Raw genomic sequence first — 144,179 nt, 5'->3', positions numbered from 1 at the left:
CATTTAAGTACTCGGCATATTGCATAAGCACACTAGGTGCTGAGCATGATGGGAAATGGTCAATATGTCCGGTATTGTTTTACAAATCACTTTTGTGTTAACTGCAGGGGTTAAATCGTAGAATCATAGAATCATAGGGCTGGAAGGGACCTCGAGAGGTCATCTAGTCCAATCCCCTGCACTCATGGCAGGACTAAGTAATATCTAGACCATCCCTGACAGGTGTTTGTCTAACCTGCTCTTAAAAATGTCCAATAATGGAGATTCCCCAACCTCCCAGGCAATTTATTCCAGTGATTAACCACCCTGACAGTTAGGAAGTTTTTCCTAATGTCTAACCTAAACCTCCCTTGCTGTAGTTTAAGCCCATTGCTTCTTGTCCTCATCCTCAGCGCTTAAGAACAACAATTTTTCTCCCTCCTCCTTGTAACAACCTTTTATGTACTTGAAAGCTGTTATCATGTCCCCTCTCAGCCTTCTCTTCTCCAGGCTAAACAAACCCAGTTCTTTCAGTCTTGCCTCATAGGTCATGTTTTCTAGACCTCTAATCATTTTTGTTGCTCTTCTCTGGACTTTCTCCAATTTGTCCACATCTTTCCTGAAATGTGGCACCCAGAACTGGACACAGTTGTCTTTCGATTGTACGAACAAACAGCAGCAGAACTGTGTTTAGCCTGTTCTGATGAAAAATTCACTCATCTAAACAGAGCTCAACAAGGGTGGAAGGTGGATGTTCCAGCGCTAGAAGGGAAACAGGGAGGGGTTGAGAAGTCTCCTGCTGAGATTGCACTAGCACTGGCAAAGGGCTATCTTCAGGCACAGATTGACTATCTTCTCCCACTGTTAAAAGGTAGAATGAATGATTCCTTTTGGATTCTTTTGTTTTGTTGAAAAACAGGGATATTGCTCCTGTGTCAGCAGAAGGTTTTCCCATGAATGAGAGCTGACAGCTGAAACTCACTTCAAGCTGAATTCACTAAAGGAAGTGGGAAACCTTGAGAGACTGGCAGGAGCCAACAGAGGGGACCTGGCGAGGCCCAGAGGCGGCGGGCGCCAGCAGCAGGGACTTGGCGAGGCCCGCATCTGGCAGGAGCCAGCGGAAGGGGACTGGCTAAGCCCCCAACCGAGAGGTGGACACTGCAACTATGACGGTCAGTAGGGCAGGGGAAAATGAGAAGGGAGAGGTGAAGGACATGCCCTACATACTCTGGGGTGAGGTGAATTCAGTTCGTGTTCATGGATTCTGTTTGCACTGTTTTCCCGAACCAGTGCTGTGTTCCTTCCTTCCTTTTATTAAAAGGTTTACTTTCTATACTCAGACTATGTGCTTGCAAGAGGAGAAGTATTGCCTTTTGGGGGCACCCAGGGGATAGCGTGTGATTTCCCAAGTGACTGGGTGGGGGCTCGAGCCAGTTTGGTGTTGTATCATTGACAGGAACCCCTAGATATTGAACCCGGTCCTTTGCTGCTGCCGGCTCTATCTGGCAAAAGGGTTACATGTGCTTTAGTTTTGCTTTACGGTCAAGTAAAGACTTGCTGTTGTGGGGCATGACTGCTAAATCTCTCTGTGATGGGGTGTATAAACCCCACACTGGAAGTGAAGGGGTTAAGGAGCAACTCTGGACCCAGGTATCTCCAGAGTGTGCTCCTGCTGGAGATGGTGCTCAGAAAGGTCCTGACAGGGCAGTGAGAGAACCTATTCTGAGAGCTCCTGAAGAAAGTGTTGCAGAAGCCTTTCCCTGTGGAGAAACCTGGTGGCTGAGCCCAGAGGGGCTGAAGGTTCTGTTACACTTTTTTTCTTTTAACCTGGTGTTTAACTAAGACTTTGGTGAGGGGGTGACCAGTATAAAGTGGCCCAAGGAGGAAGCCTTAAGGCATTTCTGGGTGCTGGACATTGTTGCCTCTTACAGGGCCATGGGCTGGAGCCTGGTGGAGTGGGAGAGCCCGGACTTCCCTACCATGCACACTTGTTATGAAGAGCATGAAAACCCTCATTTCTAGACACCTCCACCCACCCTTTGGGGAAGCAATGTGAGGGTAGACTTTGGAAACTCTGTGGCTGGGATTAGACACCCTCAGAGTTGATAAATGGACTAATCATGGGTGGATTTTTCAGCATGCCTCCAGATGCCCAAGTTTTAGCTTTGTTGCTATTATGATTTTTTATATGCACAGGGTAAAGTTAGACATCACAGCTTTAGTGGGTCTTTTTTCAAGACTCCCTAATGCATCATGTATGATGTTTAACCAGATTGGTGAATGAGTTTTTAAAAAATCATCATTTATTATTCAGGACAGGTTTTTTCTTGGTTTTATTAATTACATGTATTAGTAGGATTGCCATGTTCCTACCATGTATCATCGTGGATGGTCTCACGGTATGCTGCACGTTAATCTTATTACTTATGATGAATCTCACTATTTGGTGGGCAGAGAGTATAACCAATAGACTGCCAATCAGTATTTTAAATGAAAATCTTTTACTAGTTAAAGTCTCACGACTAGTGAATAAAATGAAGTACAGCTTGTGACTAATAGGCAGTATCTGCCCTGGAGAGGGTGGAACCTGGAGCTGCACTTCCCCAAGGGAAGTTCTAGGATCCAATGCTCCTGCCTTTACATGACTAAGATAATATGAATACCCTCATTCCTGCAACATTGCTCCAGGAGGCATAGCAAGAACTACCCACTTAAGAAAATAGAATAAATAATGGAGAACATGGCCCTTTCACACTGATTTATTGCTCTCTTTAATTTGTATGTATGGTGGCCTGTAACTGTGTTTCTAGGGCAGGCCACCCTTGTGGCCCTTAGGTCACAATTCACCCCCCTGCAGGTCTTCACAGGCATGCCTGTCCCTGAATTCCGGTTCAGTGGGACTTTGGCTACAGTCCTGGAGCACGGGAATTCGAAGGTAATCAGGAAAAAAACAAAACTCAAAAACAGGGCTGTCCCATGAACCTTCAATGGCCGCCCACCTTCTATTCAGGGATGGTCTTTCAGGGTATGTCTACACAGCAATTAAACATCTCTGGCTGGCCTGTGTCAGCTGTCTTAGGCAGCGGGGCTGTAAAATTGTAGTGTAGATGTTTTGGGCTTACTCTAGAGCCCAAGCTCTGGGACACTGCGAGTGGGTACATCCCAGAGCCTGGTCTCCAGCCTCCCTTGCAGTTTTACAGCCCCACAGCTTGAGCCTCACAAGCCCAAGTCAGCTGACACAGGCCATTCACAGCTGTTTAACTGCAGCATAGATATACCTTTAGACAGTCTGTGCTCCTGACAATTCCCTCTCTCCCCCACCAGGTCTGATTGTCCCTTCTTGGAGGGCTAATCTAGCTGCTAAGCAAACTGCAGGCTTCTCTGCCATGCCAAGTCAATACCACCCCTTAGCTTTGCTCGCCACAACTGCCATTGGCTACAGGTGTAGCGGGGTGGCATCAACTAATTTCAGAGGCTTTTCTTAGGCTCTCAACTCTTTCACTGTCAGTGATCAGTCTGTCTAACCTCCTGGTTGCCAGGGTGGAGCCTCTCTGCCCCATCACGTGCCCAGAGACCATTGTGATGGCACAATACAAATACCTAGATCCTTAGGCCAGAAGGGACCACTGTAATCATCCAGTCTGACCTCCTATACGACACAGGCCATAAGATTTCCATGAATTAATTCCTGTTTGAACTATATATATATATATATAACTATATATATAAAAACAATCTGTTAGAAAAACATCCAATCTTGATTTAAACATTTCCAGTGATGGAAAATCCACTACAACCCTTGGTAAATTGTTTCAATGGTTAATTACCCTTTCTGTTAAAAATAGGTTCCTTTTTTCTAGTTTGAATTTGCCTAGGTAAATTCTTTGGGGAAAAAATTAATCTAAATTGCAATAAAAATTACAAATGAAACAAGTAACCTAAACGTGAGATAAACTTACTTACTCTTTTCAGTCAAGGAGTATCTTTTTGTTGTGTTTGTACAGTACCTTGTACAATGAGACTCTGAATCCCCAGCTGGGGCCCCACCTGCTCCTTCAATACAAATAAATAAGGTAACTTAAGGCAATTTAAGGCAACAAATAAATAAGGTAACTTTTATATTAATGGTTTTTGAGTGATGAAATAAAATCATGAGCCACACAGGCCATGAGTCATGTGCCTTTGAAACCTATTAGCATTAAATATCACTTGAAAAGCAAATGGTCCCTGCTGAGAAAACAGAACATACAAATGTGTACTGTATACAACTTTCCCACTGCATGTAAACAAAATCGCAGATGAGATGGAATTAGGAGTAAAGTTGACAATGGTGGGCATAATAACTGTTTTCCATTCAGGATAAATGTAAGAAGCAGTCAAACCTGCTTTGGAGTAAGGTAGCAGAAATAATAAGAGCTACTGCCCAAACACAGGCCATGTGCAAGGCTGGTCAGGAGCTGAGCTATGTGGGCAGAGGGGTTTCACTATGGGCTGAATGCAAACACAGAGGGCTGGGTATTGTTTTGATCAAGGTGTGTGTGTGTGTGTGAGAGAGAGAGAGAGAGCAGAACCAGACAGAGAAGGAAGCACTTCTAGCTGAGAGAACCTAAAGTGTATTTTTTCGGCAGAGTGTTGGCTGAAGAGGCTTGTAACTGTGGGCAAAGAAACTGCCGCCTGTTTGATTCTTACTGTGTTCAGGAAAACAGGCCTTTGTACAACCTTTGTAATTAAACAGGATTGCACCAAAGACATACCTGAGTCTATCAACAATTTTTTTTGTCCTCATGGAAACAACCCACAAGACCCCAAATATTGGCTAATTGCTTGGGTCAAACAGGAGTAACAAGGCATTAAGATAAACAAAAATTTGAAAGGCAACTCAATGAGTAGTGAATCTTGAAAAAAAGTCTTCATGAGCTTTGTAAAGATCATTTTTTTAAAGTGATGGCTAAACCTCTCTGGCAGATTGACCAATGGTACATATTTATATTAAAGCCTCAGATGAGACTATAGATATGCTTCCCTAATTGTGCTGTTACATGCTAATAGTTGGGATTGTTCAAAGAAAGGCTTGGTTAAATAGATGTATTCAATTAAGCACTGAACAGCTAGCATGACATTGTTAAATTATCTACATTTATAAATATTGTTTAAGATAGACATATGTGGATTTAACATTTTTGTTGATATTAAAGAGTCGTCAGATTACATTCTAGGGAATCACTGCCAAACATCTTGTATTCAACATATCCAGATTAGCAGTAGCTGAACCGTGAGGTTTGGTGGGGAAGGAATGAATGAGTGGCAACTTACTTATCTTTCCAGGTTCCAGATATGATATTATGAGCCATCACTTTTCTCTCAGAGGAAGATATCTTTAACTTGCATCTGTGGCTCCATAGTAGCTTTTCTGGTGGAGGTTATCTACTGGATGTGCTGAGTCATTGCATCTCAAGAAGCCTTAGCTGTGACTTCTCCTTGGTAAGCACTACTTTCTCTTCCCCTTGCCCCCCCTTTTTTTTTAATCGCTGTGGGGGAAAATGCACCCAAAGGCCTTTCTTGAGTCTGTTTTGCCCTGCTCCACCTTCATCAAGATGGTTTTGGTGACAGTAAAAACTGACATAAAGGTAACTCTTTCTTGTTCCTTTTTGGGAAGCTGAGCCTCTTACCATTATATATGTTCTTTGTTTGTCTCTTTCATATAGATAAGAGTGGCTGTTAATCTTAGAGATAGCATGCACTGTACTTTGTATTTACACTGGTGTAACTAAGGGTCTTAGAACTTAGCCTTGTTTGTTAAAGAGTGGAATGAACTAGTGGTGTCTTCAAAGACTCCAATAGTTAAGGTTCTCATCTGGTATAAATCAGCTTAGTTTCATTGATATCAGTGGAGCTACAAAAGTTACAACAGCTGAAGATCTGGACTCTTAAAATGAGTTTACTTAGGAGTTAACGAGAGCAGAGTTTGGCCATCAGATATTGTATGGGCAGAGGACATAGGGACTTCATCACATACATTGGCCCTGCTAAACGATTTCTATCATGACCTGCAATGTTCTAATCCACTCCTGGATCCCTTCTGTGCAGACTGATAGTCATGTAGTGATTTTGTGATGTGAGAATGAGACCTCCAAACTTAGCCAACTGCAACTTAGCACTTGGATGGCTTTCTATATTTGCAGATCTTAAAGTGCTTTTTTTTTTTTTTTTTTTTTTTTTTTTTAAGGTAGATAAACATTATTATCTCTGTTTTACAGATAGGGTAACTGATAATCATGGTCTTTTGACTACCAGCTCCATGCTTGATGCTCTACATCCTAGCTGCTAAATGTGCATCTGGGACTTAGGATCTGGTCCTACTCCTATTGAAGACAATGACAAAACTCCTATTGACTTCAGTAGGGCAGTGAATGTGTAAAATCAGGTTTCTAGAAAAGAATGTGGTTGCTCTGCTCCATTATTAATGTGAATTTTACTAGGAGACTCCTGGACAACCACTCTGAAACTGAGACTACTGTACTGTTTGCCTTCTTGTTGCAACTTTCTGGATCTTACCTGATTCTTGTTATGCTTAAATTTTCTCTCCTGTATCTCAATTTTTATTGATTGTTGCTTATGGATTGCTAGAGTATAATTTGGCTCTCAGAAAATCTGTGTTGATATATTAGGATACTGACTTTGTGAGTATCTCATGAAATATAGCTTTATATACTGCAGTGGAGTTGGGGCAGAGCCACAAATACATGAACCACAGGTTAAAACCATGACCACATCTACAGCCTATGCACTTTAGTAGCAACCAGTTGCTTTGAATGCCTTAGGCTGAGGCAAAAAGGATTCCATCCTCCCCAACTCTATGGCTCTTCTCTGTAGAAAACATGTGTACCTAGACTTTGAACTGGGGGCTTGTCTACACAAGGAAACTAAACAGAATAGCTGTTGCAGAGTAGCTCTTCATGTGTCCCATGTGGATGCTCTGTTGCTGAATACAAATGACTTTTTCCCAGAATAATTTGTGTGCTCGCAAAACGCACTAATTATTCTGGGGAAAATGACTTTTATTCTGGAATGGCGTACCCAAGCAGGGAGATATAACTTATTTTGCAATAGCTGTTCAGGTCAATTTCTCCTCGTAGACAAGCCCAGAGTCACAGGAATTTTTGTCCTACACTCAGAGGTTCTCAAACTTGTAGTTGTGACTCCTCAGGGAGTCACAAGGTTATTACATGGGGGTTGCGAGTGCATGCATGAAACAGAGTAGATGCTATAAAAAAAATCTAGCATTTTAGAAAATTACACACACCTTTCTCTTGCAATGTAGTGTATTTACTTCAAAAAGTATTGTAAATGTATAATGCAGTGATCGTTGTTGCTAAACAAAATATATATTGTATTATCACCACTTTAGGAAAATTGGACTCTTGGGATTGTAGTATCATGCACAAAGATTTGTTGTCTTGAGACTAAGAAGATAGGACTTAGACAACATTAGAGGGCTTGACTATTCAGCAGCTGAAGAGCTGCATTAACCCACAGATCAATCAGAACAGTGAGATCGGCAAAAAAAACTAATTTATAATTTAACAGTTGGACACACCGCAAAATTTGCTTTAGCACCTCACCCCCATAGCTACCCCTCCCAGCACAAAGGTCAAATGTTAGTCAGAAGTAAGAGTGGCATGGTATGGCATTGCCATCCTTACTTCTGCAGTTCTGTGCTGCTACTAGCAGTACTGTCTTTAGAAGTGGGCGTTCGGCCAGCAGTCACTGCTCTCCAGCCGCCCACCTCTGAAGGCAGCACCTGCCACCAGCAGCAATGCAGAAGTAAGAGTGGCAATGGGGCGCTAAGTCCGCTGTGAAAAGGGATATTGACAAAGTTTCATTTTGCTCTCCCATTAAACAATAATATTAAAAAATAAACCTGCTTATAACAATACATTGATAAAATGTGTTTTGAGTCTTAATTTAAAAGCAGCGAGAAAAGGTAAATTCATTTTAATCAATAGAGTTAAAAAATTAGCATTTAAAATAGTGTTAAATATAAAAATGTGTTTTTTAATTTATAAATGGGGAGGTTGCACTCAGAGGCTTGCTGTGTGAAAGGGGTCACCAGTATAAAAAGTCTGAGACTCACTGTCCTACATTAATATTCTTATGTCAGCAAGCAGTTATTTCCCTCACATTTAAGCAAATTTTTTTGCATAGAATCTTGCATATGGGTTTGAATATATGTCAAGTGCCTTTGCTGCTTTTTTAAGTGAAAATGTGAACTGTTAAGTGCTGTAGTTTATGAATAAAAATTATTTCACAGTCTGTGAAACAACTGATTTAAACTCCTGATTGTAACTTTTTGAAGAGCAAGAGAAAAGTAATAGAATACACATGTATAAAGGCTGATGTGGCAAATTTATAACCAGATAAAGTGTAGTTTTGTAAGGAGTGAAACACACATTTTTCATAACCTTGAAGATGCCAGAAGGTTTTTAGAAGCAAATTTATCACCATATCAAGCAGCAACCAGTACAAAAGAGGACAGCCTATTAGATGATAAAGCAAAAAAGAACTCCATTATATCAGATGTCTAAAATCTTTGCTGTAGACTTGACATGGTACGGAATCTGATTGGAATTTCTGATTGACCTTTTTTCTTGGTAAGCTCTAAGACTTTAAGTATAAAAAGAACATTTGATTAAATTTATGGAAAGTAGCCAACACTCTACTTCATATTCCACATCAGAGAATAAAATTATTGAGGGATAATACATAATTTGTTGGTGTATAACAATAAACTCACACGTGTTTTCTCTACTTATATATGTGATTCACTGAATAAATTAGTTTTCTTTGTTTTTCTTTTCATTGCCCTATTAAATAGTGGACTACATAGAAATAAAAAGACATAACAGGAACTATAGTCTTTGCAGGGTAATATTTCTATTTTCTAGCCTTTGAACAGCAGTGATTGATGTAATTATGTAAAATTGATATAAAAATGTGACAGGCGCCTACTATCAAGCAAGAGAGCATACTAACTGATTCAAAATAACATCTCCAAAATAGAAGCATGATGAATAATGTGTCCAAAACATAACCATGGAATACCTTAGAGGTTACTGAAATCAATTTGCAAATAAAGAACAACTCATCCATCTTTTCACTTTAGCAAGAAGAAACAGAATGTACAATATACCTTTATTAGATGTTATAGAGTGGTTTTAGAAGTAACAAACTTTAAGAAAAGTTTTGTGTCTCAAATCAATTCAAAATTATCAGCACTGCAGTCTGCACTGTGAACTTTATGGTTTGGGAGGTTGTATTTTCACTGGGCTTTTTATGTATGATAATTTGGTTGTTTATCACTATTGCAGTCATCAAATTTTATTTATTTAGATTAAAACATAAACAGGAGCCAATGACTTAGCCCTGGTCTACACTACAGAGGTAAGTCAATGTAAGGCACCAATGGGTAATGCTTTGATTCAGCTAAATATATAACAAAGGAAAGTTGGAGCTGAGCTGTAAAGTTTGAAGTTGTTCAGAAACAGGGTTTTGGTTTAGTTCTTTATGAAGATGGGGGACTGCTGTAAAGTTTGGATCCTAAACTGACTCCAGTTCCACCATCCCCAAAGTTTGGTGTTGGTAAAAATCTGAAGGTTTAGCTTATCTCTTTAAAAATACAATTTTTTAACAAGCAATAAAATGATGCATTGTGCTACCACCTCGTTCTCCTAATAAATACCAGAATAATAATGTAAAATCCATAATGATACTTTGCCTTGCTTTAGCAATTTTACATCTAAAGGTCTTCAGTACTCTACAAAGGTTGGGGAGCATTTTCTTACCATTTTGCCATGCACAGAGTGCATGACTTTTCCAAGGTTACACAGCAATTCAAAGGTAGAGTCTCTAATAGAATCACTGTATTCAGTTCACAAGACAACAAGAAGTCTCTTGTAACCACACTTAAAAGTGAGACAGGTGAAGTGAGACACCATAGAGCTAGGTGGGAAATGGCTTTCCCACCCCACAACTATTAAAAAAAATTCTGTTCCATATCAGGATGAAACTGAGGTGGGTTTTTTGGGTGGAAGAGGGAAAGGGAGAGTTGGATTAATAGTGCCCATCCCAAAATAGCCAATAGCCTACTGGGTAGGCCACTCACCTACAATGTAGAAAATTCAGATTCAAGTCATTGCTCTAGCTGAATCAGCTCTCCTACCACCTAGGAGAGTACCCTAATCACCAGGCCATTCTGGGGTGGGAATCACTCTTTGTTTGTTTGTAACCAGAAATTCCATCCTGGATTTGAGAAATCTTGGTGTTGAAACTGACCTTTTCCCACAAAAAAATTTCAGGTTTTGATTTTAAAAAGGGGGGGGGGGGGGAAATCCTTTGTCAACAAATTCTTGATCATTTCTAATCCTCAGCCTACTCCACATAGCAGTAAATATAAAATAATGTTCTGCACTGAATAATCATATTTACAGAAAACTGGTCTAAATGAGGGTTGTAGTGTAGGAATTGCCATCTCAAAAGTTCATCCCAGATAGAGGGGTAAAGTGGCTTTAGTAAAGTGAGGTGTGGCCTACAGTATCTGAAAAATGCCCAAGAGCAGGTGCCAGACTTCTCTGGTGCAGTCCTTCACCTATTCCTGCCCTTTTACGGGTTTACACAGTTATAATTTAGATTAGATTGAAACTGAGTAAACAACTCAGTCAATGATACATAAGGAATAGAATCCAGCTCACTCCCTCTTAGTTTATTTGGCTCCTCAGAACTAACAGAAGTAAAAAGCATAAAACATATTTTAGTTACTAAAATAAACATATGTGGTAATTACGTAAAAGGAGAAGAGCTACTGAGTAAGAAGGTGCCATTGTTAGATAACTTTTCAGGGTTGAGCAATGCTTTATGAGAGCCTAACGGGAAAACCAAATGACAAACGATTCCTTTTAGAAACCATGGAAATTCTATTGGCAGCCTTTTCAGCTGTTCTTGTCACATGGTATCTTTTGTGACTGTGATGCAGTAACATAAATCTGAATAATTAAAAGCACAGGCTTATTTCATATGCAGATGTAGCTAAGCAAGAGGTATCATTACTGAAGTACAGATTAGGGCCTTAGGTCTTCAATCACCCTGCCTCCAATGTCTCTGGGAATACTGTCCTACCCCATAGTGGTCTGCTTTTTGGTAGGCATTGAAGTAACCCTCTGATTAGTTCACCAATTAGCCTTATCCCTCTCTGCGGTAACAGAGTCTCAAGGAAGATATTGGGTCCCCTCTCTTCATAATTGTGGGGGGACCTTCCATCCATCTATCAACCTTGAGGGTGTCTAATCCAAACCACAGAGTCTCCAATGTCTATCCTCGCTTCACTTCCCCAAAGGGTGGGTGGAGGTGTCTGGAAATGAGGGTTTCCATGCATTTCGTAGAAAGAGTGCTTGGTAGGGGAGTTCGGGCTCTCCCACTCTTGCTTTGTAATATACAAAGCAATAAATAGCTACTGAGAATGATTAATAGCCAAAGCAAAGCTGAGACAGTTAATTTGATTGCAAAAGCCACTTATTGCAAGTATGTGAAAGCAATAGAGATTATTGCTATTATAAAACAAATGACAATCAAAAAATGAGAAAACAAGAAAAAAGCATCTTTTACTTATCTTTGAAGGATTGAAAACCACTTTGCACTCTTTCTTAGACTTTCCAGTGACATACACCTTGGAGGTTTAACTAAGATCAGTGACTCAGCAGACACAGCTTTAAATACCGATTAAGTGATCGAAGGCAGATACTGTTTGATGCTGAGACTTTAAGGTGAATAATTTTTCAAGAAAATGGCTGGTGTGGAATTGGAGTGACGTGACTGGACAATGACTGTTTCATGTGCTGATACTGTTTTATTTTTCTGGCTGAAATTCTTTGCTTGTTGCATATTCCATATTGATTAAGTGAGTCTATGTGCCAGGTCAATGGCTGCAGCTCGGATTCTCTTGGCAGAGCTGAGGACGATTAGAGTACCAAACTGGCTTTAGACTTCAGTTTGCAATACCCCAACCCTGGGTCAGTCTGCAAATTAATGGGCTGCTCTAAGTGTGGTAGCTGCCTATGGGCCCACAGGTTATTATTGCAGCCAGGGATAACTAGGGCACAGAGATGACTCTGCCATATTCACTTACCCACTGTGTTTGCCCCAGGGAGGGATGATTTAGGTGTCACTACGGTGGCTCTGTGACACCTGAGGTTCCCCTTATATCAGCAATATCCTCCAGCAGGGCATCTTTGCATTGGTACTGCCACCTTGAGGCTGCTCCCATCTTACAACGGCTGCTCCAGTAGTCAGGAATCAGGAGGATGTAGCAGTTTCCTATTCATGCCCCCTTTTCTTCGACTATCCTCCTACACAAAGGGGAGATCTGTATAGGAACAACTTCACTGGCTGTATGCCACTCAGATTCTCCTATCTCTAGGGAATCCCCTGGCAAGCTGGTGTAATAGCACTGCAGGAGCATCACAACACCGAACTAATGGTCCAGTGAATTTGGTCGTATATTTCTGAATCTTAAAATGTGGCTGGCCTTAGATGGTTATGCAAGTGAGAGAAATGATAAAAGGAGCCTTCCTGCAGGTCATGTGAAAACAGTGACTTCCTATGATTCTTTACTTTTAATGCTTCTGTGAATTACATGGGAGGTGTCTGTATTAAGTTTATGGATGATCTATCTATCTATCTATTCTAATCTGTGGGTTTTATCCGTTATTATGTTGTTGGTTTATATATTAACTAAGGGTTAAATCAATTAAATTAGTCTTGGTTAGCCATGTATCTGCAGAAACCAAAGTCAATGGCGGTAGACAGCTCCAATGGCCAGTATTCAAACAGACAATGTAGGTGTGTGAAATCAGAAGTCTGGCTGATCCCATGGGGGTTGGGGCCATGTCCAAGCTTGAAACTTCATGGGCCTTTAGGCAGGAAATCTTAAAGAGCTTAAAAGTGGTTAAAAGCTGGACATCTGAGACTCAAGACACACAGTTCGCAAAAAGTAATAGTCTGTAAGATCCCCAGTAGTACGGGGTAGGAGCTATTGAGATAAGTTGGGCCTACCTAAATTGTGAGGGGATTGTTATCTTAAGTAAGACACTACACATATAAGCTTTTGTTGTTTTAACTTTTTTTTTCTTTGTTTACTATTCTCCTTTGGATGAATATTTTGTTTTGAAGGAACTGGGTTGAGCCACTGTGTTTTCCTATCCCTGCCTAAAAATGGGATGAATCTCAGGATTCCATTCTGAGAGAAATGTAGATGTAGGCTTGTGTGACGGGGTGTACCAGCCCCACACTGGTCTGGCAGAGGTTAACTCCACTCTGTGGGCTGAAGAGGCAACGCCCCATCATTGCTGCTGGGCATGCTCCAACCACAGCCTCAGTTAAAAAGGGAGCAGCCCAGCTCAGTCAGGGCTGACCACCAAGGAGGGAAGATTCACCTCGCTTGAGACGCCAAAGCCATGGGCAATACGTGACACCTGCCTTTGGGGAGGCTGGGTGGGGAGAGGGGCACCGCCCCTCCCTATTTGGCCCTATCCCCTCTCCTGAGGCCCCCCCCCCACTGCTCCCCTGCCCTCCACATGCAGTTGTGGGAGGAGTCGGCCTGGCCAGCCCCTGGCAGCCGATTCTAATCTGCACATGGCAAAGTAGGCAGACCCAGCCTGGGATGGACCCAGCACCGCAGATATCCTTCTCCAGTGCTTCAGGTAATGCATCATGGGGCCTGGTATGGGCATGGCACGGGCTGCACCCCCCAGAAAGCAAAGGGCACCCACCCTTCCTGCATGGTGGCGTGGAGCCCAGCCAATGTGGGGGATGCAGGCAGACCTCGCTCTCGCTCAGCCCGCTTCCCTGCCCGCCGCTTGTGCCTCTCAGGGGAAGGGGGCCTATGGCTGAAGCCCAGATAGATGCCCAGCCCTCCATGGGAGCCCAATAGGGAACTGAACCTGGCAAGCCACCGACCCGAGAAACCCCATGGCAACTGGTGGAGAAGGCAGGCAACAATCAAGTTCTCCTAGAAGGATCCTCAATCCAACAAGGGGATTGATGACACCAACACATGCCCTCATACAAGAGTCATGGAACCTGGGAAGCTGTTGAAGTGGCTACTGGAGAGCCAGCAGCAGCATGCCCAGCAGCTCCAACAACTTGCAGCCCAGCAACAGCTCCAGATAGTGTAGCAGCAGGAGCAGCTGGAACAGCTGGTACGGGAACTGGCCACTCAGCAACAGGTGCAGCAGGAATGGCTAGTCCAACAGATGGCAGCTCTGCTGCAGCTGCCCCCTTTGCCTTCCTTCACCCCAGCCAGTCCAGAGGCAGAGGGCAGCCTCATGGAGGACTACATAGCTGCTGAAGGATGGGAGCGGTCGGTACGTAAACCAGGGGCCTGGGAAATTGAGACCAACTGCTGCACTGGGCGCCCTGCAAGACAGAAGGGGGAGTCCCTGCCACCGTACCAGGCTGCCGACACCTGTGATAAGCTCTGGTGTGGGGAGAACAACGAACTGAACCTGCCCCTAGCCCCGGGTAAGGAATGATCCACCAGAGGGATGGATCGCATCAGAGACCGCCCCTCCAGCAGGGCGGAGTCGTGACTGGTGATGCGAATGTGGACAGGAAGGACATTTCCAATGAGATTGCCCCTACCTGGATGGCAATTATGGGCAGGTATGGATGTCTGGGAACTGGGTAAGATTGTGATTCTTGTGCAGGTGGATGGAACCCTGACAACAGTCCTGTTGACTCAGGATGCAGTAAAACACTCATCCAGGCCAGCCTGGTTGAGATCACAGGCCCCGCAGGAGCACCCATACAGCTGCAGTGCATCCATGGGGACATGTGGCCATATCCAACTGCCAGGGTTCCACTCAAGACTGCCCACCGGGAAGAGCTGAGTCTGGTCAGGGTGACTCTGAAGCTGTCTTACACAGTGATCCTGGGGCACAACTGGCCAGGGTTCACCGAAGTCCTGCAGGGGCGGGGCATGCATTCTCACAAGAGGAGGAGGGTACATCCCATGAAGGTGGGTTTCCTGAGCCTTCCCACACTCAATGACCCCACAGAAGGACCCTTGTGGGGTCCCGAGACGTCAAACCCAAGCCACCCCCAGGTGGGAGCTCTGATGAAGGAAGGGCAAGGATGGTTGGACATTGACAGGGATTTCCTAGAGGAGCAAAGAGGGGACCTTATGTTCAGCTGGGCATGGGAACAGGTGGTGGACCCTCCCAGGAGGGGGATTAACCCGAACGCCATTCCCCAGGGGCCCCATTTCGAGCTCCGCAATGATCCTCTACAGGCTGGTCCATGACCCACAGAATAAGGAGGACCTATGCCAACTGCTGGTCCCACAGAGATTTTGGCAAGGCTTGCTCTACTGGGCCCACTTGGTACTTATGGCCAGGACACCTGGGGAGGGAGAAAATGCTGCTGTGGGTGGCACAGAAATTTTTTTGGCCTGGCATACATCAAGAAGTATAGGACCACTGTGCCTCTTGCCCTGCATGCCAGAAAGTCAGCCCAAAGGGGGTGCTGAAGTTCCCCCTTATACCAATGCCTGTGGTTGGGACCCCATTCGAGCACATTGGCCTGGACCTGGTAAGACCGGTGAAGAAGAGCAGTATGGGCCACAAGTATATCCTCGTCATGGTGGACTATGCGACGCAGAACCCCGAGGCCATTCCCTTGCGGTCAACCATGACTTCTGTAATTGCCAACGAGCGCCTGAAGATTTTCACCAGGGTTGGGCTACCCCACAAGATAGTAATGGATCATGGGACCAATGTGACATCTAGGCTGATGGCTGAGTTCTCCTGACTGCTAAATATCCACACCCTCAAGACCTCCAGACTGATGGACCGGTTTAATGCAAGGGTCCCCAAACTATGGCCCACGGGCCGCATCCAGCCCGCTGACACATTTTGACTGGCCCACTCCCCACTCCAGACTCATCCACCCGCCTCTCTCCCATGTAGGCCCAGCACACTGCTCCCAGCCCCAAGCAGCGCCACACAGCAGCTGCTCCCTCCTCCTGGCCCCACCTCTCTCCCACATGGGCCTAGTGGCACCCTAGCCGGAGCCGCACTGTTCCTGGCTCAAGCAGCACCACATGGCGGCCGCTCCTGGCCCCTTCCCCCTGCCCTCACCCACGTGACGTGGACCCAGCCACTGAAGCCACCATAAGAGCAAGACTGAGTGATGTGGCCCTCACAGCTGAAAGTTTGGGGACCCCTGGTTTAACGGGACCTTGAAGAAGATGATGAGAAAGTTCATGGAGGACAGTCCCGGGTCCTGGGATAAGTCGTTGCCTGCCCTGCTCTTCACAGTGCAAGAAATCCTGCAAGCATCCACCATTTTTTCCCCATTTGAACTCCTCTATGGGAGGCAGCACTGGGGGATCCTGGATCTTCTGACAGAGATCTGGGAGGAACAGGAGACTAGGATGTTAGGATCTGTCCAGTACACATTGCAGCTACAAGAGCAACTCCTGATGCTTGATACTTGGCCCAAGAGAACCGAGAGAAGCGCAGCACACTCAAGAGAACTAGTACAACAGAGGGATGAAGATGTGAACCTTCGAATCCGGGAACCAGGTCCTGCTATTGTTGCCCTCCCTCGAGTCCAATTGCTGGCCAAGTGGCAGGGGCCCTTCATGGTGACAAGGTGGGTAGGGCCCAACAACTATAAAGTTAGGCTACTCGGGCACCAGAGGGAGATGCAAGTCTACCATGTGAACCTCCTCAAGGCCTGGAAAGCTCAAGAGGACTTGATGATCATCCCATACCTCCCAGAACCCGAATTGGGGCTATGGGACAACGAACCCCAGGCTGGTGACCACTGGAGAAGAACTCTGACCCTAAGCAACAGGACCAGGCACGATGACTAGTACAAGCCTTCTACACCATACTGTCAGCTCAGCCAGGAAGAATGAATGTGTTGAGCCATCACATCACCACCATCCCCAGTTAGAAAGTGAGGGACAACCATCGTCCACTCCCCAAGATGATGTGGAAGGAGGTCGTACAGAAGGATTTGGATATGATGCTGGCCCTGCGAGTAGTCGAGGAATCCTGAGTGAGCAGTGAAGCCACATAGTCTTGGTTCCCAAGCCCAATGGGGCTGTCAGGTTTTGCATCGACTTCAGGAAGTTAAATGCCATCTTGCAGTTTGACATGTATCCAATGCCCCGGGTGAATGAACTCCTTGAGCGGCTGGGTGGCATGGAGTTAACCTCTGTGTTCGACTTAACCAAGGGCTTCTGGCAGATATCCCTGACTCAGATGTCCTGCGAGAAGACGGCCTTTTTCATGCCATTTGGGTGGTACCAGTTCACCGTGATGCCTTCCAGGATACACGGGGCCGTATCACCTTCCAACTGCTCATGAACAAGATATTGCAACCCCATAAGCAGTATGCTGCTGCATACATCAACAATATCATCATTTACAGCACCAGTTGGGAGGAACACCTCCGGCACTTCACCAACATGCTACAACTCCTGGGAGACATGGGCCTAACTGCAAATCCAGCCAAGTGTCACCTGGCCAGCAGGAGGTGACTTATCTGGGCTACATGGTCGGCAGGGGAAAGTTGTGCCCTTTGGTAGACAAGGTGCAGGCCTTATGCGACTACCAAATCCCCACCACCAAGAGACAAATATGGCAATTCCTCAGGCTGGCCGGCTATTATCGCCACTTCATACCCAACTTTGCCACTCTCGCTACCCCACTGACAGACCTAACGAAGAACCCCCAACTGAGGGAAGTCCAGTTGTCAGAGAGCTGTGAGGCAGCCTTCCAAACCCTGTGAGAGCGGTTGACCCAAGAGTCGATCCTGTCTCATCCCAACTTCACAAAGCCATTCATCCTCCAAACAGATGCCCGAGAGATAGGGCTGGAGCAGTGTTGTCTCAAGAATTAGACTGGATGAACGGCCAGTCTTATACCTCAGCCGCAAGTTGTTCTCCTGGGAGACATGCTACTCCATGATAGAAAGGAGGCTCTTTCCATCAAGTGGGTGGTCGATGCCCTGTGGTATTACCTATTAGGAAACCCCTTTTACTTGGTGACTGACCACACGCCTCTCTGGTGGATTAACAGCAAGAAGGAGACCAATACCAAAATCATGTGGTGGTACCTCTCCCTCCAGCCTTATGCCTTCAGCATACTACATCGGCCAGGAAAGTCCCATGCAAACATGGACTTCTCCCGGTTGGGAGGAGGAGAAGAGGAAGGACTACAACTACCAACCACCATCTTAAGTGGGATGTGTGTGATAGGGTGTACTAGCCCTGCACTGGTCCAGCAGGGGTTAACTCCATCTTTGGGCCAAAGAGGCCACATCCCATCAGTTCTGCTGCGCATGATCCCATGGGAGCCTCAGTACAAAAGGGAGCAGCCCAGCTCAAAGGCCAACCACCAAGGAGGGGAGGATGCACCTTGCTGGCTCCTTTCCAGGAGCTGCTGGAGCCCCAGGCTGTGGAGGCTGGAGATGCCAAAGCTCAGATGGATGCCCAGCTGCCTGGGGGAGCCCAAGGGGGAACTGAGTCACCAGGAGCCTCGCAAGCCACTGATCCCAGAAGCTCCATGAAAGCTTGTCACCTGAAGAAGGTGCCCACAGAGAAACTGCTTGAGGGGTCAAAGACACAGTTCATCCTGGAACCGTAACAGCTTCCTTCAAATGCTAAACAAGGAACTTTATTAGAATGAGGAAAGCATGGATTAGGTAGGATTCACATTAAATGAGAGCTAGGTGCTTGAATACCTTTGTGAATCCCACCCCTTGTCTCTGCATTTATTTTGGCTTTTTCTTTCTCTGTAGGCTCCTGCCTAGGACATTCCCCAATCCTTATTTGCAAACCTGCCTGCTACAGACATAAAGAAACAATATACATATTGCTACATCTTTCCTTCTTTATTCCCATTATGTAAAACAAACTTTAGCAAGAATTAATATTTAACAACGCATTATAGGTCCAGATGAGTCCCTGGCTTCAACAGATCTGGGCAACTTCTAGCTTTAAGGAAGCTTTTTGTCCAGCTGACATATTTGGTTTATCAAATTCCTAAGGCATAGACTGTGATTCAGTAGATTTTACAGGGCCAGGAACGGGTGAAGTTTTATCCAAGAGATAATTGCCATTGCCTAATTAATGACAAGTGTCTGAAACAATGTCTCCTCTATGCAGCTGATAGCCTCCCCTGCCGGGAGGGAGAACAACACATTTCTCTCCTGCTGCAATGATAAGGATTTAGTCTTTTCACTGTATTTGCTTGTTTTATTTATATGGTGTACGGCTAAATTCTCTCGCTTGCTCTGTTACCTGTGAGTCACTCTAGCAGCACTGTGGTGTGAGCACTGGCCTCATCTCCTCACGGGAGGGGCGTCCCCAGTGGGCATAGAGTATAGGCATAACTGATGCATCCATTACCAAATTATCTACTTGCCAATACAAAATCTAGACTTGCATTCCCTTTATAACAGACCCTGCTCTTCACCACTTCTCGGGCCAAATCATTTTATTTGGAGGGTTGTCACTCTTTGGCTTTTTAAAATCCTTCTACAATCTTTGTTATTAATTAAAGGTCTCTGCAAAATGGTTGTTTTTTTGCATCATGCCCTGAAAATGATCAGGCTAAAGCTCATGCTAATCACCTCTGGCAAAGAGTCACACAGTCTAGGATCTTCTACTGAGAACATTCTGATACCTGATTCTGAGAATTTCATACTGGGCTCCAACAGCCATTGTGCTTTCACTGATAGCAGTGGCACTTGTCACAGTACAGATGGAGAATCACTCTCTGAAATAGCCATCTTCTTATGAGGACTTAAAAATTGAAGCCACTGTAATCAGTAACGAATGGAGAGGCAGTGGAATGTGGAGAGCACCCATTTGGTATGAACTCAGCATTTTTTTCCTTACTCAAGAGGTGAGCTATTGCATATTGCACAAGCTGGAATTTCTGTACACCCTTCAGCTTTCATCTCAGGTAGGGGGAATTACATGAAGCACAGTAGCTAAGTCCTCACTGGAGAGAAATGAGCATAATATCCTGGGAAGCGAAGGTGGGACACACCATATCTTGTCGTTGTATCTTGTCAGCTTAACTTCAGTACCCGGAAAGAGAATGGAGCAAATAATTAAGCTATCAGTTTCAGTGGCGTACCGAGGGGAGGGGGCCATGCCATGCTCCTCTGAGGGGCCGTCCCCGGTGACATCCCTGGCGGCTGCACTGACCTAGCCCCCTCCTCCTCCTTGCCCCTTCACCCCAGCGCTGGGCGCAAGAGGCAGCCATGGGGATCCCAGCTGCGCAGGGGCCAGGTAGGTCTCCTGCTGTCACCGCCAGGCAGCCTGAGGACATCTGCCTGACCCCTATCAATCCTACTCCCTGCTGGAGGGACTGGGTTGGCGCAGCCTCTGGAGATGTCAGCCGGGGGCGGGTCCTCCTCTGAGGGCCCAGCCGGTGCCCCCCCCCAGGCCAGCGCATGGGGGCATGCCCCCCTCGGTATGCCACTGCTGCCGCACCCGCAGACCCCCCCCCGGGGGCCAGAGACCCAAGGTACTCCACTGATCAGTTTGCAAACACCTAGAAGATAATAAGGTGATAAGTAACAGTTAGCATGGATTTGTCAAGAAGAAATTGTGTTAAACCAACTTCACAGCTTCCTTTGACAGGATAACAAGCCTTGTGGATGGGGGGAAGTGGTAGATGTGGTATATCTTGACTTTAGTAAAGCTTTTGATACTGTCTTGCATGACCTACTCATAAACAAACTAGGAAATTACTACCTAGATGGAGCTACTATAAGGTGGGTGCATAGCTGGTTGGAAAACCGTTCCCAGAGAGTAGTTATCCACAAGGATTCACAGTCAAGCTGCAAGGGCATATCAAGTGGCATCCCTCAGGGATCAGTTCTGGTTCTGTTCAATATCTTCATCAGTGATTAGATAATGAAACAGAGAGCACACTTAAAAAGTTTGCGGACAATACCAAATTGGGAGGGGTTGCAAGTGCTTTGGAAGATAGGATTAAAAATAAAAATGAGCTGCACAGACTGGAGAAATGGTCTGAAATAAACAGGATGAAATTTAATAAGGACAGATGCAAAGTACTCCTCTTAGGAAGGAACAATCAATTGCACACATACAAAATGGGAAATGACTACCTAGGAAGGAATACTGCAGAAAGGGATCTGGGTGTCATAGTGAATCACAAGCTAAATATGAGTCAACAATGTTACACTGCTGCAAAGAAAGCAAACATTATTCTGGGATGTATTAGCAGGAGTGTTGTAAGCAAGACATGAGAAGTAATTATTCCGCTCTACTCCATGCTGATCACATTTGAAATGGAGTACTGTGTTGAGTTCTGGGCTCCACCTTACAGGAAAGATGTGGACAAATTGGAGAAAGTCCAGAGAAGAGCAACAAAAATGATTAAAGGTCTAAAAAACATGACCTATGAGAGAAAATTGAAAAATTGGGTTCATTTAATCTGGAGAAAAGAAGACTAAGGGGGGACATGATAACAGTTTTCAAGTACATAAAAGGTTGTTACAAGGACGAGAGAGAAAAATTATTTTCCTTAACCTCTGAGAATAGGACAAGAAGCAGTGGGCTAAAATTGTAGCAAGGATGATTTAGGTTGGACATTAGGAAAAACTTCCTGACTGTTAGGGTAGTTAAGTATTGCAATAAATTGCCTAGGTCGATGTGGAATCTCCAATGATGGCGATTCCACAACCTCCCTAGGCAATTTATTCTAGTACTTAACTATCTTGACAGTTACGAAGTCCTTAAGTAATTCAAGATAATGCTTGGTCCTGCCATAAGTGCAGGGCACTGGGCTTGATGACCTCTCGAGGTCCCTTCCAGTTCTCTGATTTTTTTGCTAGCAGGTTATGTGCTACCTGTGTTCTAGTTGTCTGTCTTTATGTTTCACTGGGAATAGTTTGCTAGTGAACCATGGGCCTCTATGGGGATAACAGGATTGGAAGAGGGTTGGGGCATTTATATCAATTTCTGAGGACACCAGATAATTGCATTGTTCCACCAGACTATCCATTCATTGGTTCTGTAGCAGGAGGGCATTCTAGCAGCTCACCGACTTGAGTCTTTGGGATAAACCAGTATACATGGTTTCATTTTCACATGGGTGGGGAAGCCTTTGGTCTACCAGTCTTTATGCATGTGTGATTGTGCTCTAATTGTAGTGACACCATAAATTTCCGTAGATAGTCTTTTAAGGAAATAGCCTACTGTGTCAGATATACAGCTGTTTTCAAAATAACTGCTGTCCCTGCACATCAGTTATTAATGCTTTTTAAAAACTGATCTTAAGATGCAGACAAATTACTATGAGATGCCATTTTGGTGGAAGGCCGGTTACTATCCTGTTAGCATATTTTACAATGTGAAATTGCCAAGGGTATCTTATTACACAAAAGTGCACTGTTTTAAAATGATCAGGTGCATACTCTCTTTTCAATGCTCTCAAGTGAATACTACTAAAATGGGTTATAAAGGCAAAGGGATTTATATGAGAGCTTATAAAGATCCAGTTATAATGTCAAAACTAAACAAGATTACAAACTGAGGCAGGATGGTTTGGTGAGTAAGGCACTGGACTGGGATTCAAGAGACAAGGTCAATTCCGATTTCAGTCACAGATCTTACAAGTCACTTAGTCTTGTGGTGCTTCTCTTTCCCATCAGTCAAATGAGAATAGTGATGCTTCCCTGCCTCACAAGCCTGTTGTGAAGATAAATACAGAAATATTTGGGAGGCATTCAGATATGGTGATGGAGGCCATAAGAACCCAAGAAGACAGAAATTATGGATCTCTTTTAAAAAGCAAATGAAATTAGCCAGATTTATGACAAGCAGAATGGTTTAGTGGACTTACAATGGGAGAGGGAGCCAGAGACTCCTGAGTACCAAACTTGGCTCTGCTAAGGACTTGCTTTTTGGACTCAGGCAAATCACTTATCCTGTCTAAGACTAATTCTCCATTGGAGTAAAGGGGACTGTACACTTGTGTTGAATTCCCATTGGTAGATTACTTGATCATCTATACACAAACAGAAAGACTATTGAGCTGGATCTGTGTGTTTGCATCTGAATCATAAGATCTCCTCCTTCTCCCAGCCACAGTCTTGTCTCAATGGAGCCTCTTCTGAGGCAACACCGATGTCAAGGGGAAATTTGCCATTGACCTTCAAGGTTACTGGATCAGATCCATGCTGCTTTACTACTTCAGTGGCAGAGTCTTCAACCCCAAGGCGGAGGCATGTTTATGGAATAGTCTTCCATATATAAGGTGGGGAAAGTGATCATGAACAGAATCTTCCCACGCTTTTCAGAAAAGCCCAGTCAGTCAAGACTAGCACAGCCTCAGTTCACCAACCCTTTCAGACCAACAAATAGAGGGTCCTATATGAATAGTAACAATAATGGGGTAGGTTTAAAAATTCTCATATCCTTAACTCTGAATTCGGTGGCAGAATGCTAATGTCACTGAAACTCACTATGGGCCAATCTGTATTCCACCTTGGTTCCATGGCCTGCCGGGGATATTAGCTGGTGGTTCCTTTATGGAACTCTGAGCATGGGCGTGTACCTGGCACAGTTTACCCCTCATCCCGATACCTGTCCCTTTTGCGGCGTGAGGGAGACTCTGGCGCATGTATATCTGGAATGTGCCAGATATCAGTCCCTATTCTGGCTCCTTGAGACCATCTTCCTGATGTTCTGGCTGCACTTCTCCCCACACCTTCTGATCTATACACACCCCATCTGTGGCCCCACAAAGTCATGGGACCTTCTTGCTTTGGCCAAGGTGGCCATCTATAACACTTGGGAGAGGATGTTGGCTGAGGAGGTGCTTTGTGACTGTGGGGCCTATTTCAATTCCTCATGTAACTGGGCAGAGTTCCTCTGGGCCACATCTGCTGACTCCTTAGCTACTTTTGAGGAGCAGTGGGCGCTGTCTGAGATTGTCTGCTCAGTGTCCTCTCCAGGTTCCCTCTGGTTAGCCCTTTGACCTTCACGCCTGTTCCTGTTTTCTCATTTGTTGTCCCTCAAAATTAGTTGAGTTGCAGGCCTAGTAGTTCCTCCCCTTAGGATGTGGGAGGGACTTTTAGCCATGGCACATCCCAGAAGTCAAATAGTACAGCAACACACTATTTACCTTTTACTATAATACATTCTCACTACTTGCCACAGGGGGAGCTGCAGTTAGCCATTAGCAGAATGCTTTCCCTTGTCTTAAAGGCTAGAATTACTAAAAAGAAACATCAGTTTCATAGGCAGCAACAGTATTAAAGCACATGGAATTAAAACAAACCCCTGTTTAATAAAAGCAAACAATGTAAATAGGGTATAAATAGTACAAACACATCCAATGACTAGTTACTTACACAGAAACCTCTTGGATCCCCTGGTATCACCCAAACTAAATTAAAATGAGAAATTTCAGGCTAACTGCCAATAAACAAAGCTCTTAAAATAGAATGCATCATCTAATGATGTAACACATGTATTCTTTTCATTTACTATACTAATGCTTCAAAATGTAATAATGTCAGTTTGGTTATTCTTCTTTATAGATTACATAACAGCTATAGTGAAAAGAAAAAGTTAATCTACGTGAAATACATAACTAGTGACACAATGTGCTATAAAAGTGATACTCATATCAGATTTCCTTCCTCCAATTAATATTCTCTTAACTTTTGACAATGTTCTGCAAATCCAGGTGTTTGAAAAGATAAAGATGTGAGCTCCATGACTAAATCAGAAAGGCTTAATGAAGTAATGGTAAACAGAATGGCATATTTTGAGTTTGCAGATCATTAACATAACACACAAAGAGGAAAAAAGTTTGAGAACTAGTTTCTCCATTTTCTCACCAATACCTTAGTTTAGGATCCTGGTGTTCCCCTGCTACTTAATGGTGCAATCACTTATGCCTAAAACACTGTAGAGGATTCCTGTGGCAGGGTATATAACATAGGACTCTCTGGTTCTTCTGTTGATCCTACCTGTTACTAAGGGTGTTTTTTTCCTGGGAAAACATAGTGTGTTCTTAACCCATTTAGTTAACTCAAGGTAAAATCCTCATGAAAACAAGGCAGTTTGTAGTTTTCACATGAGTTAGCAGGTTGAGATAAAGACTATGGAGAAGCCAAGCTTACTCTTTAATTTGGGCTATATCTTCACTGCCCAAAATAGGTGCGCTTTCACAATTAGATAACTTGAGAGAGTTCTCACTGTAAAAACAAACTACAAATTGTCTGTCTTCACTAGGATTTCACCTTGGGTGGGTTAATACAAACTGAGAATGCACCTTTTTTCCTCATGAAGGCACATCCTAGGCTAATGGCCATATGACACCCTTTCACAGGTGAAACAGTATGAGAAGCCAAAAATCCAAAGAAAAATGTGCAACTAGTAAGTATGGTAACTTGTGCTGTAGAATGTCACCAAACCAGTTTGTTGCAAATTGAAGTGTGTCTGTCCTTTTTAAAGACCAAAATCAAGATAATATGCATCTGTGCCATGCATCCAAGGAAGCATATGTTTTAAAGACTTTGGGCCAATTCCTCAGCCCTGGAGCAGAGCAAAAGAGACTCAAAATTGCCTCAAGCAAGGAACGGGGAAGGGGAAACCACACAGGGTATAAAGCTGCATAGCTTGTTTTCTGACTGTCACCCACTCCCACTTAGGACATAAAGCTCAGAAGCTGTATGGTTGGGATAATAAGGCCATCTTCCCAGTCCACCATTCTCAGCTGCACATCTCCATGTAGCTGAGGAGGCAGCTCACCATCTAAAAAGAGCATTTAGAATCTTCCTATGACAGGGCGATCTGTTCTTTTAAGGGAAGTAGGGCCCTACAGGGCATTCCACCCTGTCCTGTGGTGTGGCCCTTTTAAGATTAGGTAACCCAGGGATCTAGAAAATGAAAGGCAGATATGGGAAGAGAGGAAGCAGTTCTGGGAGAATAGCCTGAATTTGGGGAAAACCTGTGCTGCTATTCCCTTAAGGGCCTAGAAGCAGAAGCCTTATAAAAGGGTGGGGGCAAGGCTTCCCTCTCTCTCCCATCCAATCGGAGTCAGCTCTGGGAAAGAGGGCTGTATATATTCTGCCTCTTCTCCTCAGAATAGGCAGAGACACAACAGGAGAAAGCTGTCTGCTGAGCAAGAGGACTAACTGAAAACAGAGACCAACTGAAGGAGAAGCTGACTAAAAGCTACAACTGTTCTGAGGTCAATTATGCTGCCCAATAAGGGGAGCTGTGGGCCTCCTGTGCTAAGGAGGGAGAAGCCTGACAGAAAACCCCAGCTCCAAGAAGGAGGGCTGTAAAGATTTCCAAACCTAATGGGAGAATCTATGCAGGAAGATCCAGACTAAATCCCCTATTTAGTCAAACAACAGGAAGAATCTGTATTAAGTAAATAAAATAGACCCCTGGAGAAGGTAAACATTGTTTAAAGAATCCTATTTCTGAACCCCAATATTTATGTCAAACAGCCATGCCCTACAACAACTTGGTACTAGAAGTGGGATTGTGAGGTCCTTCCCTTCAAGGAGGAATATTTGAGCAGCAAGATACCAACATTGTCCCCTTGTGGAGAACAGTGATGTGATGGGCTCGAGATAGTGGCTTTTAGATTTCGAAAAGGAAGGTGTTGGGCTTGGCCAAATCATGTATACCAACTACAGGCATGTAGGGTATATAAAGTGGATCTTCCCTATGGAAACAATGACTGAGGCTTCTTTCTTAAACAGAGTTCTTTACATGTGACTAGAGTCCATGTAAGATTATTCACTAAATGTGAAAATTTGTGAATCATAAAGGTGGTGTTGCCAATTAGAATTAAAAAAAAAAAAAAACCCACCAAAAATAGATGGTGTAAGCAAATGCACATGTATTCCCTTGACAGCATTGCCTTTAGGATTGTCCAAACAATGGTTAAAATAAGCAGTTATGTAGAAAATAAAAGTTTACATCTCAGTACCTTTTAAAATGGGCTTTATGCATACTATGCTTGAGAGTAAGCATGCTTCTTAGCAACTCACATCACGTCTTCTTTCAGCAACTGATGGGTTCAGAATTGGACTAGGAATATTGTCAATTACAAGTGATATTCATGATTCATATCAACAGGAGAACTGATCTTAAGTGATGACACTACTCTAGCAGAAAAATCTTAAGGAATCCCTAAAGAAAATAAACCAGTCAAAGGGCAGTGGAAATTCTCTCTCTTTTAACTGATTACAAGAAACAAAGAGTTGTTGGATGGGGAAGGAAGTAGGAAGAGACTAAGGAGTTGCGGAGGACAACTAAGGGTTTGGACTGGAGAATTGAATAGGTAAAAATGGATTTGTGTACCAGGTCAAGTCAATACTGTAGCTATTTCTTATGTAGTAGAATGAGAGAAGAAGAAAGGAGGACCACTGGGGACATCACTGTAGACTGACTGGCAGCCGTATCCACATGCCTCTTGCCTAGCAGATTTTCTACTGGGACGTTGGGCATGCAGCAGCAATTACCATGTATTAATGCCCAATTAGCATATATCAATGAGAGGTGAGGACCTGCATGTGCCAAATGAGTGGAATGTTGTTCTTGAAAATAGCCCTATCATGAAGCCTTGGCAAGGCCACTAGACTGTGGAATCAGTGATGAGAGTAGAGGCTTTTTATAACACAGTGGCAGATTTTCCTGGAACTGTTATATTAGTTCCAGTGGTTTATTCCAGTGACTGGCAGGCTGATTCTGTCCTGTCCTCTCTACTGGTGCATGATGTGAAGCTAGAAAACCACCATAGCAGAGAGAGGGCAGAAGGCTCACATGCTCTAGCTGCCTGAGTAGCAGTGACCTTAGAGGTTGGCCACATACTTTGAACCCTGGCACATCTGGGGGTGAGTAGTCCAGGTGGTAAGTAGCTGAAATTTAACTTTAAATCGTTGGGATTTTTCTTCTTTTAGCTGTTGTAGGTCCAATCCTGAAGTGTTCACTTAAGCTAAATCAATGGCTGAACTTAGGCTGTGGCTCTGGACCCAATTTATAATGAGAACTTACAGACTTCTTCCCTCCCGTGTTTCCCACTAGGATCCAAAGACCGTATTGGTCCAGGCTAGGATCCCAGGGAAAAGCTCCCTTTGGGTCAGTTCATGGAATAATACATTTTAGTAAAGGTTTTCACAAGTGCCTACTGAATCTGAGTGCCTTATTGGGGATACTTCGGGCATGATTTTTTTGAAGAGCTGAGCATCCATAGCTCCTGCTGTCTAGCATAACTTAATCCTTTGTGTCGATGTATCTGTAAATTTAGACAAGACAAGACATACATGCTGTTCTGGAATACTTATTGTTCACATCGATTTCTATTAAGAAAGTCAGTAATAGGACTCCTTATATTCATGACTGTTTCCAATCTGTTTAAGTATACATCCTTTAAAATGCAAATGTCAGAAGCATGAATCTAGTGATCAATATTTAATTGGGAGGAATCTTTCCAATGCTGAAAGATGACTTTTTTATAATAGATGTCATCAAAATATCCTGTTCTGCAAGGCTTTTTGATGCAAATATTAAATAAAAGCTCAGTCTTGCTCATGAATTTTTTATAGACTATAATCTCCCAATGACTGTGCTAAAGGCAAAATGAGCTAGAGCCCCTGATGTGCTTGACATAATCAGCACAAGTGAATCAGGTAGTTGACCCTATCCATTTTGACAGGTATCCCGTACTTTTATGTAACAAGATTAACCAGGATGGGACCCTATTCTGCAACTATTTACATAGCTTAATTTAAGCTTGTAACTAGTTCCACTATCCTCACCACTAGCAATAGGGAAATGCTGTCTTCAGTAATACCTAAAGTTAAACCTCAGCATAAATGTTTACATGTTTTGGGCTTGGATGAAGATGCTGACACATTTGTACTGCATTGGATTATTCTGCCTTGCATAGATGGTGGCAATGATTTTGTTTCCTCAAATCTTCTCTAAACATTATCAATGGTGTACTTGAACTAGAAACTGCATTTTTACACAATACCAATTAAGTTGTGCTTGATAGTAAACATTTAGTTATGAATATGTCACAAGAATGTCACAAATATGAAGCTGTCACAAGAATAGTAGATTAGTAAAATTAATATTAGTGAAAATACAATACTTACTAAGTAAATATTTGAAAAATGGATTTCTATGGCTATTAAGTGGGTAATAGAGATTATGGCCCTGATCCTGCAAACACTTGCTTCACAAACCTGAATTCATTGACTTTAATGGCCATACTCATGATATTAAAGTTAAGCATGTGTGGAGGGGTTTGCAGGACTGGGGCTTAAATCATTGATAAGGTATTCATTAAAGATTCTATCACTCATCAGATAGCATATTCTGAACTGTTTAACACTCATTTTTGTCATGGTATGGTTTTTTTGTTTCTTCTTCTTTCAATTTTAAAGCAAGAAGTGTTTAATAAAGCTTCCTCGTAGAAATTTACAGGTTTAGTAAATTTAGTAAATCTAGGATAGTTGGGAAAACTTAAGTAATATTGCAGAGCTGGACAGGGATATAGCATGAAGTCATCTATCATGTTCAATAAAGCAAAGCTGCCACTTTTCCATAAATATCTAGGGCCCAATTGTCCCCTTAACTCCCCTGATTAGCAAAAACAAATTTAGGGGATGTGGGCTGGGGACACTGAAAGATGACAGTGCTGGCTACGTGATATCTTCAACGTGTCATGTAGAAAATGCACTAAAGTTAAAGGGCTCTGTGGATCAAAGCCAAGGGATGGACAGTCCCTACAGCATCTTTCCCCTTATTTCCTTATCAACTCTGCAAGGAATCCCTGTGTCAGGCAGAACTTCAACAGGCTCAGTGTTATCACACAGTGTCCCTCGTTAAAAGAGCAGAAAAGGAGGATGCATACAGTGGTGAATGAGAAGATGTTAGCAGTCTGCTACTTTAGTATCTTGTTGACCCAAGAGCTGGGAACAAGTGGGAAGCAATGTAGAAGTAACTCAGAGTAGAAACTTGCACAATTTCAATTCCCATGTGGGTTTCCAATACATTACTTTAAATGTTATAAACCCTTGCTTTTACAAACACTAGCTTTAGGGTGTCACAGCTCAGGATAACTGTACTCCCACTCTGTGCTACAGCAAGGGCACCTACTCTCAGGCTTTCAGCTGCTCTGGCCATTACCTCTGTTTGGTGTAGACGTGTGTCTAACTCTCTTCTGAGCAGGATAGCTCCAGCCTGAACAGTTCCCTGCCATCTCTGAGTTATTCCCAGCAAAGGACATGGTTCCTAAGCAAGTTTCTCTTGCCTTCTCTTTAGAGCTTTATAACAGAGTAATTATCCACCATTATAGGGTACCACACAGCACTTCCTATGCAAGCCTATTTTATCATTGAGGTAAAAGCTCCACAGAGAACATTAAAAACAATAGAAGAACCTACATGTTTGCCAATACGCTTACCAGAGATCACATCACCCCTAATATGGGCTCTGGCAGGGGCAGTTCTTCAAAACAGCTCCTGCAGTTCCTTTGTAGTTTCAAATTCATCACTGCTTCAGAACAAGATCTTATGGGGCCTCAGTAAGTCAAGTCGTTCCAATCCTTCTCTAAGGAAGGGGGCCTTCCATGGACCAGAGGTCCTGTCCATTTGCTGGATCAGGAAGAAGTTCAGCCTGGTGATGCTCAGGTCAGAAGGGGGACAGATGATGCCAGGGGAACTGGAAGCCTGAGAGGTGCCCTTGCTATACCATAAAGGGTCGGTACAGATACACTTGCCCTGTGCCATGGGTCTTCAATTCATGTATCTCTAAAAAGTGACTAACAATGACACCTTGACTCTCAATTAGTTTGAAACAGAGTGAGCGTGTAGAATAAATATTTCTACTCCAGGAGGTTGAATGCTTTCTCAGCAACTAAAGATAGTGTCACTACTGGCTTAAATTATCCATTTGGCACGTAAGTAATATTACATGGGCAGTATCAATACCAAATTGGTTCTTAATAAATCCAGTGTGGTGCTCAGACCCTATGTACAGAACACTAACTTATTCCAAAGGGATAGTCAGAACCTTTGGCAATTCTTCTGAGGTAACATTGGTCAGTGAAATCAAAATGTGTTGAACTTGTCTGGGTCCGTGCCTGGATTTTCTAAAGAGCCTATCCAGAAGTCAGTGGAGTTCTGTCCACTTTCATCAGAGTTGAATTTGGATATTAAATTTAATGTGACTTCTCTCATAACTAAGAGCTGCAGCATCGGACCATTTACTTCTGTTTCTCAATTTTTTTTTCCTGCCCCCAACCTTTCTGTAAATGAGGATAACAACACTTCATGGAAGTGTGAGGATTCGTTAGTTAACAATAGAACAGCACTTTGGATAATGCAAACTGCTAAATATTACTTTAACGACTTTTAATGTCCACCTTTACCTCTGAGGGTAGTTAAACATTGAAATTCAAACTGTGCCAAGTTGAATGAGGGAGATTTATATGAGTACATTTTTAAATCTAATTTTAAAAAATCACAAATCATTTGTAATGAGAGTAGAAAAACTGCCTTAATATAGATCCAAAGTGAGGGGTTCTTCCTCCAAATGAGAATTGGTACATTGTACATCTGGTTGGGTTATTTGCACATCAATCACTTTAGACAATCCAAATAATGTAAGGGGGAGGATTCCATACATATAAAAAACTTGTTACATGACAACAGCAGTGACCTATTTTGGGGTGTGATCTTTGGTGCTCCTGACTTTCATCTCACTGCTCCACTCCAATAGCTGCTTGCGTGGATTGTCCAACGCTCAACTTATTTGGCTGTCTCTGCTTTTTCAACCTGTGCAGTTCAGAGCAAGGGAGTCAAGAGGCAGCACATGTGAACAAAGGCTACTTGCCCTTCCACACAGCAGCTTTAAGTCAGGAAAATGCCCTAGTCCTTACTGTAGTACGGAGGATGAGGAGAGGGGTGAAATCACAGCAGAATACAGGCTTGCAATAATCCTGTGAAAGGGAAGTGAGAGAGAAAACAGAATCATAAAAAATTCAGCTTTCCACCTTTTAAACCTTAAATGGACACAATGAGATCAATGTATATGTTTTGAAGGAAGATTTACTAACATTTCTATTATTCCCCATTGCCACTATCTTAGGGGATGTCTACACAATAGGGTGACCAGATAGCACCCCTATTTATACCCCCAATCCATTATCTTTACCATAAACAGGATCCCCCAGCTGCTTGGTTTTTTCCTGTGTGCTCCTTTCTTGTCCATTTCACAATCTCTTGATTAGCATTTGGCTCACTCTGTACAGTGGCCTCCATTGTGAAGCAGACACTACACAATAAATTCATGACCACTCAGAGGGAGAAAAGCATCTTTTCCCTCCTGCTTGCCAGAAGCATGTTTATCATCCTATGCTGACTTATCTTAACTCACATACCTTAAGAACGTAATTTTCAATTCAGATACATAATTCCTTATAATCCTTAATTTGCTGCTGGTGAACGATCTGTCTCTTGGTGGCAATGACTGGGGACTGTCACTTTAAGGTACACCTTAATGGCCAGATCAGCAGACCAAGAACTCTTAACTCAGGCATCCCTCAAAGCTCTGTCCTGGCCCTGATGCTTTTTAATTTATACACCGTGGATATACCAACAAGGTATCGAGGAAATTCTCGGCAGGCTCCATGCCATCAGCTCTAACTTGAGACCTTAATATAATGATGACCGCTTTCTGTCTAAACAATAAAATGGCTAATACCAAACTCGATGTGCAGGTCCTATTTACAAACCAGGAGGCAATGAGGCTAAATCAAAGTATCTCAGTGTTATACTGGACCAGAGTTATACTGGACCTTCCAAGAACACCCGTGATAAGGTCAGGTCTTGTGTCGCACTTATTAGGAAACTAGCTGGAACATCATGGGACTTCGGTTCACAGACCCTACAAACTGCCACGATTGCCTTGGTACACTCTGCAGCTGATTACTGTGCACCAGTGTGGTCTCACAGTAGTCACATCAAACTCCTTGCCACTCAATTCAATAACGCCATGCACATAGTGTCAGGGACACTCAAATTGACCCCAGTTGACTGGTTCCCGGTCCTATTGCACATCCAGCCTCCACAGATTAGAAGAGCTGCCCAGAGGGCTCACTTTCTTAACCATGTCAATGCAAACACAAGGATCCCATTGCATGATGACTGCAGACCCTGCCAAAGACAAGATTAAAAACTGCAACCCTCTATGGAAGTGCATCAAGACCCTTACACTCAACTTCCATGCTGAGACTCAATGGAAGGCCACAAGGAGCATTTCAACTGCTCAAAACAAGCTCGTTGTTGACACTGCCAAGAAATCACTGGGTTTTGATTTATGTCGGAAAGACTGGTGCAGATTGAATTGCATCAGGACATCTCATGGGAGATGTGGACAAATTCTCTTTAAATAGCAAATGAGGCAAACACCTATATGCGACTGTGGCCACTAGTTGCAAACGATGGAGCACATCCTATCTGGGCGTCACCTTTGTTTTGCTGTGGGCCTGAAGGGCATTTACCAGCTCATTGCTGGCAATGTGGCAATGTGCTGGCTGTCAAACCTGGATATAAATGTGTAATCATTGCTACCTACTCAAGCTATACAAAAGAAGAAGATTCCTTAAACATGATCCAAACATACATTTCAGAATTATTATAAGTGGGATGTTGACGCTTGGTAGAGATCTCCTACGCTATCCGTTAGTGAATTATTGGGCATATATGTGGCCCAAGGGATCCCTATAAAACTCTATGCACTCCATGTGCCATCTGCCCAGTTGGCATCAAGAGGTCCCAAGTACCTGGACACCACACGCTGCAATGTATTTCCCCTCACCCCTGTGAGGTTGGGCAGTGCTCTTATGCCCAGACAGGACAGCCAGGAAACTGAGGCACAAAGAAGCTAAATCATACAGGCCCAACCTCCGACAGGAAGTCTGTAACAGCAGGGACTTGAACCTAGGTGTCCCAACCCCTAGCCTATTGTCTCAACCACTTTCTCTCAAGTTGAGGGGGTCCCTGCTGGCAGATCAAATCGCAGAGTACATGCAGGTGGGAGGATGGGACAAAAATAAACTGTTTCATTTCATTTCCAAGTGGCCTGAAAGCAAACAGAAAACGTTAGCAATCCAAGCTAAGGCCTTGATCCCACAATCCGCTCCCAGCTTGCCTGGAGCCCCAGTGAAGGCATCCACACGGGCATCGGGTCCGGCTTCCAGCAAGCTCACTGCAGGACTGGCGCGCTAGGTTTGGCTGAGGACATTCCGTTTCCATCATCAATAACCCCAGGCTGTGAAAAACCCTTGCGAAGCGCCAGCCCGCCCACCCGTGTGCCGCAGGCTTCGCTCGCCAAGGCCCGCAGCCCAGACGCACGCAAACCCGCCTGCATCAATCAGGCGGGGCGTGGGCGTTGACAACCGCGGCCCGACTTGCCCCCTGCGCGTTGGGGGGTGAAGCGGGAGCGCTGCGGCGGCAAGTTGTCAGGACTGAAGTTTGCTCAGCGTCTGTGCGGAGGGGGGCTGGGAAGCGGTGATTAGAACATCTTAGCGGGGGGGAAGGGCAGGCACCTGGCTGCGCGGGGCGGGCTCTGGGGCTCAGCAGCCCGGACAGCAAACCGGGGCTGAGGCCGCCTGCAGCGGTGGGGCTGGGCAAGGAGGCGGAGGCTGCTGCGGGGCGGGGGAGAAGCCGCAGTCCGGCCTGCGTTGCTCAAGCAAGGCGCGGCGGCCGTGCACGTTACTATGGGATCGCTTCCTTAGCGAAGTGTCTTGCAGGGCTGTGCCCGGCTGGCGGGGCGGGCCCCTGGGTGGGGATTGCAGCGCGGAGGGAAGCAGGCGGCGTCTGCTGGGAGCCAGGGCTCGGGGCACGCGTGCTGCGCGGCCGGGGCCGGGGCAGGGGCCGGCCCGGGGGCATGAGCCCGCGCTGGGCATGAGGCGCAGGGGGCTGGGCGTGGAGCAGGCAGCCGGGCTGCTGGGGTGAAGGCTTCGCCTGCCGCTTCCTCCCTAGGCAGCATGGAGGCTGCGGAAGCCGCAGTGGCGGAGTTTCCCGAGGAGGAGGAGGAGGAGGAGGAGGAGGTGGGTTGCTATGACTTCGAGCCGCTGCCGACGCTGCTGGAGGACGAGGTGAGTGTGGCAAAGGGCCGCCGCCGTCTCCCTCCGCCGTGCCGCGCCACCCCACCCAGCTTGGGACGAGCGCGCGCTCATCCCTGGGGCGCTGGCTCCTGCGTGCACCTGTGGGCGAGCGGGGACCCCTCGGAACTTGTGTGGTGGAGTGCGAGCGGCTGGTTCTCCGCGCTGAGCCGGGCTGGCGTGCGCCTGGCTCCCCGGGGCGCGGCATTCCGTCGGTGTACAGCGTGCCTGCGACCCAGCGAGGGGGTAGCTTGAAGTGTTGGCTGCATGGGACGCTAACCCCGTGGCAGACGCGGACTGGCCACTCCAAAGGCCGGGTGTCAATCAACTTTCAGAGAGAGCCGATCGGTTCTAGTTCAGTTGTTGGGGAAGGAGCTGTCTTGCCCTCCCGTTTAAAAGCTGTGAGGGCAGGTGGTTTGTACTCTTCAAAGCAGTAAGTTATAAAGGAAGTGTCCCAAATCGTCTTATTCTTCCTGCAAAGCTGTAGCCTGCTGAGCTCTCTGGGTAAGGATTACAGATGAGCAGCTATCAAAAGTCTTACTACATACAAACGAGAGAAGTATATTTACAGAGCCGTATAAACAGGCATTTTTCATGTTACTTAAGATTGTGTTGCTCCCCTCTTCCTAAATAATCCCAGAAACCTGTGTTTCTAAATTACTCCCTCACACCCTACTTTTTGATGCCCCATGTTCATGGGTATGATGTAACTGTTGTCGTAATTATAGCCATGTCTGCAGACTAATGTCACAAACATCAGGCTATGAATTCATTGTTACATCAAATAACAGACAGTGACTCTCTTAGACCAAAGCAAACAAAAACCCTTCAATAATAAGCAAACAACTTTTTTCAATAAAAACTTCATTGCTGCCATGTGAAAGACAGCTAAATCTGTTTATACTGTTGTTTGTTTAAATTGGTCGTTAGTTGTGCTAAACAAACATGTCAAGATAGATCTGATTCTAGTTCAGAATGGTTTTGTCATACATAATTCTACTTTCGCATTAGTAATATCTTTCATAACTCAAGGAATGTTTTGGAGAGTGTTGCTTTCCTGATTGGCTATAATTTGGACAACATGGACCAGAAATATTTTAACTAGTAGTCTAGTGATGGATAAATCTCACATGTTGGGTTCAGTCACTCAGAGGAGCAACCTTTTAAAAAGTTTTCTGGTATTGCCTGCTTCAAAATCATATGGAAATGTCACAAGAATAGTACTGAGATTGGGAGATGAAGAAGTGTTTGAAAAGGAAGTGGTGTACAAAGTTAACCAACCATCTTTTACGAAGTCAGTTAGTACGCTGAGGAAAATAGCGGAGAATTCTGCAGCCTGACTTTCCACAGCTTACCCCTTGTGTAGTCACTTACTCCTCTTTAAAGTGAATGTGAAATACTGCCCTTCTGCTTTGGTAACACTCACTTTGAACACTCACTGGTTCTTAAATTTTTAACAAAGACATGCCTTCTCCAATATTTCAATCAGTTATTAAAGTTAGATGTTCGCAAAACCAAACAAGGATAGATTTAAACAATCCTCGCTAAAAATTCCTCCTTACCCCTAGGAACTACTGTTAATTTTCTTGGCACTTATTTATCATTTCACTAATTCATTATCGTTTTCTGGGCTAACCAGGATCTAAATTTCTAATTTAAAACATTCAAACAACCTTTGCAGACTTGCTTTATATATACTAAAAAAAAAAAAAAAAAGCATAACATCCTCCTTCAAACTATTCACCCTCTGTCATCCTGTTGGCAGAAAACTTTTTATTGTGTGTATGTGAAATTTTTTCTTTTATGACTTGTCTAAGTCTCTGATTTTATTATCCCATTGGAAGTGAATTTGAGTATCTCCAATAGAGCATTTTTGCCAGTTTAGCACAAGTGGGTTTCCTCCTCTTTAGATCGATACTGAATTGGAGTTATTCAGGGTTGTCAGTCATGGTGGAAAGAACTCTTTCATCTTCCAGGGAGGAGTATGATCTTTATGGTGGTAAAGAAGTTGCATTTTGGTTGTGCTATTTGTCTTCAATATGCTGTATTCCCTCCCGCACAATTTTTCTCTATTTTCAGGAATACTTTGTCATTTGGGTATTCCTACTTTCACAAGTTGTTCAATAGCACTTTCTTTATTCTTACATCTTTGCCGCATTCAAGAGCAGAATCCATCAAGTGGTAAGGGCGAAGAGGGAGTGGCCTAGACCACTCTAGGTCTCTTAGCAATGCAAATAATAAATAATTTGGAAGAGGGATTAGCTGCAGTTCTTTTCACAGACTCCAGTAGGATCAGGTAATTTATTTGTGGGCATTTTCTGGTGACATCTGATTCCTAGAGCCTGTCACATGGTGGAGATGATTTGGCATAATCAATTTTGCTCTCGAGGGATTATTATGAATCCAAATCTAGCAATTTGGAAGCCCATTGGGTATACTTTTTTATTCCTCAGACAGAACCAGATTATTGTCTGCTGTTGTGTGAACCATGATTCAATAAGTTTTCCATGACTACCTTTTGGAAGATCTCCAAATTGCTCTCAGGATATTAAGGTTGCTTACTGACATAATTATAGAATGCTTAGGAATATTCAAGAAGAGTGTCTCACCATTCTGTGGTAACTAACGTTAAAGTGATTAAAAGGTGGAGACATAAAAGTGTGGGTGGTGGAAGGGAAAACAACTTCTTAATCCCTTAAAGCATTATAAGAGTGGGCTATTATTTTTTTTAATAGGGCTTGACTACCATTCCCGGCAGGCTCCTAAAAGTCCCCATTTGAATAGGTACTCTACATTTTTGGTTTGAGAAATGGCATTTTTGCTGTCCTGTTTGTTTAGGAATATTCTATTAATTCCTCTCTGTTCGCTCTATCTGATGCCTCTTTATATTTAAAATGCCGTCTTTCAAATTTAAGTGTGTCTTTATGATATAGTTTACTGGTGCCAAATATCCAGGTAAGCCCTGACTCTCAAAGCATGTTTAGATTCTGCAGAATCTAAGCTTTCATTTACCTCCCCCAAAAGGTTTCTGATATCATGATAAAGATGATCTTCCAAATATGAACTATGTGATGACAAAAGCAATGACTCTACAGATAACCATAAGAAATGGCTCTAAGGGGTATGACCTCTCCTTGACCCATTTCATTTCATTGAAAGCCTGATGAGCCTTGAGCTTGAAGAAGAGATTTTTAGAAAGTGCCTAAGAGATCTAGAAACACAGATCCCACCAAAAATTAATGAGGACATGGGCTCCTAAATCCCTTAAACATTTAGAAAATGTCCTCCTTAAGGTTTAGCATTAACTATTTGATTCCTGATCATTTTAAGAGAAGGGGATGTGGGGTGGAAGAGGAACCCAACAATGTGGAATTGGGAGTTATTACAGAAAAGGAGATGCTGAAGGAGGAAGTGAGGGAGAGAGCAACTGGGAAGAAGAAGAGAGAGGAGAATGGTTTAGAAAAAGAATCAGAAGGCAGAACTGGTAGTGCTTCTAAAGTTGGAAATACTACTCCCATTAAGTGATGCTGAATGCAATGATAAACAAATTTGCCTTTATGCCATCCCAAAAGGAAAAACAAACAAAAATAATTGTTTGATATTTGTAAAATATATATTCTGTAACTTGAAACACTTTGTTAACTTTTTATAGCTAAACTCAGTTCCGAATACATGGAATTTTGGAGGTGTGATAAATGTCTACTACTTATTAGAGCGTGATAAAATTACTATAGTGGTCTTTTCCTGACTCCAACAAATCAGTATACACCCAGCTTGAAATTTTGCCTAAATTGTTTCCATTTTTTTAAAGTTGTTTGGAGGAGGCAAATAGGTTTGTTGTGTTTACTGCCCTTATCTTGGGATCCTTATGTTATTTGATGATATAGCTACTGGACATGGAACTTCTAACAGTAATGTTTTTATCCAAGCAGCTTCCTAAAGCATACAGTCATAGAAGTTAGAGATGGAAAGAGCCTGTTAGATCTTCCAGTGCATTGCGCTGCCAATGTAAAGTTATTCTCTAGTCTAAACTAGACTGAACAAAGCAATGCTAACTTCTAAATGCCTCCATCAACAGAGCTTTTGTCACATTTCTTGGAATTCCCCCATAGAGCCTAATAGCACGGCTGTGAGGACACTCTTAAACTATAAGTCATATGTTACCTTGATCATCAGGGAGCACTGGACAAACAAAAACCTAGGGCAACCATCAGACACCTGGAAGCTACTTATCTAAAATTTTGACTTATGGCAAAAAAACCCAAACCTCTACTGTGTGTTGCACTACGTGAGGCCCACAAAACAGTCTACAAACATGAATTAAGCCTCACAACATCCCTTTTAAGGAGACAGGTGTATTTTTCATGTTACATGTGGGGAAAACTGATGCAAAAAGAGCTTAAAGTGACTTGCCCAAGGTCACACAGGAAATTTGTGGCAGAGTTGGAAAATTAACCCAAATCTCCTATAACCCAGCTCCTGTGCCTTTACCTCAAGACTTTCCTTTCTTTTTAGTGTGGTGTAGGAGTATCTCAATGTAAATAGGTCACAAAAATACCTGTTTTCTGATGTTAATGTGAGACCTTCATGCAGGTTGACTGTATTTCCTAATAGACATTTTTGCACTGAAAGTGCTTTACATTAAGTACTGGGTGGTGAGAGGGAAGGGGAAAGGCTAAATTCTTTGTCCTAGAAAGTTTGAGAACTTGCTGGAATCACATCAGGTTGTGTACTATAGATTAGATTACATTTGACACAATTGGCTACAAGTAAAATGCACGAAATGCAGAGTAATTTCTGAATTCATGTCTTGGCAGGAGAACGTGTCCCTTGCTGATATTCTGTCACTGCGGGATAGCTGTCTTACTGAGCAAGATATCTGGGCAATTTGCCTGGAGTGTAGCCATTCTATGAAGAGCATCTCCCATTCAGCAATCTTCCAGACACTTTGCATTACTCCTGACACTTTGGCGTTTAACACCAATGGCAATGTATGCTTCATGGAACAGCTCAGTGGTAAGTATTTATGCTTCTAGGCAATTTGTTTAAAAGTATGAAAACTCACGTTGAGAACATGTAGTAAAATATTATACTCTTCAAACTTTTATATAGATTTAATTAGACTGCAAAGCAGAATTTCTTGATAAATGGATGAATGGCAGTCCATATGAAACAAAATTAGATTCAGGAGCACTATATATTCAGTAGGTATACTAATGTTGTACAAAGGTTTCCAGTTCAATTTGGTAAGATTTTGGATCCGCTTGTTTTCAGATTTTTTTCCCCATATGAATCTATTGCACTTGCATTTTAAATGTAGTAAATTATGGACTAGTGCAGACATGTGTTTGCATGTGTGAAAGTATGGGCAAAGTATAATTATGTTGCTGTTTTTCTCACTACTTAAAGTATGTCCATGAAATTACAAGTATGGCTAAAGAAGATGTGTACTTAGCATCTTTTGTGTGGTTTGTTTGTTTGGTTTTTTTGGGGGGGTGTAGGGGGAGGGTTTTTTGGCTGTAGATCTAGCAGTAGAATAGTTGTGGCTTGATAAAGCTTTCCGAGAATGGAGGATTGAGTGATGTCAGAATGTAAGATTTTATGTATCATGGAAGACATGGGGGATGCTGACATTCACAAAAAGACTTCTGATTTCATTGTGAATGTAAGTCTATCATTGGATAAAATGGAAAGAGATCAGCAATAATCTCAAGAGCCTTAGTCTCCCACATGGCAAGAAGTGCCAGCTAAAAAAATTGCACTAGAGAATGAGGAAGAGGGGAACCTAGTGCCAAGCTGTAGAACTCTCAAAGATCAGTTCCACTGTATACCCATTCTCTTTAGGCTTTCCATTATGTATTTTAAACTTTCTTTATTTTTAAAACTATGCCAGAATAACTAAGTCTGTCAGTTGAATGCCAGATTGTATTTAAATGAGGTGGTTTTGTTTTTTGTGTTGGTCATAATTTTGGTCTAGCTATTGAAATGTCAGTGTAAGGAATAAGAGAACTTTTAGACTACATAATATTAATGGTACTATATCAGTTTAAAAATAATAATTTAAATCAAATATCCTTATGATGTCATAAAACATTACATTAATAAAATTGAAGATATATTTAAAGTATATTCATTTTGTTTGTATTTGTCAGCTTGAACAACTTAAAAATAGACTTGACTGGTTTGTGTTTGTTTTTAAGTGTAATACATTTTTAGATTCTCATGTACTAACCCAGTGCTGCAATATTTGGTTTAACACTGAAGGGGAATTGATTTTGTGCTAAAAGAATAATTTCTATTATAACTTAAAAAAAAGAAACATTTCTATTTGGTTTTGTAAAAACTCATTCTTAACACAGTCTAAATCTTGGATCAAATTTAACCTGTTTCTTTAAGAAACACACACATCTCACTGAAGGGGAATATGTCTAGTGGACAAAAGTTCTTTGTACTGCCAAAATTAAGATCTTGGGGAAAGAAAGGAAGTGCTCAGAAGAGGTGTAAATCTAAGTTTAATTCTTGGTTGTCAGCCATTACTTAACTTTGGCCATATGCAAATACTCAGTGTATGGGTTTTTAGTGAAGCAATTTATATGGATGAACATATTACACTGAATTCATATTATTGAAAAGTCTTGATTAGGATGTTTCAAAATGCAGTTCTATTTAAACAAACATTGCCTGTCTGTAGAAGTACTCGAAAAGAAACTGCATAATGGAAGAAGTTGGTATGCAAAGGCTTAATAAAACATATTTTTAATGATTTTTTCCCACTCTTCTCTGTGTTTCTCCCAGTTTGTCCCTATGTTTTCTTTTTTGGTTCTGTTACAACTCAAACAACACTTTTTTTTTTTTTTTTTTTTTTTTTTTTTTTTTTTACTACTTTGTCATTTCTGAAACTATTGTCCTATTTAACTTGCAAGAAGAGGTGACTGTCTCTTTTTAAATAAGAGGCAATGACTTGTAAGCAATTCAGATTGTTATAGTGTGCCTTCCCTTCATCTTCTAAGGGAATGATAGCATGGGTTCTGTGCAACAGAAAGCAAGAAAACAAAACTTGAGTTGCACCATGTGCCAGTGGCAGCAGACTGCCCACTGTCCCTCTGAGATCTTCATGATTTGAAAAAGTATAAATACTATAAAAACAATAGGATTACCAAATCTAAAATAGTACCCCCCTGTGACCTTCAAATGTGCCAAGACTGGTAGGAGAGGGGAAGGAGATAGGAAGAGAGAAACAGAAAGAATGGAAGCTGGTTCCTGCAGAAAGCCAAAATATTTTGTAAATTAGTTAAAAGGATTCCGTGACCAAAGGCAGCATCTGCCTGTGCAGCCAGAGCCAGCTGGTGGTGATGAATAAATATATGTGAACTAGAGCACTTAGCAGCTTTAGAATACAAGAGCCAGTGCTTACCCAAGATCTAAAATGACGACTTTAGGATCTGCTTCTGTAATAGAGAAGCTTTGTGTGTCTGTTGCTTAAATGTGCCATGTAGGTATCTTAATAAATCCCAGGCTGTGTTTTGGTAGTGCAATAGTACATTTTTCCAGTTGCAGGCTTCCCTCTTGGATGTAAAATTATATCCAACTAGCTATGCCTTTCTCACTTCCATATTAAAGTAGTTTACTAGAAGGCCATCCAAAAGCTTCAGCTCATGTTTAATGTTTTAACTTGTTTCATAGTGTTTCTCCCAGGGCATGAATTACATCAGCACTTCATGGTCTGCACTAATGAGTACAATACAAATACTAGATAGATATTAATTTTCTGGTGCCATTAAAGGTGAAGGTTGCATTGTTCCCCAGCAGCTTAGATCAGCTGAGCTGCTCAAGCTATCACCTAGATCTTAAGGGGAGGCAGAGAGCTCTTGAAATTCTTAAGCTCTGGAATTTGCATTCTCCTGCCTCCCACTGATCTCATAGAACTTAAGCTTGACATAGTGGACTTGTGTTTACCCAGGCATTTGCCTGAAAGGATGAGTTGGAGAAGGAAATATCTTTGGGCTGAGGATTTATAGTTTTTAACATCTGTCTGGGTTACATCCTTCACATCCTTGACATTGGGTCTGGGATGTTAAATTTGTATTTATGTGATCAACTCTAAGAGCATTTTGTAAATCTAAAAATAAACAAATTTCCCGTTTTAAAGGAAATTACCCTACCTTTGGAGCCAAACCCCTCAGACAAATGGGGCAGCACCACCATAGTCATACTCCCAAAGTCTGAGTTGCCAAATAGACATTAATATAGCATCATGCAGCATCACTGCTGAAATAGCATACTTAAAAGTGTGGTCCAGGCCCAACTCCTGTAACAAAGAGCTTCTCTCCTGCTCTTTCTGTATGGATCTGGCTTGGAAAGCTCAGTGGGCAGCTATGTCAGCCTGCTGGTTGGAGAGGTCCACAAAGGCATCAATCATATTTGTGGTGTGAGTAGGTTAGCAGTCATCTGGGTTGCTTACCTTGGAGATGGAGAATGGATACTTTCTCATCTCAGAAGACGGATTAGTTACAGGTGGTGGCTGTGGAGACTTATCTACATTTGCCTGTTCCATAATTTCTAAAAGTAAGAGACAGAAGACACACTCCCATAAGCTTTTATTATTTGGCCTGGGGAAATCTCCCTCCTTTGGTTCTGGGCTTGGAGTTTTGATTCATAGATTCCAAGGCCAGAAGAGAGCATTGTGATCATCTATTCTGATCTTTTGTATAACACAAAGCATAGAATGTCCTCAAAATAATTCTGGAGCATATCTTTTAGAAAAACATCCAATTTTGATTTTAAAATTGTTGATATTAGAGAAACCTCACCACAACCCTTGGCAAATTGTTCTAATGGTTGTACCATCCCTGTCAAAAATTTGCACCTTATTTCCAGTCTGAATTTGTCGAGCTTCAGCTTTCAACCACAGGTTTGGGTTGTACCTTTCTCTACTAGACTGAAGAGTGCATTATTGGATATTTGTTGCCCATGCAGGTACTTAGACTGTAGTTAAGTCACCCGTAACCTTTTCTTTGTTAAACTAAATAGATTGAGCTCCTTAAGTCTATCACTATAAAGCACGTTTTCTAATCCTTTTATCGCTCTCATGGCTCTTCTCTGAACCCATTTTAATTTACCAACATCCTTTTTGAATTGTGGGCACCAGAAATCAACATAGTAATCCAGCAGCAGTTGCACCAGTGTCAAATATAGGAGTAAAATAAACACCTCTACTCCTACTTGACATCCCCCTGTTTGTGCATCAAAGCATCGTATTTGCTCTTTTGAATGCAGCGTCAAACTGGGAGCTCATGTTCAGCTGATTATCATTCATAACCCGAAAACCTCTTTGAGTCACTGCTTCCCAGGATAGAGTCCCCTATTCTGTAAGCACAGCCTATGTTTGCTGTTCTTATTATATACATTTACATTTAGCTGTATTAAAATACCCACAGTTTTCTTGCACCTAGCTTACCAAGTGATCCAGATCACTCTGAATCAGTGATCTGTCCTCTTTATTATTTACCACTACATCAATTTTTGAGTAATCTGCAACCTTTATGATGATTTTATGTTTTCTTCTGGTTCATTGATAAAATGTTGAATAGCATAGGGTGCAGAACCTGCGAGACCTCACTGAAAAGAGACTCTCTTGATGACAGGTCTCAAAATGTCATTGTAAATGGAGAATTATCAGTTAACTAGTTTTAATCTGTTGAATGTGTGCCATGTTAGTTTTATATTATTCTAATTATATCATTCTAGAAACATCTAGTGAGAGGAGAGTTCTGGGAATTAAAGCTTTTTGGGTGATCTCAACTCTCATGTCTTGGTTGGGAATATGGAGATCTGTGGCTCTATTTACGATGTCTGGCTCATCCATGCTTCTTTGGAGGGGAGGGGGTCAGGAGAGTCAATATGCACTAGGACTTCAGGCGAGCAGTGCCTGATCAACGGTGGGTCTGAGTGTATCCTTTGTAACGAGAGGGCCACAGTAGAGCTGCAGGGAGGACTGCCAAAGAAAATTGTTGAAAAGAGAACCTGCAGCAGTGGGAGGCTCAAGGCCAAAGGCACAAGAAAATTCTATCTCTGGTGTCTTGCAAGGTCATTCTAGCAAGCTGAGAGGACTCTAGTGAGTGAGAGGACATGACATAGAATCTTCCTTCTCTAATATTTTACTCAGGCAACATGATTTAAGGGTGAGTTTATACTGTAGTGAACAGAGGCTGAAACAGAAGAGGGAGCTCTTGCCATGTCAGCCAAGGGTGAGAGGGAGCTGTGTTGGGAGTGCTTTCCTTTCAGCAGAAGGGGAGCACTGCTCTTGCCTCACCACATCTCCTTACTCCTCCTCATTTTAATCCCTGTGTTTATGGGAGTAGACTCCTGCTAGTGAGGAGAAGTAGAGGCCAGTGAAGGGAGGAGCCTGTGCCAGTGCAATCATGTATAGGAGAACCCATGCCAGAGTGGCGTCCTGAGCTTTTTGTGGTGGTGGTAGGCCAGACACCATGAGAGGACTACAAGTGGGATGGCAGAATGGCACGCAGCAAGTGACCCTTTGATCTTTTCCCATGTCCAGCTTTGAGAGAGTGGGACTGGCAGCTGACGGATCAGGGAGGCGACAGTGCCATCATAGCCCTCATCCCCTGAGAAGTCACATTCCTCTCTTGAGATTTTTACCTCAAACTGGCAGGCTTCCTTGGGGATGGGGGTAGAGAGACAAGCAAGTAGAGGGTCTCTCCCCAGAGACCTGGGTTGGTGTAATACTTGAAGGCCTTTCTCAAGTTGTCTATGACTGAAACTGGCTCCTGACTCCATAATGTCTTTGTTCCTTTTTTTCCTTTGATGGCTCATTGTTCAGCCCAGTCCTCCCGTAGGCTGGCAGGAGATTGAGAACTTTTGGGTTCCCAGAAGGAAATGGATTAAAAATATTAAGTGGATAGTCTGGTCTCCAACAGTAGCTGTCTGTCTCTGAATTTAATCTTTTTGTTTTTTAGTAGGGAGAGTGATAGTTTCCTCCTGGAAGATGGTTAGAAATAAGGCACAGAAAGGCATAACTTTCATATCGTATCATTAAAGGGTCCTTTGGGTAAGAGTTAAAGTTCCCTTGCAACACTGGAACCATCAGCTGTCTACAGGATTGTCTTTGTAGCTTGGAGTTGTGAGAAACAATAGGCTTGTCAATTATATAGATTTCATTTTGTGACATCAAACTGTCAAGATGTCCTATATGCATATGTAATTGTCAATTTCTTAATCTGACATTCTTTTTATAGATGATCCAGAAGGTGCCTTTGTACCACCAGAATTTGATATCACTGGTAACACGTTTGAGGCAAGTAACAAATACAGATCTCGTTGGTATTCTTGGTGATGTTTTCACAATACTGAATGCTTATAGATTTTCTTCAGCATACAGTTTTAATGTTTGTATTTAATGCTCATGAACAAGTATACTATTTTGGGAACGCAGACTGTGTATTAAATGGAAAATTCAAGTGAAGTAAAATGGTATGTTAATAATTTTCTATACAAACAATTCTTCACTAACTGAAAATATGAAAACCCTTTTTTGTCAGAACAGTATATTCTGCTGGTTTGAATTGTTATATATCCTTCACTGGTTACATTTGTTTGTTCAGACATTAGCCATGAACTTTTATGGCTAAATATAAAATTTGTTTACTACCTTCTTCAATGAAATTCATGGTGGGGTAATCAACAATTTTTATCTTTGAGTTAATGAAGAAACGAATGGAAGTCTATTGCCTTGCAATCCACAAATGCTCTACATAGTTAAATTAAATTAGGGCTAAATTGTTTACACTAATTCATTTGTCTCCCAAATCAGCCATCCTATTGCAGTATTACAAGAATATTTGTTTACATTACTTTCTATTTGAGATTCCTGGATACAATATTTAATCGTACATACAGAATATATTTCTGGCATGTATTCTAGATAATACCTGAAATGGTTTAATAGGCAGCGTGGTTTGTTGTCAGTCAAGATACAAGGGAATCTATTCCGTTTCCTCATAATCTAATACAAATAGCTTTATTTATTTTGATACTTATCTTTTGTATAATCAGGTTTATAATTATCTTTTCAGCAATTTTTTTTAAATGTGTCAGGCAATCAAGTGCTACAAATTTGAGGATGAAAAATGATAGAATATGGTATAGTACAGTTCTGAAAGCTTTAGGGACATGAGTTCCTCTTCATCTCTATCCACCACTGTGCACTTTTAGTATAATTATATAGGCAATCAGAGCTCAAATGACTTGACTATATATATTTCCAGTTTTTGGCACACAGTGTATTAGGAGGGCAATGATAATGTTCGTTTTATTCTGACTTGTTTTGGGAGAGCAATATATAGTTGATGGATATTCGTTCCTGAGAGGCACTGGAACTTTAGTTTCTCTCCTTTAGATTGGTGTCCCTGCAGCTCCTTTGGGTCAAGAGGATTAAATATTTTCTTCACTCCTTAATCCCTGATAGGCCTCCTATATCTGATAGTCTTACTCAATCCTGCATTCTTATTCCAGCTTTTTGAGGTCTACATCCTTTTTCCTTTCCTGTCTTCTCTCCATCAGTCCAAAGGCCTTTACCTCTGATGAGCTTGGTCTTGTGTGCTATGTGTAAGTCTCTGGTTGGCCAGTAATTTGGAATTCAAAATTTTTTTAGCTTTCCTGGCCCAGAGGTGCTCCAGAATGCATTGCTGCTTCTCTGCTACCAACTCTAGGAAGCCTTGAGATGTGAGACTAGCAGCTAGACCTATTGGGACAGTTTCTGACATCAGTACCTAAATAACCATAATTAAACAGGCATCCCAGGCATAAAGGCCAAACCCCAAAATGTCAGATGTTTTACAAGGACACTGCTCTGGCTCCAGTGGAGAGTGGTATTTCTGAAAAACAAAGTATCAAGTGCACACTATTATTAAAGAGACTGAGAAGTACCTAGGCCTTTTAAGGCACTTATTACTTACAGATATTGTGTATATTCTTGATCTGGTCTTTTACTGTCTTTCAATTTTTGCCTGCTTTTGTATTTTTTTTAAAAAATTCAGGTTTACTGAGCACCGTAACAAAGACAACTTAAATTGTATATGAACTAATATTGAGACACATTTCTCTTCTCTAAATCAGAAGTTTGATTAACCTTACATTTTTCCTAGTGGGTTCCAGCTGCCACTTCCCCTCCCCCCCACCACCACCCCTTCTGCTTGCCTTGTATCCTAATATGTTGATCAGTGAATTTTGACCAATAAGAGAAGCACAACAGAAATAGTTTAGTGTTAAAGAACTCTTGTTAATAGAGCTGTTTCCATCATCAACACAGTACACAATAGGAGTTTGCCTCAAGTTACAAGTGCTGCTAGTTTCAACAGTGTTTCAAATGGCTCTTTGTCCATACCCTAAAACTACCATTCAGTCTGGGACAGTGGATTACTGAAGAACAGCCCTGCATTTCTAGCATGTAATCTTGTATTGATGCAAGACTTACAGATGTCTGCCATGTGTGAACATGATTTAAGTTTTTAATAGCACAGCTGTTCATTTCATCTATGTTCTAAGTAACTGATCTGTTTAATCCAAATCTGCATGTGCATTCAGCCCTTCTTGATTTTTTTCTGCCTACAGCAGGTTTAACACTTAGCACAAGTATTGATAACTCTGTGAACTTTTGCTTTTTGAGAGAAGGAAACAAAGTGTAGTAGTTTATTTTTTACCCTACTCCGCTTTGTAACTATAGCAAAGTGTTGGGAATAAAATCACCAATAGAGTAGGAGGGCACAAGGCCATGGCAGGAGTAGGAAGATGGGGTGAAGGGTGGGGTTTCAAGGTCTGTGTACTGGTCTGCCAGTGTGGTCTGAGGCAATATCCTAATGGTGCTGTAACATCTACCAGGCTGCTCTCCCTAGACCTAGCTTGGGGCTCTAGCTTTTGTGTCAACTCTGAGTGTAGGTGTGTCTATAAATTTGAAGTTCTATCCTGTGATGCTTTGGGGTTGAATCCAGACCAATAAGGGGTCGTGTCCCCACCTTCCCTGCAACTCTGGTTGCCTTAAATGCTATGCTGCTATGGCTCATAGCTCTGACACCTATAGCCAGCATATGAATATGCTAGTCACATCCAGATACTTTTTGGAGGGTGATCCCAACACCACCTATTTCTAAATTTCTCCAAAACCATCTGTCCTGTAGTGTCAAGCCCTCTTGCTGAACACTTACAGAAATTGTTTGCTACTCCTTTAAAGACAGAGTATACAGCAGTTTATTAACTTAACTGGGGTTGACAAATCCTCCACTTCAATCAGAGCACTGAGTTGGCTTATGATAAAAGTAAAACAAGTTTATTAACAAGAGGACATAGGTTTAAGTGATGCCAGGTATAAGGAATAAGAATAAAAATGGTTACAAATAAACACAAAATATGCTTTTAAGACTAAAACTCAGTTTAGCAAGCTAGAGGCTTTTGTTCAAAGAAGTTTTTCTCACCTATGTTCTGTATTCAGTGACTTTCAACACCCGTAGTTGAAAGATTCCACTTTCTTCAGATATACAAGAGCTCTAACCCTTGTATCTGCCCAGTAATGGATGGCAAAATGGCTTTCTATCCTTGCTTATATCTTCCAAAGTTCAATGACCTTGCTTCAGGAGGCAGGCAGGTTTTCTGCAGCTGTGGCTTCCATCCCCTGCCAAGAGTTTTAAGTAGCCATCCTCCATTCTAGTTTGCCTGATAGTTTAGTCTACCTTGCATGCAAATGTACCTTCATTGACTCTGCCTGACAACCAGGCAGACAAGCAAATACATATTCCTTTGTCTAGGGCAGCCTGGGCTTATACATTGCTTGCCAAATGCATTTTAAGAACATAATTCTAGCACATATTTATAACTCATTGTATACACCGAGTACCTACACCATGCAATGATTTTTGGGACCAGCATGTTTCCAATTTGCATATACCTTACATGAGTCCTACTACAGTTCCTAGTGGGTTCTCTACCGAAGGGATTAACTGCAATATGCTTCCTGGTGAGACTCCTCCTGCAGTAACATGAAATTGACATGATACTTGTTGGTTGACTGCTGTCCAGAAAATCTTGAATAATATAAGTGAAACTGATCAGTTTTGTTAAATTCATTCTGTTACTTGGCAAAGAGAGACACAGAAGCTTCTGTCTCCATTCTCCACAGTTCAGTCCTGTATTTAGAGTTGGCTGCTTCCCTCTGAGACAAAAATAACTTGCAACTTTTATTTTGGTCCTCTCTAATGGCTCTGCAGTTCTATAGAAGAGGAAGCTGGATTCTGTTCATGCATCAATAGGATTATTAAGAGTTCCAGTAACCAGCAAATTACTAACAAATTCTGTCCTTGTTTTGTATTGGTTTTGCACAAATATAACTGAGGGCAGACTATGAGGCCTGTAGAGTTACAGATTTGTAAGAAGGTACATTTTGGTCTACAAAATCTTTTATTATTGATGATGGCAAAACCCAGAAAGCCTGCAGTTTGACTTTCAGTTCCCAAGTTGAATTTGTAGGGCTGTTGAATTTGGATTTTCAAACTGCCCTTTAAGCATATTACATGGTAGTTTACTATATATGTCTAAATGTGAGATTTGGCCGTTAAGAGACTCATGTTCAACTATTAGGCTATTCGTGTTTATAACCATGTCTTTCCTTTTACAGAGAAATGCCCTCCAGAGGCAGAAAACTGCATAATCAGATTTTCATAACCCTTTTTGACAGCCTCCTGGTCTACTGAGAGAGCTCTTTCTGTGCAGAAGTAGTTCTGTTTGTGCAGTGAGGTCTAGAAGAGATTCGTTTTTCTCTTGGTTATCTATTGACTGGAAAAGACTGAGCTTTGCCCTGGGTTTGAGAAGCTCTCCTCAAGCTATGTTTTAACCTGCAGCTTCCGTTTGTTTGGTGAACCATATATGAGGGTAACACCTTAGAGATTGAGTCAATGGATACTTCTGGAAATATGGAAAATGTAGTTGGATCTTTAGAATCAAATTTTCATAGAAAAGGACAAATATATTTATCTGAGATGAGACACATTGGGTATGAAAAGAGAGGTGGCAATACAAAGATGAAATGTATGGTTGCAATCCTTGATGCTGGATTTTGGCTACTGGGGTCCCTTAAAAATGCATTATTTAATACTATGACTAGGTCAAATTTGAAACATGTATTTTCCCTAAGATTTAGGAAGTCTATATTCCTAGATGTGTGAATGTTTTAGAACTAACTTATCTTCCTTGAGAGGTTTATTTTTGGGGGAGGAATGTGAGGGGGTAAGTGGGGAGGATTTATTAATACACTTGCTTAAAATGGAATGCTAATCTTAATGTAGGTTCCACAAAGTAAGTTGTCCATATTAATCATTTTTCTTTTATCAATTTAGTGGTGTGTCTCCTACACAAAAGAATTCAGGTTTTACTAAATCAGACTTAAAATAGGCAACTTGTCAGCACAGATAAATTTAACTTTTCCCTACTTCAGGATTATCTTTGCACTGTATGGACCTTGGTGGGATTTTTTTATTGATAAATGTTTTGTGTATTTGAGTTTTCTTAGTATTTTTTGTAAATAACTCTCATTTTAACTTTTCCTTGCATAATAAAAAATCTAATTCAATTATGAATTTGTGAGGTAACATAAATATTCTCTGCTCAACAGTTGTATAACTAGATCCCATTCCTTAGTATGTTGATTCAGAACAAATTGTGTTAGATTAATTAAGTGATAAAAGCTTCACGCTATAAAAGGTACCTTAAAAGTAGAGAGGAATGCACCTAAAGAAATAGGTGTGACACTCAGTTTCAGAGTGAGTTTAAAAATTCAATGTAAGAAGCTTTTAAAATCAGAAAAAAATAAAACTATCTGGTCTTTCAGGCATCCAGATGTTTTATTGTAATGCTATTCCCAGCAGTGTCTTAATTACTCCTTGAATTACTCTTTCAAATCTTCAGCAGAGAAATCTATTGGGACCATATTTATCAATATCTGAAGAGCATATATGCAATTCTTTCTGGAGCGGAGGGTACTGTCAGAATTGTGCCATAAGTAGCTTTTTCCTAATAGGCTTTGGCTCCAAATGTGCAAATCATGAATGAATAACACATCTCAATAAGTACATTGAAGTCAGTGCATCTAGTTAGTAGCATAAGTAAGTTACTCAAGCTTAAATGTTTGCAGGATCAGGATGTGTGTGTGTATCTTTCACAAGAGGGTTTTTAAGTGAAATGAATGCTTTTGAAAGTGACTAGTAGAAGTGCTCTGAGACTTCAGGGAGCTATGAACAAATTTTGACCTGTAACGGTTGGATTTTTATTTTTTCAGTCCTCTGTGTCTCTCTCAAGCAAAAACTGTCCAACACACTGAATTGTGTGGTGGCTTTTATGTGTGCTAATGGCAATTATAGAATGCCATCAAACTAATATGCATTTTGACTTGAGGCAGGATTAGAACTCTAGTTATTGGATGGAGATGAAAGACGAGCAGATTTACCATAAACAAAGATAAGGCTGTTTAGTGGGTGTGCCCGTCGAATGAACCAAAATACATGGGTTATAATTTAAAAGAATACTAATTTCCCTATTATTTTGTTGGTAAGTGGTAAGACATGTCAGTCTTCCAATAAATGAAAAAAGTGAAGAGACTTTTTTTATGGATTTGACCTTTCAGCCAGCTCTCAATATGGCTTCCATTCTTATGGGTGCAGTTTTGAGCCCACAATAATGGTTTTAATTCACTACTGGCACTATATTAGTAGATTAGTCTGTGACTTTCAGGCCTAATTGTATAAAAATCTGTATGTAGTGTTGTGACTTCTGTTTTTTGGTGTACCGCACCTTTTAGTCTCTAGGAGTTTACCCATCAACAAGGGCAGCTGCCATTTTGTGAGGTTGAGTTGATTCAGCACGTTAGAGGAGAGATGCATACTCTGCTCTGTAATGGAGAGTTTATTTTTGTTCTTGATTTTATTGCCAAAATGTAAAGTAAATCATTAGAGCTGAAGATACACAGTAGAGCCTCAGAGTTCTGAACACCTTGGGAATGGAGATGGTTCATGACTCTGAACAAAAACAAACCTTTACAACTTAACATTGACTTAATACAGCTTTGAAACTACTGTGCAGAAGAAAAATGTTGCTTTTAACCATTATTTAAATGAAACAAGCACAGAAACAGTTTCCTTACCTTGTCATTTTTTTTTAAATTTTCCCTTTATTTTGTTAGCAGTTCGTTTAACACAGTACTGTACTGTATTTGTCTCTGCTGCTGCCTGATTGCATACTCCAGGTTCTAAACTAGGTGTGTGGTTGACCAGTCCGTTTGTAACTCTGGTGTTCGTAACTCTGAGGTTCTACTGTATAGTGGCTCTTTGTTCTTGGAAAGCATAAGTCTGTCTACTAATATTTGTGTCAAGGATTCCTGAAAGCACCAAAATGCAAGTACAATTACTTGGTGTTTGTTTTCTTTTTTAAAAAAAAGTGCATCTCTGAAAATCTGACCCTAGTTGTCAAAATAACTTGTGTCCTCAGTGGGAAGAAAAGGGCAGGGAGACCAGGGACCCAGTGGTGGCAGTTCCAGCATCCTTGGCTGATGCCTGGTCTGACCATGATCCCTCCCTCCCCTGCCATGTGGGGTGCCCACTATGAAACTCCACTCCCTACTGCTAGTGCATGAGCTCTTTTATAGGTCCCTCTTGAAATCTTAATTGCCTTTCTCCCTCGTTGGTTCTGCTGCTAAGAGGTCTTTTGTACCTTATTTGCCACATTCTATCAGGGGCAACCTGTGTGACTGTTTTAGGGACTTAGTGGAATAATGATGAGCACCCACAGTTACTAATGTTTGCAAAACTTTTCTTTTTAATTCCTATTTCTGTTGCTCATGTGTGACTCTAATGTTAATGGGGAAGAACTGCCTCACTGAACAGAATAGCCTTCTGAAATGTGACAATCATCATTTTGTATAATTGAGTCTGCTTAAAATGAAAATGTATATAGACTAGCCTGGATCTTCTAAATCAAGACAGAAATGTCTGCCACTTTATTATACTCCAGGTGGAAACCTCAGTTAAGGTGTCTTGAAAAAGAGTTGGCACATTGAAACATCTCTAGTTTTCAGTTGTAGATACCCTTTTCTGTCCTTCCATATTAATCTACCCATGGCATCCAATCTTCTTGCCTCCAGATTTATTCAGATTTTTTTGTTGTACTCTTGGCTTTCAGATAAAGTTACTGAAATGAGAGAAATATTTTTAAATAGCTTTGTGAATGCTTAGGACAATACAAGTATTAATAGTGAAAAGTGTCAGAACCTAGAGAAATAGTCTAGCCTTTTATAAGGCCCTTGGAAGCAAAGGAGCTTGACTCAGCAGCTATGATATTAAGTGAATAAGCAGGGACTATTTAATTTAGGGGCAACTGAAACACAACAGTATTGTGTTTCTAGAGATCATGGTATGCACTATAATTCAGAAATGTATTAAATATATATTCTATAACTTGTCAGTTAAATTAGGTTGGTTCATTTCTCCTTATTTTGCTCCAACTCTATTTTTTAAACTGTAATGTCTGCAAAGAATTACTAATGTTGTGCAATGCAAATTGATTGCTTGACATTTCACACAAGAGCAAGTTAAGACTTGTAAGCTTTCATTTAGATGTTAGGCCAATAAAAAAGGCAATCTGAGTAGTGAAATAAATTGCCTGTAAATTTCAACCACAAGTAGATTTGATTATACCTGGGCTGTAATTCCATTTTTCCCCCTGCAGAAATATTTTTTTTGAATAAATAGCTTTCAAATACTTTTTGGACACTTTAGCTTTTTGCAGACAAATTAAATCTGAATGATCACCAAAACCAAAAAACCAAAACCAACCTGAAGTAAGGTATACAATTATCCTACAGCTTGTTTCAGTAATTCAATAACTAGAATGTAGTTTGTGAGTATTCTACTGTTTAGCATTTTTATTTGCAGACTAATTGTCTATCATATTTCAGGTGCAAAATGAATAAAAAATTTATATCATACAATATTTCAAAATTACCTTGTTTATGCAGGAAAACATTTGTTCTTTCTGTTATGAAATAAGACTTAAAAATAATGGCCCATTACATTGTTTGATGCTGAGGGATTCTCCAGCAAGAAAATATGTCCTCCATACTAACTCTGGGTCACATTTATGATCTCAGGTACTGCAATGTAACTCCAAAATTGATGGAATTTGTCTGGATTATGCTGGCGCAATTGAGAATAGAATCCGAAATCTGACCTCCTGTATGTTTAACTGTTGCATAATCCTCCGATATTCATAATCCAGTTCCATTGCAATAATATTGGATGTGTTGTTTTGTGGTTAGAGGAAGGGAGGGGTGTCAGGACTCTTGTCTTTTTTTCTTTTTAACAAGTTATTGGGTTCAATGCAGGGGAAACTGTGAAATTGTAAGGCCTCTATTTACACAAGAGGTCAGACTATGTGATCTAATACTCCCAGTTAGCCTTAAAAACTATGAATTTTTCTGAGCACGATCACAGGTATTTAAACTTTGTTTCGGAAATTATGAAAGCCTTGTAAATCATGTGACAGATGAAACATGCAATAGAGTTCCTTAAGTATTCATTATCGTCCACCCTCAGTTTGCATGAAGATCCTTAATTTGTAATAATTCCAACAAATTGAAAAAACAGATGCACATATACATTGAACATCTCTCCTAATTTTTTCATTTCAAGCATTAGTTTGCTGGATTTGTTTAGAAGGATTAAACAATGTTCAGAGCCTTGTTCACTGAATTTAAATACTTTGCACTGTGAAAGAATGGAAGTCTCTGAAACACAAACCTATTTCAATAAAATAATGTAACTAGAGAGAGCCAAAATAAAAGCAGATGCAAATTTCACAACAAAAAAAACTGGTCCAATTCCTATATTTTTTTACTTGTCTTGCCAGAAACCTTTGCTTATGCACTATTAATTCCTATATGGTCCATTCTTCAACTGTGTTTCAGACTTCAAATTTAAACGCCAATGAAATCTCAGTACAGGATGTAAATAGCTAATTCATAATTGGGAAAACTTGAATAAATATGCTAAATGCTTATGTGGTCACCATCCAAAGCTTCCTCCCTGGCTTTTCCTGTATTGTCTCTTAAATCTGCAAATAAGAGTGTCTATAGAAGCCTATTTATTTAGCTCTGTCAAGCAGTAACACAACAGAGCCTTTGTCATGCACTGTATTTAGACATTGTAATTCATGGATTGCTTCCTCTCTTGCTCTTTGATTCATAAATTGTAGGGCCAGAAGGGACTATTACAATCATCTGGTCTAACTTCTTACATAACACAGGCCATAGAATTTCACCCAGTAATTTCTGCATCAAAGCCAATAACTTGTGGATGAATTGGAGCCTGTCTTTTAGAAATACTTCCAATCTTGATATAAAGACTTGAAGTGATGGAGAATCTACCATATCCTTTGGTAAGTTGTTCCAATAGTTAATTACCCCAACAGTTTAAAAATTTGCACCTCATGTGCAGTTTGAATTTTTCTAACTTCCATGTCCAACACTGGATTTTATGCTGTTTTCTATTGGTCCTCCAGTATGCGAAATCATCTCTTTATGTAGCTACTTAGATTATGATTATCACCTCATAAAATTTTGGCTGATAAGCTAAATAGATTGTGAACTCATTAGGTTTCTCTCTACTGTATAAGGCATGTTTTCCAGACCCAAATCATTTACATAGCTCCCCTGTGAACATATTCCAGTTGTTTTTTTTTTAAATAAAAAATGGACACCAGAACAAGACACAGTATTTCAATAATGGTCTTAACAATGCTGTATACAGAAGTAATATTACCTCCCTTCTCAAATTTCCCTTGTTTATACATCCATTCAAGGATCATGTTAGCCCTTTTGGTCACAGCATTGCATTGGGAGCTCATGTTCATTTAGTTATCTACTGTGGCCACAAGTCCTTCTCAAATGACTTTTTTCCAAAATACAGTCTACCATTGTGTAGGTATGGCCTGTGTTCTTTGTTCCTAGATGTACAAACTTGCCTTTGGCTGTATTAAAACGTATTTGATTTGTGCTCAGCTTACTTGAGTGATCTGGATCCCTTAACTGTCCTTTTCATTATTCTCCTCCTCTCCAGTCTTTTTTATCTTTAAAATAAGATGTCTGCCTAGAGCTCTGGATGCCCTAATACAATTAATTATACAACACAATGAAGTCTCAGCAGCATTAAAATCATTCCAACAAGAATTCAGACAGACACACACCTACAGATACTTCATTCCATGCCTTCACTGTTATGGGAAGCTCACCTTCAGCTCCCTCCCAATGCCCTCTTGAATGGATGTCTTTGCAGTGTGCCCAGAAGGTCACCAAATCCAAGCTATTTTGAACCAAGGGATGAACAAATTCCAGTGTCTCAGAGCTCCTGAAGAGAACTTCCAACTAGCTGGCCTGTCCATTTTATAGTGGGGGGGGGGACCCAGCTCGGCCACCCCTGCTGAGTGCAGCTGTGGCAGTGTAGCATGGGGAGAGTAGCGATCCCTCAGAGAGGCTGGATGGAAGCCATGTAGAGCTTTATAGGTCATAACCACATCTTAAACTCCATCTGGAGACCAACGGGCAGCCAGTGCAGATCCCAGAACACTGATGTCGTACACCCTCCTCAATAAGCAAGCCGCTACATTCTGTCTGAGCTTCAGTGTCTGGTTTTTAAGGTACAGTCCCATGGAGAGTGCATTGCAGTAGTCAAATATAAGAATTGGTACATGCCTGTCAAATAGCAGCTGGAGGTCTAAAATAACCCCTAAATTGTAAACCGTAGTAACTCATGGAAGACATACTCTCACAGTCCAAGGGTCTGATACTACCCCCATCATCTCCTCTGGCAGCTTCCTCCAAGCCACGTTGAGCTTCAGCTAGCTCTCACTCATCCTTGCCCCAGTCTCAACTAGTTGAGGCTCACAACTGCATTGTCCGAGGCAGAGACATAAAGTTGTGTATCATCAGCATATTGATAACATCGCACACCTTCTTTTGTCACCTGCAAAATTTATCAACAGTAATTTTTTCTTGCAGATCACTGATAAAATATTCAATAACATTGGGCTTAGTGTGGATTCTCACTAGAATCACCTCTGCAAACCTTCCCCACTTTCCTCCCCATCTTCTCTTCCACATACGGTCTCAGGCCCTGCTAGTGGTGTGGTACTATAAGCTATTTTGTCTTTCATGATGACAAAATGATATTTTTTCTAAGATAAGTTTAAACCTGAAACTATCCCCACCTCTGGATTTCCTAGTTACATAGAAGATGGGACTATCGTATTTGCCTTTTAAGAATAAAATTTTCTGGCATGGTGCTGTCTTTATTTTTGTTTGTACAGCCCATTGTACAGTATATTGAAGGCATTAATGTCCTGTGTCGATTTATTTATTTATGTCAATGTGAGACAGCGCTGTGAATGAAGACTAGAAGGAAAGGGCCTGGAGATTAAATAAGCCATCTAACTTACCTGGTGTGGTTGGCTGGGGGTGGAAATAGTTTGGTGTCTTGCACCTAACTAATAACTTGACAGTGATTGACTAGTGTGGACCAAATTTCCCACCTTCAAAAGCCTTATATCCTATGGATGAGAGCTTGTCACAGTTCCCTTGTAGAGTCTATCAATACTCCTCTATATATTTAAGGCAGGATTGCTATAGGGACACTGGCTTCAAGGCAACTTCTGTTGACATAAATAAGGTGTGATGCTTTCCAGGAAATATATTTTCAATCTTGAGTACACCCTATCTTCTAGAGGAAAAACTTAAAAGGGTGAAAACTTGCTTCTGGGTTAACATGCTGTTCAAACTCTCTATTCTCTCAAACTGTGATGAGGATTGTATTTGGCCAAGCTTTTATCTCAATCACTTTAAAATGGAACTACCAGTATGTCACAGATGTTGGACAATGTGGAATTTCTTGAAGAGGAAAAACCTAAATGTAACACTCAGGACTTGGGGAAAGGGTGATGTCCTCACTTTTTTTTTTTTTTTTTTTTTTTTTGGAGGGGAGGGGGTTCTTTTTTTTTTTGTTGTTTTTTCTTGCACGAATGTATGGAGAGTCCATTGGGTCTGATTAGATGGTACTCAAGTTGAAGGACATTGGTAAGTTGGTGCCCCAGAGGCTTCAGCTTCCTAAACATCACCTTGTAGTTTGCACTTCTTTTCTAAGTTTGTCATGGGTAGCCATATTTCTAAGTTCCTTTCCTGTAGAATTTGTTGAGGTTCCAAGGAAAATATGTTGGGAGGGTCAGAGTGGGTGTTGGTGTTTTTGTTCACAAGTGGAGTGGACATGATGTGTTGTGTACTGGGAATTTTTAATTCTGTCTCATATTCTTCCTGTTACTTTATTCCTACCTTATTTTATTTATTTGTATTTCAGTAGTGCCTAAAGCCCCAATGGTGATTGGGGGCCCTATTGTATTAAATGCCATACAAACACATAGTAAAAGATGGTCTCTGCCTCAAAGAACTTACATACAAACTTGGGACAAGCTGCAGCAAATGAGTCTGACATGCAAAAGGGTCTGGTAGGTTTTTTTTCCAGCTCTAGTTCCCATTAATCTGATGTAATAGAAATTTTCTTTTTGAGATGGAGATTTTTCTGACCTTCCTGGAATAGCCAGAATGTCTGAGTGAGTGGATGCTAATCAGTTTTCAGTACCAAGAGTCATTGCGCAGAGCTAAAGCAGTGGCCAAAATGTGGCATGCCTAATTGCCATTCCTTTGTGATTATACTGTACCATCTTGCCACCACAGGCTGATGCAATTTAATACAGAATTTTGAGGCTTTCAATGAACCTTGCAAAGCGGTTCCTACGGCAGGCAGTCTATATTGAGGTTTTTGTTAAAATCATGAATGCATGATGACTAGAAGATTAAGATTTCTCAGTGTCCTGTGATGGAGAATATCTGATCAATGTTCCATATACCTGTTGTGATGTGAATCTGATGTCATTTTGCTTACTTGCATTCACAAATATTTTTTCATGAACAGCTTCAGAAAGCTGTTGAATGGTCATTTTCAAGAAAAATATCACAGGAGAACTAAAACCCTGTGGATCAACTACATCTGTGAATTTGCTTAAAAGTTTTCTGGAAATCTCATTAAACTCTGATAAGTCCACATACTGACTCTTTTTTAATCTTCTAGAGGTATGCCATTGGATAATATCTAGTGTGTTTAGTCCATACAAGTGTATGTTGCCAAATGACATTTTGCACACCTACTGTGTTCTTGTTAGTCATTTTGTTTCTCTTGATTCAACCTTAATGTAATCTATCTCTAAGACAACAGGCAGTCTTTCACCATGTATAACTGAACAGGGTTGCATTATGTCCTCAAAAAAGACTTGAGTGCACAGATTTTTAGTTACCTTGACACTATTTTTATGGTACTCCTCACTTCATGTCATTTTAAGCAGATGGTGAGTCTACTAAATGCTAATGTTTATAGTCATTCTATGTAGAAAGCTATAGTGACTGACATACTCTGATATCTATATCTAATATTCTTCTTCGTGTGCTTTCTCATTTCCATTCCTCTATAGGTGTGTGCATGCTTCCGTGCATGGTTACCCGGAACTTTTTTCCCCTTAGCAGATCCCGTAGGCCTGGCTCCGGTATATGAGGTGCTGCCGGCCCTACGTCCCCTCAGTTCCTTCTTTCCATCCGTGATGGTTGCTGGAACTAGCCTTGCTCACAGCAAGCAATCTTCCCCTTGTTGGACACATTTGTATTCTGAGTTTAGTTTTAGTTAGTTGTTAAGTGTAGACAGAGATAAGGCAGTCCCTGCTGGGACTTCATGCAGCCGGGCCAGGCCCCGGTCCCCAGGCTTCAAGCTGTGTGCCTTCCCACTCCGTGACCCCCACGACAGCTGCCTTAAGTGCCTGGGGGAAGCCCACAGAAAAGACAAGTGCAAGATCTGCAGGGCTTTCAAACCAAGGACTCAAAAGGACCGAGAAATCCAGTTGAAGACCCTGTTGATGGGGGCAGCGCTCTGCCCGGCGTCCGAGCTGACCCGCTCCGCCTTGATACCGAGTGTGACTTCGGTACAGAGCGCACTGTCAGTGCCGCCCTTGACTTGGCACCGTGCAACATCACCGGTACCGAAGAAAAAGAAGTAGCGCGCAGAGCGCGGATACGCCCCTGCACTGTCGGTATGGGCAGGGTCGAGTACGGAGATGCACTGGACTCAGCCCATCGAGACTTCTCCGGTGCCTGCATCTCCAGTCAGGGATCCTCCCCCGACTCCTGGGAGTGTGGGAGTGCCCCTGCCGACGCTGTTGACACCAGAGGCTTTTCAGGCGGCAAGAGCCTTGGTCTTGCCTACGCCACCTCCGCCCTCCTCCTCCGCTGAGGGAAAAGGGGTCGGTGTCATGGGGGAAACCCGTGTTGGGTCCCCCTGAATGTCAGAGGAGATCCCCAGTACAGGGAGGAAGATCTCCCGCCGGACAGTCTCTGAGGTTAGAGCAGAGCCGCCGCTCCCCTAGTAGCCGCTCCAGGTTGGCATCGTCGAGCCGACCTGCCCCAGCACGGGATGTGGAATCTCCCTCTTGGCACTGACGTCGATCCCCAGCACCGGAGGCAGCGCAAGCTAGGAGGCGGCACCGGTTGAGGTCTGCCAGGCGGCGCTCGGACAGCTCCTGTTCCAGTTCCCCAGCACCGAGGAGTTCGCCTGTACCTAGACAGCGTGGAACCCAGTCGTCGGAGGAAGACCCGACACCACAGAGTTCGTGGCGCAGAACCAGTCGCCCGAGTCTGGTTTGGTACCAAGGAGTTCGGGACAGCGCCAACCTTGGTCACCGAAGGCGTCCACAGAGCCTCAAGGCAAGCGGCAGCGGAAATCATTGGTACTGAGACAATGCTCGAGTACCTCTAGCTCTTCAGAGTGCACCCCCGCTTGTCGGCACCACTCGTGGCAATGGCGGCAGTCCCCATCGTCCTCCAGGTTGGAGGCGTTGAGAGGGCAGTCCCCGGCCCAGAAGTGTGCCCAGGACCAGGGACGAGCACGGTACCGCTGGTCCAGGGCCTCTGACTCCAATGATGCCTCAGGGTCTCCCAGGGGACAGTCATCGGGTAAGTTGATGCCCCCACAAAGCGTCAGAGCCTGTGGCACAGTCAGCCCCGGGTTGGCCTCAGGGACAATGGCCGCAACAATGGCCTCATTGGGCACCATGGGGTCTCCAGGTGGGACCAGAGCTCCAATCCATTAAGTCATCAGGGGTGTATGGCACAGGAGAAGGCCCATTGGCACCGCTCCTTGGAAGAAGAGTCGGACCCCCAGGAGGGAACAGCGGGTACAACACTTCGCCAGGAGGGGGCACACCCACAGGCTGCACCTCTGTAGTCCTCCTCCTCCCCTGATGAGGCAGTCTCCCAGGATTAATCTGTGCCACTGGAGGATTTCAAGGCACCTCTTCCTCGGTTGCCCCGACGTCAAAGGCGGCCAAGAAGAAATATTCCGTCCTGGCTGAGGGGTTTGAGTATTTGTTCACCCACCCCACCTTGGGAACCCTGGTAGTAGACACAGCTAACCAGCGGCATAGGCAAGGCCAGCCATGGTCGACTCCCAAGAACAAGGACAATAAGAAGCTGGACTTGTTTGGGAGAAAGATTTATTCCACAGCAAGCCTTCAGTTTAGGATTGCCAACCCTCAGGCCCTCCTGGGCAGATATCATTTCAACCTGTGGGACTCCCTCAGGTGGTTCGCTGAGGCCCTGCCCCAGGACCAGGCCACAGACTTTAACACTATCTTGGAGGAGGGAACCGCGGTAGCTAGAGCGGCGCTCCAGACATCCTGGGACGCTGCTGACTTAGCAGGCAGGGCCATAGCCTCCACCATCTGCATGCGAAGATGCTCGTGGCTACAGTCCTCGATCCTGTCCCAGGAGGTGCAACAGTCTATCCAGGACCTCCCCTTTGATGGGTCAGCCCTATTCTCGGACCAAACCGATGTGAAGTTGCATGGTCTGAAGGACTCCAGGGTCACGCTTTGCTCCCTGGGCCTTTACACGCCCCAGTTTTCCAGGAGTCAGTCACGGCCCCAGGCGCAGCAGCAACCAAGGCCTCAGCCCAGGCCTTTCCAACCCTATAGGGATAGAAATAGGGGGTTTAGAAGAAGAAATCAGCCCCCTAACTTGTCCTCAGCTCCCCAGCAAGGGCCCCCCAGGAGGTCAGGCAATCGGAGGAGACACTTTTGATGGTGCACCCAAGGGTGGCGCCCCAACTGCTCTCCTGGATCCGCCTCGCCCCTTCCTTAACAGGTTAAGGCCCTTCTGCCCTGAATGGGCAAAAATCACTTCGGACCATTGGGTCCTTGGGATAGTCTTGAGGGGCTATGCCCTGCAGTTTACATCTACCCCCCCCCCCCCAACAACCCTCCCCCTCCATCCCTCTTCAGGGACCCCTCTCACGAGCAACTCTTCTTACAGGAGATGGACACCCTCCTCAGTCTGGGAGCGGTGGAAATGGTCCCTCAAGACAGAAGGGGGAAGAGGTTCTATTCGAGGTATTTCCTCATCCCCAAGGCGAAGGGGAGTCTGAGACCCATATTAGACCTCCGTCGTCTAAACAAATATGTCAAATGACTTAGGTCTCCCTAGCTTCCATAATCCCTTTCCTGGATCCAGGAGACTGGTATGGCGCCCTCGATCTCAAGGACTCATACTTTCATGTGTCTATCCTCCCCAGCCACAGGTGTTTTCTCCGTTTCATGGCGGCTGGCTCCCATTACCAGTTTACAGCCCTGCCCTTTGGCCTATCTTCGGCTCCCAGGGTGTTTACAAAGTGCATGGCGGTAGCGACTGCCCACCTGAGACGAAAAGGTGTGCAAATTTTTCCTTACCTAGATGATTGGCTGGCCAGAGGCAGGTGCAGGTCCCAAGTGCAGGACAGCGTGACCCTCACTTGCTCCATGTACCACAGGCTGGGGCTACTCATAAATGAACAGAAGTCCACATTAACCCCAGTGCAACAAATAGAGTTCATTGGCGCCACCCTGGATGCTTCCCAGGCCAGAGCCTTCCTGCCTCAGCCATAGTCTCTATCCTCTCCCAGCTGCACCGATGCCACATGACAACAGCCAGGCGCTGCCTACAGCTGTTAGGCCACTTGGTGGCCTGCACGTACGCAGTGAGACTAGCTCGCCTGAGGCTCAGACCACTTCAGTCGTGGTTGGCCTCGATATATGTGCTGAGCAGACACCCATTGGACCGGGTGGTCACAGTTTCCCCTGCCTGTCCTAGCCTCCCTAAACCGGTGGTGGACTCCCCGGGCAGTGATGAAAGGTGTTCCATTCAGGGAACTGGTCCCGTCAGTCACTCTAATATCCGATGCTTTGGATGTAGGATGGGGAGCCCACATCAGCGCCAACCTAGGCATTCAGGGGCTCTGGTTGGGGGAGAAGAGGCGCCTGCACATCAACGTGAAGGAGCTGAGGGCCATTCGCCTAGCGTGCAAGGTGTTCCTCCGATTCCTGACAGGCAAAGTGGTACAGGTGCTGATGGACAACACTGCAGCTATGTTTTACATAAACAAGTAGAGGGGAGCGTGCTCTTCAGCCCTCTGCGAGGAAGCTACCCGTCTGTGGGACCTTGCCGTGAGGCACGATTTCCACTTGACGGCCTCTCACCTCCCGGGAATGAGGAACTATGAGGCGGATCGCCTCAGCAAGTCATTTCTACCCCGCTATGCCTGGTCGCTACACCCAGAGGTGGCGGCTATGATCTTCCGGAAGTGGGGCATTCCCCAACTGGACCTATTCGTGTCGGCCTGGAACACAGTGTCCTAAGTTCTACTTGCTCTGGGGTCGCGAGACCGGGTCGATTTCCGACGCGTTTCTCATGGACTGGCGGGGGACCCTTATGTGTGCACTTCCGCCCATTCCACTCCTGCCAAAGGTCCTGCTGAAAATAAAGAGGGACAAGGGAGGATGTTATACTCCTCGCTCCAGCCTGGCCAAGACAGAACTGGTTCAGCATGCTGCTGGACCTTTCAATCACCCCACCCCTGAAGTTCCTGAAGCGACACGACCTTCTATCCCAGGACCATGGTTGCCTGTTGCACCCGGACCTGGACTCCCTGCACTTCCTGGCCTGGAGGCTCTGTGGGTGACAGAGGGGGAGAGAGCCTGCTCGGTGCGGTCCAGCAAGTCCTGCTTGGCAGCAGGAAGCCGCCTACACAAGTCATGTATCAGGCTAAGTGGAGGCAGTTTATCTGTTGGGCGGAGTCCCGGGTTATTCCGCCCAGCCTTTTGCCTATACAGGCGATCCTGGAGTACCTGCACCAGCTAAAGCTCCAGGGTCTGGCGCTAGCCTCATTGAAGGTTCACCTGGCGGCCGTTTCGGCCTTCCATCAGCCACTAAAGGGGAGATCGCTGTTCTCCCCTCCCATGTCGGTTAGATTCCTCAAGGGGGTGGAGAGACTTTATCCGCAGGTCTGTGACCTGGTGCCTCCCTGGGATCCCAGCCTGGTCCTCTCAAGACTCACGGGGGGGGCCCCCTTTGAACCCATGACTTCATGCCCTCTGCTCATGTTTTCATGGAAGGTAGCCTTCTTGGTGGCCATTACCTCAGCTAGAAGGGTCTCCGGGATTAGGGCCTTGACCTCAGAGCCCCCTTATACAGTATTCTATAAGGACAAGGTTCAGTTGAGGCTGCATCCATATTCATGGCCTATAATAATTGTTTCAATGTTCATAAAGCAGTCTCTGCATTTGCCTATAAAACTTTTCTCCATATGTTAAGAAAAATCTTCAGGGAAGGTTCTTGAAGCCAGTAAACTCCCAAAGTATAAAGTAGGAACCTAAATTTGCCCAATAAGCACCAAATCTGCTGTCCATATTCTGTGAGTGGTTCTTATAAACTTGGGAAAAGCTCCATCTAGTGGATGGTTGCAAAAGCGCATCTATCGCCATTTTACCCTGATCTATTTCTAAAAGGTAGTGGTACACTTAAAGTGTGTGAGAGGTAGATTGCCATAAGTAGTCTGACAAAGCAGATGCTTGGTTTTTGATCCCTCCTTTGCAAACCAAGTAGGATCTTTCAAGGTATTTTATAAATACAAATGGAATATACCAACATTTCAGAGAGCTGCTAAGATCTTTTAAACTTACGGAAAAAAAACTCTTTTAGAGTTCTGTGAAAGTGTGAGATGCACAATATATATGTAATTCATTTAAACTAAATACCAAATACAGAATAGTGTAGTATTAAGATTTTATTGACAATTTTGCATTTGGGACCACGGATGCCTTGTTAAGGAACCAATAGCCTCCTACTCTTCAATTAAAGTGTCAGAGTTCACAATAAACATCTGCAGTCCCCAGTAAGTCCTTCACCAAAATCAGGGGAAACCAGACTTGATGCTTCTAAGGTAAAAAATTAGATCGTTTATAAAGAACGAAGGCGGGTAGGAGGACAGTTCTTATAGGTGGATTTTTAAATCCTTTGCAGATCACTTTTTAAACCTTCTGCTTAGTGCTTGACTAATTGCTTACTCTGGGTGATAGGCTGGGGTAACTTATTTCTGGAGGCAGGGGGGGAAAGGGTGGTCTCTTATGTGTGGAGCAACACTTTTGTGGATGGTGGTTCTTAAACCAGCCTCAGTCCTGGAGTATAGGCAGAGTACAGATGATCTGGTTGAAGTTGCAGGATAAATACAATTTCATTTGCCTCTGCAGCTTAATTCCTGGATGATACCACATCCACATATGTGGTGCAATGTATGGTTTCACTTCCCATGAGATTTTCTTATGAAGATCATTTTATAGACTATCTTAAGCAGCCATTAAATATAGCTGCCTGTTCCTTGTTCGGTGTTCGAATTCTAGTGATGTGTATGCGGATACAATGAGACACAAACGCAGCAGTATGGGTTAAATGCAGTAGCTGCAACTTCCTTTAATTAACCATTAACTTAATTTACAGTGACATCACCCCAGTAACTACCTTGCTGGACACTTTCAGTGCTAATTTTAAGCAGAGGTATCAAGAAATCCAAATGTGGCGAAAGGCCTTATTCCCCCCTCACTGAATTTCTCTATCCTCTTTACCTCTGGATAAGAAACTTGGCCTGGATAGCTAGAGTGTCTGCCCACTTGGTGTGAAATAGGAATTTTAAGATGAGAAGAGCCTAAAACTGCACAAGGCGGAGGGGGGCACTGACACTGTGCTAAACTAATGCCCAAACAAGTGCCTGACTAGTCCCCACCTGGAGTTAAGGGCCCAGATTGACTCATGTTAACCTACAATTGGCACAGGAAACTCACCACAATTTGCAACAATTGAAACTGATGTTTTGAAAACCAGACTCCTGGGGTGGATATAGCAGGGGGAGAGTGTGTATTCTAATATGTGGGGGAAAATCCCTTCCTGATTTCCCTGGAAAGGTGATTGGTGCAGCCCTGGCACTAGAGGACATGCAGCACACCTTTCTAAAGGGAGGAAGAGGCAACTATCTAAAGGGATGGAGCCAAAAGGGTGCCAAATACCCAGAAGGTGCCCTATGTGCTCTTAAATGAGACAGGGGAAACCAATTGGTCTCCTCTGTGAACCAGGCAATGATGAGTTAGTGGAGGTGAGGGCGAGGGCCTGCCTCTACACCCATCCTGTGTTTCCGTTTTGTTCCCATTCCCACCACATCCCCACCAGACACAGGAAAGGCCATCCCAGGAAAGGCATGGGCAGAGGATTGGCAACCTCAGTGGGGTCCCCGGCTCCATCCTTCCTCCATGTTAGCACTCGTTACTGCCTATCCCTATTGAAGCTTCACCCTGGCTAGCAGGTTGTGCATTTTTTTTGTGTTCTGCGGAATGATAGTGAGATCCAGTGAAACTTCACTCTCTGACTTCAGATGGGAAATAAGCTGCAAGAATATCTTCACTTTGTACCTACTACAGCAAACTTGAAAGGAAACACTGTCATTGAAAAGTAATGTCCGTGGCCAGTTTTTTCAGTGTGTAGTTTACTACTGAAAATATTTGCTTTATTAAGGGCAAATCTTCTGAACAGTTGACCTCTTCCTCATGCCTGATCCTGAAGTGGAATCTTGTGGGTAGATCAGTGAAATCAGTTTGCTTCTACGGACACTGAAATGGTTTAACACCTTTTTTGTTTTACCTGAATGTAACCCGTGCATTCATTTGTCTACAAAAGATGCACATGATCCCTCCCCCAAGGACTTTGTATTCTAAATTAGACAACTTAGTGATTTGTATTTAAACTTAATTAAGGAATGATCTAGGCTCCTCTCTCTGGCCAGTTAACTTGGTTTCTGTGCAGGGTCACAGTAGTTTATATGTGGGAAGAAAGGTTTTCTCAGAGCTTTCCAGGAGGGTTTTGCTTATGTCTTTACTGGGCTGAATAGCAAAGAAGCAAACCTTTCGGGCAGTATGGATTGAGGATTTGGGGTAAATAATTTTGTCCTTCCATAGTTGCAGCTCTGAAATAAGCTTTTTTTTAATAACACACTGAGTGCTACAGATTTACATAACTTTCAGAATGTTATTGTATTTATTTATTCGTTATTTAAAGGATGAGTAAGTAGGGGCCTAAATTATTTACACCAGTGCTCTCCATATTAAGGTTTTTCCTAACCACTGCTGCACTATTGAGCTGCAAAACTTATATAAATGGTTAGAGCCATACTAAATGAATTCCATTTCAGGATCTCTTGAAATGTTCTGCTCTCTGTGCTGTAGAGTAGAAATGGGAAGTATAGTGTTGAGCTAGATATGGTGTCCTGTTAAAAATGGCTTACACCAGGTAGTGGAACTAAAAATGCCTTCCTTTTTTTTTTAATCTTGCTTCATAGAATTTCTTTGGTTATTCCAGTTTCTAGGGCCAGTTGATAGGGCTTCCTGCTCCACACACACTACTATCAGTTTCTCTAGTATTCTGACACTGTCACTCTAAAGTGAGTGCAACTTGCCTTTGTTGAGTTTCAGTAATTACACAAATTTATCATCAAAATCTAGTGAATGTAAATACACTCATGTTACAGATTTTCCAAATTTTAGAGCCATAACTAAGCTGTTCTTGTAAATCTGCTAATTTTGAGGAAGGCCATACTGAGACATCTTTTATGGAACACAGTGGTGCAGTGTGTTACAGATTATTTGTTCATGCATACAGAAATGCATAGAATAACGTTTACAATTGTGATTATTTACTGGGTATTAAAATGCTAGCGTATGATGACTGTTCAGCATGTCCAAAAAAACTGACTATTGCTATGTTCCAAATACAGCAATATAAAAAGTTTTCTTGTTCTTTTTGGGTTTTATTTGTTCAGTTTCAGGTATTCTGTTTTCCAAAGAGAAACATAAAATCCTTTTTACTTTCAGAAATGAAGTATCCAATATCAAAATACAAGAATACATTTTATAGCTTGATATATCTTACACTGTCACAACAGATTTGTAATTCTGTCTACAAACTGGCTATATACCAACTTTTAGGTTAGTAGAAAAAAATCTTTCTTCTGTGGGGAAAAAAAATGTGCTTTACAGCTGAAAGTTCTAGTACACAAACAACAAGTACATGGCTACAACTTCAAGCAAAATTAGTGACCTAGATTCTGTCTGTTTCAGAAGACTGTTGTTCCTTATTTCTTTTATAGCTATTTTGCCTTCTAAGAATGCTGCTAAGAACCTGACCCTATAAACATTTACTAAAGAGTATAACACTTATACTGGGAATAGTCTGATCAGTGTTAGTGTGGGATTCATCCCCATGTTTAGAAGTGGGGTAGTTAGGGTGACCAGATGTCCCAATTGTATAGGGACAGCCCAGATATTCAGGGCTTTTTCTTATATAGGCGCCTATTACCATTCACCCCGTCCTGATTTTTCACACTAGCTATCTGGTCACCCTGGGGGTAGTGATGTGGCTGGGAGACCTAGGGAGAGTTCAGAAATGATTGTCTGCTCCCATATTCTTGCTATTCATGTTTTAGGCACCCAGTTTTCTTGTTTGTGTAACTTTTTACCAGTGATGCCAATGTTTCCCATCTTATCATAGGGATTCTTCCAGTCTATCAATAATCCTTGGGAGACTCATAGATTCTAAGGTCAGAAGGGACCAATATGATCATCTAGTCTGACCTCCTGCACAATGCAGGCCACAGAACCTGACCTACCCACTCCTGTAATAAACCTCTAACTTATGACTGAGTTATTAAAGTCCTCAAATCATGGTTTAAAGACTTTAAGGAAAAGAGAATCCACCAGCAAGTGAGCCGTGCCCCATGCTACAGAGGAAGGCTTCTTTCTGGTCACCTAACACTAACCTTAGTCTGTGCCAACTTTAGTTAAGTGGCAGAAGGAGAGTGAATAGAGTCTGTCCTTGCTGTTTAGGTGCATTTTTTCCCCCTCCCTGCAAAACTCTAATATTCTTATCTGGGCTTATGTCTGAGACTTTCAAAACATGTTGTCTTAGAATGATGCTTTTTCTTCTACTGAATAGTACAGTGCTGGTGTGTGTGTGTTTGTTTTTAAAGAGCTTACATTTTCTAGGTGTGTTGGAGAAAGCTAATTGAGAAGATCTTCTGCAAAACAGTTGAGTAAATTCTAAGGAATGCTCAGTTCTCTCAGATCAGATCATATACAGTTCACTGACTTAACTTTGCCACAACTGTATGTTTACAAAAAGGATATCTCTCATTTAAGCAAACAGAGAGTCCAGCGGAGGGCAACAAAAATGATTAGGGGGCTGGAGCACAGGACTTATGAGGAGAGGCTAAGGAAACTGGGCTTGTTCAGTCTACAGAAGAGAAGAATGAGGGGGGATTTGATATCAGCTTTTAACTACCTGAAAGGGGGTTCCAGGGAGGATGGAGCTAGGCTGTTCTCGGTGGTGGCAGATGACAGAACAAGGAGCAATGGTCTCAAGTTGCAGTTGGGGAGGTTTAGGTTGGACATTAGGAAAAAGTATTTCACTAGGAGGGTGGTGAAGCACTGGAATGGGTTACCTAGGGAGGTGGTGGAATATCCATCCTTAGAGGTTTTTAAGCTGAGGCTTGACAAAGCCCTGCCTGGGTTGATATAGCTGAGGTTAGCCCTGCTTTGAGCAGGGGGTTGGACTAGATGACCTCCTGAGATCCCTTCCAACACTAATATTCTATGATTCTAGATGAGGCTCTGGCCATATAAGTCTACAGCCCATATGTAAAGTCAGGCAAGCAGTCCTCTGGTTTGTATTTCCATGAGTTTGGCTGGAGGAGCAGGCCTGTTTTAGCTGAACTACATTGGCTCAGTATTTTGGTTTGACTCTATCTCCCATTATGGTAGCTCCTTCCTCCCTTGCCTAGAGTTTTTTGTTATCTTGCTAACCTAAAATGAAGGCAATTCTGCCATTTAGGAAGATCAGAAAAATGGCTCGGCCTAGAGGACCGGGTGAATTAGTAAAACATGGTTAACTTGGTCAAAACAAGGCAGTTAGAATGACAAGCTCCTAGTCCATAGCTTCACTGTTCCATTGGTTGTGCTTTATAACGCCTGAGGCAAGGTTCAGCACTAGCAAATGCCTGTCTACATAGCTTCCTCCTCCAAATCTACACACACACTCAATTGTGCACTTGGTTAGAAATGTCACTATGTTACAATAGTGTGCTCTAAATGGAATTTGCAAATACAATATGAACCAAATCTGAAAGTGCTGGTTTACTATTCATTTTTTTCATTTTAAGATAAACCTTTTAATTTTTCTAGTTATCTGGATTATATGACAGATTTAATACTTTAAAGTCAGATTTTCAAAAGAACTCCGCATTAGCCTAATTCTACTGTTACTGAAGTCTGTGGGATTTTACCATTGACTGGAGTAGGCGCAGAGTTAGGCCAACCCTGAGCATTTTTCAAAATCCTACTCTAAAAGTCTTATGAAACTATAAAATAAGGATGTCACATGGATGTTGTATGGTCTGTGTCCATTTATCTGAAGTGAATTACACCTCTTAACACATTGTCAAGGCCTATGTCAGAAATAGAGCAGAACTCAAGCTTGGGCATTGTAAAATCTTCCCATATTCTTCTATCTTTTTCAGACACACAGGGTAGAAAGTTTTTGTGTACAAAATGTATCTGATGTAAACTAGAATCTTAACCATTGGAGGTCATAAGAAGAAAGGCTATAAGTATACAACCTGATATTTCTTTTGATTTATGTTGTAAATATGCTCTTCTGTAATAATTCTAAAAATGAATAGTTCAACTTTTGGACACTGTAACAATAACATTTAAGTATGTTTTTTCACTTTGCTTCTGCTAGGATAGAAGTTATTCACATCAAATGACTAGAGATATAGCTCATATATTAGTGGTGAATTGGTAAGATATTAAATAACTTATTTTAAACTTCATGCAGGCACATACCTATTCTTTGGGTGCGACACTGAAAGCAGCAATTGAATATGTGATGGAGCCTGAGATAGAATCAGAGTTTGGGCAGGATCTACAAACTCTGCTGGAACAAATGCAAGAAGACAATCCTGAAGATAGGCCAGATATTGAGGTAAAATATCCTGCTATATATAATATATATATATATATTTTTTAATCTTTTAGTAAGCTAACATTTTCCTTACATGTGTATGTCATTTTTTTTTTTTATTTTGTATGTCCATATTGTGTAACTGACCTGAAGTGTCTTCCGAGTTAGAAAAATTCCTTCATTTTCTTTATCTCCAAAGTCTTGGATACGCAATGTAGAGGAAAGAGGAGGAATTACTTAATGGTAATTGTGGTTCCCAGAAGGTTGTACATGTAAGATGTGGATCCAAAGTCCCCAGATGCACCATCGCTTGCAATTCATGATTTGTTTCTTGAGACATTGAGACATCTCCTTTTAGAAAACCTTAGAATAAGAAAGAAAAGAGGGCATTACACTACAAAAAAGCCCATGTTGTGACTCTCAAATTTTACTTTGAGTGTATGTAAAAGGAGGGATGAGGGAGTCAGGCTTAGGATAAAGTTCTGGGCGTTTACAGAGCATTCTTTACTGATAAGTACCATACCTGTATTATATTACTGATGAGTTTTTCCTGTAATTGTACAACTCTTTTGGTGAAACACCTCTGATTAGATGCCTTTTTAACATTTTAAATATTTGTTTTGCCATATTTGTTTTCTTATTTTATCTGCTTTTAATTTGTTTACCAAAACAATTAATTGATGTATAGGATTTTGCAAAGTGAGGTATTCAAGAATCTATATTTTAAGTATTGGTTACCCTACTCTTTACTATTTGACTTTCATGCATAGTTTTGCTTTAATTTGTATTTACATGAATTTTCCACTATGTAGCTCAAGAATACCAGGAGGGCTATAACTTGATTTTTCTTTGCCAGTGAGTCTCAATTTGTACAATATGATAAGCCTTTAGACTTGTAACATCCAGCTGTTTAAGTCTGAGGTCAGGAGACTGAAAATGGTCTTTTGGACCGATTTTTCTCTCTCTCTCTCTCTCATTTTGTTTTCTTTATTGTGCTTAGTTGCCATGAAGACAGTGGAAACCACCTGCAATTCCCTTGCTAGGGATCCTCTAGCCATGGGAGAGTCCCATGGGCATAAAACCTGGCATGGCCATCTCCTACACCTCTCTCCCCGGGCTCCCTGATGCAGGCAGGGAAATTACTGGAGCATATGTTGTGATCAAAACTATACCCAGATGGTATATGGTCCTGTATCTTGTTAGCAATGTGCTATGAATGATAACATGATCATTTAAAGCCAAAACTTGGATAATTTGTTTACCTTAAGTAATCAGTATATGTTTTAACTTTTTCTGTAGAGTATTATATCATTATGTGAAGAAAAATTGAAATTTGCTTCCTCAAGTTATATTTGTCGAAGTCTATCTGCTGTTGGAAGAAGGGTGCTTTCAATAGAATCATTTGGTACTTTTCAAGGTAAACTTAATATTTTTCAAATTAATATAATATATTTCAGAGTCCTAACATGTGAATAGTGAAATCCAAGAACATGATCTGAAAATGTTATATTGTATGCTATCGCTGTACTCTTTCTGTTGTCTAGAAAGAAAATAGAACCTATTTAATAACTCCTGAATCAAAATATATGTGGATTCTCTTTTATTAGGAAAAAGCCAAACATTCAGTGAAAAAAATAAACTTACATTGAACAATTTTCCATTCTGACTTATGACTCCTCTCTCTCAAATTTTGTACTTTGTGATAAAAATGACATGCTCAGAGAGTCCTGTTCCTATAATGCATTTTAAAATGTTCTGTGGGGGCAAAAAAGCTGCAAAGTGCAAAAGAAAAGTCTTATTAGGAAAGATAAAAGGTTTAAACACTTTTTTTATTGTGAACATCTGTTTTTGCATCTAGACAGCTGTGATAACATGTGGAAGGGAAAAGTGTGTTAGAAAAGTGTGGGATTTAAATTATGCACAAATGAAAAATACAACATAAAAGGTGATTTCTCCACAGTGGAAGACACGACAGCAAGCTATTACAGAGACTCTTCTGTCGCCAATGTGGCATTGAATGCGAGAGAAAGTGGTTTAAAGGAAATGCAAAATGGTCTGTGTAATGGAAGATCTCAACATTCACAACTTGCAACTCAAGTTAAAAAGAGCAAAGAAGAGGACAAGCATGTAATATATAATGAAAGATTTGCTAACATTGCTTTGGAGACAAAACCATGCACTAATGACAGAGAGAGAGATGTTTTTAAGAAAAGTTGTTTAAGAAAAATGAAAACTTTTCCAAAACTACCACTTGAAGTTACAGACACAAATAACTGTTTCACATCTCTAACAAACAATGGACCACTGGCCGAGAAAAATCAGTCACTAACACATGAGTCAGTACCTCCAGAAAATAACCGGATTGTTGCTTCAGAGGGAAAACTTAGTCCATTCAATGCTAATAATCCACCAAGAATAAGACCAAAGAATTACCAGGTCTCTGATCTTCCTTTAGATGCATCTTGTGTGTGTACACAGGTCTCTGGCATGGACCTAGAAGAATATATGCTATCTGTTAATGGTAAAAAGAAAGCTTCTCTTTCATCTAATCATATAAAAGGATATTCCCATGCTACCTCTGAAACTCAAAATATCACTAGTACACTAAAAAGCCCAGATCAATCCGCTGCTGGAGCAGAAAAACTAGACAACTATACAGCACTGGAGGACTATACTGAAATTTCTCATGGGTCAAATGAAAATTGTATATCACATTTTAACAAGATGGCTTCAATATTATCAACAAAAAACCATAGGAATGGATATGAGTCAAGCCTCATTAGTTCTCCAGAGTTACTCAATGGTGTGATGAGTGCAAACAATAATGAAAATCACTGTGGAAGCAGAGAGTCAGAAGTCAAAAGTAATGAGCAGGTAGTGAAAACAAAATCTTCATTATATAGTTGTTGTAGTCATTTATGTGGAGAGGAAATGAGTTAAATACCATGTGTTATCCCCAAGTTAACATAGCTATACAGAGTAGAACTTCACTAATTTGCACGCTTTACAATTCCCATCACAAATTTTCTCACCAAAGATAGGAGTAAGGTACTGAAGTGAGGTGTCCTGATTGCTAAGCTTTCATCATTTTAACATTTTTCTAGGCTGTACTTGTGTATGCTCACTAGCACATTACAAAGTGGCAGCATATAATTTAAATTAAATGCCAATTGTTGGGTGAAAGCACAAAGTGTACTTTCAATTATCTTTGGATTTATTTTTTTTAAAGAGGTTCATGCATTTTGCTGACTCACAAAATGCACTAATTTGCAGTGGATCTTAGAATGAGAATTAGAGTTCTTGGGTGAGCTCCTGGCTTTATTGAAATCTCTGACAAATATGCCATTAACTTTAATAGGGCCAAGCTTTTATTCCTTTTTGAGTTTTAAAGCCACATACTTATTTAAGCTTATTTCAGAATTGTACAAATATCATATTCATCTTCCATTCTGAAAGGCCCTTCTTTATATGTGATGCATTACATTTCATAATATGCATGTATTGTGTGTACGTAATTGCATTCTGATACATTGGCCAAAAATGTTTTGCTTCTATGAACAGCCATATAAAAGTGGGGGGAGAGAGTCGATTCCATCAGGGTACTCCGTTGGTCAGTTGGGGCAACATTGCCTCTTCCCCCTCAAAGTTCTCAGGGTGGACAAGTTTGGTCTCTGACTAGATGGTTTTCTCTTGTGTCACACTTGAACAGTCATGAACCATCCATGTAATAGGAGAATTTGTGAATACCTCCTCAGGTTGCTTTAAGCTTCTCAAGTTATGCTGTGACTTGTACAGAGTGAGCAGCATGAATGCTCCATTCTCACTTGATTTGCAGAATTTTGCCAAGGCTAAGTGATTTTCTTTTAAAAATAAATAAATGAATGAATAATAAAATTCTTCTCTGATGGCCAGATTGATCAACCTGCTGTCTCTATTCTTCATATCAGGTCTCAACTTTGAGGTGTCTACCCCCTCAGCCTGAATATTAGCAAATAATTAACAGATATATAACTGAAGAGCTTGTGATGCAGCTAACTCCTGAATTATCAAAAAGGAACTCCATCTTGGAGAACACACACACACACACACACACACACACACACACACACACACACACACACACACACACACACACACACACACACACACACACACACGTTCCTGCCTATCAGGATCAGACTACAAGCATGGACAAGCACCATAGGGTTCAGCTTTCAGGGAATTCTGACTAAACACATTGGTGTCTCCTGTGTTCTATTCAAACCCCATGGATTTTCATTTTCTTGGACTCTTGGATAAGGTCTGTTTGTTGCAGGTAATTGTTTCAATTTCTTCCAACCTTCTGTTATCACATATTTATTCTCCACACACCTTGGTGGTGATGGTGGAGCGAATGGGGAAATTCAGATCTAAAATCAATCTTGTATCTTTTTTTCCCACAATGCAGTGATTATCAGTTCCTCTTGGTTTCCATGCACCTACTTTATTTCATAGTCATGCTTGTGTGTGTGAATGTGTGGCCTGCATGAATGAGTGTGTGAATGTATTCATTCTGGACACAAATTTAATAAGTGTTCATTACCTTTCACCTCCTCTCTTCTGTTTTGGGTGAGTCATTCTCCTTATGAGTCATTCCTTATCACCCAGAGGAATTAATCATCCATAGTTTCCCCAAAATACTTACCAGCACATGTTCATTGCTTTGCAACTGTTTTTTTTAAATTGTATCTCAGGACCTACATTTATAATATTCCACTCTTTCCTTTGGACTCTTCTTGGCCTACAGAGTTCTAACAAAACTCGTGGCAGTTGCAGCAACTGTTTTCTGGACACAAGGGTTTGTAGCTTTGCTCTCAAATAATAGTACACTCAGCTATGCCTAGGTCTTCAAGTGACACACACAGCAGTATCCTGAGCCTTACATCTGTGCTACACCCTGGATCTCACTGAGAATGTCAATAGACATTTGAGTTATGCAGAACCTCATTCTCTTGAGAATTCCTTTGCACAGAGATGCTGAGAGATAATTCTGTCTGTAGAGAGGATGACTAAAGTAAAACCAGCTCTTGCTTAACGGCAGCAGTGTGCTCACTTCTGGCTATCACCTACAGATATACACTTCAGTGAATGAGCTGGAACCAGCTGGGGACACAGCTTTAACAGAATGATAGGAGTTCTTCTCTGAAGAAAAAGTCTTGCATTGGCTCTATAACTTGAATCTATTTTAAAGAGAATCCATCTGTTTGATCTTCAGTGAACATTGTGGCAACAGTTGTGAGCCTGGTTGGTTGAGTACCTGAAGATACTTTAGGAGAATTTATGTGTTGCCTTAATTCTGAGGAGAATTATTTTCCCAAAATAATAAATCCATAACAGATACTAGACTGCTTTCTTTTGAGAAAAGGGAACCTCAGGATTATCTTAAAATGAAGCCTATCTTTCCTGTGGGCAGATAAATCCTCATTGTTCTATGAGCAGTCCATCTTCGATGAAAAATGAATATGCTTCCCTATAGGCAGAGCAGAAATTCATTCTCCTGGTGAGTGGGCTCTTCTTCCTGTTGTTCCAGTCACTGGTGCAAATGTGGTTTTCTTCATGGGTACCTTTACCTCTGTGGTGAATACACACATCACTGGAAGTGAAATCCTGGCCCCACAGAATTCAGTGACAAAACTCTCATTGACTCTCATGGAGTAAGGATTTCACCCTGGATGTTGCTCCAGTTATTGATAGACCCCACATTTGTGACAAGGAGGGCTACAGATCATAGAGATGTACTGTCAGTAGAAGGAAGGATTCTTCTGATTCAAGTTCTCAACTTCCTGTCTTAGTGAACAGTTCTATATAAAGCTTCAGGTTCTGACACACAAACACTTAATGCTTATGAGAACCCATTAAAATCCAGACACTCTGCTAGGTCTTTGTCTATCTTAGAAGAAATTTTTCTACTGGTTTAAGGAGAGGGCCCTTTAAACCTACCAAATTATCTCTCAGCAAGTTCTAGTGATTTTTACCAACAAGATGTTGATAAAGGCATTGTTATCTGTTCTCTAAGGCATTGTGGCCCTGCTCTGGTGTCCCTTAAAGGGAACCGTTGAAGAATACTGTACTGGTCAGCAGCTTTGGTCCAAAACAGTTCCTTAAAGTTCTAGAATTAAGCTGCTTTCTTAAGCAGATGTTTTCCACCTACAGACTAAACTCAGAATTGAGGGTTCTTTGTAAATCCTCCTTCTGAAGGAAGTTCTTTAAAGTTTCTAGCAACTGTCTTTTTGTTTCTAGTAGCAAATTATTTTTCTCCTTCAGGTTTCTGACACATGGCAGCCTTTTGCTTACAGGTTCTCCTCCCCATTTTTTAAAAACTCTATTCTTACAGAATTGCCCGAAGTTCTGTGACATCCTTTGTGCACAAATGTCACACCTGATTTTTTTCCCCCTAGTGTCAGAATTCTTATGTCCTTTTTCCCGAGAGGCCAAAACAAACGTCCAGGTGTCTATATTACATTTTTGTCTTGGTATTGAACACAAAATTTGAGTCGGAAAGTTTTTCATGTACTGCAAGAGAACCAAGAAAGGGTCTGAGTCAAATAAGAATGTACTTTGCCCCCTTTTCAGTTAAATATGTAACGCTTATGTGAACAAATCTGCAAAGCTTCTGTGTACCAGGCATTATATACTAATATGCATATATATGTCTGAAAATGCAATTTTCAACAGAACTGTTCTAACCTCTCCAAGTATTCTGTATTTAGAAGGAATGCTATACAAGTCCTATCTACTTAGTGATTAACCTTGTCCACTCTGGAGAATAGACAGGTTTTTTTTCTTATCTGTCAATAGTATTTCTCCAGAGGACATCATGTCTGTCTAACGCCCTAACCCTGCTTCCTGTATGGCTTACTGCCAATTGGCGGTAGTAAAAATGCTCACTTACTATTGTCCTGCTTCTGCAATGTATCTTGTGAGGGCACTTAGTAATAGCTTGCACTTCCGCAAATAAACATTTTTCACTTCAAGCTTGAGTGGGGATCCTTTATTTTTCTAACCAATTTTATTCCAATCAGGCGTGTCATATCTATGCTTTTAAAATATTTTTTTAAGCAAATGCTATTGATTTCACACCAGAAAAGCACTATCAGGAACCAGGTGGTAGACTGTTTTGGTGCTCAAACATCTGTTTTCTGTTGGTCATTCATACCTAGTCAAGTGTGACAGAAGTGAAAACCCACCTAGGTAGAGAATGATATTGACCATTAGTGAAATACCATTTACAGGTAAGAAAAATTGTCTAATCCCAAAATGATGCTCCCTAGGAGAGGGCTAATGTGTTACTTATTACCTTGCTATGGCTGTTTACAAGATGCCAGAATATGTTCACATAACGTATTACTACTCTTGGCATACAAGGCAGGCATAGTTCAGATAGTGAATATCCCCAGATGTTTGGGTGTATAAAACTGGTATCAACAGTGAATTATAAGAGTATCACTTAATATTTTTTCTTCGGTTCTTAACCAATATCATTCAAATTAGTAGCCGGAAGGGGCGTGTATTATACATGCTACAGATTTTTTTCATTAAAGTAAAAAGTCATTAATGCCAACAGTACATATTAATCTATAATATGTTTTCATATTTCTCATCAAAGCTACTGTGATGAAGAAAATATTTTCTTAAAAACTTGGCTTGTAAATCATTTCTAACATGAAAAGGATACATTTTTCAAAAAATTGATACAATCTGAGAATTTCAGAAAGAAATACAGAGAAAATGAGAACTTTGCACAGGCTTCTGCATATAAGTAGATGGCTAGTGGTGCAATGGGGATGTTGGATAAAGTTCATATCAACAGCATAGTGGATTCAATTTCCTGCATGCTCTGAATATAGCCTTCTGAGATTTGCTTTGCTGGACGTTTCTAGTGGCTATTTCTGAAAAGCTTAAATAAAAACTTTTTTTAAAGTACCACTGAATTCAGTAGAGCATAAACATGCTTCATTTACTGCAAGGGAACCAAGAGAGGGTCTGACTCAAAATAAGAATGCTTACATTATTTGCTGAATTGGGGCCTTAAGTAAAAATGTTGCCTCATAATAATAACTAAGGAAAGCAACACCACTTCCCAAGTAAACTTAATTTAATTGGACTCAGTGGAATTATTTTGCTCAAACAAGACTATTGAGTATTTTCTGATAATATCCATAGTGCTTATACCAAATAATTTGCCAGGGAAGTGTAACTCAAAAGAATACCAATTAAATAAAATTCAGTAACCTGTAACTTGCCTGCATCTTTTCTTTTCTTTCTGCATTCCTCCCACTTTAGTTTTTCTTCCCCTGTGCTTATCTGATTCAGTCAGTCACAGATAATGGTGGTATTTCTCTTGTCTGGTATTTATTTTATTACATCCTTTTCTGCTACTTTTCTCTGAAATAGCATTTCCATTCTTATAAGTCTTGTCCTCTCTGCATCCATTCTGTTCTGTTGTGTTCTCTCTCCTGTGGTAAGCTTTTCCCCTTTGCTACCCTTCTTAAATTATTTCTACTTTCCGGCTCCAGTCAGTGTTTCTCTTTCTTTCCTTCCTCACTCCTCTTCTTCCTGCATGTGATAAGAAAGTACAGTATGTCTCTTTCTACTCCCCTACTAACTTGTGTGTTTCATATTTACTGCCCACGTCACTGGAGCCTTCAGGGTGGATGCTGTTGCTGCGGATGAACATGAGGGACTGGGCCATCTTCTTCCTCCTTCTCTGGCCATTAGCTCCTTAGTGTGGTCAGAAGTGCTTGATATATATGGAGCAGAGAAAGCATTCAGAGGGGGACAAAAGGAGAGGTAGCATCAGCTTTCTGTGCAACAGCTATGAGTGCCTTTTAGGAGCAGCAGACTGCAAGTTCCAGTGAAGAAGGTTTCTTCTCTGCTCTAGTAGCTGTTCTGATGTGGAACAGAGTAGCATGGCCTCAGGGGGAAATATGGGGCAGTTGACACCATAGCATTTGTTGACTTGAAAGACTTTCTGAGCCCAAGCAGCAGTCCCAGATTGTCTGAGGAGTTTCTCCAAGTCTGGCAGTTAATCCATGGCTGAATTTTAAATTTTAACACCTGTTTTAATTTTAAAGCTTCTCCATGAAGAGGCCATAAGCATAGCTCAGAGGCATGTCAGAAATATCACTGTATGGAGAGGGGAACAAAAATGCTAGACATAAGGGACATCACAAAACCTTTCATATGGCATGTTGACCACACTTTAAGTGAGGGTCCTGTAGCTCAGTTAGTGTCTTGTTTTTGCTATCTGGCCAACTTTTAGAAGATGACTCTTTTTTTTTTTTTTTGAGGTCATGCTTTTGTGCAGCTGACTACTTTTAGCTGATAAAAACTATTTAAATAGTTATTTTTCTGAACAAGATCAAGAAACAGAATTGCAAATGAGCTCTGTGTGTCACACTCCAGGATACTTTTGATAGCAAAATTTGAAAATTAAACTTAACCTGATCAGGTTGGATCACATGTACCTGTAGTGAAGTTAGCTATGCTTTTTTATGGCAACACACTACACCCGGTGTTGTGTTAAGAGAGAATATAATACATGAAAATGTGTGTTGAGAGCAGACTACAAAAACATAGCACTTTAAAAAGCTGTCAACTGTTAAGATGTACAGTCAACACAAAGTTTATATGGTTCACTTTTTAAAGGGATGTTTAATAGGTATTAGACCAAAGTATTTACCTACCTTGATGGCTGCCTCATGGTGAAAGTCAGAGTACCTACAGGATTCCAGGTATGGATATGATGTGGCTCTTTCCTCCCAAGTCTACTGATCCTTGGTCTGATGAGAATGTTTTTAGCATGTGTGACTTACATCAAACTTTTGTAACTGTAGATAGTAAACATCTGTTCTAGTCATGAAACTCCAAAGTAAGTATTCATAAATTCTAGCCTAGGAAGTACCAGCACCTGTGAAGAGCAGTAAATATTATTGTCTTGCTTTTGTACAATAACCTTTCTTTATACCAGGGTGATGGCCAAGTACAGAGAAGAATGGTAACTGCTGATAATGGGGGAGGCACAGTAGCAGGCCCTCCTCTCCCCCGCCTCACCACCACAGCCACGGTCAACTTCCTGGTGACTGCTAAGGCACCCTCCAGCCAACACCCTTTTGCCTCCCTTCCCATCCCCCCCCCCCCCCGCTCCTGAATCCCCCCCCCCATCTTGGCTCCTGCTGCCTCCTTGGGCTCCCCAGATCCCCACCCATCACCCCAATCCCTGTTGCCTTCCCCCCACCATTGCCCCGACTCCCCAAGCTCCCTTCTGTGCACCCCAGGCAAGCTTGTCCAGACACATACTGGAGCAGGTGACTGCAGCTGTCAGCGAGGAAGGGACAGGACTCAGCAGGCTCCCATGCCCCCTCTGGTAGAGAGCTGTGCTGCCAGCCTAGTCTTACTTCCCTGCTCGGGGCACCATCTAGTGGGGCTTAGAGGGAGCACTAGCTGCTGGTACCTTCCCAAGACCTGTCCTTTCAGCTGTGCTCTGCCTGGCTCTCATCCTGGCAGAAATCTGCGGGGAGGGGGCCTGTGACCCCCGTGTGCATTCCCAACACATCACGTATGGCCAAGCATAAACACTTTGCTTGATAAGCAACCCACAGCTTTTAGTGACACTACATGCCATTGGTGTCAATTAAATTGTTGACAAGTATTAAAAAAAAAAAATAATTTTCTTCTACTTCAAATTAATCCTAATGTTTCTGCTGTCAATGTTGTATAATTTGTTTCACAGAAGTACAGGAAATTTTGATGAAATCTTTAAGGTAAGATCTATAGTGTTACTGTCAAGGTAGATCAGGATTTCTGCTCTTGGTAGCCTAGGCAGTAGGGTCCTGTATGGAACTGTTCTTTCATCCTGCTCCCGCTATTGTGTCTTGTGGGACCCACAGGATCCCAGTCCCGCTGTAGGGCTCAGCACTAGTCCAGCCCACGGTTCTACTAGGCAGTGGCCCTTTTTAATTGCTTGCAGTGTGATGGAAATAATCATTGTGTTGTAATAAGCAAGAAGATTTCAAACTGTTCAGTTCTCTAGCCATACTTTTTTCCCCCTTTCTGTGAAAGCTACTTTGAATTACAATTTTTTCTGTGTATTTCGGAAGTTTAGAATCAACTCATCTTGTAGTTATGCAAAGATTTTCTACGGAAAGTTATCAGTGACATTTATTAACAATAACTGGAATAAAATACCTCAGTCCAATGTCTTTAAAATATGTGCATTTAGTTTTAAGGTACTTCTTATCAATACATCAGTAGACATTTTGGAAATGTATTTGTCTCATAAATTTTTTCCCCCATTTTCTTTTCAGTGGGTCTCTCTGAAACTACTTTTGTCTCGGTATGGTAAGCCATTGAAAGACTATGAACTCTGGGCATTATGTCATGAATGCTTATTTACACTGCAGACTTACATAGATTATCCAGGTAGTGCCTTCATGGCTTCTAAATACTCTCTCTGTATATTCACTGTTCAGTGTCTTGCATATATTATTGCTAAATATATATCAGGATTTTCATTGTATACACCTATTTAAATGTTTCTCCTGCAACTCAAGTGAAATCTAAATTTTAAAATAATGGGGTTAACTTCAGTTATAGAGGCTGTGATTTGAAATGTTTAGTACGCTTGGAGTTAGGTTTCATGCATTTCATGGGGATAATATATCCCTTTTTACTGGACTTTCGGTATGTCTGAGGAAATTTATAAAGTAAAGAGATTAATTTCCCAGGGTGAGTCTGTACTGTACCTTTAACAAGCCCATGGGGACCTCTCTAAGTTATAGCAGCCTCATGGGATCTCATAGTGGAAGCAATGCTGTTCAGGATCTCCACAGCACACCCCCAAACCAACTTTTGCAAGGGGATCTGACAGAAGGAAACTTTACAGCTGTCTTCTGCAGGGTCTGCACTGGGGGACTCCTCCCACAGCTGGAACCTGGGCATTTAAGGCTCCTTTTTTTACTGCTCTGGCCCTCTAAGCATGAAGAGGCTGCATTGGGGGGTGAGAATTTCATGTGTGTGCTGAATTATAGTGGGAATGTTGAACAGCTTTTGGGACAGCTTATATTGATGAAGCTGAAGAAGCTCTAATATGAAAATAGAGGGGATGGGTTTTTTTTGACTTTCTGTTTGTTTTAAAAATCCTGCCTAAGGATATTGGTTAAATCAGTAGTGAATGAATATAAATAAATCACTAATAAAATCTAATAATTCACAGCATTTTTTAGGATTGTGTTGATTCAGCCATTTTTATCTTTTATAGTGTAAAAATATTACAGAGAAAAATGGCTATAAAATAGATTTTTGTTCACTTTATGCAATGCTTCTCTTAAACTCAACATTTGATAGCTGTGGTGCATCAGAGATGATTTCAGAACCATGGTGCATGCCCCTAATGTTTGGAAAGACTTCAAAATACTGCATATAATGGTCCAGTTTAGCAAATGCCTAGCAAACCTCTGCTACTGCAGGTACACATGTATCAATAATGGCTGAGTTTTCAAGTTACTGATGCAACTTGCACATCTGAACCTTGTCTATTATTTGAAAATTAAAAACTGTTTAAATAAACATTAAGGTTGTGACACAAGCCATAATGGGAGGTATCCTCTCTAGCACCTTCATTTTTGGGTCTTCTGCTTTTCAGTGTGAAACTTTTGAGCTGAATATTGTTCTTAAAAGTTAGAACAATTCTGACAAGGCAGTGTATACCTTTTCATTCTCTTTTTCTCTCTCTCTCTCATTCTAGAACAGCTTTTGGTATTATTTGCTACTTAATGGAAAAACTATTTCTCGTATTGATTTTTTAATACCCCCTTCCCAACACAATTTTAAGTGATTCATTTTACCCATTCTTGAGTCTTTTTTAAATATATGGATGTTTTTTAACCTCCTTTGTCTTTATCAGTCTTTCACTGCCACAGTTAAGTGAGGTGAGATGACTGATTAAATGGCAATACAGATCTAGCTGGCTAGATTAACTGTTCATTTCCATAATTTTTACAGTATAGGTTTCTGTAATTAAATTCATTTTAACCAAGTTTTTTCTTTTCAAATTTGGGAATGTTTTTTAAGTATAGGATCACAAACTATATTTCAAATGCAGCATGTCAAATATATGTTACAACCTTAGATACACAGGTAGCATTTTATTATACTGACTATTTACTCTGTGTCAGACAGAACATGATATCATTATATGAAAACCTATACAGTAAATAGTACTTGCATAACGTACTCCATTCTGGCATTACTATGCCGAATGAGGGAGTGAGGCATATTAGATTTCTATAAATATCATATCCCCTCCACTCCCGGTCAGCTTATCTATTTTGATGTTAACTTTCCTGACTGCCAGGAGTTAAATCAAAAGAGTCTGTTGAGGGAGAAACAGCAGGAAATGAAATAATGACACAGATAAGAGCTCTTTGAGGAAACAGTGGCTTGGCTGTCAATAGGGATGAAATTACCTGTCTTGTTCCATCCAGGCTAGAATGGTTTATTCTTCCCAAGCCTGAAGCCTGGGATAAAAGACAGCATACCTAGAACATGGAAGACCCTAGAAAAGGGAGGTTTTTTGAGTAGCTAGAAGAGACACCCAGGATGTCAATGAATGCTGACAGATTGACAGACACACAAATGCTATAAGCAGGCCAGATTGTTTTCTCCCTGCCAGGGATGGAGTTATCTGGGCTGAGGGGAACTTACAATCAGGGCCATTTTAAGACCTTCGTAGGCCCCCAGACCGAAATAACTAATTTGATTTTAAGCTATTAATAAATAGTTTTTTAAATAAAAATAAAAAATTATATATCAAAAAACTTTTTCGTAGGCCCTGAAAGTTTCGTAGGCCCTAGGCACTGTGCCTATTGTGCCTAATGGATAATACAGCCCTGCTTACAATGGTTAATACCCAGGCATGTAGGCCTCTTGTTTTTATTCTTTTCTCTACATGCTTTGTACCTTTGGTGAAAAATAAATAAAGCTTTGTTACGTAGACAATGTTTGTGTCACTGCACATATCTTGTCACAGGTTTCTAAAGGGAAACTCTTACAGGTGCCAAAACAGAGTTGGGGGCTCTGTCAACACAGTGGAGAACTAGAGCAGCTGCAGCCGAGAGATCTAGGCTGAGGGATGGCCTGTATGGTTCAATCCAAACTGCGGTGGAGGAAGCCAGGCCTGTCATGTCTGGTGTGCACTTGAGAGGCACGGTTTGCCCTGTAGTCATGACAGTTACACAGGGGAATAATAAACTTCTTGGCATGTTCAGGCCCACCTAAATTTGCAGCTTAGTTGCTTAACTGACTTAATCCTGAAGTGCAATGAAAGAAAGCTGTGTTGCTGATTGAAAATAAATGTTAGTGCCTGCATGTTCACAATTACTAAAATACATACCTTAGAACTTGCCATGTAATTGGCCTAAGGCCCTGATCCCAAAAGATACTTCACATTTGTAGACTCCCATTGACTGCAGTGGAGACTTGCATCGCGGAGGGGTTGCCCACACAGAGCAGCTTGCAGGATTGAGGCCTGAGTTAATAAAGAGATGTATGTCTGGACCACGGTGATAAAATAAATAGCGTATATATAACGTATTGTATGTGATTGTGACACAAAAGCATTAAAGTCTGTATTGTGATTAAGACTAGGAAAGCATGAGTTTGCACATGCAGCTGGAAAAGGACATTGCCAACTTAAAAATAAATTTCCATCTGAAAATGTTGAACTAGTAACCCCCATAAGGCTATTATAGCTGAAATAACAACAAAAAGTTAGTGCTTTTTTCCGTATAGCTTCAACTTGTTTCCTTTGTTTGACAGCACATTCAGTATAATAGATTTCATTTGTTTGTTGGTTGGTTTCACTTCTTGTCTCTTGCATGGGTGTGCTGACATCACTTACATGCCACTCTACAAGGACAGCTTGTATGGCTCTTCCTGTAGGCCTGCAAGAGCGTGTTTAGCGGAAACAGCAGCAGTGAATCTGAAACAGAAGACACTGCAGGCAGGTGTGTGCATGTGGGGAGAGAGCAATAGTGAACTAAGTTTGTTTGATAGGGACCTTGGGTTTCACTAAAAAATGGTTCTAAACATAAGTGATTCTGGTGTCTTACTAATACTTTAAAAAAAAAACAACTTAATGACAGAATTGTTTAAAGGATGCTCTGTTATAAAATTGACTTTTAATGAATTAAAAAAAATCAGTGTCCCTTTTAATTGTAATGCTTCCTGCCTTTTCCTATGCTGTCCTGTGTTTAGACTGTCCTCTTTGAACATCTTTATAAGGCCACCTTTCCTCCTTCAGATCCCTTCTCAAACCCATTTTTCAAATAATTAGCTAACTAAGAATGATTGAGGTTAAGTCAAGTGCATTTAAAACACCCTCTACATTTACATATTTTGAACTGATCCTATGCTGGGATCTGGTATTATGGATCCCTGCATACACATTGAGTTCTTTTTTGGGACTTGGATTATTTCCTTTCCTCTTATCCTTTTTATGATGCGTCGTAGGCCCAGATCTTACGATTGGATACATGCAGGAAGACTCTTGTAGAGCCCCACTGACTTCACTGAGGCTCCAGGGTTGGTCTGCATGGATACGATTACAGGTTCAGGGCCTTAAAATCTAAACTCATTGGGGCAAGGACAACATCTTTTTGTTTTTAAAGCATGTAACACAATGAGACCCTAGTCCTGATGTTGCTTCAGGGCACTGCCTCAGTTGATATAAGAAATAATAATGGTCCCACTCCACGAAAGCATCCCTCTTCAGGACCGTACCAAAGGATGTGATTATGTCCTATTGAAGTCAGTGGGACTTAAGCATGTACTTACAGTTAAGTACAGTTTGTGTTCTCCTGAATTGGGGTCAATAATCTTAATTTTCTAGCTGTACAGACTTAACCTGTTCTTCATGGGTTTGTTGTTGATAACTAACAAAGAACTTTTCACATTTTTCTCAGAACATATTCAAACTTCTCTCTCTTTTAGCATTTTATATGTAAATTTATTATCCTGATACTTTTTTCATAGGAAAAGGATTTATTTGATGGTTGCCCACTGGGACAGAACTACATTAATCAGATGGCTTATCACATCAAAGCACATTAAATCAGTCTGTGCTTTTAAGATATTTAATGGAGAGATACAGTCTTACCATCTCTTTTGCATGGTTGAGTTTCTATAAAAGGATCTTACATTCTTAATGTTGAGTACAGAAAAATTAGTGTCTTGAGATTTCATCTTAGTTAACATATTTCTACGACTCAAGTATTATTTTCTTAAACAGAGTAGGGCTGAGGGTCTGATCCAGCAAATGCTTAATCAAGTGAGAATCTTCTTCAATTGGCCTACTTGGGTGAGTAAAGCTATTTGTACACAAGTGTTTGCAGGACTGGGCTCTAAATCTTAAAATTCCCAGTGGAATCCTGGATCTGGCTTGCTGCCAAACATGCCTGCAATTCCTTTCCAGATAATGGTCCTTCCAGCTTTGTGTTCAGTCCCCTTGACAATATTGCCTCTGCAGTTATTGTCAACAATCCCAGTTCATTTTACTTTAGAGGAACCTTAGTTAAGCATTTGTTACATTTAATCTCCACTATATTGTCACTTCAAGGTTTTGAAAAAAAAAAAAAGAATTCTCTTAGGCTAGTAATTTTATACCTTCATGTTTACCTTATGAGGAGACTAGGGCAGAGCCAATCAGAGCTGTTGCTTTTGTTCTCGTCTTACATCACTCTTCTGCACTACACGAAAAGAGAATTTACAAACAGTATTGTGGTGATGTTATGAAGTCCATACTATTCCTAAAGGTCCAACTTTATCTTGCTTTCTTGTTTTTATTTTGCAGTAGTGGGATATCTTTCCCTGCAGCTATAGGTAGCTTTAACTACTTACTTTTTATTAGCCAGTTTGTGTCTCAACCTTAGTTTTATTTAAATATATCACACACAAATTTAATCTGTTACATCATGCTTGAAACTGTTTAATAGTAAATATTTTTCAAATAAATATAGTCATAATTATTGGTGTTAGAATTCATTCTTTGAAGGACACACTTTGGTGTAGCTATGATTGCCTTGTGACTTATTTTGCAGTGTTTTTATGTTTGGACTCTGTACTGATTGACTGCCATGGAAATATTCTCTTTTCTGCTCCAAATGATGAAGGTAAGATAGTAATAAAAACTTTTTCTTCTTTCTTGTTGCAGAAGGGAGGAAAGCAAATACAATACCTCTTTGGTTTTCATTTCTCTTCTTTTTTTTTTTTTTTTTTTTTTTTTTAGGGTGTTATGATACATTTTATCTGGCTCCTGAAATTGAAGACATGGATTTTGTTACTGAAAAGGTAAGGTCATATGATTTGAGAAATGTCTGTATCTTACATGTGAGTAGTTACGCTTTTTTTTTTTTTAATATATAAAAAAAAGACTGCTGCATACCTCTGCTGTTTAGTGAGGCTTGAGGCTGAAGGCTAACTACTTTGAAGATTCAAGGAGTACATCTCTTATCCATCAGATGTTTGGAATGTGGTGTTCTCATGAATAAAATGGTGGCTTCTTATGAAGCACTTCTCATCCTTCCCAAGTATTGAAGAGTGAGCCCAAAAATCTATTTTTAAATGCGCTTCCATAAAGTTTGATTGCTTTCGATCCGTTTACAATGGAAATGGCACTGGAGGGCTACAGCATTCCAAATTATTCAGTTGATGCAAAAACAGGCACTTCAAAGGTTGGACTTTAGCCTAGGATTTTTAATCTATGTGAGGAATCTACCAGTGGAACTATGCTGGTATAATTATACTGCTATCGTTATACTCGATATCGTCCCTTTGTGGACATTTACTCCAGAATAAGTGTCCAGGGTGAGGATTTATATCCGTATAATGACAGTGGTATAATTATACCAACATAGCTCTGATGATAAATTTCTCCATGAGAAGTCTTAAGGAACTCGCAACCAAAGATGATGATAGTAATGAAAAGCACTATTAGTGCTACTCATTATCTTCAGAGCAGTTGCAAACAGGTAAGTATTGTATTTTCTGTGAGATTGTGGTGGGAGGACATAAAATGATGACCCCTCATAGGTTCATCAACTGTTGAGTACATGATATGGCCTGGTCTGTAGCCCTGGTGAGATCTTTGAAGTGCGGTTCCTCCAGGGGCCAGCAGACCAATAGATGTTCCATGGTTTGTTTCATTGCAGTCTCAATGTGTCTGGATCGTTGGAATAGCCCCACTTCCGCATATTGACTTTAGACCTGTCAACTCTTGTTTGGCGGCAATTTAAATATCTCCAAGTCTACCAATCCTTTTCCATGCCTGCGGGAAGGTGTTTGGCGACATCGATGTGCATTTTCACATCCATGTTGAGTATTTTGAGCCCTGTGCATCACACTTCCAGTCATGTAGAAGTCAGTGATATTTTTTTAAAGCAGTTCTTTTGCAGCTAGGAAGACTTTTCCATGATTTCAGGTGGCTAACTGCCATAGTGTGGCCCTGTAACAGAAGTCCGGTATCTTCAACCTATGGTAATCGTACCATTTTGCTTGTGACCACTCACCTAATATCTGATTTAGTGATTCTGGCAAGCATATAAAGGCTGTTTGTGTTTGTTTGGTTTTAGAATCCTGTGATGTTGCAGCAACTGTCATTCAGCACAGGGTCCAGCTTCTTTGCATGAGCCAATCTTTCCAAAAACAGACATGCATATTTGGCCATTGAATAGCAAAGTGCAAGTGCAATGGCTCTTAGTGTTGTTGGGTTGGTTCCCCATTTTTAATTTGCATGCTTCCTGTGTATGTTGTTTTAGGTGCTAACTTTGCATTTTGTCTTCTCCATGTGTGCCTTAAAGAGGAGAGTGGTCTAGCATCACTCCAAGATGGACAGGATTCCAGCAATGGGCAATTGATACCCCATTCCAGATTATGATGAGTTGTCTGTTGGCCTCATGATTGTGAAGATGGAAGGCTTACTTGCATTTTGGCTGTGTTGGTGTGCTATTGGTTTTTGGTGTAATTAACTGAGAATCTGGACAGCACCAATATTAACATAACTTCAATCTGGGCAAGATCCTTAGCTTGGGCAGCAATGCATAGGTCATCGGCATAGATAAAACTTCTTGTGCTGAGATGGATTGGTTGATCGATCATGTAGATGTTGAAGAGTATTGGCGAGAGTACACTCCCTTGTGGTAGGCCATTTTTCTGTTGCCACCATTGGCTCCATTTCCCTCATAGTTCGACATGCAATCTGTGCTACAGAGCCAATGCTTTTATCAGTCGTATAAGGCAGTGATCTTTCATCATGTTCTATATTTTAGTGAGGAGCCTTCTGTAATTCACAGTGTCCTATGCTGCTGATAGGTCAACAAACATGGCCCTGTTACGATACCATTTTCAAAGCCATCTTCAATGTATTGAGTGACTGGACTGGTGCATGACTTTCCTGGGTAGAATTCAACTTGCTCTGTGATTAGGTGATTTTTAGTGAGTTGTGATAGGTGGTTTATGATAAGATGCTTGGACAGTTTGTAGAAATGATGTGATGTAGGCCTGAAGTTCTTCAGCTCTGTTGCATCTTTCCCTGGCTTCAGGAGTGCCACAATATGTGCTTGTCACCAGATCTTGGGTAATTAATGCGTGGCTGAGCATGTGTTAAACAACTTGATTAACCAGTTTGTTGCTGGTCTGAAGTGTTTGATTTGTTCAGTACAGATGTCATCTACACTGGTTTGATCTGAAGTGTTTGATTTGTTCAGTACAGATGTCATCTACAATGGTTTTCCCATTCTTGAGGGCATTAATTCTGGTGGTTAATTCAGTCATTGTGTATTGCGCCCTAAAATTATAACTATAATATAATTGTATTATCGCCTTGTCCTCTTGCCATTCAAACCGTGTCTCGGATTGCTTGTTCAGTAACTTGCCATTTTCTAGGAGTTGGTATGCAACGCGGTCTGCAGTAACATTGAAGTGTAGTTCTGCCTTCTTTTGATCATTGTTAAGCTTCTGGATAGTTATCCATGCTTTCTTGCTGCTATTGGTCATGTTCACGCTCTCTGTGAGATTCTGCCATGACTTCTGTTTTTCCTCCTTTAGTGCAGAGACCAGTTCTTTGCTGACTGTGACAGTATTCTCAGCAATTGGATCCACTTTAAACTTCTGTTTGTATTTTGTGTACCAATCCAGTAACTCAGATGTTAGTTCTAGTACATAATTTGTTCTGCAGCCTCATGGAATACACTTCGAGACAGCATGCACCACAGTGACAAACTGATCATAATATTCTGGTATTGGTTTGGTCTTTCCTACAATGGCATTAAGGTGAAGCCCTTCCATTCAGCTTGCTTAAAGTTAAAGCGGTGCTGGAATGGTATTGAGCTGGGTGTTATGGCTGCGTTGATCTGGATAGCAATAGGTGGTGCTGCAAATGTGGAACTGGACCCAAAGTAAGTTTGTTACACAAACCAGCTATGTTGCTTGACAAATACCAGATCAGGGTGGTAGCCCCATTTCCAACAGCTGTTGAAAGAACTCAGGGAACCTAGGGTCATGAATTAAGCTCAAGTTGGGTGCATCTGCCCACAGTTGAACTAATTCACCATATTTATCAGTTATGTTATAGCCCCATTTGACACGGTGATTGTTTAATCACTGATGATCACCCGTGTTTTGTCATGTTTGAGGTTACCTGGGCTAGCAACCATAAATTGTTTGCGTGGCACTTTGTAGACAGACGTGATGAAAATGCCACCAATATCTACAGTCAGGAATTCAGTGTCATTGGTGAGATAAGTAAATTAGGATATGGATAGAGACCTCTTTAATATTTTTAATGAAATAAATATTACTGGGAGTTGCGTGATAATGGAAAACTTGAACTTCCCAGATATAGATTGGAGGACAACTGCTATTAATAATAATAGGGCCCAGATTTTCTTGCATGTGATAGCTGACAGATTTCTTCATCAAATAGTCACTGAACCAGCAAGAGGTGATGCCATTTTAAATTTGGTATTGGTGAGTAGTAAGGATCCCATAGAAGAACTGGCTGTAGGGGACAACCTTGAGATAATTAAGTTTAAACTAAATGGAAGGATAAACAAAAATAGATCTGCAACTAGGGTCCTTGATTTCATAAGGTCTAACTTTAAAAAATTAAGGGAATTAGTTAGGGAAGTGGACTGGACTGGACAACTCAAGGATCTGAATGTGAAAGAGACTTGGAATTGTTACCCTGAAAAATAGGCTTAAGTTTAAATGATTCTAAGTGGTGTGCTTTGCTACAGGTGGCCAGTCTGTAATAAATTGCTGACAGCAATTTTTAACTTACACTTGATTTTACAGAGGAAAATTACAATATACACAGATTTCAGGCATACACATACTAATACTATGCTATAACTATACTACACGGTAATGTAACTATACTTATAATTGTACCATTCAATGATAGACTCACTCCATCCCCGAGTTAGGTTACACTCTTTTCCTTTTTTCTGCTTTATTCATTCATTCTGTTACTGTTGCAGCTTCCAGTCTGTTCTTCTCTCTTCTCCAGCAATTACTTTTCTAACTCCTTTTCCACAGCTCTTCTTGCTGGCTTCTAACTGTCCGACTGCGTGCTAATACGCGGTCCTTTATACTGTTGCATCAGCAGCTAGATCCCCTACTGAGCATGTTCACTTTAATGGACATGCTCACTGCTAGGCAATATCTTTTTAGCTCAGAAGAAACAGTCCCCCACTAGCCTAAACTAGAGCTGTTTGACCTTTCCCTACTTGGCTTCCTGCCAGTACCCTTTCACCTAATTTTGTACTGCACATGCTCATTGTCAAACTTTTTTTTTTATCCTGCATATGTTCATTGCCGTTGTTTACCTCAGAGTTTAGATGCTCTTTTATCTCATCTGACCTTACTGCCCATGCTCCAGATTTGACCTACTTAGTGACCTTTCCCCTGCTTTCACACTGGGCATGCTGAGCCTCGAAACACTTCATGGCTATACCTCATTTTACTCTACATTCTACTGGGTATGCTTAGCCCAGGATGAAATCTCTCCGTTCTGACCATGTGACATACGTTGTCCAATGGTAAGTGACCTGCAGCTTTCAGTTGGTGAAGTGACACCTACTTATTCAAGAGGGAAGCCAGCGACACAAAATGGAGGTTAGGACTTACAAAATGGAGTTAGAAATTTCTTCAGTATCAGGGATTATTTTGCACCTCAAGCAAGGGGAGAAAATGTGTAGGGCCAGGTTGCAGAACAAGCATCTCAAACAGTTGATTAAGAGAAAGCAGAAAGCATACAAGGAATGGAAGATGGGATGAATCAGCAAGGAAAGCTACCTCTTGGAGGTCAGAAAGCATAGGGATAAAGTCAGAACTGCCAAAAGCCAAGCAGAGTTGGACTTTGCAAAGGGAATTAAAACCAATAGTAAAAGGTTCTATAGCCATATAAATAAAAACAAAATAAAGAAGGGGGACTGCTGAGCACTGAGGATGGGGTGGAGATTAAAGGTAATCTAGGCATGGCCAATGCCTAAACAAATGCTTTGCCTCAGTTTTTAAAAAGGCTAATGAAGAGCTTAGAGGTAGTGGCAGGATGGCTAATGGGAATGAGGATATGGAGGTAGAAATTACCACGTCCTGAGGTGGAAGTCAAACTCAAACATCTTAATGGGACTAAATCCGGGGGGCCTAGATAATTTCCATCCTAAAGTATTAGAGGTACTGACACATGAAATTGCAAGCCCAATAGCGAGGGCTTTTAATGAATCTGTAAACTTGGGGCCCTGTGACTGGAGAACTGCTAATATAATGCCTATTTTTAAGAAAGGGGAAAAAGGTGACCCAGGAAAATTGTTAGTTTGACCTCAATTATATGCAAGATCTTGGAACAAATTTTGAAAGGGAAAGTAGTTAATGTTGTAAAGGTGAATGGTAATTGGAATCAAATACAACATGATTTTACAAAATGTAGATCATGCCAGACTAGCCTGATCTCCCTCTTAGAGAAGACAACTGATTTTTTAAGACAAAGGACATTTAGTAGATCGAATCTACCTGGTTTTCAGTAAGGCATTTGATACAGTTCCCCATGGGAAATTATTAGTTAAATTGGAGAAGATGAGGATTAATATGAGAATTGAAAGATGCATAAGGAACTGGTTAAAGGGGAGAACACAACGGGTCATACTGAAAGGTGAGATGTCAGGCTGGAGGGAGGATTCTAGTGGAGTTACCTCTGAGGATAGGACTAGAAGCAATGGGCTTAAATTGCAATAAAGGTGGTTTAGGTTGGATGTTAGGAAAACCTTCCTAACTGTCAGAGTAGTTAAGCATTGGAATAAATTGCCTAGGAAAGCTGTGGAATCTCCATCAATGGAGATTTTTAAGAGCAGGTTAGACAAACACCTGACAGGGAAGATCTAGATCAACAGTTCCCAACCTGGCATGCACGACCCTGTTGGGAGGGAGGGGAAGGTGTACCAAAGTTTACTGGTGGTCTGTGTGACTTCAGTAATATTGAGGTCATTTAGCCTCTACAGCCCCATGCCAGCCGGGCATCTGGCCAGAGCGGAGGAGCATCTTCTCCCGCCCCCTAGCTGCATGAAAGCAGGAGTGTGAATGGAACAGTTAAGAATTATTTATTATTACTGTAATTTAGTGTTGTTGTTATGATCTTTATATGTATTTTTAGGGGTTGTATGTGTTCGTGGCCGGTGAAGGGGCAGGGGGAGCGCACCCGTTTTACCTCATGTTAACTAGTGGGGCTTTCAGTCAAAACGGTTGGGAACCACTGGTCTAAATAATGCTTAGTCTTGCCATAAGTGCAGGAGACTGGACTAAATGACCTCTTGAGGTCCCTTCCAGTCCTATGATCCTATGGGGCATGAGTCACTTGCAGGTTTCAACTCGTGTAAATGGTGGATTCTCTGTAACTTGAAGTCTTTAAATCCTGATCTGAGGACTTCAGTAACTCAGACATAGTTTAGGGGTCTATTACAGGAGCGTGTGGGTGAGGTTCTCTGGCCTGCGTTGTGTAGGAGGTCAGACGAGATGATGATAACGATCCCTTCTGACGTTAAAGTCTGAGTCTACGTAGAACTGTGGTATTTTTCAGAGGTAAGTAAGCAAATGGGGGTAGGTGCGAGAGAAACATGCACACACAAGAAGTCAGTGTCAAGAAATATAGGTGTTCATAGGCCATTCCCAGTCCCATGCACTTACCAGATTGTCATCTCTTTTGTCTACGCTGACTGTAAAATTAGCACAGTGGATTTGTTTTATTGTTTCAATTATTTCTGTAACCCATGAGCTCAGTTAACAAGTAAGATGTGTTTCTAACTGTAATACTGCACACCCATATCTGGCTCTGAGAATCAAAATGACTTCCTTCCATTTTATGCATCACCAATAATAAAAGGTGATGCAGTTCAAAATATGCTTTCACTGACACCTATGTGCAAACCACTACCTTCTATGCCATCTTGCACATCAGAATTGAATCTGCAGTTCATACTTTTGTCTCTAACATTCTAACAGAAGTAAAAGTGTTTGTTTTGTTTGTTTTGACTCGCTGTATGTTTGACTGTGAGTAAAAAAGCGTGTGTGGCTGGGGGGGTAGGGGGAGATAGAGCAGATGCTGTGAAGAAGTCTGTCTTGGACAAAATCTAAGGCCTTTGGTTTGAACTGAACTTGAAAATGAAAATGCCAGTTTTAGCATCACAAGGCCTGCAATCTTTATTACTTTTCAGAGTGTTTAGAAATTCATTGCTCATTATCATTTCCCACCTTGTTTTGTTTACTGTTCTCCCACGCTGATCACAGATACCTCTCTTTAGGAACATGAAGAATGCAACCCCAGCAATCACAAATGCAAAGGGTCTTTGTTTGAACTGGTGAGGGAAAAAGGATAGTGACTCCTTTATAGGTCCTCCCTTTCCATGGGGTGGTGGGGGAGGAAATGTACAGCGAAGGTGAGGGACGTATCTCCTCAGCAGGAGGGACAGCCAGTGGGACTCAGGTAAGCCAGTGGGTCCTGTGCATGTGTGGAAGGAAATATAAACTCTTTCCCTCCAGCCTGAGCCCCCTTTTATGCATGACATGGAGGATGTCTGTCAGTTTTGGTATGTGTGTGTGATATAACAGATGCTTATCACCTTGATATCAGTATATTTGTATTCCTAGCTTTACTGTAAGGGTGGCTTCTTGACATATTCCCTTAAGGATACTGATTTCCCCCATGCATTATATTTCCTTATTTCAACAGATAGCTTAAAAAATTCTAAAATAATGCTTTCTTCATCAATGAATCCTGGGCAAAACTGTTTTGTTTTTTAAATAATCCATACTACATTTGTAACCTGCCTCTTTTTTTAGACAATTTCCAGTACCTCCAAGAACTTCTGCTCTAGAGAAAAGACATGTTTTCCTTTATCATTCAGGGAAACTGAATCTAAGGACGTTGATTTTTCTCAGTGTTTTATAGTTGTCATTCTGGAAGCAGATGAACTTGCTGTTAGAACAGTACAGGACAAAATAGAAACAATTTTTCCACTTCCCTGAGATGCCAGAAAATGTTGACGCTAACTGCAAAACTTTGAAAGGTCTTGCCCAGTTAGAGCTTACCTAGCTTATACATATTGTGTAATTAACAGTTGTAACTAGTGTCAGATTTTGGGCAATGTAATGCCAATCAAAGTAATTGTGCTAGTCATTGTCCAGTAAAGAAAACCTTCAAAAGTCTGTCCTGTGTTGAATGGTCATTTTAGTAAATACATTAACTCTTACCGTGAAATCCTGGTCCTGTTGAAGTCCATGGCAAAACTCCCATTGACTTCAGTGGGGCTAGATGCTCTCTCTTACACGTGGGAGTTTTGCCAGTGACTTTATTGGGATGAGGATCTGATGGTTTATATATGGGTTAAACTTTAACAGATGAAATGTGGGGCCAGAAACAGCCATGACAATACGTACTTATGTAAAATATTAAAGGATAGGGTGAGGTATAAAATTCTGCCACTTTAGTATTGTCAGAGTTCTAATGACACTGGTAAGGTAAGTATATTCATCATTAAGTGAGGCTCTCTGTTTTAAAATATTACTTCAATGAAAAAATGAAAGCATATTAGAACTTTTCTAAGGCCCCTCACTTCAACCCCAACTTCAAGTGGCCTAACGTAGGTAGCACAATTCCTAGAACAAATTTTCAGTACTCTGATCTAATCAGAAAACTCTCATCTCTGTAAAGGTAGGATTCAAAATGGAAGGCTGTAATCGTTTCAAACAATCTACTTGCTGAATTATAGAGTCCGGTTCTTAAATAAGTTACTACTGGCTGTGTTTTGAGGCAGGGTCCCAAAGCCTGCAATTAATTCAGAATTATTTTCATATGAAAGACCTACTGCAAAATAGTGAGAACATGGGTTTTTTTCCTGAATCCTCTTGCATATATTAACAGGAAGGATAAGGCAACTAATGAGTATTGGCCCAGACTGGGGAAACCAACTAATATTCTTATGCATAATAGCTACTTCCTGCAATGTGCTGGTGTGTACAACAGCATATTTGAGGGCAGGGTGCAGTCAGTTTTTTGGAAGTTCATGTTTCTTTTCCTCTTTATGGCCGTCCTCTCCCCTACATTATTTGCTTTTTCAACAGGTTTGTATTTACTGTGTTGCTGCAATTTTGTGGACAGCAGCCAAATACAATTATCCAGCTGATCAGAAACTAGTGTTGCCAAGGAAACTAAAGACTCTTCTTCTGGATATGGCAAAAAGAAACTCTGAAGAAAGACCTTCTTTAGCTGATGCAATTAAGGTGACTAGATGGAGCAATTTTATAATATTAGGTGTTCAGTCATAGCTAGAAATCTATTTAATAATTAATATGAATATCAAAATATTAATTTTTGGTTATGTCTAGATAGCTCATTAAATGGTAACCAATCACTTTTCCAATTTTGCGGTTTAATGGTGTCCTTGAGGGTGAATGGGTGTTTTAATCAATATTGAAGTTGTCAACCAGATAAGTGGAACACGCTAATGAAACTTTCTAAATTAGATTTTAAAAAATTGAATACTTACTTGACAGAGCTCCTCTATTAAGTATCTTAATTGAGTGGAAATTTTGTCTTAATTCAGAATGTTTAATATTTTTAGATATGCAGTGCTTATCTACTGGAACAAAGTATAAACAGCAAAAAGGTTCTGGCATTGTTGAGTAAATCTGCCTTCAAGGTAGGAGTATTTTTTTTCAATGTATTACATTTTTTCCAATTATCTCTATACAGTGTGATCTAGTAAGATTTTTGTGCTGGCTGTGTAATTCTTTTGTTCTCTCAATTTTGTTAAATCTTGTAAATGATTAGGTACTACTCCTGTGGGGACATCATTAATAGAAAAGTATTTGGGTATTGCAGAGAGTGAATGTTTTTCATTCCATGTAGTAATATAAAATGTGAAAATTGTATTCTGTTTTTAGAAAGCTTTGCTGATTTCTAATGCCTGCTCGGAGCTATATGTTCTAGCAGCTATCACATTTAAGTTCACTGTATGTGAATAATTGACTTTCAGATTCTTTAAGTCTTCAAAGCAATGTTGTTAAAATCAGTTCTAAATAGAGCACAGCTTGCCAAGAAGTTGGGTATTCTAATTTAAGGTTAGGACATTGGAGGATTCTAATATAGGACCTAAAATACAGTTTAGGGGAGAGCATTTTTTATGCTTTTGTTGTAGCTGTAGCAATGGAGCAATGAATTTGTATGAACAAAAAATATTTTGAGCCAGTAAAGTACAGCGGTGTCTCAAGCTTCAGCAAGAATTATATAAAGCTAAGAATTCAAGAAAAAGAGAGAAGGGTGAATCAAATATAAAGTTTCTCTTCTCTCTTTTTGGGTACCTCTCTGAAGACTTAAGTTTTCCCCTCTTCCTTTGCATACCAGTACAAGAAGCTTTTGAATACTAAAAACCCCAAAGCATTTTTAGATGCTCTAAAACTAGTTTAGGACCTTCATCATAGGTGTTATAATGATGCTCACTCTCTAATATGGTAACACCCTGGTAAATATAGAACTCTGAATACTATGTTGCTGTGAATGAAAACACACTATTGTAATGATTGTTTTGTTTCATATATTTACATGGCAAGGATTTGAAAACCTTCCTAAATAGGGTGTGTATATTTTAAAACACACACAGGCACACACACACAGGCACAATTCCCAGCAAAATATCTAATTTATGACCTCAAAATAAGACAATTCTACATTAGTCTTCATCTTCAGAATTTTAGCTTAGTGAAAAAATAGTAGTTTTCTGTAGTTCTGTGTTTGATTATACAGCTTTACATTAGTTTAATTTACAGCTTTATTTTTGCTTCCTATTAAGATATCTGCAACCTTCTGAGCTATGCAGGATATTAAATACCATAAACACAAGGTGTCACAGTTCAGGGCAACTGCACCAATATTCCCATTCTGTGGTCCAGCAAGGGCACTGTCACTCAACCCTCTAACTCCCCAGCTTTCATTTCTTGGGTAGGCACATGCATCTTTCTCCCTCCTGACCAGGGTATTTCCAGGCTGCACTGTTCCCTGCCTAAACTGTGAATTCCCCAGCAGTGCTGACTGCCTCAGCAGGCTGCCTCTGTTTTTCTCCTCAGAGGCTATAAACAGTGTAATTACCTACATTAAGTTTTCACGCAGTTCTTTTTAAGCAAGTATATTTATTCTTATGGTAAAAGCACTACAGAGAAAACATATTAAAAACAATAAAATAACCTACACGCATGCTGATAAATTTACCAAAGATCACCCTTATCGCAAGGGTTCTGGTCAGTGTCAGTCCTTAACCCTTCCCTAAGGATTGGGGCTCTCCCCTGGGAAGGAAGGTCCTGTCAGTTTGCTGGATAAGAATGAAGGCCTTGAATCAGATCAAACTCAGATTATTTGTTCAAGAGTCCTTTCTTTGTCTGCTGGTTTCTAGAGAATCCAGTTTGAACCAGTATATCCAATTCTCTCCAGGTGGTGGTGCCACTCAGGATGTGTTAAAACCTGAGTAAATTTGCCTAATCTCCCCCGACTGTTCTTAGTTCCTGGAGGACTGTGGTCCCCCTCCCCATGGAATTATATACAATCCCTGACCCACAACAATATATAAATTTAATATGGTATAATTTAACTAGGATTGTGGAAAATTGCCATATCTGTCATACTTGGACCATGTAAAAGCGTTGGCCACCAGGCAATTCATTAAAACAAAGCAGGCTCTAGCTCATCCTTTCTGGCTGGCACTGAGCATGCATGTGCCCCATACATGTGCACATTAAAAGACAAGTAATTTTAAATCTAAACCCCATCTGGATTACTAATCTTTCTAGCAGTGATGTCTCAGGCAGTGCCTGACTTCCATGGCCCAGAAAAGAAAAGACTTAGCATGTCCAAAAATTCCTCAGTCATAATAATCTGCTTTCACAATTACTGCCATCATTGCCCAGAAACTCAAAGAGCAATTGACTTTTCAGACTTTCCTTCTTTATTTCACTTATACTCATCCTTTCAGAGAACAGAAAACAATACCGTGACTAATATGACCATCCTGAGGCATGAGTGTGGAACACGGACAATAAATGCAGTTTTCAAACCATCCGTAGTCTTGAATTTGTTTGGATGAGCTTTATACAAATAGTTTATATGAGCTTGGTGCAAATAGTTCTGCCAGCCACAGGAGTTCTGCATCCCCTCCACCCTCAATCCCCACGCAGTTAGGTCCTTCCTTTGGAGATTACATGTATGCAAAATTATGAAACACTGTATTAAAGATAATTTTAGTAATAACTTGCTTATTACTGTTGAGTAAAGTACTTGCATTATTTGTTCAAACTATGGAACTCACTTTTTACTGTTAGGCTTTCAAGGAAGAAGTAAACTCTTCTCACGATAATGTTCCTTTTGAGTTTAAAAATAAAATAAGTGAAATGGATACTTCAGAGCCTTGTTTAGGTAAGTAATCAATTTGTTACATGGTTATTCCTTTGTGTCATATAATTTACATTATTGCATGAGACTTGCCAAGTCAATGCAGCACAGCTGTGCAAAAATCTCTTATTTTATTTAAACAGATTATTTACTTTGTCTTTATATTTTACATGTATTGCTTGTTTTTGACCTACTTCTATTTGTCTTGCCAGGATTTGTGCCTATTACTAGTGAAAGTAAGCTTGTAGCCATTAAAGGACCAGTGCCTTGTCAGGCTTCTATAAACAGTGAGACCTGTACATTGCCAGTTGCATTCACCTCCTCTGCAACTCACTTTAAGCCTATTATACTGCAGCAAAACACAGAGATAACAAAGTATGTATGTCCTAACACAGAGCAAGTTCAAATTGAAACTTCACACTTAAATCTAACATAATTGTCCTCACAAAATGCCTTACTCTTTTTCAGAGGGACACATGCATCTGCTTCTGAGCAACTTGATAGATATGTAAAAAAAGAAATGCTTATGGGTGGCAACAATAAACCAGTATTTGTAGTTGATATTGAAAACCATGCTGCTGAAGAAGTTGCTCTAGCTGCACCTGAGATACCCAAGCATGATTCAGAAATACAAAATAGTTCACCCCAAATACCGTCAAATGAGCAAAATTCAAGTAATATGGCTACATCCACAGTTGAATTGCCATCACCACCTGATTCCTTATGCAACCTACAAGAAAAAAACACTTTATCTGCAATTTCTTCAAAGCCCTCATCTTGTTCTACACCACCAAGGTCTCCTCCCATAAATAAATTTCTTCTTAAACAGGACCCAGAGACACGAGTGTTAACACTTGTACCAGTGCAGTTAGCTGTATCAGAGAAAATACCAAATAAACCTCTTGAGTCAAAAATTGCTTATGATTGCTATAATCATTTGCCTGTACTCCTTTCAAGAACAATAGCAAATTATAATACTGATATAAATCTACAAAATAATGCCTCCCTTTGCCAACTACAGAATTATGAACCCACTAAGGTACAGAACAACCATGATAAAATGAAAGCTAAAATCGATAGTTTATCATTGCCGTCAACTAGTCAAATTATTCAAACCAGCTATCTAGAAAACAAAGAATGTAATACTGAAGTAGGCAGTAGCTCACCTTTACCAGGACACACATCACATGCATCGGTGAATCAAAATGCTGCTTCTCCCTTCAGTGGAGAAATTTTGTTCCAACAGAATGGGACGAATGACACTTTATTACAGAAAGCAGTGAATCTTATACAAGAAGAGTTTGCATTTGATGGCTATCTGGAGAATGGAGACGAAGTTCTTGCTATGGGTATGTATATATTTAACTTTATATATAAATATATTCCTCCATACCAGAAACAATCCTAAATAATCCTATTTTATTTTTTTAAAGGTAACTATATTTTCACCTTAAAGGATCTTAAGTTTAACACTTTCTGTGATGCAGTCTCTGAGAAGTTTTGTGACCTTTATTGGGATGAAAAATTACTGGAGAATCTTTACAAAGTAGTAAATGGGAGAACCAGTCCCATTAGGTAAGTTCCATTCCTCCTGCTTGAGGTTACATTTAATGTTTCTTCTGAGTCAAAGTGCAACAGCTTGCCTCATCGTCTATAGCTAAAAGCAGGAAAGAATACATGGTCTCTCCACTTGTACCTTTACTTGCTTCCTTCCCTTTGCACTATATAATCTTCTTCCCAGTGTATAATACTTCAGTCCTCTCCCCACATCAGACCCTTCAACCATCTCTCTTGATGGGGGAAGCTGGACTAGATGACCTCTCAAGGTCCCTTCCAGCTCTACAATTTTATGGTTCTGTAAGTGCTCTGATACATAGTGGTAGACTTAAGCAAATTCTTGAAGTTAGGCATCTGAAATGTTTCCTAACTTAAACTGTCCTTCATCTCTGCTCTTACGTAGCTGCAAAATTTCTGTATAATGCATTGCATGTTGATGAGTTCCAGAGGGGTAGCTGTGTTAGTTTGTTTTTAGTAATGGTGCCACAGAACTCTTGCTGTTTTGTATAATGCATTGTGACTCAAATATTTTACCTTGTTCGCATAAGTTGACTTGAATGGCCTTTGGAGCACTCAATGCTTCTGTTTGAAAGATGCCGTCCAATCAGAATTCAGTTGAATTGTTTCTACTGTGCAACTTGCGCATTTTAGTTGTGTGCATTTAATGTGCAAGCTCAAACTTTCATTAAGTACAGAAAAAAATTGCCTGACTTGTCCTCCTTGTTTTAGGCACAAGAAATCAATGAAATGTGTTTAGGTTCTTGTACACAAACTTCTGTAATTTACAGGAGACTGAGAACACAATACTGATATATATCCTTCTGTAGTATTTAATCTCTGATATTATCTGCTTTAAAAACAAGGAAGCCATTCTTTGCTGCAGCTTTTAGAAGAGACATGTTTTTAAAAAAATCTTTGAGGACCACTGCAGGTAGCATTTATTGTGTTTACATCAATAATGTCTTTTCCTCGTGGTAGGGTTTGGGATTTTTTGTAGTCAATGACTATGGACTGGAAGTTTGATCAGGAAGTTTATGAACCTTCATAGCTGTACTCTAGAACCTTATATCCTTGAAAGATTTTAGTTCTGAAAGGCCTTAGCTCTGAGAGAGTTAGCATTGGAAAGCATCCAGACTTGATGCTGACCTGATTGTCCGCTTGGGTTAGGATTTCCAAAGGCATCTAAGGTATCTAGGCACCCAGAAACTATTGAAAATCAGTAGGAATTGCGTTCTGAATTCTCATGGTGCTTTTGAAAATTCCAGCCTTGAATGTTCTGAAGGCAGCATAATTAGCCACTGTGAGTGGATTCTTGAGGTATCTGAATCAGTCATCCTCAACATGAAGTGTTGATGTGATGTGAAAGGGCAAAGAGAGAGGGAAAAGCGTCACACACACACACACACACACACACACACACACACACACACACACACACAGTAGAAAAGATAAACTCAATTTTTGGACTTCAGGGAAGAACTGCTTACATCTTAAGATACTGTGTTGCCAACAAAAGACCTCTAGATGCAGAGCATGGCAATTCAGAATTAATGGTTTAGGTCCTCCTGTGAGTGCTGTTACCTATTCCAATACATTTTTGCAGATTTCTTAGTTGAAATTTATGGTAAGTTTTTTTGGGGCGGTTTTCAGATAGTGTGAAGACATATCCTAGCTTACTGAAATTTTTCCTGTTTAGCATAACTGTTCTGATATCCTCCTTTTCGATACATTCTTCAGATGATCTCATCTCTGTGCTTCCTATAACTAGTAGGCAGCTGTTCCAACCATGCACTGGCCATGCCTCAGCTGTTCAGGAAGCAAAACTGAAACTCTCCTAGCTGAACTGCTGAAAGGCATGCAGATAACCCCACCACTTGATTAAGCTGCTGTAGCAGGCAAACTGGAATGGGGAAGAGAGTGGGGAGGCAGACAAATAAAGGAAGGCATGGGAACAGATAAAAGTGAACCTGCAAAGTCTGTCTTTCAAACCTTGTTGGATGAGACGGAGGTGCAGTTTTGAAAAGGAGAGTGAGTAGCAGAAGGTACAGTGGAGAAAAAGAAACAGTAAGCAAAAGAATAGAACCCTCAGAAGGGACAGAGAATATGCATAGAAGGAAGAAAAAATGGCAAGAACTGAAGTTGTCTGTTGGAGGTTAAAATGAATAAAAACCAGCCACAGTTACAAGGTAGAAAATACACTGGAGGATGGGAGGCAGAAATGTGTGAGGGTTTTTAACAAAACAAAACAGTGTTTAGTTCATCTCAGAATCATGGTTTTCTTAGATAGGAATGGCTTGGAATCAGACTTCGGCCCAAAGCATGACATTGTGATGCAGATTGAATCCTGAGTGGAGCACTGCACTGAGACAGTTTGCCGTTCAATGTTGTACTTTGTTTAAACTCAATCTGACGTTCTTGTTAGGATTCTGTTAACCTTTGTGCAGTACAAGTGGTGTTAAAACAATCACTGCACCTAACCAGGTGTATTTTAATGTCCCTAAAGTCTTTTGAAGATCTACTTTATAAAGTAAAATGTAAAAAATACCTAGATATATATCATGCAGGAGATAAATGTGACACAGTTCTAGCACATGCAGTAGTTTGATCTGTAAGATCTTATTTTTATATATAAGCTTTTCCTGACATCAATATTTAAGAATCTGAAATGTTAATTGTTCCCTGTCCCATTTTGTTTTCAGTATAACTGAAACAGATGGTTCAAAATGTGGCAGCATGTTCCAGAGTTTGACGACATCTGATGGTTTTTTGGTTAGCAGCAAACAGATAAAGGGTGAGAGAAGAACTTGTGTTGTTAGATATTTGTGTGAGTTGGGCCCCCACCCGAGACTAGAGCCTGTAGGGGTTGATGTTTATAAAGTGCCTGCAGGACAACACTTGCCTCTGAGATTGTGAACAAGCAAACTACAAAGTATCTGAAATTGTGCACTATATGGTGACAACCTGCAGGGCTCTTGTCTACATACAGTATCTAGCCTACATCAGACCAAATGTCATTTAGTGGGTTGCCAAATTAATTTAATTACTTATTGAGACATGTTATGAATGTTGAAAAACTCTTGAAATCCTAATAACTATATGTGCTTATATGCTTGTCCTTTTTATAGGTGTTCTAGTGGTATGCTTTCATGGGGGAGGGAATCTGTTACCAAGAGTTAGAACAGTTTCACTGAGTCAGTTCCACTCAGTGTGTCAAGTCTGAATTCCAATGAGAGCTTTGAGAGCCTTAATAAATGCTTGTAATTCCTTATGGGCTTCAGCAGCAATTGAGGATTAACTGTGAAGTGAACTAACGCTGAGTCTTCTCTAATGTCTCTGACCCTGCTATTGCCTTGCCTGCTCAGCATGGCTTATCAGAATTAAACGTATTTTACTGAATGGTAAAATAAAATGGCCTAGCAAGGAACCTTTCGCATTTAAAAAAAATATATTTTACAAGGTGTGTGTGTGTGTTTGTGCTTTCCTTTGCGATTGCTCCCTCACCTGACCCTCCTGTTCCCCTTCTCAGGTGTCCCCAGCCCCCAATCCCATGAGTCCCTAAACCCAGCAGCTCCAGATTTGTGAGAATGGCATTGTGACTGGGCACACAGGATCACAGTGGCAGGTCTGAGTGGCACTGCAATCTCCTCCCTCCACCCCCATCATGATAGAGGGAGAGATGGGCCAAATTTGAGTGAGTTGTGTTGCAACCATATGGGGTTGCAGTGCCACACAGGATTGGCCCGGCCAAAAAGTGGTCAGGCTGTGCCTGCGTGATCCACAGCCTGTGAGCCTCTTACTAGTGTCAGTTAAGGGAGGTGTCCTCACTTCAGGTGGTTCCAGACCTCTGTTTTCAGGAGTGTGACATCCATTTCCTCAGAAGGTCAGGTGACTCTTCAGCACATGGATTCACTGAATTGACTTTTAGAGATAAAGTTGGCTTGCTGCAGAAGTCAGAACTTCATTCCCACAAATTCCATTCTTCATGGTCTCAAATTAGGAAACCTCCCATGCTTCAATACTCCTAAGTCGCTGGTCTTCCAACTGCTGTGTGCAACTGCACACAGTGATTACAAAGTACCCACAAACTAATCCCTTTCCAAGCTGAAGTGATTCTCCTGCATGGCCAAAAACTGTGTGTGATTAAGTGTTTTAAAATCTTTCAGTTGTCTTTAATGGCAAAGGGTGTCAAACACGTTAACCCTTCATGCTGGCTCAAAATGAATACGGATGCTGGCCCAGGTTTTCATGCAGTGACGTTTGGCTCTAAAGCTGTCATATCAGGGCCCTGGTGGATTATTCTGGTGTATCTGGATCCAGGAGACCCTCTGGTGGGCATAGTGCTGACATAAAGACTTTTATTTCACTTCCCTTTTATGCAGCCCTATAATAGGGAAGAGGAGTGTGGCCAACCATTGATTGTCATTTCAGTGTCTTGGGGCTATTAACAGCTATTGTAAGATAGAAAAGCTTCAACACAGTTTAGGGGATTGGTCCTGTGTTCAACATCAGTAAAACCTGCTCAGTGCCAAAGTAAATTTGGTACCTTAGAGTCCCCTTTCTCAACTTGCTCTGTGTGCAGACTGACTGTAGCTGAGGACCTGGCCTGCTTTGTATGGCCTGTGTGTCCTTTGTTAAGAGCTTCAAGACCTACAACTAAAAAGCATTATATAAAAGCTATGCACTTGTTTACAAGTGTGTACATGCGTTTATGGCCCACATTTATTTTTGTGTGCTGCCTGTATCCCAAACTATATATTTTAGAGCTGCTGTACTTGTTTAGCGTGCATCTTTATTGCATTTTACAGAAACTCATGAACTGATGTTTACTAGTTCCATACTTTTGCAATTTTTTTGACCTTGAGCATTTAAAAGTGTAGTTACATAATGTTAGTCCTACGCCCTTTAAGTTTATGGGTCACCTGTTTGTCACTCTATTCACTAGCAAAATGCTAGTACCCTTGATGGTTGTCATGACAATTGACAGTGCCACAGTTACAGGGCATAGGTGGCCAGACAACTGCCTTTCAAATGCCTGGCATTTAAATCTAAAAAATAAACAGGGAATTTAGATGTGTTCCTACATATGACTTGTTTGTTTTTTCTCTTTAAAAGGGGAAGAGAGACAGGTGGCCTCTGACCCCAGGGCAGTGCCCGCTACAAATGTATCATTGGCTGCAATGGACTTGGATGAGCTTCCACTAGATAATTTTGAAAAAGAATTGAGGCTGCAGAATGTTATATTAAGAAAAGAAAAGTGGGAAAATTGTTTGCAAAGTAATGATTGTCTCAGTCCAGACTTCATGGAAGAGAATATAGAACAAGAGGAGGAGATTGCTGAAAATAATTACCCTGTGTCTCCCAACTCATCTGACTTCCATAGTTGTAGTCCTGGTTGGAGCAGTGCATTCTACGGAGGTGAATGTTTTAGTTCAGAAGTTTACAATTACATGAAAAAACTTGGAAAGCAGGAAGTAAATGAGTCACAAAATATAGATTCTAAAAGAGCGGTAAGTACTTTGATTTATGAAAATTCAAGATGTGTTGTAATGCTTATTGATAAAGGTGTCAAGTTCCCATCAAGCAACTTTCTCCATCCCATAATGCTATCCCTATCCTGTAATTTTCACACCCTTTTAAAAATCCCACGAACCACTTGGCTAATTTAGTAGTGTAGACCAGGCCTAAATGTATAAGCAGGGGTCAGATAATGAATTACAGATAATAGAAACACTCAGTATATTACAATGAAAGTCCTTTATAATATCTAAAGTCAATTTGTAAATTATTTCTAAAAAAATTAATGTGTGGACTTTTCCAAATAAAGTATAATGTAGCATGGTGTGTTGTGATAGATACCGGGTCAAATTCAGTTCTAGTTTACATTCTACTAATTTTATACAGTATAAATACCCTTTGAATGAATTGCAGAAGAAAAATCCATCTTCCTCAGTAATGTGTATACATATTTTAAGACCATACATCCTGCCAGGTGGTAATTATGTACAGAAGATCTCTCGTATGCTTTTAAAAGTGTAGACTCTTAGATTAATTTTTAAAGAGACTTCATTCTTCTTCTAGTACTTGCTCATGTCCATTCCGTGCTTGGTGTGTGCGCATCACATGCACAGTTGCCGGAGATTTTTCCTTCAATGGTACCCATTTGGCCGTCTCTAGTGCCTTCTGGAGTCGAGAGCATATGCTCCTGTATAAGGGGTGCCGCCAGCACCAGGCCTTCTCAGTTCCTTCTTACAGCCCATGACTGTTGCTGGAACGATCCTGTTTGCTGCGGCAAGGCTTCTTTCCCACTGGTTTGGACTTTCTCTCTTTATAATAACTATACAGGTATGGTTAGTGTGTATAGTAGTGTTAGTAGTTAGGAGCTGAGCATGTCCTGGTCCCCGGGCTTCAAGCCATGTGCCTCGGGCAATAAGCTGATGTCAGTGAGTGACCCGCACTCTAGCTGTCTAAAGTGTCTGGAGGAGTCTCACGTTAAAAGAGAAGTGTCAGATCTGCAGGGACTTCAGACCTCACATAAGAAAAGATAGGGACATTCAGCTGAAGGTCATTCTCATGGATGCAGCCTTCAGACCAGCCTCAGAGACAAGCCTCTCCAAATTGGCACTGAGCACCTTAACATCCATGTGGAGGGCTCCCCTGACTCCGTGATCTTCCTGGCACCGCTCTCCATCCCCCATGCCAAGGAGAAGGCATAAGAAACAACACACTGAGAGAGGGTATTCTCTAGTGCAAAAGCGGGGAATGACTAGTGTAGTGAGACTCACGTCCAGCCACTTGTCCTCTCCCAAGCCTCTGATGGTGCTGCCAACTCCACCTAGAGCACTGAGTCTGGTATGGGACCTGCCATGGACTCCCGGGAGCAGCCATGGTGTCAGCTGTCTGTTGGCCCCTTCAGCCCCAGATGCTTTTCAAGCAGCAAAGGACCCATCCCTTCCAATCCCACCAATAGGGTAGGAATGCCAAATGCCAGTGACAGAGAGGCAGGGTGGGGCAGTTGTTTGTACCACGTGGTGTGGGCTCTGCCTAGAGTCCTAGGCACCATTTGACCCTCCCCTTCTCCACTGCTTAAAGACAGAGCTGATTAGACTCAATTGAGAGTGTTTTTGTTCTATTAAGTAATCACTAGAGCTGAAATCGCTGATAACCAGGTCTAGCTGCTGAGTCTTAGATGTGGTGTGGGACAGGGATGTAGTGAGAGACTGCCTAGCTTGCGGTGAGATTACCCACTACCTGCTGAAATCACTGAGAGCTGGGCTGAATGGTGAACCTCATAATGTGACATCCAAGTAAATGGAAGTAGCAGAGTGAATGGAGGTGCAGTGGCACCAGAGTGGATAGTGGCAACTGTGAACTCTAGGCTTTTGCCGACCAAGTACAGCAACTGTGAGTGGGGTACAGTGGAGGGAAAGGGCATTGGTAGGTTAAAGGAACATTTGTTGGACTTTCACACTGCAAAGTGAGGAACTGAGACAAAGAACACTGCTCAACATGCTCTAGGGTGGGTGTTTGCTCATGGTCATATGCTTTTGAATCATGGTCGTGGTGTTTTCCCAGATTAATACCAGGTTCCTTTTTACTTTTTATTAAGTTTTCTTTTGTTATACACAGACTCATTGCTTGTAAGTGGGGAAGTATTCTCTACCCTGGTGGTGGTAGATTTTTCCAGGTTACTGGGTGGAAGCTTGAGCTGGCTCTGTTTTGTACTGTTAAGAGGAACCCCTAGATATTGAATCTGGGCCTTTTGCTGCTGACTCCACCTGGCAGAAGAGTTACGGAGGAGGAAAAAGACATCCTTTGAGAATTGGAAGTCAAATCCTCATGAGGAAATTAGATAGGAGCATAAACTCTGGAAAGTCAAGTGTAAAAGTTATAAGTAGGCAGGCCAAAAAAAAATTGAAGAGCAGCTAGCAAAAGACTCAAACTAACAGCAAAAATTTTACACACAAATGAGTTGCTGCCAAACAGTCGGAGCACTGGATGATCAAGGTGCTAAAGGTGCAATCAAGGAAGACAAGGCCACTGCAGAAAAGCTAAATGAAGTCTGTGCATCGGTCTTCATTGCAGAGGATGTGAGGGAGAGTCCCACCCCTGAGCCATTCTTTTTAGGTGAAAAATCTGAAGAACTGTCCCAGAGTTAGGTGCCAATCAAGGAGTTTTGGGAACAAATTGATAAACAATAATAAGTCACCAGGACCAAATGATATTTACCCAAGAGTTCTAAAGGAACTCAAATATGAAATTGCATAACTACAAAATGTGGTATGTAACCCATCACATAAATCAGCCACTGTACCAGATGAGTGGAGAATAGCTAATGTAATGCTGATTTTTCTTTTTAAAGGCTCCAGAGGTGATCCTGGTAATTACAGGCTGGTAAGCTTAACTTCAGTACTGGGCAAATTGGTTGAAACTATAGAAAAGAATAGAATTATCAGATACATAGATGAATGTGATATGGTGGAGAAAAGTCAATGTTGCTTTTCTGAAGGGAAACCATGGCTGGCCAATCTATTAGGGAGTTCACAAGCATGTGGACAAGGATGATCCACTTGATTATAGTGTACTTAGACTTTCAGAAAATCTTTTACAAGGTCCCAAATAGAGTTCTTAAAGTAAGGAACATGGGATATGATGGAAGGTTATCTCATGGATCAGTAACTGGTTAAAAGATAGGAAGCAAAGGGTAGGAGTAAATTCAGTTTTTACAACAGAGAGAAGCAAATAGCTGGGTCCCCCAAGTTTCTGTAATGGCATCCATGCTATTCAGCATATTCAGAAATGATCTGGAAAAGGATATGAAGAGTGAGGTGGTAAAATTAGTAGATGATACAAAATTAGTCAAGATAGTTAAGTCCAAAGCTGACTGCAAAGAGCTATAACAGGATCTCACAAAACAGGGTGACTGGCCAACAGAATGGCAGACGAATGCAAAGTAATGCACATTAAAAAACATAATCCCAACCTATACTTCTAAATTAGCTGTTACTGCTTAAGAAAGAGATCTTGGAATCATAGTGGATAGTCCTCTGAAAACATCTGCTGAATGTGCATTTGGTGGTCAAAAAAGCTAACAATGTTAGGAGCCATTAGGAAAGGGCTATATAAGACAAAATATCATAATGCCACTGTATATAAATCTGTGGTATGCCCACAGTTTGAGTACTGTGTGCAGTTTTGGTTGCCCCATCTCAAAAAAGATTTATTAGAAAAGGTATGGAGAAGGACAACGACGATTAGGGGTCTGGACAGCTTCCATATATGGAGAGATTAAAAAGAGTGGAACTGTTCATCTCGGAAAAGACTACTAAAGGGGTGGGGAATTATGGTAGAGGTCTATAAAATCATGAATGATGTGGAGAAAGCGAATAGGAAAATGTTATTTACTCTTCACATAGCACAAGAATCAAGGGTCGCCCAATGAAATTAATAGGCAGCAGGTTCAAAATAAACATAAGGAAGTACTACTTCACACAACGCACAGTCAACCTGTGGAACTCATTGCCTGGGGAGGTTGTGAAGGCCAAAAGCATAACTAGGTTCAAAAAAGAATTTGATAAATTAATGGAGGATAGGTCCATCAATGGCGATTAGCCAAGATGGTCAGGGAGGCAACCCCATGCTCTGGGTTTCCCTAGACCTCTGTCTGCCAGGGGCTAGCACTGGACAACAGGCTGGGTCACACTGCCCTGTTCTGTTCATTCCCTTTGAAGCTTCTTGCACAGGCCACTGTTAGAAGACAGGATACTGGGCTAGTTGAACTATTAGTCTGGCCCAGTATGGCTGTTCTAAAAAAGGTCTTAATGAAAAATAGGTATAAATGTGGTTTCTTCATATAACAACTGAACAGGTGACTTTATCTAGATTTTTAATTATATACTAGACCAACTGGGTAAAATGTTAGTGTCAACTAAAATGGAAGGCACTAATGAATAGTGGCTGTCATCTGTTATTCATCTGCTTCATTTGAACTGATTGCTATTTATTGCTAGTTATTTGGTTGAGATTAGAAAGCTTCCTAAATTATCCAAAATTTTCCAAACATCAAAAAGTCAACCTTTTTTTTTCTGACAATGATTGCAAACTGTTCATCAACTTTTTCACTTAGGGACTTTTTTTTTATTATTATTATTTAATCAGGTAATTTTCCAATTCATAATCTAGCTAGATAGTATTTTCCTGTTTGTCCATCACTCTGAATCTGATGAATATGTAGTTATAAATGTTCAGCTAAATGCACAGGGATTTAGTTGTGTGACTCCCATTAATGCTAATGGGGCTAAACCTTCGTGCACTTGTCAAAAACATACCCTTTATTAAAAACAATGAGAGTTCTGTGGCACTTTAAAGACTAACAAATTTAATTTTTGTAGGCATAAGCTTTCATGAGACTCAGCTCACTTCATCAGATGCAGAGGTAGAATGATACAGTAAATAGGAAACATAGATATACAAGTGCATAGAGAACAATGGGGGAGGTGGATGAAAGCCAGGTTCTTGAGGGCTAATGACAGTCATTGAGTAGGAGGTGAGAATGGGTGAGCAAAGCAATTACCTCTTGTAATGAGAGAGCCATTCCAAATCTCTGTTTAAACCCAGTTTGAATGTGTCAAATTTGCAGATTATTTCTAACTCAGCAGTTTCTCTTTGAAGACTGTTTTTGGAGGTTTTTTTTGGAGAAGTATGGCGACTTTCAGGTTGTTTTTGCTGTATACAGACTAACCCGGCTACCCCTCTGATACCTTTTAGTGATAGGGTTTTTGCTGAAAACTCAACTTCTAGTAAATGTTTCCCATTAAAAGTGAACCCATTTCCCAATCAGTTGTTTGATGTATTGGCTGTGAGCTGTGTGTTTTGCTGATCTGGCTCGTTCTGCTCATCGGAGTTCTGTCTACTGCTTCAGTGAACTTGTCCCATTTAAAATAACTGGATTATCAGTGATTAGCTTTGGACCCAAGTGCAAAAGTCACCACTTTGAAAAACCATGGCATACTTCATGCTTTAACATCCTTATTTCCTAATAAATGTCTCAGCAGATCTCCTTTTGTGATTCTCTTTGGTTTGCAAGTTTTAATTTTATGTATCTGATTGTAATTACTGTTTTTCTTTCTGCTATGAATTACTTTTCTCTAGCCTACTAATTGAACTTGTACTGTTCCCATTTTGATTGTGAAATGTAAAAATGTGCTCTAACTTTAATATTCTCATATTTTTCTTCTTCTGTGATTTGTTTAGCTGTACCACACTGCTTTTGGGAAGTGTTTGCTGTAACCACAGAATATACAGTATATTTTTTGAAGTGCTATGTCACATTTTTAATTTCTTATATGGCCCATAACTGTGCTATGTTAATATTGTATGGAAAAATCCCATGGTATTTAATAGGAGATGGTCACCTTTCTATAGGTGTGTTTGGACTCTATTGAACTCTATTGGTTTAATCCCTATTAAGTTCTATGCGACTTTCCCATAAGCATTCTTGGCAGACCAGTTCTTTTTAGAACAGTCACCTTAATGAGCCATGCCATCCATTCAGTCTTCCCTCTTGGTCTGTAACTTATCTGGGGATGATGCCTCCCTTCTCTTCAGATATGTGGGGAAGGAACTACTACTATTTCCTCATTTGCCTTCATTTTTATGGTGGGTGAGTATGGAGATCCGACTTCACCCCAAAGAGGAAGTGTTTGAATGCATGTACACACCATGAAATCCAATTCTGTTCACCATCCAAGTAATGGTTGATAGAATATAGCCAGGTTAAGCATCTTTGATACGAACAACATGGAAAAAAAAATCATGTAGTAAATAAGAAATACTACACTCATATTCTAACATAATAAAAAGTAAAAGTTAAGAATCTGAATAGATGTATGTTGAGCTATATAATTGCTTAAATAAATGTGGACAGATATGGTATATCCTCCTGGTTAGCAAACAGAAGTACCAAATTTAGTGTAAAGGCTGTATGTAGTTGCACATCAGCATGTTTTAATGTAAATAAATTAAAAGAACAAATGCAAAACTAGATACAATTGATTATTTAAATCAAGTTTTCCTGCTTGCTCATTTTAAATTCTTATTAAAATCTGTGGCTTAAATCTCATTTTGATTCAAATAAATCCACTCTGGGATTGAGCCAAGATTTTGCCAATATGCTTTACCTTTTTTTAATTACACATTTTCTCCCCAGTCTCTTTAAACCTCAGCATGAACATGGAATGATTTTCTTTTGCCAATAAAGTTCAATTTCCCATATTATATTATATTTGAATACTAACCTTATTTGAAAGTCTGAATCCTAACTTCAGTACTGTACTTGGGTGCATCTTACCTTTTTATTTTTGTGTAGCTGATTTAATACAATATGCCATGCTAGAAACCTGTATTTCTGAAATATCAACTGGACCTTACATTTGTGTGTGTTATGTATTGGGATAAAATATCATCTGGATATACATTTGTATGAAATATGGTCCATCAAACTTTATAATAAATATTTGTAATTTCTTAGGTCTTGTTTATACCCACAATTCTCTGACTGCCTCCTGAGTGCATCATATAAAGGCAAGTTATTTAAATGCACTGCTGTAGCACTTCAGTGAACACGCTACTACAGGAGAGTTATTCCATCAACATAGTTAATCCAGCTCCGTGAGAGGTGGTAACTATGTCTTTAGGAGAAGCCCTCCCATCAACATAGCTCTGTCTACACCAGGGGTTAGGTCTGTATAACTGTGTCACTCAGGGATGTAGATTTTTCACCCCCTGAGCAACATAGTTATACCAATATAAGTTTATAGTGTAGATTTGGCCTTAGTATGGTAGATATTTTTTGTTGATAAATTTGCAGAGTGTAAAGTCCAACAAAACCTCTGGAACTCTTCAAGGATTCTGTTTAACTTGCATGTATTTTACATAATGGTTAATGGTTAATACATTCTGCTACTTTTCCTCTTACTGCTTTGAAGTTCTTCTCAAATACAAGAAGAGGATCTTTGCACACAGTGAAAGATATCAGGCTTGCAAAAGTCTATTTTTTGAAGAAACATGAATATATTTATACTTAATGTATAAGAATTAAATGACACATTTTTATTCATTTATAAAACAGTTCTAGACAGTATGGAAAATGTATGTATTGTGTTCTTCCTCATGTTATTCTAAAGAGCTTTCTAGTGTTTCATTGTCCCCTGGTAGCATGAAGAATTTCGGATATCCTTGTAGCTATGCCCTGACAATGTAAGTATAGTTTCAGTAGTTTGAGTCCTCTAAGTCAAACTAACATTCTCTTCCTGAAGCACATAATGCCCTATTAGGAGAGGTCAAGTGGTTAATAGTATAGTCCTTTGGGGCACGCCTTGGCTTCAAAACCTTCTGCTTCTGATTTTGAATGGCTTCTGAATTATGTGCTTAAATTCAAATACATCATTTCAAGAACAGCAGGATTAGTGCACTTGCAATTTAGCGTCACTCTCAGGAATCTGAAAAATAATAGCCCGAAGGAATCTCTTGTTTCAAGGATTAGTTAAACAAAAGAATATGGTCCTTACTTTAATCTATTAGGCACTTTTATTGAATTAAACTATAGCGATTTTTTTCACCCCAAGAAGAATACAGGTTATTGTATTCTTAGAAATGCTGTATCTTACCAATGTGTTGTTTTTATTAAACATTTAAATTAAATTTATGTACTTACCATAGCATTTTCTCTAAATACTCCACTTTTGAAATGTAAGATAGCATCTTAAAGAGAAACCCACTGTGTGTTAATTATTTTAGGTTAAACAAATTTATTTGTCCTAGTCCTTTTTTAAAAAGTAAACTGTAACACACGCGCTGATAAAATTGCTATTCTCAGTTGTGTTCTTTCATTTTGTAGGAGAATGCAAAGCTGTCATGTTTCATTAATAATCTGAGATATTCCTATCATTATAAGAGGACAACATGGAGTTTTTCAAGAACCCCCTTTAATGTCTCTGTTCAGTTAGCATATCGATCTAGGACTCTAATACCATACTCATTGCCGTAGTTTGGGCCTGATCCAAAGTCCAGTGACTCCTAAGGAAAGAAAAGCCTTCCACTGACTTCAGTAGGATTTGGATCCTGGCCTATATTATGGTGGTGAAGTCAGTGGGAGTCTTTCCATTTACTTAACTGGGATTGGATTGGGTGTTATCTGAACAGTTTACAAACTGAAAACAAAAAGCAAGCAAATGTCTTATACTAAAATATATGGGTCCCACTTGTTGGTTTGGCAAAGCTGTGTGTGGTGCAGAGCCTTTGGGTGGTGCCACTTCTGCACTTTCCCCAATCCAGATACCATTTGGCTTAATTCAGAGGAGCTTTGCAGATGCTTTATATCAGCTGGTAATGGTAAGAGCCATTATACCAGCTAGGGAACAGCTGGAGAACAGCAGTCATTGAGTCATGTTCCCTTGTCTGTGACATGCCCATTACATGGGACAGGTTGCGTGGCTTAGCGACCATTACCCCACTCAGGAAGAAAGCCCTATATGGCCAGTAAATCTAGTTTTAGAGGTCTGGCCCATGTTCTTAATCACGGAGCACATTTTGCATAAAACGTATAGGAAAAATTAAATGTCCTCTCAACATTTTCTTTAAAGTCATAGTGAAATTAACACATCATGTCCATGGAAATGAAGATCATAAATACATCTCGCATTACAGCATATAAATAGTTTTGTTCAGGTTAAGCCATATATCTTTGTTTCATTGACCTTGATGGAATTGTGGGTGTTTACAATATAATGGTGTGTAAAAAATTAATTTAGAGGCTAGTGTGTTTATTGTTTGAGCACAAGGAAGAATGCAACATCACAAATCATTAGGCGAAGAATTGTATTGAAGTAGAAACCCAGTACACCTTTCTGTAAATACCACTGCAGGTACAGCATTTGACCACTGTAAAATCTTATATACTGGTTTTAAGTGAACCACAAATTGAACATCAGTGTCACCACCTAGAGACTTTTCAGTGGTATTACATAAGTTGGCTATTTTAAAGAATTTGCATGATGCATACAAGTTTATAGATTGAACTATGTCTTTGTTTTAAAAATATTCTAAACAACTTGAACAAAACTTAGACCTGGCATGAATGGATTCAGCTTCCATTGGCTTTTAGTGAGCAGTGTTCCTACATATTGAAAGGCTGAATGCAGCCATATAATTTTTTAAGTGTGTTTATTATCTACTATTTGTATTGCTTTAGGGCCTAAGAACCCTATTCATGGACTAGGACCCCTGTACAAAACAGAGTGCTGTTTAAAACAATAAGACGGTCCCTGCCCCGAAGAGCTTACAATCTAAGTATAAGGCAAGAGACAACAAATGGATACAGACTGACGGAGGAGTATGAGTAAACAATGAGACAGTATTGGTCATCAGCATAAGCGGTGGTCTTTGGCTTTTAAATACTCAGTTTTAATTTTACATCAGCTCTCTTTGTACAAAAGTACAATTAGGTGTGGTGTAACTTTCTCTTCTAGCAAAGATATGAGTTACTATTTTTGGATGAATTTCTTGTTCCTATCTATTGGATATTCTTGCTTTTGTGTATTGTAAGAACCAACATTTTTATTTAATATAATTGCATCTCAGAACTGTCCAGTGGCATAACTTAACATTCAGATCAGAATGTTTTCCTTTTTTGATAGGAACTTGAACAACTACTAATGATTGAGACAAAAAATTACAGGAAAACTATAAAATTCTACCAGAAGCTGTTGCAGAAAGAGAGAAGAAACAGAGGTAAAATTACTTCTGACATGCTAGTGAAGGGATTCATCTGAAGTCATTTCATGAGTCTTGCAACTGTATCAAAATGTGCTTTTGTGCTAAATGTATTTTACATCTTAAGGTTCTGAGGTTAAAACTATGTTGCCCAAATTGAGGGAACAGCTACAAGAAATGAAATCCAAGGTGCAATTTCTTGAGTTGGTGAAGAAGTATCTACAGGCAAGTCAACTCTGATTTCACTTTATTTTTATTTGTTTATTATACAGGTGGCTATAATTGTGTAACTGGGTGCCCAAGTCAATATACGAAATTTTGATGGTGTTAAACAAAAGTCATGATTTTATAACAAATTTAAAAGAATGACTGAAATGCAAGTACCCATTAACTAGTCTTGTTAAAAAGAATGGCTTTAAATGTGATTGTGGCTTTAAGTTGAATCGACTTCATTTTCCTCCAATTTTTCATTGTCGTCATTTTTCAGTCATGATTTCCTTTGTATTGCTTTGATTCTTCTCAACACAGATCATGTATGCAGAGCAGTGGGGAGTGGAATCATGTGCACTTCCTATAGTAGTTAACATTACAAGAACTGAAGTGTTGGATGTCAGCCCTTTGGATGTGTCGTCATTGCTCGTTTTCTATAATATGAAGAAACGCCAATATAATAATCAAAGCAGATCAAGGATTCCACAAGCTGGGACTCCTCTTGGGTTAATGGCATATCTATATTCCAGGTAGGGTGTATTCTACAAGTCCCTAATTTACAGGAGGGGAAAAAAACATAACAATTCAGTTTAAAAATACAGAATTGATACAAATCTAGCTTCCATAAATGTAGTTTGTCAGCATTACATAATACTCCTTTTCTTGTATTAACTTAACAGTACATAGAAATACTATTTCATTGCAGTCATCAGTATCCAAATGGCAAAAAAAAGAAACCAGGTGGTAATGGGCTTGGTCATGAAATATGGATCTGGTTAAATGCTAAAATAAATACATTATTTTTAAAAAAACAAAATAAAACCCCCAAAAATCCCAGTAAACCAAAACTGTTCTGTATTTACCATGAGGTTCCAGTTCTGACCATTTCCATTGGATCACAGCTTTGTGGTGGCACATGGGTACAGTGGCATCTCATGTGATCGCCATTTATTCAGTAATCTCTGTTTTGGATATAGAATCAGAAATATATAGGCTCCTCTTTAAAGGCTCAATTGATGGGTCTGACTGAGATGTGCCCATCGCAGGACCTGAGTGGGGACACAGTTGGCCTCTAACCTTTGATCCTGAGACAGCTGAGAGCAAGGCTATTCTAAGTTACCTTAGCAGCAACAGCGTGGAGGTAATGGTCCATTAACTCACAATTACTGGAGCTCAGCTAGCTGTGCCTATGTGCTCTGTGTTGGGAGGGCTGGGAGTAGCTGCCACAGAGCTGACTCCACTACTCTTGTGCCACCCGAGGATTCTCTTATGCAAAGAACATCCCCCAGGTGCCACACAGTGAAGTTTTCCACCTGCCTTGCCCAATCAGAAGGGGAGCTGAGGATCTGGCCTAGCGCTAGAAAAGTAACTATGAAATGAAAATGTTCTAAAATATCCTTTGACTTTGTTTCTGCTAAAGATACAGTGATGAGGAAATGTGACATCATAAAATAGAGAAGGCTTTGCCATACAAAAAAGGCAATGCAGCCAGACAATCCTGTCCTCCCATTCTGTGTGGTGAGGGCTACAGTAGCAGAGAGATGTGATTAGATAGGTGGAGGGGGCAATATGATTCTTCCCCTCTCACTTCTCTCTGGCACTCAGCCCGGTACTTGAATTAGGGGACTAGATTTGGATCTGAGGCCTGGTTTGCGCCTAAAAATTAGATCAAGGAAGCCACATCACTCAGGGCTGTGAAAAAAATTTTCACTTTGTGTGACGTAGTTAGATCGACCTGACCCCTGCTGTAGACACAGCAGCTAGACTGACTAGCTACCACCTCTCGCAGAGGTGGATTGACCACATTGATGGAAATACCCCTTTCACTGATGTAAGAAGCATCTATGCTACAGCAGCATAGCTGTGCCATTTTTGCCGCTGTAGTGTTTGAGCAGATGGACGGTCATGATGGTATGCAAACTAATGTCTTGGATCCTGAAAACTATCAGAAGCATCATAGTCCAATGGATATGGCACTAGACTGGGACTTGAGAAACCTGGGTTTCATTCATAGTTCCACTAACTATTTGTTTATGACCTTGGGCAAGTCACTTCATTTCTGTCTCCTTTTTCCCATCTGTAAAATGAGAATAATGGTGCATATCTCTTTTTGTGAAATGCTTTTGTGATTTATGAGTGAAAAGTGCTATATAAGAGGTAGGAACTATCACCATCTTCCTCTCCAGCACTGGATAAAATTATCGGTATGAATATCAATATATTTGCTCATTTCATCAACTTCTCTCACTGATTGTTAGCTGATTTTGGTAGCATTGTCCAGCATATTGTTTCCGGTGTTTGTTTCTAGCCATGGTGCATGTGTAATATTTTAACAAAAAAAGGAGCTAATCTTTTTAATAAAGAAAGAAATGAGAAGTTCAGGAATTTAAGTTACTGGTTCTTAACAAATAAACATATGAAGAATAAGAATATTTCAGTTGTAACTAGAGCAAGGTGGAAATTTTCCAGAACAGTTCCATAACAAACTGTTGTTTTGACAGAGGTGAAATGTTCCACATTAAAATGCTGATGAGTCCCATGCAGGATTCCACTGGAAACCTGCCTGGTTTGTTGCCAGTTCACCTGCTTGCTGCCTCTCCAGAAGCCTGACTGCATCAAACAAATAAGATCAATATTTTGAACAAGTAAATAAGATCTCTCTCAGTATTAATTAGAATAGCAGCTGTTTTTAATTGTTCAAAAACACAAGATGGATAATATTACATAATTAAATTTAAAAATAGGAATGTTGAAATTGAGATGATGAATTTGGAAATTTTCTAAACTAATTGTTTTGACTTTTCAAAATTAAACGTTTGGAATTCTCATTCCAGGGGAAGTTCCAAATTTTCTTTTTTATTCCAAAATGGAACCATTTTTTTTAACTTCAGAGTTTTCCATGGAATGGGAATTCAGACTTTCAACATGCTCTAGTAGTAAGTTTTTTTGTTGCTATGCTATAATACAAGAACTGTATTATTGCTTGTCTGAAGTTTTTTTCTTGTATCCCACAGAAATGCATTTTTAGAAGGTTATGTACAGCAGTTCCTCTACACATTTCGTTATTTCTGCACACAAGAAGAATTGCTAAAGTTTCTTCTTGATAGAATCAGCAGCACTTTATCCAGGTACAGTAACTTTCTGTGAACAAAACTATTAAAGTACTAGAGACTTTCCTACCCAATGTGTAAGAAGTATTTCTAAAAAGAAGCACCTAATTGAGATGAATTTTAGATTACTTTTTTAAAAAGATTTTCTTGTGATTAAAGGAATGTCTGCACTACATGCGCTACGTGCACAGCTACAGCACAGCAGCTACGCTACTATAGTGTAAATACTTTCTACATCAACAGAAGCAGTTTTTCCATCAGTATAGTAAATCCATCCCCTCCAGAGATGGTAACTAGGTCAATGAAAAAAATCTTGCATCAACCAAGCTGCATCTGCAATGTGGGATAGGTCAACCTAACTACATTGCACAGAGCACAGAAATTTTCATAGCTCTGTGTGATTTAGGTAGTTTGACCTAAGTGTTAGGTATAGACCAGACCTAAGAGTGGAACACAGTGAAAATAGAATACGTTCTGTATTGGACAATATGCTCTCTTCCTGCTTCCACTCTGGACTATTATTGACTTCAGTGGGCATTTTACCTCTGTAAGTAGCTGAGTATTGGGCCATTTTTATAAATGAAACTTTTGTTTCTCTAGAGGTATAAATGCCAGAGAAAGGGAGACTTCGTGTGTGTGGTGGTGTTTGGGTTTTTGTTGTTGTTTTTGGTTTTGTTTTTTTTAAGTAATACAGCTAGCAGCAAATACTTGTACTTTTCTCAACCTCCTTTTTAAGATTAGACTAATATGACAATTTCAGTGCACTCATTGCCTTTCTCCTGTTACTAGTGCAAATGTGGATCCCACCTCCCTGCTTACCAAAATATACAACCGCAGTTTCTACATTCTGCAGGCTTGGATTGAAGACTGTTACAGTGTAGACTTTACAATAAAAACTGATCTTTTGTGCACACTACAAGACTTCGTTTCTTCCAAGGTAACTCGTTATTTTGGTAGAAGCTTTAAGTAAAATGTCAATTAAATTAAATGTAGTTATGGTATATGAGAGAACAGTATTATTAGGACCCATGTTATTCTAAGTAAAATTAGTGTGAAAAAATTATGCCTAGTGACGCTTTTTTGTTATAAAATAAACAAGTTAAAAAACAGGTGTGAATTTTCTTATAAATAAAAATATAAATGCTCTTTACTTCATTATTAATCTCGTGATGAAAAATCCATAGAATTTCTTACTAAAACTACTTTTCATTTAGATCGCTCCATTAAATGGCTATGGTGAACATTTGCTGGCATTGCTTGAAAATGTTACTGGCAGGAAATGTGGCAATGCTTTCCAGTGCTATGTCTTGAAGGAGGAGGAAGAGGATGATACAAAATCTTTACACTCATTGTGCAAAAAGCTCTCTGAAGATGTATCCCAAAAGGCATGTCGTTTTTTAATTTACTTTATATAGAGTGCTGTCTTGTATATTTCTCTTGCAAAAATAAAGGAATATTGAATGTAATGCTTTAGGCCCTAATTCAGCAAAGCTTTTATATATGTGCTTAAGTCCCATTGACTTAAAGCTTAGCATGTGCTTAAGTGATTTGCTGAATTCAGGGGTGAACTTAAGAACATGCTCATTAGCTTAATAAATACAGAGCTTGTTTTAGGCCAGCGAGGTCCCCCTTCTCCCATTAAGCTGATTCAGTAATAATTTGCTGTAGTCATACTAATTTTAGAGGCAGTAAAATGTTTACTTCTGTTCCATTTTGTCTCATAATTGCTGAAAGAATATTTTCCCTTAAGAAAGTTGCTACTATTGTAAATAACCTATATAAAAAAAATTAAAATGAACAAGAGAAAGTGCTTTTTGCCTATGGAATTTCAAAACTTGTAACTTTACTGCACCTTCCTGTTACACTACTGACTTACATAAATCAGAGTTAGAGGACATCAGCTCGTACAAAGTAACCTCAGAGTCCTGAGAATCCAATAGACTTTGCTTGAAAAAAGAAGGCTTCCTCACAAGAAAGAGTCCAAAGTGCTTCATAGATCAAATGTGCTAGTTGGATAACAGGATCCCGACCACGATGAGTTTACAGAATAATGTTACTACCCTTATGCAAAAATCCTAATGAATTTAATAGGGGTTAAATCAACAGAGCTCTATGGAAATGACACTAAATGGTCTAATAGCAAAGATGGTGCATGAAAAAAAGAGGAAGGGAGACTTGGATAAAGTGGGAAAAGAAGTGGATCTTTTGGTTGTACTGGGAGGAGGAAAAGAAATGGAAATGTACAAGGCTACAGAGCAGGCAGTTATAGTTGTCAAGTCATTATGTAACTAGAGACTGAACTAATATCATGGCAATGAAGTTCATGATGAAGGGAAAGAACTCAAGATACCAAAAGTGGGCGGGGAGCAAAAAAAATGCATAAGAGACAAAAAAGGGAAAGCAGGAGTTTAGGATGAGGGTGAGGACAGCAACACAGAAACAAGAAAAATACTGTTGACAGTGACATGGTGAAGATCTATCCATGCAGTCCATTTTAAACATAAGGGACATACAGTATGTCTAAAGGTCCAAAACTGTAAGTGGGTACAGCTCCATGAAGGCCACTGGAGATGTACGCCCTGACACAAGGTTTGATTTGGACCGTTTTGAGGTGAAGATGCCAGAGGCACAAATTCACAGCTAGTTAGTGAGAAGTCTGGATGCAGGCATAATTTGGAAGTTATCCATGCAGAGGAGAGAACTCAACCTATGAGAATGAATAATGTTTCTCAGAATGTATAGAGGGAGAAAAGGAGGAAGTGAAAGATTGAGTCCTAGTGGAGACACAAAGTGTGTGAATGAAGAAGAAATGAGAGTTCCCAAAAGCAATGCAGAAGCTGAATCCATCATAGGACAAAATAAACCTCCGTGTGTGGGTGTGTGTGTGTGTCTCTTTAACTTTTTTAGGCTACCTAAAAATAAATAAATAAGTCTATAGGTTTAGTTTTCTTGTTTATGTACCTACTTTGTCAAAGCTCTGTGCATGCACACTAAAGAATTAGGTTTGTTTATATTACTGGCTGTTAAATGTCACAGCAGGCCCTAACATAAATTAGGCATTCTCTCCTCTCTCCAACCAATAGCTTGGCAGCCTGGACAGCATGTGGTAAGGGACAGAGGTTATTATTTAAAAAAAAAAAAAAAATCAAAGTCTATGGAATGTATTCTCCTTTACCAGTTTTCAGTGTTATGGTAGCCTAAATCTGGGTCTTAAATTCATTCCATTTCTCCTTAAATGAATTAAGTTCAAGAGAAGAATTCTATAGTCTAAAAGACCAGAAAAATTATTTAGTACAAATTACAGCTAATTTTAAATTACATCGTTACCTTATCACTGGCAACAGTAGCCCTGTATAAGTTGGTCAATCATGTGATGCATTTCTTGGAATGTCAAATGTTTATATCCTCGGGCACTGAAGTGGTAGGGTAGCAAAGATATTTTAGGGAACAAATAGCATGAACATTTCATAGCAGTAATTTAGTGTGAAACTTTTGTGGACAAAATTATGTGCTTTTTATAGTCAAGCAATAGCTGTACTGAATACACTAGGCATACTATATTTAACCACTGTAAATCTTAGCATGATGCAGCAATGTTCCTCTTTAGATTTTATTTTCTGGATAAGACTTGCAATGAATCACCCAATCCAGGCAAAAACAGTAAGAAAGATGAATATCAATATAAACTATTGAACTGTAGAGAGCACTAAGACATTTTATAAATAGGCTTTAAGAATGTGCTAGTTTAAATAATGCTCTGATAGTTTTTAAAAAATACAGCTTCATTGAATTCTAGCAACTTAGTGCATAGAACTGATTGGCTGGACATGTTATATTAGCCAACCAAAGCAAAAGGAAGAAACCAGTTTAATGTAACTTTTATGGGACTAACCTTGAAGACCAACTACAAAAGCTTTTGGGTTCACATAGGTCTCTTTTGTATAATACTCAAGCCTGGCCTAAGCTACAAAGTTTGGTTGATCTGAGCTACCTTGTATTGACCTAGTTTTGCATGTGTTTACACTTAAATTCATCTCCCACCAATGTAAATGCCCCATTATGGCAATGCAGTATCACCTTCTTCCTGAGTCATGTTGAACCGTGGTTTATGTACTGAGGTAAACACAGCGCAAGTGTAAACACTGCCTTACCTATGTTGACCCCAACAGTCCTCCAGCAGCTGCCCCCCAATACCTGACACTGACTGCTCTGTTCACAGTTGTGAATTCCACTGTCTAGGGATCAGGGAGATCAGAAGCTCCACCTTCCCACCCTCTTTAATCCCCCTCACGTTTTTTAAATGCCTCTTCCTGATTGCCCGGCTTGGCAAGCACACCTAGCAGCTCTCCATTTTTGTGTGCAACTGCCCAGCCGAACATGCCAGCTATTTGCTCCAGACGTGCTCCAGCCTGGAGTTGACAGGAGATACTGAATCTTCTGGGATTGTGGAGAGAAGAGGCTGTGGGGGTGCGCAGCTTCGGCCCAGACATGGAAATGTGGACATCTATGAGCAGATTGCACAGGGGATGCAGAAGAAAGGGTATGACCGAGATCAGCAGCAGTGCTGTGTGAAAGTGAAGGAAATGCAGCAGGCATATCAGAAGACCAGGGAGGCCAACAATTGATCCAGTGTCAAGCCACAGACCTGCTGCTTTTACAAAGAACTGCATGCCATACTTGGCGGAGACCCCACCACCATGCCACACGCCACACACCACTGTAAATACTTCCAGCTTGGACCTGTTTGAGACTCTGTTACAGTCCAGTCAGCCCTGGCAGTCTAGCATGAGTGAGCTCAATGCAGGGGAAGGAACCTTGGGTAAGTGTGTAAATGTATTTCCTATTACATTGATTGTGCCCCCAACTGAGCAGGACACAGCTGTTGATTTTTCTAGGGATGGCAGCCCTACGTCTTCCTCTGCAATAGGACACCTTCCCATGCCAGTCAGCGATAACTTCGTCAGGCACCATTGCAGTAAGCAGGCTAGCAGCATACAGGCCCGGGCAGCTTCGGGATGCCAGCAGCAGCTGTGCTCTCTGTGCCTTTGTCACCCTCAGGAATGAGATCTCAGCTAAAATCACCACCGCCTGTGGAAAATGGTGTCTGCATTCATGGCCCTTGCCCTGTAGTCATGCAACTCATGGTTTCGTGCAACCAAGCAATTCCCTCCTCATTTCCCTCACTCCTGGCTGGCCATACTCAACAGGGCTGGTGCTGTGAGTGGTACCGTACACAAGCACTCCCAAGAAGAAGTGTCAGTAAGCAGGGCTTGTTTAAAACTTATGGGGAGCAAGGGAAGGGAGTTCTGAACCTTCACTTTCGCTTTCTGTTGTTACTATATGACAATGTGTGTTTTATCTGTAGTTGCTCCATTGCGGCATTGCAGGGTGCCCTCTCCATAGCCATGGAACACCTGAGCCAGATAACGAGGAGAAAGAAGAGGACTCAGGACAACATGTTCAATGAGATCCAAGTCAGGGCTGCATCAGACTGTGAGCAGAGGGCCTGAAGGGTGAATATTGCAGACTATACGAAGAAGGAAAGAGCAGACAGGAGAAAGTCCCAGCAGGAAAAGGTGTGGGAGATGCAGCAGGACATAATGGGGCTTCTCCAGCAGCAAACAGATGCCGCAGACTCTTTGGGACCTACAAGTTCAACAATCACAGGCCCACCTCCTTTTGCATTTCATGGAGAACTCCATTATAGTACTTCCCTACAGCCCCTCAACATTCCATGTGGCATCAGGGTTGAGTCCCTACCCCTACCACTCCACACATTAAGGACAACCACAGCTTCACATACGCTGACCTCTGAGTGCCAAGGTTGCTGTATGTATAGCTAAAATAACATTAATGTTCTTTTCCCTTTTTAAGCTCTGTTCCATACATTTATTAAGTGTTTAATGTATCTGCTTTTAATGTGCACAGAATTTTTTTTGTAGTGTTTTCCTTACTCAATAAAATTCTATTGTCTGGAAGATAATTAATCTTTATTAGTTCCCAACACATGCTGCAGAATGCCTATCGGTACTGAAAGCACCAACTGACTTGTTGCATAATGTGAGAGAACTCATAGGATCAGTGACAATCACAGTGTAATAATCATACATGTACAGCAAGCACCAAAAAATTAACAGGTGCTGTATTCATAGATGTACACCAAGCACCACACAATTCCTAATAGGCCTCAAAACAGTGAGGCCAGGAGAGCACAGTATACCACAATAGATTACTGTGGCTCAACTTGTTAAAGTGCTCTTTCAAAGCCTCCCTGAGCCGTATAGTTCGGCCTTGATCTCTTCTAATAACCCTTGTCTCTAGCTGTTCTCACTCAGCAAACTAGCCCCTAGTTTCAACTTCCCCACTTGGCCTCACAGTTATGCAGGGCACAGCAGGCAGCTATAATTTTGGGGATTTTTTTTCACTGAGATCCCATCTTGTGAGTAAACAACACCAGGGTCCCTTCAGTCGACCAAACGTACATTCAACTGTCATTCTGCACCTGCTGAGCCTGTAGAATATTTCCTTGGTGCTGTCGAGGTGACCAGCATACAGCTTCATGAGCAAGGGGCAGGCTAGGTCCCCCAGGAACGCTATTGGCATTTCAACATCGCTATCCACCAGTCAGGAAAGAAAGCCCCTGTTTGCAGCTTTCTGAACAGTCTTGTGATCTTAAAGATTCTTGTCATCCGAAACCTGCATTACAATGTCATCCCACCAGTCAGAATTCATTTCTCAGGCCCAGAAGTGACACTCCACTATCTGCAGATGTTCCATGAACACCACTGTCAACCTGGAATTGTCCCACAGCAATCGGTCATCCCCAAAATCATGCTGTTCCCAGCCGATTCAGTGGTTCTTGCAGCTCTGCAAATACTGGAGGATCATTGGTCCTGTGCTTGCAACACTCATGACAATAGTGCAGGCTCCATGCTTCTGTCAGATGGCGGACAGTGATGAGGACCATGTGGATTTTTTAAAAAGATGCAAAAATTATGAAATATAGATGACATTATGGGATGGATAGCATTGCATGCTGGGAAGTTGACCCCTTGCTCCCAGTCACCCCTGCATTACTTATTTCTGCCACACCATGCATTGCTTAAACTTCCCAAAACACAGGGCACTGGATGGTGGTGAGTTGCACACTGGGATACCTACTGATGATGCACAGTATGGTTCACTAACGCAAGCACTCCTGGTGAGTATGTGCAGCACTGATGCAAGGATCTAAATATGCCTGCACACAAGGAATATACTAACTGGGGGGGCTTTATGCCGACGTAACTTGCTTTGGCAAAAGTTTGTAGTACAGATATGCCCTAAGTAAGTTATATTGAGAGGAACTATAATGTAGGCTTTAGAAAAATGACAGCTGGAATAAACTACCTTTTTTGTACAGCGCTTTAACTGGAAACTCTCCAAAGGAAATGGCCTTATTACACATCATCAGAAAGAAAGACCATACACTGTGTCATCAGCTTTACCAAAACCGTGCTATTACAGTTCTACAGAAGAATTCTGTGGCTCCTATGCAAAAGCAGGTGAAGGAGGACCTCTCTTAACTGAATATAGTGCACAAGAGCTTTGCTGTCAACTGACACTGTTACAACAGGTAAAAAGACTGGGTTCTATTGAGAATGAGAGCAAATCACCCCTCCTTCCTTCCCTCCCTTGCCTACCCCCATATGTTGCTTGCTATTTGTTTTGTGGTTCACAACGCCTATGGATTAAAATATCCCAATTCTCTACCCATGTCCCAGCCATGTCTGGAAAGTCCCTAGTATCAGGAGTTCTGGTAATGTAATTCTGCAGGTAATGGTTTCTCCTGATAAATTTAGGGAAGGGGGAAGAGAACAGAGAGGAAGAAAAAGTATTTCTTGTGATACCTAAAATAACTGCCAGATGTAATAATGTGTTCATTTTAAATTTTTGTCTATGTAGGAAATGTTCCATAAATGCCATCCAGTACATTTCCTAAATTCAAGAGCACTTGGCGTCAAAGATAAATGTGCCACTGTCCAAAAGTAAGTTGGTTACCTTTCCTGTCCTGCTTATGCAGTATTGATTTTTGTATCACACCTTATGCATACAGGGACAAAGAAAATGGAGACTCTTTGTTGTCTTTCCGTTATTCCTCACGTGAATTTTCTTTCTATATAGAATTTTGTCCTTCGGATGACTTGTAAAATGAGGGCCATCAGACCAAAACATTTTCTTTAGGCCATGTTGTCAAGGTGACTTTGAAATCCAGAGTAGAGCACGTCAAAAATATTTGCTGAATATGTTTTTGAAAAATACTGTGATTTTTTTTCAGGTAAATTGTTATATTTACATCCCCACAGATGGGCAAGTAATAGATAGAATTTTATCTTGTAATGCTCGTTAAATAATTCATAAGTATTTGCAAACATATAGAGATATCGCAGTTTTTAAAGTTTTTCATTACTTGCCCAGTTCTAATCCAGAATAAATCTTAACATTATCACCAGTTCACACACAATCTTCATCATACTTGTTTTGTATTAATTCATCTTAATTGGACTGTCCAGTAAAAACGCCATCTGGCGCCTGCTGTGTTGTAGCCCAGACAGGACTCTGTATGTCCTTAGAATCTCACTTTTTGTGTGTGTGGCTTCCACAAAATAAAAGCCAGACTAACTTTTTGATGAGTATGGCCCTTTGGCCATTTTCATGATATGAGAAATGCTTTGTTATTGTTAGTCTAATGAAACAAATTGCTCTAGTTGCAAAACTGTGATTTTTGTTTTTTAAAGTAGCCCCATCTACAGATGTGTATACGGTGTGTGTTGGTATTGTGATTATAAAGTCTGCACAGAGAAGAGAAATTAACATAAAATGTATTAATCAATATTGTAGCTAAACATATTATCACTACAGCGTTCTTTTTAAAATTGTTAGAATTTTAATGTCTCTCTTCCTTCACGTTGTAGCTGCAATGTCTAAATTCCCTATATGTTTCTGTTTCACAGAGGCTTTTCCACTGAATCGCTGTCACTTAAAGTCTGTAACCTCTTTCTGCCTAATTGCATACAAGACAAGTACCTCTTACAGCTTTTAAGAAATGCAGACAATGTCAGCACCTGGGTTGCTGCTGAAATTGTTACAAGTCATACTTCCAAGGTTTGCTATTATTTTTATTTGGTTGTTAAATTAAAGGAAGTTGTCAATTATTTGCTATTGTTTACTGTTTCTATATAGCAAACATACACAAAAGCCTGAAATGTGCCTACCAGTGTGTTGGCAACAGTTTGTTGTATTGTTGCTGGCAGATCTGCTTAGTGTTTTGGATCTGATCTGGTGGTGGGGTTAAAGACTTAATAGAAGATAAGAATTCATTTACCATGAGAAAGCAGACTTTCTGCTATTGAAATGGACTTCTTACAATGAAGGACTTTCTAACTAGAACTTTGAGAGACTTTGAGTGCTGCAGTTCTGCTGCTGTTTTAGCCCAAGTAACAAATCCTAAAACAAAACATATTTTTCTTGCTCTTCTAACTTCATTTTTCTCACACTTCTAGTCTGCTTTGTAGATATTTGTTGAATAATGTGTTTGGTGGTAGGTTTGCCAGTAGCATCAGTTAGCTAGTCAGAAATCCAATACACAGATGCTATCTTTTAAGATCAACTGAAGTAAATACTTTCCTCAAGAAAAAAATAGAGCTTGATATTCATTAAAACATGAAGTCATTATGTGCATTATTATATACATTCTGAATGTCTTCATGAGAAATCTCTCCATTAACTTATCAATAGCATGTTTTCTGATTTATTCATGACAAAGTCAACAGAAATAAGTGTTCGGTGTTTGTAACAACTCTTGTATAAAAATGAATGGTGACAACAGACTTCGAGCATAGGATTTGGGAACTAAGTCTTTAGGCCAAGCAAAGAGCATCACTGCTGGCAGTGCAAGAAGTACTTAGGTTGCTCCCAGTGCTCAGATGGTCAATTCTTTTCTGACCATGATCGTAGACCTGGAACTGAATCTGCCCGTGCAGATAAAACCAGTCTAATCCAAATCCAAGCAGTCATCATACATTTAGTAAACATGTCTGTGCACAAGATTTCTTTTCTTTTTTTATATTAGAGACCTCCCTGGGGCAGAAGTCTCCATGAGTAAGAATCATGAAGATAATATCTTCAGAGAAGAGCCAGTTGCTTATTTGTTGGTTTTCTGAAGCTATTATCTCAATGAATTACCACTCACCCTCTTACTTCTGTTCTGAACAGAAGATTTTTGTTCTGTCTTTTATTTGGCTATCATGGGAGTATTTTCTCTTCCCACTTGAAGAGAGATGAGCAGTGATACCTCAGTAGGGGCAGTGTGTAATGTGCTTTGAATGCAAATCAAGGTCTGCAAATCCACCCCAAAGTGGTAATCCATTAAAATGGGTACCTTCAAAAAACAACGACAGGTGAGTAATTACCTCATATTTCTCTGTGTTCAGTCAGAATATTTGTGCATACAGAACTCATTATAATAACTTTATTGTGGAGTTTTGATGGCTTCATTAACCTTAAGAGCATATGTGTGGTTGGTCACCAAACCCTCAAATTGAATTTCCTTTTAACTGTTACTGATGTTTTTGTTTGTTTACTTGTTTGTCTAAAGGACTTCTCAGAAACATACGTATGACTGTTAATTGGTAATCAAAAACAATCAATCAAAATTGGAGAGCAATTTTTGCTGCTTTTGAAAACAAAGCCTGAGATGGGGTAATTTCTCAGAATATGGCTGCCAGAATATACAGTTCTCTACATCCTCTTTCAATTTTCAGTACAGTAGTATTCAGTTATTGTAATTTAGCCAATCAGAATGTGACAAAGTCAACTTATTTTGCAAACTTTTAAAGTGCCGGTTTTACAAGTGGTACCACACTTGAACACATTTAAATGAATGATTTTCATTTAATCCCTCACTTGCTCCCAACAGTTTCTTTCCTTTTGCCTCATTAGGATTAATAATGTCTTCCCAACTACTTAAGAGTTTTAGGATCAAGAGTTTTACTGGCAGTAGAGTTGCAATTTGGCCCTAAGACTATGTCCTCAAATGGAAATAAAATGGTATCCAGCTTAAGTTTCTTCATAGCAATTGGCTTCATGTGATGACTCCCAAACATATATTATGTTATGTGTGTTAGCTCCAGACAATTGCTATTTATTATTTGTATTACCATAGTGCCTAGGAGCTCTTGTCATGGATCAACGTGCTATGGTACATTTTAATATTTAACTTTATTTTTTTCAGTTGCAGGTGAATTTACTATCAAAATTTCTCCTTATAGCAAAATCTTGCTATGAACAAAGAAATTTTGCTACCGCAATGCAAATCTTAAGAGGGTTGGAAAATCTTATAGTACGACAGTTACCAGTAAGTGAGGACTTTTGGACTTTTTTCCCCCTATATTTATTTTGTTTTAGCAAAAGTAAGTGTGTTCCAGTACCAAGATTAATCTGAAAGGTATCAAATATTTTATTTACTTTTTTAAGGCTTGGAAAATTTTACCTTCAAAAATATCTGAAATAATGGAAGAACTCAAGGCTGTTGAGGTACAGTATGAGTCTCTCATGTGAAATACTTGTCATGTGACACTTCCTTGGTGCTCTTTGCAAGATTGAAGCCAAAATACTTTACAGTTTACTATTTGGGATTTTCCTCCTGCTACAACCACTATGCCAACCTGGGCTCTGAAAGTCAAGCTGCATTTTTTTTTTGGCTGGCATCTAATTGCCAGACCTTAATGTGCAACTATCACTTAATTAACAATTATCTTGGTGATAGGGCAGAACAGAATCCAGTTCACTCTCCCATAGTTGTTGATGCTACAGAGGTAAGAAGTCAAGAAGAAAACTCTTGGGGAGGTTTTTGTGTGTGTGAAAAGACTTCTTTTTCTTCAATTTCCTTTCCCTCCTCCTCCCCCCCCCCCCAAAAAAAAAAAAAAAAAAGGAAAAATAAACCATTGCAAAACATAAGAAGGCAGATGCTTTTGAATGCCAAAACTTATGCAGAATTCTGTCCTATTTTTCAACCACATACATTAACCATTTATTTTAGTAAATAAATCAGCAGCTTATGATCAAATGCACACAGGGAGCAAATGTTTTGTATGGGAAGGCTGCCGTTTTAACAGTGACTTTTCTGACCATAATTTGGGCTTTTTATATTCTTAAAAATGTATCCGACAAAACCAAAATAAAACTACATAAATTTAGCCTTGCAGTATGCAAGATCTCTCAGAACAAGCTGACTGCCAAGGGAGAGAAATGCAAAGGCAGGGATGCTTAATTCAGAGTCCTACCAAATAGCCCCTGGGACTTTTTGCCCAAAACAGAGGCCAGTCTATTTACCTAACAAGGAATCAGCAATACCTCAATTGTCAGCACTACCCCGACTGCTGGTAGTGCTAATAAAATCATCTCAGACATCTTATCTTGCTCCATTTCTAGTAGGAGATTATCAGACATCTCTAGCAACACATCCGCAGTTACATAACCAGGACATCTGTAGAATCTAAGTGTTGCTAAGGCTGTCTTATCGCCACTTGATGGTCACCTCTGAAAAATGTGAGGTGCTCAATGGCATGTTAATTAGATTGCTAATTAGGCTTTTGATGCAAGGCATTGCATCTTTTTAAAGATGACACATACCAAAAGTTAGATGTTAACACTTTCAAACTAGTATTTCTTAAAACTCTACTTTGAATGACTGAAAACAATGGTGGAGATTTTCAGAGCCAGCTACAAGGTTGACACACAGCTCCTATTAATTTCAAAGGGAGTTATATGGCTGTATCCCCTAGTAACATTTGAAAATCTCAAACAACATTTCTCAGTAATTGTCATAACACTTCATCACTAACTTTTATGTAACTATGAAACTGAGTTTGCTTAGCTCTTAAGGTGCATTCTGTGATTCCAACGATAACATTTTGGTTGTAAATTAAGAAATCTTTATTAAGAACTCCATGTAGGCTACCTTCTAATTAAAGTATCTTTGTTCCATGCTCTAGTCTACCTTAATTGAACTGCCATCAGGTTGATCAAATGCATTATCTCTTTCATCTGTTTTAATTTCTATTCTGTACATGAAAAAAACAAAAATATTTGCTAAATACATACAACAGAGACTTTATGAAGCCTGCTCTGACATTTATCATGGGCTTTCCTTGTGTAAATTATATTAGGTCTTTTTAAAAAGTGACAGTTTGTGTTTGATGGAAGGAGAGAGATTCAAAACGCTCCCTACAATTCCATCAGCCCGTGTTCTGGCCATGCATGTCCAACAGCTTGAAACTGGAGGATTTACTATGACAAATGGAGCTCATAAATGGACTAAACTTAGGTAATTATTTTAATTATACATATGTCACTTGTCTTTTTATATGGAATATCATTTAGCGAGTTATAAGTAGTAACACATCAGTGCACTTTTGGCAGTTTAAAACATTTGTCATTTTGACAACTTATTAGACGAATACTGTAGAAATAGATGCTCTGTATCTTTAAAAGGAAATTCAATGTTTTATTATCAGCACTAAGGCTGACTAATGTTTTTCTCCATATTTTCTTTAAAGAAACATTGCAAAAGTTGTGAGCCAGGTTCATGCATTTCAAGAAAATCCCTATACATTTACTCCAGATCTCAAGTTCCAGTCTTACCTCAAACAAAGAATAGCTCATTTTAATGATGCAGACATTTCTGCTTTAGCAGCTGACAACTGTGCCAACTTCCATCAGATACCAGCTGAAAAACATTCCCGAAAAATTCAGGCTACATTGCGCAGAATGAAGGCAACATTTCAATAATTGTTTACATTTTACCTGCTTGTTTAATTCTAACTCCAGACTATAAAACTGTGGATAAAAATGACTTCAACTCCTGTACCAATTCCCAAGCAAAGACACAAGTGAAATTAGTTTTAAAACAGTAGCTCTATCTGCAATAGATGTATTTCTTATCACAGGATCATAAAATGCAAGCTTATGAAAAATCCTAGCGCTAAGCAAAGGGAAAAAAGGATGACTAATCTCTAGTATGAAAGAATAGTCCGTAGATGTTGTCTGAAGAGAAGTATTGTGTAAAGAAGTTAATGTTTCAACTTTCTGTGCTGTTTTTGGCTTATGAAAATTCAGATTATTATTGACAAAACATTGAATATATTTTTATGTAAGCACTGTACATTTGTATCCTGTCACTATGTATTTGATCTTCATGGATATAGATCCTCTGCCAACGTTACATTTTTTTATGGGTTTTGCTTTTGTCTTAGTTTTAAATTATGAATGTCATTCTTGATAGAGCATCTTCCCATTGGACATCCAGATAGAATAAGTAAAAAGGCTGGCTGAAGGGCATTAAAAATACACAGTGCAGTATTTCTGTATCTCCATAGAAAACTTAGATCTGAATAACATTTTACTATTGTGTTGAACTGCTTCTACCTTCATGGCCTGATGAAGTCATTTTTTTTAAGGCTTGCTTGCTTTGTCTCCAGTTGTTATAAGTATTAGTTGTAAAATTTGTATGAGAGTTCACATGAACACGAATATGCCTTGTCCTGGGGTTTCTTTTCTAGTATTGTCATGTTCAGCAGTATGATAATACAAAATAACTTTGCATCAAATTTGCAATTGCATCGTGCCAAACTTTGGTATTTATAATGTTTTTACAGTGAGTTGTGCTTATAAAACACTCTGACTTGCAATGAAATGTGGTGCTATAGCTGGAAAGTGCATTAAGGTACCCCAGGCTTATGCAAAATCTCTAAGATCTTAACCTTATCCACAAGATACAGACAAATATGTTTTAAATTGTTTTCAGAGGGGTGGGGGGTCTTCATGTTATGAAAAACAGCCAAAATAAACAAATAGTAAAACACAACTCTCAGATCATAAAGTGGTGGTGTCAGAACTGTTTCAAAAAGGAAAAGCATCCTGTTGAAACCCCAGGTATGAATTGACTGCCTGGAAATGTTCTTGTAATTGCAGTGTTCTTCTGTTCATGCTGATTGTAATGACATTTACTTCCTATTGTTTAGAAGAGCTTAAGATTTTTAGCTTTAGAAGAAAATGGCTTACTAATAAAAAAAAAATTGGGAGATACACACTTGTAGTGTTTTGCAAATTGTACATTAATTTCTACTGTTGCAGTTGAGTTTGTAAAGTATTCAACAGAAAATGCATGTGCCTGTGTTAAGTTGTGGTTCGTGTCCAATGTTAAGAGAAAAAGATCCCAATCCATTGGCAATATATGATCGTCGACTTTCTGCTCCCTTCTTCCCCAGTCAAAAACAGGTACACTGGTTTGTTACATTAACTGCTACAATTATTTCTTCACACTGTGATGTATTCTCAACACAAGGCCAAATTTGTGCTCTCTTACTAGTGTAATTAAGAGCAGAACTCTGTCTGTGGTCAGGGAATTTTTGTATCAATCTTTGCTATTACGAAGCAATTCTGTGTATCCCTGTGCTATCTCATATTTATGACTCATAATTTTTAATATCCTGAATCACAGCTAAAGAAGTAAAATTTGTTGCTATCTTTTGATTGTGTTCATATAATACAGTTGCAATATACAAAGTACTGTAATTTAAAGTATTCTTACATTATTACAGTATATGAAGAAAGATGGCAATGACACAGGATTGCCAGACGTAAATCTTTTAAAAATATATTATCTATATTTACTTATGTTCTTAATTATCATTAGTTGTTGGCTTTTTCTCAATCAAAAAGCTACGGTCCACTTAAAAGCTACATCTTGCCAGAGCAAGACAGTAGTCCATAAAATAACTTAAGCTCTACCAATGTTAAGGGCTCAAACAGTTTTAATCAATGCATTTCTGTACAACCAGTGGTTATTTTATGGTCAGTCAGACTATTGTACAATTTTTTGTATTTATTTAGCATTTAAAGTTTTAAAAGATGAAGTGTGCTCTGCACCTGTGTGACCAAGCTAATATTTCAGTTAAAACCTTTATCTGTACTTAAATTGACTACTACACCAAGGAAATATTGTGCTTGTTCCAGGAAAATGACTGATACTCTTCAAGCATTGAAAATGCATTTTATGCCTTCTATATGCAGTAGAACCTCAGAATTACGAACACCTTGGGGGAATGGAGGTTGTTTGTAACTCTGAAATGTTCATAACTCTGAACAAAAAACGTTATGGTTCTTTCAGAAGTTTACAACTGAACATTAACTTAATACAGCTTTGAAACACGCCATACAGAAGAAAAATGCTTCTTTCCTTTTATTTTTTTAGTAGTTTATGTTTAACTCAGTACTGTACTGTATTTGCTGGTGGGGTTTTTTTCTGTGCAGCTGCCTGATTGTGTACTTCTGGTTCCAAATGCGGTGTGTGGTTGACTGGTCAGTTCGTAACTCTGGGGTTCTATTGTATTGCTTTAGTATGTTAGCCTTTGTATTGCTATAAATGTATAGAATTACTCTTGCAGTACTTTTATATGATGGAAAGCTATGTTCTTGGCAATCAAATATTAAACTTCAGATTTTATATTTAATAAAGATATCATCCCAAAATTAAAAATAAAATATTTAATGTAAATAATTGCTGAAAATCATTGTTTCACAGGGAACAATTCTGTTTTCACTTTTGAGCATTACTATAAACAAATTGCCACTACGTTGTGTGACAGAGTTTTTTAAATAATGGTGTTTCTAGCCAAGTTTAATTTAATTGCATTGCTTCTTGTTGATACAAATGCATGATTGATTTGTAGGATGGAATGAGGCAAAGTTTTCTCTGTTATGTGGTACAGTTTCCATTGACATGTGAACTCTCTTCACTTCAATAGGAATTGCACCTGTGTAACTGAAAGTGGAATTTGAATGTCCTGTGCAAGGAATAAATTCTACACTCCTTACTCGGGCAAAACTCACTGATATCAATGAGAAGTTTGCTTAAGGTATCCTACAGTCCCATCCCAATCCCTGAGGAGTTACATGTGTCCATCCCCACTGAGATTAAATAAAGCCAAAGCCTTTAAAATTGCAGATTGTCAACTCTCGTTAAAATTCTCTACCATATGTTGCATGCTAAGAGAAAACAATATACTCCTAAAGTTCACCCCCAAAAGATATTAATGGCTCTTTTACCAAAATATATAGGACCAAACCCTCCAGTGTTGCACAGTCACCCTGTGCTGTGCTATTGGTAGAATCTGGCCCTACCTAAGGCTAAGTTAACTGGCCAGGGAGGGCTCCACAAGCTGAAGGGTGAGAGTTCCATGATATAGAGCCATTGTGGAAGCTCTTGTCATTCCCTCTGCCCTGCTAGTCCCATACAATGGAAAAGGTGTGGCCAGAGGAAAGTAAGAGAGGTGAGAACCTCCCTACACCATGATGATCCCCAGTTGTGTTTTCAGCCCCTTGTGGCTGTTACATTGGGAATATCTACACTGCAGTTAGACACTGACGGCTGGCCTGTGTCAGCTGACTCTGGCCCATCGGGCTACAGAACTGTTGAATTACAGTGTAGATGGTTGGGCTATAGCCCAGGCTCTGAGACCCCATGAGGGTCCCAGAATCCAGGTTCCAACCTGAGCCTGACCATCTATACCACAATTAAACAGCCCCAGAGTCTGAGCAGCCACAGGTGTTTAATTGCATTGTAGACACACCCATAAATTACAGTAGCCTTCAGGCTAGCTGTGTGCTGGTGTAATTCCATTGATTTTCAGAGTTACTCCTGACTTACTCCCGTAAGAGATAGGTAGATTACGCCCCAGAAGCCATGAACACACTGCATTTGTGCAATCAAAACTGAAAAATAGAAGAAACATTAAAAATTGAGCCCAAAGTCTGTGTGACCTGAATCTGTTTAATTAAAACACTAGAAAAATCATTTGAAATCTGTACACAAGTTGGAAATTCCCAGGCATGCATACATATATATTGGCTCCTGGTTTTGAGTTTTGTATATAATATGCTGGCTTATGCAATATAGAACCCATTTCTGGATGTCAAATTGAAACATCTACAGTTATTTGAGGAAAACTATTAGTAATTTTGCAGTGCTGAATATACACTTTAAACATACAAACCAATATATGCATTGACTATAAAGATGGGGTCAGGGTGAAGGTATTCTTCTTACAGTTGTGTAATTGTAGCAATGTGTATTATACTGAATGCTTAAGCATACAAGAAACTTTTGCATCACATTTTTTTTCTTTCAGTGGAAGGGATTAATTAGTTCATAACTTGTGTTCTTGAGACTAAACTATAAAGAAAGACTTTAAAATACAAATTGGCCTTTAAAAGGACTCTCAAGCTTTTGGAAATTGTTAATGTGAGAGATCTATTAATCTTGGGATTTGTAAGGCACTAATATCCAAACACAAGTTGTTCCCCAACCTCCTACAGAGGGAAAATAAACATAATTTTAAAAATGAATTATCAAAAATGTACCTTTTCTAAGGGAAAAACCCTCAGCTTTCAAAGGAAATAATTTCATTGTATTGCGTTGAATGCTGTGAACTGGTATCTCTCTACCACTAGTAGGAGGCTGTGTTGGTTATCTTTCAGTGAGTTTGTGATGGAGTTTGGTTCAGGAATAGCAGGGTCGTGGGTTTAAGAGCTCGGGTGTGTGTGTGTGTAATGGTTAAGAATACAAACATGAAAAACTTAAGAAATTCTCAATTAGCTGTCTACACCGTGCTTAATTCTGACACAAGCATCTGCATTACAATAGTCTTTCTTTACCTGATCACACAACATACACACAGTGATACACAAAGCTTGGTTTCACTGGATTTTATTGTACTGCTTACTAAATTAAATAAATGTCACTTTCCCAGTGCTAAGTGATCTTGTAATGAAAGACTATACTATAAGTACTAACGGATGAACCTCTTCCATTAAGGGTGGGAGGCTTCATTTAGTTTTGATGTGATTTCACTTTCAGATTAACTCTTGTGTATTGGGTCTTTTGTGGTTCAACCTAGTCAATCTCCTGGTGGGAGGTCCTGAATCAGTAAGGTTGAAGGATTATCTGCTTTGGCCTGGCTGACTTTATTCTGGCAATCTCCACCTCATTGAACCTTGCCATCTGTTATCTATAGGACTTCTCTTGAGAGAAAAAAGTCAGCAAGGTAATATCTTTTATTGGACCAACTTCCACCCACCTTGTCTCTCTAATATCCTGGGACCAACATGTCTACAACAATGGAGTTTTAGCTTCTTATGCAGTTGTTTGGAAAAGCCTCTATGCTTTCCAGCTGCTGTTGGGTGACACTCCTCTTTTATAAACTGCAGTGGGCACTCAGTCTGCTGCTGCCCAATTATGAATTTGGTGTGCTTTGTATGGCATCCCTGATTTACACGAACACATTTGGTAAGTGGGAAATCCTAAAACCATGGGAATTGCATACTGTCAGGTCAGTAGTATATCTAATCTAGTATCTTACCTGCTACCCCACTCCAAAAAAACAAACAGCAATGTAGACAAGATCTTTGTAATTTGTCCCCAAGGATTATAGCAGAACAGAGAATTGAACCCTGTCCTCTAAATCTGTCAAGTGTCTTATCCACATCTATTCTACTTTTTATTCTAATTTTCTTCCAGGTTTTAATGTAGGCCTTCACTAGTGTAAGGGCAGCATTATGTTAGCTAACTAGATTCTTCACAGCTTAGTACCAACACAATAAAATGTAGTAAGGAAGATGAGACCCAAGAGAGCATCATTTTCAGGGGAAAAAAAGCATAGACTAGAATCCTTGAGCAGGGACAAGAGGGCACTGTGAGCCTGGACATTGTAATTTCTGCAAAATGTGCACGCTCTCAGTGCTTGTCTACACTTAAAATTCTACATGTGCCTCTGTAGAGCTTCAGTGTAGACATCACTCTGATGAGATAATCCCTCCTGTCAGCATAGGTAGTCCACCTCCTCAAAAGACCATAGCTAGGCCAACAAAAGAATTTTTCCATCAACCTAGTGCTGTCTACATGGGGATTTAGGTCATCTATGCCACTCGGGTGCGGATTTTTCATAACTTTGAACAACTTATGCTGATCTAATTTTCTAGTGTAGACCAGACCTTCATGTGTATTGCTAAGAGCCTTCATAGAATAAATTAATACATTGTTGTCCTGTTAATGCAATGTTAGCGGGGCCTTGTCTACACTAGCACTTATGTCGGCAAAACTTTTGTTGCTCAGGGGTGTGGAAAAAGCACACCCCTGCGTGACATAAATTTTGCCAGCATAAGCGCTTGTGTGGACAGTGCTGACATAGCTACCATCCCTCAGTTAGGTAGTGGTGTTATGTTGGCAGGAGAGCTCTCTCCCGTTGACATAACGTGGCTACGCAAGCGCTCTTACAGTAGCCCAGCTGTGCCACTGTAAGTTTTAAGTGTAGACTAGCCCTGAAACAGGCTCTTGCAAATATCATCAAAGATGTAAACTCTACTGCTGCTGCACATCGTGTCCATAACAATGGGAACAGGAATCTTTGCTTTGTCCATCCTATTCAGTTTAATTAGAGAGAACTTAAAAGTATAGTTGGACTATTTGTATGCTAATAATAACCACAGCCAACTCTAAGGTCCCATTCACAAATAAACAGTGCTGCCCAGGGCTTTGGTTATAATACAGATAAAGAATACCATTGTGTTTGCAGTGGTCTTCGCATCAGACCTTATGATAATTCCTTACCTCAGTAATGCTA

The 144,179-nt window shown here is 40.6% G+C and overlaps 1 protein-coding gene and 1 long non-coding RNA gene across 4 annotated transcripts; one reads left to right on the top strand and one right to left on the bottom strand.

The window, feature by feature from the left end:
* Positions 1-31,258: 31,258 nt before the first annotated feature.
* LOC137156179 (uncharacterized) lies at positions 31,259-34,607 on the bottom strand. The gene is made up of 3 exons (XR_010920686.1): positions 34,277-34,607; positions 32,004-32,063; positions 31,259-31,899 (listed from the first exon to the last, which is right to left on the bottom strand). It is a non-coding gene; the product is annotated as an uncharacterized lncRNA (long non-coding RNA).
* On the top strand, positions 34,558-140,059 carry KNDC1 (kinase non-catalytic C-lobe domain containing 1). Of its 3 annotated transcripts, XM_067552911.1 has the most exons (30): positions 34,599-35,225; positions 40,049-40,247; positions 46,487-46,545; positions 72,667-72,813; positions 74,092-74,209; positions 74,753-75,666; positions 84,138-84,252; positions 89,928-89,999; positions 90,116-90,177; positions 99,499-99,657; positions 99,999-100,076; positions 102,745-102,838; positions 103,027-103,189; positions 103,283-104,163; positions 104,248-104,389; positions 107,071-107,162; positions 109,484-109,878; positions 120,064-120,157; positions 120,267-120,364; positions 120,668-120,879; positions 123,364-123,477; positions 124,249-124,396; positions 124,674-124,844; positions 130,862-131,074; positions 131,404-131,486; positions 132,453-132,603; positions 134,732-134,854; positions 134,974-135,033; positions 136,668-136,825; positions 137,058-140,059. In XM_067552911.1, the coding sequence occupies exons 1-30, from the start codon at positions 35,115-35,117 to the stop codon at positions 137,287-137,289; spliced, it is 5,658 nt and encodes a 1,885-aa protein (XP_067409012.1). In that variant the 5' UTR covers positions 34,599-35,114; the 3' UTR covers positions 137,290-140,059. The 3 variants fall into 3 exon arrangements, with proteins under 3 accessions (XP_067409010.1, XP_067409011.1, XP_067409012.1); XM_067552909.1 differs by lacking the exons at positions 84,138-84,252; positions 89,928-89,999; positions 90,116-90,177; ... (19 more) ...; positions 136,668-136,825; positions 137,058-140,059 and having other exon boundaries at positions 34,558-34,635; positions 35,110-35,225; positions 74,753-76,976; XM_067552910.1 differs by lacking the exons at positions 74,753-75,666; positions 84,138-84,252; positions 89,928-89,999; ... (20 more) ...; positions 136,668-136,825; positions 137,058-140,059 and having other exon boundaries at positions 34,558-34,635; positions 35,110-35,225; positions 74,092-74,361.
* Positions 140,060-144,179: the final 4,120 nt, after the last annotated feature.

The sequence above is a fragment of the Emydura macquarii genome, unplaced genomic scaffold, assembly GCF_026122565.2.
Source record: "Emydura macquarii macquarii isolate MOO-44397 ecotype Brisbane River unplaced genomic scaffold, CSIRO-AGI_Emac_v2 contig_1390, whole genome shotgun sequence".
In the NCBI taxonomy this organism is placed as follows: domain Eukaryota; kingdom Metazoa; phylum Chordata; order Testudines; family Chelidae; genus Emydura; species Emydura macquarii.
The sequence above is the reverse complement of the archived record's forward strand: the minus strand, read 5'-3'. Positions and strand labels throughout refer to the sequence as shown.

Coding starts and splice junctions, on each gene's coding strand:
- KNDC1 (XM_067552911.1), top strand. CDS start 35,115: ATGGAGGCTGCGGAAGCCGCAGTGGCGGAGTTTCCCGAGGAGGAGGAG. Junction 35,226..40,048: donor CGACGCTGCTGGAGGACGAG/GTGAGTGTGGCA, acceptor ATGTCTTGGCAG/GAGAACGTGTCCCTTGCTGA. Junction 120,365..120,667: donor TGGTGAAGAAGTATCTACAG/GCAAGTCAACTC, acceptor TTCTCAACACAG/ATCATGTATGCAGAGCAGTG.